This window comes from Fistularia commersonii, chromosome 15 (genome assembly GCF_037954325.1).
Source record: "Fistularia commersonii isolate RoL2024-O1a breed Wild chromosome 15, RoL_Fcom_v1.0, whole genome shotgun sequence".
Classification (NCBI taxonomy): domain Eukaryota; kingdom Metazoa; phylum Chordata; class Actinopteri; order Syngnathiformes; family Fistulariidae; genus Fistularia; species Fistularia commersonii.
Window position 1 is genome coordinate 10,793,809 of NC_141298.1, and position 107,137 is coordinate 10,900,945.

The following is a 107,137-nucleotide window of genomic DNA, read 5'->3' on the forward strand; positions in this document are numbered from 1 at the left end:
AACTGGAAAAAATACATTTTTTGCTTTTTGTATCCAGTTGATCAGTTGCACCTTTTTAGTCTTTCTGAAGGTCAACAAATTCACTGATGTAATGGATTTTTTTACTGTTTATTACATCTAAAGGACTATTTTCTTGTTTGATCCAAACCACCATTTCAAAGGTTCATATAATACTCATAATATGCTTAATATTTTTGATAACTGTTCCACAACAGGACCTATTTAATAGGCCCACCTCTGATCTCATTCATACATTCGGACAATTATGGTCACCACTGCATCTCCTCTGTGTTTTTCCAATTTCAGGAAGAACCCTGAGGAACCCCACACAGAACACCTCAGGACCTGTGAGGGAAAATTAATAATTTTGAATAAATCAGGAAAATTGGGTTCATAATGCTATTATACGTGCCATCTTCTTCTCTTTTCAGCTTTTCGCCACAGCGAATCAACCTTCTGAATCTAACTGTATTTTCTGTGTCTTCCTCTCTCACACCAACTACCTTCATATCCTCTCTCACTACATCCATAAATCTTCTCTTTGGTCTTCCTCTAGACGTCCAATTCCAGCATCCGTCTACCAATATATTCACTCTCCCTCCTCTGTACATGACCCAACCATCTCAGTCTATGTCAAAACATCTTACATGTGCTGTTCCTCTGAGATACTCATTCCTGACCCTCTCCGTCCTCATCACTCCCAAAGAGAACCTCAAGATCTTCATCTCTGCGACCTTTAGCTCTGCGTCCTGTCTTTTGGTCATTGTAACTGTTTCTAGTCCATACAGCATCGCTGTTCTCACCACTGTCTTGTCCACCTTTCCTTTCATTTTAGCTGATAGTCTTATATCACGTAATATCCCTGACACTTTTCTCCACCCATTCCAACCTGCTGGAACCAGCTTCTTCATCCCATCTCCACCCTCTCCTTTGCTCTGGACTGTTGACCCTTAGTACTTGAAATCCTCCAACTTCTTGATCTCCACTTCCTGTAGCCTCACCAGGTTCCTCTCATTCACACACATATACTCTGTCTTGCTGAGACTAACTTTCATTCCTCTCCCTTCCAGCGCATACCTCCACCTTTCTAGATTTTCCTCATTATGTTCCCTGTTCTCACTATAGATCACAATGTCATCTGCAAACATGCTATTATATATATATATATGTGTGTGTGTGTGTATATATATATATATGTGTGTGTGTGTGTTTATATATATATTTATATATGTATATACATGTGTGTGTGTGTATGTATGTATGTGTGTGTGTGTGTATGTGTATAATTTTCTTTATTTTCTTTATTTTGATTTTATTCATAGATTTACTTTTCCCATAATGAAGTCATCGTGACATTTCATCCCAGGTTTGAAACCCCAGGGCTGGGAGCAGCTCAATACTTGAATTAAGCGAAAATAAAAAAGTGTAAAGGTGAAGATTCTACCCACTTGGAACTTCTGATGAACATCCACAGATCTGCAGAAAAACAAAACAAAACAAAAAGAACTTCTCCGGGAACAAGAAGTGACTAAATGTCACATTTAAAAAAAAAAAAAAGTCCCTCTCCGTCCTCCCTGACGTTGAAATATTGAAGTGAGCGTGAACTTACCGCGTCCCTGTGACAATCTGGGACACATAAATCATTTGTGGGGGTTACGGGGGACTCGGGGAGGGCGAGGACTCGCGGAAAGGGCATCTGCGGAAATATCAGGTGGAAGGGGGACGCTTGGAGACAAATGACAGAGCGGCTGGAGGACGAAGCAGGCCTGAGGCTGCAGGAGCTGCAGGGTGAGAAGCGGCTGGGGGGGGGGGATTAGCGGCATTGATTGATCGAGTCTGGCAAGTATTGATCAGCTATCTGCTCTCTCTCTCTCTCTCTCTCTCTCTCTCTCTCTTTCTCTCTCATCGGATCCTGATGTTACAGTAAAGACCAGTTTTAAATCAGCCGTGTGTGTGTGTGTGTGTGTGTGTGTGTGTGTGTGTGTGTGTGTGTGTGTGTGTGTGTGTGTGTGTGTGATTTAACCCTTTCCGTGTCTTAAAAACAGATTTTCACCAGATGCCATAATATCTAAAAAACTATAGAGATTAGTGGATGATCTCTTAAATATTTAAAAAAATAGTTTCCAACAGATTTAATGTTCATTTTTTTTTTTTTTTAATTTGTCATGTTTGGCTTAACTACTCAAATTAAATAGAAAACTTTTCATTTTTCATTTCTGAAAACTTCTGGCAGTTTCGTAATTTTTTTGAAAATATGAAGGAATGACCGATTTTAACTGAAATTTCAAGGAGATTTGTATGAATGCATTTTTCTAAATGTAAATAATTATATTATTATTATTATTATTACCAGTGCAGGTTAAGCAGAATAGACAAAGAATTAATAGTTTGTCGTAGTAGTAATGGTGGTAGAGTATATTTAAAATTTTAATGGAAGAACATTTTAACAAAGTGACAGATAATTCAATCCTGTCACCTCAGTTTATTTTTAATTAGACATTTTGCCTGAAACCAGAAAACCAGCAGTTTGAGGTCTTTGTACTTAAAATTACTTGAAGTTAAATCCCAGCCGGGTTTTGGGAGAATGAATCAGACCTAAATTGGCAAAGAATCTACGAAAAAGCTAAAATATGAACAAAAACCCTTGATAGTATCTGACAGTCTGTCTAAAATAAATAGCCCTAAACCAGGGGTGTCAAACTCAAATACACAGTGGGCCAAAATTCAAAACTGGGAAAAAGTTGCGGGCCAACATTGATATAACAATGAACCTTTTCATATGGACTCAAACAAGTTTTGCTTAAAAACTGAATATAGAACAAGCAAAGCTTAATACTATGCGATATATAACTAAATATTGCAAAATCATACAAAATTGAAATTCCAATTAAAAAACGCATAAATGGCATTCATTTCTTCAATAAAAATTTAATAAAAATCGCATGCCTTATTTATTTCCAGCCTTCTGAATTGAATTTCAACAGTAACCTTTTTTCAATGGTTAATAATAAATGTAAAAATTAAATGATAAACCAATTAATTTGTCTTGGGGAAGCAAGAAAAGGTGCATAAAGAAATCAGTAATTGTAGTTCAGTTTGCTACACGATGATCTTCTGCCTTCCTTTTTGCCATTTTCTGGAGGGGCAGCACACTGCTAGTATTAGCATAAGATCACTATGACGACTGTCGACAGAGGAGAGGGTGTTTCTGGACCCTGTCCTGATTTTTGCGCCAAACCACCACCAGAGCATTCAGGGATTTGTAGTATTATCTGTACATGCGTGGTAGGCGAGAAAAGCTTAGAGCCAGCTCTAATAGTCATTTTGGTATGGCTTCTTGGGCCAAATATATTTGCACTGTGGGCCAAATTTGGCCCATGAGCCAGAGTTTGACGCGTATGCCCTAAATCAGGGGAGTCAAACTCATTTTCACCGAGGGCTACCTCAGCATAATGGTTGCCATCAAAGGGCCACATGTAATGGTAATAGCATAAATGTATCTTAATGTTACCAAATGTAATGTAAAATAAATGTAACTACTCCTTAACGTTAAATAACTCTGAATTTATTACTCATTCAAATCCATAATGTTACATATGCATTTGCATTGATATAAAAAAGAAAATGTTTACTAGTTGCTCTGTTACAAAGCTAGCTTTCATTGCTGCAGTGTTTTTGGATGCGGTTTGCGTGAACACATTCTGCTGCCATCGTAGTTTGGCTTTTAATTCTTGGACAATTTGTTGTTTTTACGGAAAGCTAACTTTGGCATACTTAGCTCCGTGTTTAGTGTCTAAATACTGATATGTATTCACCTTCCCATCTTTCATGAAACAGCCTTCCATTTGCATCAACTTTTGGCTTCCTTGACATTTAGGGATCATTTGTATTTCTCAATTCCACCTGTTGAAAATGGCATTGATGTAGATACATTGCAATCTAATGGCGGGATGCCGTAATGTATGTAGTTTATAGTCAGTGCACGCGTTTGACCATTTATTGGCTAATTTTTTTTTTAAACAATTAGGATTTTTAAGACGGTCTTGTGTGCCACATAATATGACGTTGCGGGCCATTTTTGAACCGCTGGCCAGAGTTTAACTCATATGCCCTAAATTATCAAGAATTAAGAAAAATAATATGAAAGAAATGACCCCCGACATTACGCCCACAACTGAGAAATGACATACAAATACAATAACTTTTGTAAAAAAAAACACGCAATTCACTTTTTATAAAATATATAAATATTAGTCACATTATTATCTTGAAATAACTTCTTGTTGAAGTAAAACACCTTGAAAACAGTAAGATATTGCGCACTGAAAATTACAGAATGTCCGTGAACGTCTCATGAATCAATCAGTGGCGCGGTTGATACGCGCGTCCTGATTGGCGGACACCGGAGAAGACTTCCGTTACTTTGGCGGGAGCGGGGGGGGGAAAATGTGTCGGAAAATTACCGAAAAAATACCCGGTAACCGCGTTTTAATGGTGGCGGCATTAACACGAAGAGCCAAAGAAAATTAAATACAGTTCATTAGGATTAAATTTGAGCGTTAGCGGGCGTCTTGTCCGCTTTATTCCTGATGCTAACAGCTTAGCTGGATTAGCTTTTTAACATGTTGCCGGACGGTGACGCAGGTTAGCTTGTGAAGAGGACAAAACGTTGGACTGTCAGAGAAGCTCCTTCGCGAAAAGACTGGAATAAACACACACCCACTGGCGGCACGGAGAACAGACGGATTCTGAAATGTAGCCGTGGCTAGTCCAGCCATATTTCGGCTTTCCTCCCCGGAACTACTCCTGTAACACACATACAAAATGGCGGCCATTAATTTCAGAGGGAGGACGTCCATCTTTGCTACCTGCTCATCTGAAGGTAGGACCGATTTATATGGAAACAGTTGTTTTTTTTGTGTATTAAATAGCGGTGTGTTTGTACGAATTGCATCGTGAAGATGTATTCATGCACAGGGTTGTGTGTATGCATGGGTGTTTATCTGCTATAATATGCCGTGTCAGAAAATCTGATTTTTGCCCCTTCTGAAAATGAGAGAACTCTGGTAGACTGAAAACAAGCCCATCATGTTTAACACAAGGAGTTTTATAATGTATTTTGTGTCAGGGGCTTTTGGTCTTTGGGACTTTGGGCCTCCCGTTGTAGACCTCTCAAACAGTCAACGTGAACTCTTTCGGTTGCAGACGGTCGTTCTCAGAGTTTTCATGCGTCCTGAAGAACCTTGAAATGATAGGGCTATTTTACAAGTCGTTGGACATGTAAAACAAATCGTAAATAAGGGAAATATCCCGTAAGAGTTGAAGCTGCCCTGGGAAATTATTTCTGTGACCTGTTGGTGAATGAACAAGTGACGGTTTATGAATACGCATCTCTGTTATACAGCTGTCCTCAATGGCCGTCATTGAGACACAGCGTATTTCCACTTGTAGCTGGCGTAGCGCTTCAAATTTCCATGTCCTCTCAGAGCTGTCGTACTACCCAGTGTTTCCATTCCAGATTGTGGCGAGATTCAGCCAATTTTCAGAACCAAGTAAGGACCTCTTCTTTTCCTCAGAAGTACCGAGACACAAATCTAGCATCTGAAGAATGTTGCTAGTATTGATCTGTGAGTGATAAATCTTGTCACAATTTCTAAGAATTTAATAGAGTAATAGAGAATTTCTAGCCATAGGCGGCACTTCTTTTAAGTCAGACCTCTGGGGATGGAGGAGGAATAAACATTGAAGCAATCTGGCGAAATGTACTACAGGCAATGTACAGTTGACCAAACAAACACTTCTCTGAGTCGGGATGGGGCGGTGTCTTCCTGTAGCAGCTGAAAATGCCCCAAGAAAGTCCTGGAAAAATGATTTCATGAAAAGATTGGGAAGTCTAATCAAAGTTGCTGTGCTGCTGTTTGGACTGGAAGAAGCAAAAATAGTAGAACTTGTCTGACGAACTAAGATGGATGTTAGTGTTCTCCTGTACTGCACACGGAAGTGAATTTATCACTCCCAACAGTGGTAAATGTTGACACGTGAAGTAAATCCTTACCTGTATTTCAAGTATCTTGGCTTTCATGACTATCAAAGATAGTGATACTATACCAGGTTTTAAAACACATAAAAAAAAAAACTGAATCACACTTTTAGCAACAACAAATGTCAAACCTCTGCAACTACACCACAAGGCGCAGAGTTGTGAACAGTTTTGATGTTGATGAACAGAATGAAACTTGTGTTTGTGTCTCGCCATCGGGGTTAATCAAAGGTTCTGCTCTGGTTGTCTGGAACGTCAGACAGAATGGGTTCTGTTGGTTTTTGACTTTAATTGTTTATATTCTGTTTGTTCAATGTCCTCGAACAATGGCGCGTGACGGTTCACCTGGTTGACATTTTACCGTTAAGTTTATTCGTCCAAGTTTGGTTTATGGATTTTATTCAATTATGCATAAAAAAACATATTTTAATTTTTAGAATTCTAAAATTTGAAGTGGCATTAAAAAAAAATTGTCCAACTAAACAAATTCAATTAGAAATACTTTCTGCTGTCACTTAATATACATACTCTATGTAAGATTAAGATGGCAATTAAAGCTGTGGTCTTGTGTGCATAAAAAAAGATAAATGTCCCAGTTCTCTCATCTTGATTTGGCCATTAAAGGGTTAACAATCCTGTAAATTGAATTTTTTTCGTGTGCGTGCAAACGTAAATCGTCCCTGGACCAGAACCTGCGAGGCCGTCGCTGTGCGTTTCCGGCTTTCAAACGGCTCTTTGGGGCGATGACACGTTCGTCCGTCAGCCTCCAATTTCTTTATGACTGCTGCTGTTCCTCCTCTTGTACCCTTTGTTTCCCTCTTTTTTTTTTTGAATTGGACGACCGACAATGAAGCCAGAATCCAATCGGCGGTCATAACCGCATCATCTAATTTGGAACGTAATTACGCTGTGGATCCTGAAAACTTTATCAGGACAGCGACTCTGGAGCCAATCCATCAGGAACGAAATTGGATTGACTGATTGATTTATGCTTGTCAATGAAGGGCAAAGAGACAGGCTCGGGCACACATGCACACACACGCCAAAATAAAGAAGAAAGAAAGAAACCGCAGAGTGTGGCAGTGGGTTGGAGAGGGGGGATGGGGTGTGCACGGGGAGTCATAGATATGGGCGAAGTCTGCCCTCCCCCTCCCCCTGATGGGGGATGGAGAGTATCGAATCCGACAGAGACAAATGGAGTGTGAGAGACCGAGAGAAAGAAATTCAGACGTATGGCTGCTGACCTCAACGCCCCCCCCACCCCCCTTTTTTCCCCTCGAACTAATCAATATACAAAATTGCATCTGTGCGTTTGTGTGTGTGTGTGTGTGAGAGCGGGCACGTGCACGCGTCGCTCTCAATAAACCTCAGAAACGGGGGACATTCGCGCAGTCCTCTTTGACTCCTCCTCTTTGTCCTTCCAAACAAATTTCATAGCCCGTAATGTCGTGAAAGCGTCGCATCCCCGTGTCGGGCCTTTCATTCAGCCGGAATGAGAACAGAATCGCCCGATAATCACCAACAAGGGAACCTGAAATCAGCAGGAAATTGTCTCCGGGAGCAGCACGAAATGAAGGCAAATAGCAAAAATCACACAGACATTACAGACCAACTAGCAGGAAGTGACAAGAAAGTACTTTAAAACATGCAATAGATTACCTTTTGAAATAGGAATTAAGAAAATAAATGCAAGAAGTGTAATCAACAATCTGCAGCAAGCAACCAAGGGAGCTGCAAGGATGTGACCAGAAAAAGACTTGAAATGACCAAGGTTGTTCTAAAAACAAGCACCTTCAGATATTTTCCAAAAATATTAAGAAAAGGCCCAAAAAAGGTGAGAAATGTCTTTAAATGAAACAAAACAAGCATTGTAAAATTCCATAAATTAAAAAAATGATGAAACATAAAAGGAACTGAAAGAAATTCAAATAATGTATAAAGAAATTACTTAAGATTTCAAGGATTGTCTACATATCAGCAATAAATAACCCCCTGAAAAATAAACACGAATCAGTTCTAAGAGTCAGCGAGAAATGACCTTAAAAATGACCAAGAAATCACCTATGAATGACTATCGATTTCCGTCCCATTTCATACAAAGGGAATGTGAGCCCTCGTGGAAATCCAGTCATATGGAGTGCGTGTAAGTGTGCGTAAACGCACACTGCGCACGTGCACGTCGCTGCCAATAGTGGCCAGGAACAGTGGCATTAGCTCAGGCGGGTCTGACTCGCTGTGTCCATCCCCCCCCGACCTTTGGACATGCCTGGATTTAATTTGGAGGCCTGTAATCTCATAAAAAGAGCAAGGGTCTGATGCAGTTAGTCCGTCCTCCTCGCCCAGGAAAGTGGGAGATAAAACCTCGCTGCCGCTCAGAGGATGACGCTTCTCAGCTGCTGCATGTGAATACAAAGTATGGTGTGTGTGTGTGTGTGTGTGTGTGTGTGTGTGTGTGTGTGTGTGTGTGTGTGTGTGTGTGTGTGTGTGTGTGTGTGTGTGTGTGTGTGTGTGTGTGTGTGTGTGTGTGTGTGTGTGTGTGTGTGTGTGTGTGTGTGTGTGTGTGTGTGTGTGTGTGTGTGTGTGTGTGGAGACTGCGCTTTCACATTTTCATCACACGCTAAGTGATTACAGCAGAATTGCAATTAATTACACCCCCTCCTTTTTTTTCATTTGGATGCAGAAAGATCCAGATAAATTTAGCGAAATGTAACTTGTGTTTTTGGAACCTGTCATTCACATTACTTGAGTCATTTTTTTGAAAAATCTAGTGCTGCTGCCATCGATCATTTTAGTAATCAGGTTGTCTATCGATCATTCTGATGATTGGATAATTGGCTAAAAAAATAAATTAGAACATTCAGGAGTTTGCAGGTGTCTCCTGTTGACGTTGCAACATGGAGGACGTGCTGTTGTGGAATGATAATTCCATTTTTAAATAAACGTGCTGTACCCAGTTTTTTTTTTTTCTATTTTGTAGCGTAGTGGTTTTGTTACTGTGTTGTTTCTATCCTGGTGTATCTCCCATTAACTCCATCCTTCCACACTTCAGTTGCCTTCACATTGTGAGCTTAAGTGATTTAATTGTGGAAAAGAAATAACTTCCTGGACGTGTGAAATAGTGCCATTGTATTTAACCGTTACTCCAGGAAGATACTTAAATCATTTTTGTAATTCAATCACTCAAATTGGTGGTGCAGTGGTCAATGCTTTCGCCTCACAGCTAGAAGGTCCCTCCTGGTTGGATAACGACTGGAGGCCCTAATATGTGGAGTCTCCGTGTTCTCCCCGAATGGGTTAGGTTCAATTTAGGGTTAGAGACCCTAAATTGCCCAGACCTGTGAGAGGGTGAATGGTTGTATGTATATAACGTGTGACTGAGAGTGACTGACAGATTGCGATCGCTCCAGGTCGGTCCAGGGACTCAATGACACCTGAGATTGGCTCCAGCACCCCCTGACCTCCAGTGCTAGATGAATGGAATAGAAAATGGATGAATTACTGTAATTATTTGAGGAAGCGCTTCAGGCCTAGTGTTAACCTGTCTGATACATATGACGGGTCACATTTATGACATTTGTCCATCATTTTGCAGGAGAACGTAGTGATTATGAGAGTTTCCCCACACGGATTTTCACACGAGCTCTATTCATCCGGGTTTGTTTCTTGAAGGTGCTTTGGCGGTCTTGTTGGCATTCATTTTCAAGTGACTGCCTGCAGGGATTTTTGACAACCTGTCACTGCTTCTTTGCAAATGTTTCAGAATCTGTGGCTCATGTAAGGTACATTTTGTCATATTTAGGGAATTATCTGTTTATTTATTTATTTATTTAGTTTTTAAGTAGTTTTGGGTCATATTGGCAGTTCTGCGCTGGTTCTTTCAGTATTTTCTCTGAATTTTTTTATTGATTAGTTTCTAAACTCATGCAGATCTTTGTTGTTTTCTCAGTGATCTGTCAAGCCCTCCCTTCCACGCCTGAATCCCAGCCTGAGACACCAATCGTTTCTCTGTTTCTCCTCCACCTGGGAGACAACGGTGTTTTTTTCTTGGCGGCCATGGGTTTGACAGGTGACTGACGTGTAAACAGCAGATAATCCTGCGGCGTTTCTATTAATCAGTTAGAACACGGCGTAATCTACTCAGGATTCCGCCTCTGTCCGCCTCATTATCGGTTCCACCTGCCGTTTATTGAGAGAGGGGTTTGACACCCGCAGCCGATCAGGACGGATCTGACGGCTTGGTTTTAACCCTGTGGTGGCCTGTTCCCCCGCAGGGCCGAGAACATTTTGGAGCCACCACATTTTATTTATGTGTTGAATTTGACTGACGGGGTAGCAAAGAAATGCCATTCCCCAATAGCACATGGTTCACACATACCTTTTAAATTCTGAATCCTACATGTTTAAAATTGACTTTTAAAAAACACTTGTCTCCGCCGCACTACTTCACCACCACAATACGACTGGACTGCCTTGCACTCACTAGTTTAATAACCCGAGGTAGCTACTGTCCATATTTATGTACTATCAAATGTCCATTTCAACTGTATTTTTGTAGCGCATAACTGACCTTCTCATTTCTACCTGTAAATAATGTCCATAGTTACTTACTATACTCTAATGCATTTAATGCACATTTCTATCCATAATGTGCTCATAGTACCCTATCTGTGCATCAGTGCTAAATGATAGACATAATGTACCATGCACATACTGTTAATTTATTATATCTGCACCTGCTGCTTTTTACATTTCTGGTTAGATGCTTAACTTTATCTGTGTAATGACAATGGAAATGAGTCTAATCTTTTTCTAATCTTATAAAGGTTACAAAATTAGGAAAAAGTCTGAACCATCTGTCAGAAAAAAGAGCCTTTTTTCTTCTTTGTAATCCAGATTTTTGGATTTAAGTTTTAAAAAAAGAAAAATAGGCGGCGCAGTTAACGTTTTGGCCCCAAAGCACGAAGGACTCTGGTTAGATTCTGACAAGGGGAGGGGACCTTTCTGTGTGGAGTTTGCATGTTCTCCCCGTGTCTGCGTGGGTTTCCTCCGGGCTCTCCTCCCCACAGTCCAATAACATGCAGGTAATTGAAAAAAAAAAATGTGAAAATTGCATCGAATGAATGAATGAATGAATGAATGAGTGAGTGAGTGAATGAATGGTTATTTGTCTATATATGTAGCCCTGCGATGGACTGGCAACCAGTCCAGGATATACCCCACCTCTCGCCCGATGACCGCTGGGATAGGCTCCAGTATCCCCCACGACCCTGAGTGCAGGACAAGCAGAATACGATGGATGGATGGATGAAAGCTTTAAAAAAAATAACCATCAGTACATTCATCCATTCAGCCGTTCTCTATCCACTTCGCTGTCAGGCAGTAGTGAGGGTCTGGAGCCAATCACAGCCTGTGTTACATAAGGGGCGGGCTTTAACTGTGACCCGGCGAGGCCACACACAGAGACATGCAACCATTCACACCAACAGGTAGTTCTTTCATGAAGCTGATGACTTTTTTTGGACTATGGGAGGAACAAGGAGAACCTGTAGAAAACCCGGGGCATGAATTTGAAGAACATGATGATGCCGCACAGAGAAAACTCAGTCAACCGCTTGATTAGAACCTGAGGTGGCGGCTCCGTTTGCTGAACAGCTGCTCCGCCTGTTAGCACATGAAAATGCTAAAATCAAGAAAATCCATTGATACTTATTAAAAAAATGTCCCGGGCCTCATAATCCCCCCTACTGTCATTCCACCCAGCTAATCCACCTAGGCTAATCCAATCCCTATATTCTGCTCCGGGTCTCCGCTCCTCCAGTGGTGGAGATTAACTGTCGCTGCAGTGACTCAGCCCGAAGGCTCAAACCCAAATTCCGCATCTGACCCGTCTCTCTACGGAACACAGAGTCGAGGGGTTTCTGGTTGGGGATATTTCTAGTGACCTGTTTTCCAGAAGCCTTTTAACGTTCCTGAATTAAAAGTGTGAAGATTCCTGAGCTTGCGTAGTCTTCCTGAAGGCGGACGTTGTGTCCTGAGCCTCTGTGAATTATAGCCATCCTTAAAGAAAATGCCTAATGTGTTTTTTAAGGTCAAAAAACCCCTTAAGAATTACATTTTCCCTCAGTTCTTTGTTCTCAGTTGGGCCATAAAGGGTTACGTTCTGCTGACTGCGATGGCAGGAGGCCAGTGAAAGTGTTCATTCATCAGCGGAAATAAAAAAAATAAAAAAAGAAAAAGGAGAGAACCATTAAAAAGGCTGAGGAAGGGGGGTGGAGCGGGGCCGGTGTTTACAGAGGCAGGGTGAAGGCAGTGAAGGTTACACCCTCCGTCTCTGCTCTTATCGGTTCTCGGGAAATAAAAAAAAAACATGCGACCGCGGGCCGAGACACGATGGCCGTCCAAACTTTACGACGGTCGTAAATTGAATGCCCCGAGAACGAGGCTGCGTCTGGATGAAGACCTCGCGAGCTGGGACGGTTGGTCGAAACAGGATTTCTTCATTACGTCTAAATGTCCACATACGAGGACATTTATAATGGCTTTAATTTGACATCCAGACGATTTTCAAACATCTCTAGCAAACGTTATCAGGTACAGCACGGCTGCCAGGAAGGGTTTTGACTTGATGAGGTCACAGAGAAACTCACTGTAAAACAAATCAGTTGTCCCATATGAGGACAGTCTGTCAAAAGCTGCAGAACCCTTTATGGCATTTTTTGTAACAAAATTAGTAATTGTCCAAGCTCCAAAGCTGCTAAGTAGAAGTCAGACATTTGAGAACCCTGCACTCTCTCTCTATAAATATTCATTCATTCATTATCTATACTGCTTATCCTGCACTCAGGGTCACTGCTGTCATTGGACGAGAGGTTGGGTTCACCCTGGACTGGTCCATCACAGAGCCACATATGGAGACATAAAACCATTCACAAAGCATATAGAGACCAACAATCATTCACCCTCACATTCAAATGTCTGAGCAGTTTCGATGATTTCGTCTGTCTGTAAACCAGGAGCGGGTTTTGGAATCTTGTTGGGACGTGCAGACACAGAAAGGACGTTGAGACTCCATGCAGGGGTCCTATGCTGAAATTGAAACAGGGACGTTCTTGCTGTGAAGCACTAACTAATCACTGTGCAATCGTGCTGCCTCTCCATATCAATAATTACATTTATTAGTATACACTGTCTATATATATATGTATGTATACACACACCTATTCTGATATTTTCTTGTATATTTGCGTCAGAATGGATTTAGAGGCTTCTGGTTATTACAGTTTTCTCTATCTAGTTACTGGATTTCTGGGTATTTTGTGAGTCAGACTGACTGTCTGCAGGGTGGAGGGGGGAGTCATGTGGCCGCTGAAGCGGCAGCAGGCCTGACGGACGCACCGGAGCCAAACAGATGAGCCGACTTTACGATGACAGATGTCCTCCGTGTTCGGGCGCCATGTTGTGACACGCGGCGGTCAAATGCAGTTTGAACTCAGGTAGATTCCAGCGGCTAGGGGACGCTCCCGGAGGGATGCGCCGCCCGCCTGGCTCTGCCGCAGCTCCCCGACAGCTGCTCTACACCGCGTCAAAGCGACGCGTTCACAGGTCACGGCGCACGGGCCGACGCCTCGCCTCAGAGGCGGACGCTTCCCGGCGGACGAGTCGGTTAACGGAGACGCGCTTAAGAGCGCCGGTTAGCGTGAGATGGAAGGCGAGATCCGAGCCAAGTGGGCCAAGGGTGGGCCAAGGATGGCGGAGGGGTCGGCCCGCATCCTGGTTTATCAAGCCGGCGGAGGCGGGGCGTTCCCATGGCAACTGCAGGAGAAACGGTCTTAATGACAGCCGAGGTAGGGAGGGTGCAAAGCTGGTTGAAATGGGCAGCTGTTTGAAGTTGCAGTAGATCAAAGGATTTGTCTGAATTTTTTTTGCTATAATAAAGTTTGTTTAGTCGGAAAATGGAGTTCATTCGATACTTCTACGCTATCATTACTACTACTAATTCCCACCACCACTATGCTTCACTGCTACAACAAATAACAATACTACAACTATTACTACAGTACTCCTACTGTTATTGCTAAGACAAAGGATTCGTATTATTTTACCTTTACTTTCACCACCACTTCAACTACTACTATTGTGCTATTATTTACTGTGATGCCTAAATTTGAAAAGCCACAGCTAATACCTGTTTCTGTGCTTTGACTTAATTGATGACTGATTTTTTTTTTAATTTTTTTTTTATGATTACTTTTTTTATTATTTATCTTGTTATACTTTTACTTCAAAGGAATCCTGTTGCGTCTACTTCTGTATCAAGAACTCTGATATCATTTTTCGACGTTGTCTTGTTTAAGGCTTTGGCTTTTTTTAAGAACTTTCACAGATTCCTTTAGTTAATCTTTTTTTTGGAAATGTCTAAGATTTTTTTCAGAATTTTTAGAAATCATCTAGCTGCATCATTGTTAACTGGTGCTTTTAATCTCAATAATCTTTTAAATATTTCCCTCTCATTTTGTGAGTTCACCGTGTAAAGCGCCCATTAATTGAGAGATTTGCCATCCCTACAAGTTAAGCACATTTTTCATATCCGATCCGGTGAATGTCCTCGACCCGACAGCTGAACGCAACGCAGAGGGTCGATGCTTGTCAGCGGCGAGAAGCCGTTTCCTCCAGAAAACATCTGTGAAATGATAAAACGCGGCCCTCCATTTACAAGGCTATTATTCCCCCCCCCCCCCCCCCCACCCCCCCACCCCCCCCCCCACCCCCAAACCAAAACCTACTGCCAATTTTTGCAGCAGCAATTCCATTCATTAACTTAGTGATTTTGTTTTTTTTTTTTCTTTTCCCAGCACGTTATGAATGCACCTCGACAGGTGTCGGGGAAAACAGCCATTTATATTTGGGAGTAAAATGAGGCGCCCGTGAGATGGGGGAGGGGGGCGAAAATGAGGATAACAGCTGGGCTGGAGTCTATTAGAGGGAAGGCAGAGTAGAAAGGTACAACACTGTCGTCCCATAAAACCAGGGGATGTTGATCGTAAAATAATACGGACAAAACAGCAGGTTGCTATTTATAGCTGTAAATCACCGCCTCGTAAAATAACAGATTAAAAAAAAATCCATAATTTGAAAAAAAAAAAAAAAAAAAAAAAAAAAAAAAAGGTAATACATACTTTTTTATTGTTACAGACTTTTGGAAGAAAACACATTACCCTTCCAGGACCCTGGTTTTAGTTTGCTAATGGTTCATTTTGGGAATAAATGGTGTCCTCATTTGAGGTGGGTCCGGTTTATTTCACAGTTTAAAACTAACCAGAACATTGGCCCAGCTGCCACCACATATACCTCTACAGAGGTCTTTTTTTGTGATTGCAACTTTGTGGCCTAAACTGGGGACTTTATAGTTATCAGTATTGTTATTTGTAACAGTGGTTGTTTTCTTTAATCTAGATATCTTATCAAAGTACAAATATGATAGCCTGCTGGTGCAGGCTTTGCTTTTGGATACTTGCATGCATTAGTCAAAATGAATACTTCCTCGATTTATTTTTTTCTAATTTGCATGCAAGCTAATTTGCATGCGAGCTATAAACATTAAATATATATGAAAAATATATGGTATTTGGCTTGGTCCCAACACCCTCAAATGGACACTTCCTATTTGTATATGTGCAGCTTGGCACACCATTTAAAATGCAGTTAAGAAAATATTAATTTGTGGTTAAAAGTTTTTGAAGAAATGTAAGTTGCAGACAGGTGTTCTCAAATAGGGACAATGATCAATGAATTTTCAAGTTTAAAATCTGATATAATTATACTGTGCACTTAAATTGTCGTTCGCTTTTGCTGCCACGAGCAGGCACTAAAAAGCGCCTTTACATGAGAACCAGAAGTCATAGTCAAGTAGAACATAGCAGTATCCTTGTATGGGGACGACGGCTGGCAGGAGGTCAAGAAACAGGTGGGCTCGGAAGTTTGACTCGAACTTGACCTTCATGTCGGCAAGACTTAGTAGAAATAAATCTAAAGGTCTTTGACTGAGCGTCTGAGCTGCAGGGCGAGAGAAAAACCGGGAACGTTCTCCTTTTCACTACTTGTATCCGATCAGGCAACAAGGAGGCCTCCTTTAGAAAACCTTCGGAAAAGAATCCAGGGAAGAGGGAGCATCATTTCACGGTAAACCTGGTTCGACAAACGAAGACTGCACTCTCGTTAACGGTCGACCGCTTTCGATTTTCTTCTTTTTTCCCCTGCCTTTTATTTATTTTAACAGTAAGGAAGCAAATTGAAAGTGGTTGCTGGTCGTTGGTCCGCCGGTCGGCGAGCTTCTCCGCGGATCAGCGGTGACGCAGAGAAACTCCATTTTCGTAGAGGTCCCGACAGGATATTGAGAAAAATGGCATGAATGGATGCTCCGTGTGCTTTTCTGTCAGTTTTAACCAGACTGAAGCCGAGTAAACACACACACACACACACACACACACACACAAAGAATAGATTTTCCGTTGCCATGGAGACCCGCGGTTAACATTCGTTCATAAGCCTCCCTTTGTATTACACTCACTTTGTGGTTCTGTCTGTCCGTGTCATATTGATCCAGCACATTGTATTTTTTTTTTTTTTTTTTTTTTTTTTAAAGGACATAAAGATTTATTCACAAAATCCATCACGTTTATTATGTCTGTCTCAATTGTAGCAGCTTTATATTACAGACAGAAAACCGAGTCATTGTTTGACGTTATTCTCAGCCGGAGCTGCACAACAGCATGTAGTTATTGTTTTGTTTGAGGGGATTTTAGAATCAGCTTTATCGGCCAAGTATGTTCGCAGATACAAGGAATGTTGCTCTGGTTTTCAGTTACACCCCGTACTGACATGAAGGACAGTAGGATGTTACACACAATGCAACTGTATTGTATTGTGTTTCTGTAGAATATTCACTCAAAGAGGGATATTTGATGCTCTGGTGAGCAGGGAAAAATGCTTCAAATGTATAAAAAGAACATTCCGATTACGGAGAAACGATCTCTGCGAGCAAATGACCCCCGAAAAAAGAAAATAACCAGAATTGCATCCCGTCCATTCTGAAGCAGATGCCGATATTAATGTGGCAAAAAGGCATTCAATGAAAACCAATACGTTAATATTCCAGTCCTCGTCCTGAAGCGACATTTGGACTTATAGAATAAGCACTGAAATTTGCGGGGCCCGATTTTCGTGTCCTCGCAAGCCATGTCAATCCCCTCTGGAGGGTTCTGGTTTCAAGATCCCTCCCGTTCAACCGAACGAGAACACACATGCTGTTTAATCCTGTCAGTGGGTGTTAACACACGAGCAGCCAATTTGCTTGAGTTCCAGCATCGAGGGTTTTTTCTCACCAAACCCTTCATTTTGTGAGCCGTTGCTACGTTAGTCTGCCTGGAACGATGTCGCTACCCTTCCCCCCCCCCCCCCCCCCCCCCGATCTAAATGCAAAACAGCTCGGCCGCAATGGTTAGTGAAATGTCATTTTTATTCTGGCCTGGAATAAAGTCAGTCATTTGAGTCACATCCCTGGTGATCGAGTCCACTTTGTAATAATAGGCCCGGTACCAATCCGAGGCTGCTGAGGGCGTTCGTCCAGGAGATAATACACTCTTTACTCTGCGCCTCATCCCCTCACCTCCAAAAGGAGGAAGCCATTTATCCATGTGAAGATCAGAATCCCGTCCTCTCACACCGTGTTAGATCCCTCTGACGGTGTTGTCTTTTCAGTCAAATATAAATAAATGAGGAAACAAGAGGACGCAGTGATAGAGCCTCTCAACTCCTCTTTAGTCACGTAAAAAAATTTGAGGAATTACCACAAAAATCTACAACAAATAAACCAATTACCACAAATGGCAAGATATTTTCCCCCACAATAATCTAGCAATTATTATAAAAAGTGGAATTAAACCTGCCACTACAATCTCTTCATTTTCAGAATTCAAATTAGTTTGTATTCTGTGTCTGACGGCAACATCGGCGTGTTTTGTGATTTACATCCAAACTGAAAACCAGGTTTTAGTTCTTCCGGTGTCCCCCGGCTCTGGTTTGAAATTGCCATCACAGAAAATAAACTGAGGTCAGCTCTCGACGAAGGAAGAGAAAAAAAAAAAAACGTTGCCTCATTTTTCTTTTATCCGCTAATTTGAAATGGGCAACTCTGTCCTGAATGAGACATCAGGATTAATGAGGCTTTAGAATTCAGAACATTGAAAATTCTACCTTTTGTTTGTGTGGGTTCCCATCAGGTGAACGCGGCATAATGTCTGCTTCTCTGCGACCTGTCTTGTTTCGCCACCGCAGTCAGAATCCAGAAAGTAAAAAGAACAACAGGGTCAAGAAGAAATCTTGTATTTTATGTTCTAATGACCAGGGCTGCATTGTTTACTAGGCTCAAATCAACGGCACAACAGTTGCACATTTGGTCTGAGACCCTTGAGTGACGTCTGGTTTGCTTCCTGACGACACCAGAACAAACAAACACAACAAGCAAACTTTTCCCCAAGAACATTGGCAGCATCAACCTGTTCCTCAAACAAACAGAGCTGCTGAAACACAAATAATCCCTGGATCTGACCAAACTCAGAGATCAAACAAAATTTAGCAGAACAAGTCTAAAACGTACAAAAAGCCTGACCGAAGTTGTCTTAACATCTGGAAAGGGAAAAATGATGGAAAAAATGATGGAAACAGCCTCAAAGATTTAGCAATAAACTTGTAAATTGTCAGATTCTCGTCCCAGCCCTTCCAGCACAGCAACATCCCGCAGGTTCTTACATCCCTGTGGAGCTCAGTGTCCTCACCAAGCCCTCAGATCTGTATTAGCGGGAAAAGAAAATTAACTGGAGAAGAAAAAGGTAAAAGCCGAAAAAATAATGGAGAAATCAGCTAATTATATCAATAAACTAAGGTTTCTTTATCTTCTAAAAATCTTTTAAGAAAGTACTTCAAAGGTTGGAGAAAAACAAAACTGTCAACAAAAGGACCTGAAATCAGCCGTTAATCTAACATCTCATTGCATTTATGCCAATAATTGAAAAAAATCTAAATGACCAGAGAAAGTCCCAGCAGACTAGCAGGCCTGGCTAGTCCAAAACCGCTTCAAGAATTTCCCCAAACAATCGGGAACAAATGACTTAAAGTTAAATTGTTGTTTCATTAGAAGCGGCTTGCTTACTCTCTACTTACTTTCATTCATTCATTTATCCACAACACACCGCCTGTCCTGCTCGGGTCAGGAGGGTGCAGAGCCAATCAAAGCTGATATTGGGGGCTAGAGGCTAGGTTTCACCTGGACAGGCCACCTGTCAATCACAGGGTCCACATATGAGCTGATTTTGTAGTGTAGGAACCTTTTGCAGCTCTTAGAACCTTAGAAGCTTCTCCTCTGAGTCAGGGTCTTTCTACACTTCCATAGGTAATATGTGACATCGGTGCTTGGTAATAAACCAGATACCACATAATGCCTGTGGACTGTGGAGCGCCATTTAGAAAAAAAAAAAAAATTACCCTGATCACTGGTCAGCTGTTTTCCTGTCATAAAATGGACGGAAGCAGTGAGAAATGGAGCGAAGAAGTCCAAGGTCTTCTGGCCTGCTCCACCCCAGAGGGGTTTCCAGGGCTTGCAGTGGAGCATCAACATTTTGGCCAAAATAAGCATAGTCAGCTAATGTTGGGGTTCTCCACATGGCAAAGCAGCGCAGGAAGAAGATAAAAACACTTCAGCTCATTTATTAGTGCATGGTTATTATTGTAGCCAAGCAGAACATGAACGCGGCTTCTCTCTCCATGTCGTCTGTGTCGTCCTCTTCTTTGCGGTGGTTTGTTTTTGAGTGTTTAAGGTGCATGGCGCAGACGCTTGCGTCACATTGGTCCCCGCTGTGGTCCCTTACTGCCTGTGGGAATGCAAAACTAAAAGCCTCCCTGATAGAGGGGGAGTTCCTGGAATAAAAGTTGAGCTGGACGGTTCCTAGAACCATGTTCTTAGAACTGCTGCCTCGTAGTCGCGCTGATACAGAGCAGTTCTAAGAACTCAGTTCTAAGAACTGCCCAGCTCGGATTTCATTCCAGGAACTCCCCTCCTCCAGGGAGGCTTTTAGTTTTGCATTCTCACAGGCAGCGAGGGGCCAGGATAGGAGCCGGTGTGACGCAAGCGTCTGCGACGTGTGCCTTCAGCGCCGCACTCTGAAGCAAACCGCTGCGGAGAAGAGGAAGACGACATGAGCTGCTCTCTCACTGTAGGAACTGTTTGTAGTTCTCACAACCTTTTCGGGAACTAGGGCGTTTTCTCCGTGCGGTCGGACAGAAGAGAAACCAGGGACTGCAGACCTCAGTTCTTAGAACCATTTTTAGCTCCTACTCTGACGCAGGGGCGTTTTTTCGGTTCCGTAGGAACTCGTGACATTGGTGCTCGGCAGAACTCATAAACCACAGACATTACCAGAAACTTCTTGCAGACTGCGGAGCGCCATTCTTAAAAACTACTGTGGTTCTCTGCTTTTTTGTGACCAAATGGACCGAACCAGCGAGAAATGGACCGACGAAGAGGTCCAAGCTCTCCTGGCCTGCTATGCTGCGGCAGAGGTCGAGAGGAATTTCGAGGGCCCGCAGCGAAACATCAAAATTTTTGCGAGAATCAGCGCGGAATTAGCCGACGGCGGGATTGTTCACACCCCAAAGCAGTGCAGGGAGAAGATTAAAAAACTAAAGCAGGACTACAAAAAAATCAAGGACCATAATAACCAGAGTGGTGCAATCCCGAAGACCAGCAAATGGTTCGACACCCTGGACGAGATCTTGGGCCACCGACCCGCCTACTCGGGCAACGCCGCTACAAAGGAGTGCTTGGAGGCCGCCGTCTGCAGGGAAAGCGTCTCGACCACTGAGGAGCTTGAAGGTCAGTACAGGATGAGAAGCAACACTTGACCTAACGTGAAGAGCTAGCTCACCTAGCTCATCTAAAGCGCCAATTTTTTTTTATAATGTGGTTCTGATCCAGAACCTTTTATTCACTCAGAGATGGTGGCAGAGGCAAACTCCTTCGCTGCTCCTGCAGCCACCAGCCACTCCTCCCGTCATGGACCGGGTAAAGAAAGTCATAATCTGTAGCTTTGATTTAGTGCGGTTCACAGAAGCCAAATGCAAAAATCACCCATATCTTGGGTACCGACAGACACGCAACAGTATTGCAGTATAACAAATGAACAGCCATCCCTTAATTTTTAATCTTTGTATAACCTCTGAAATGCTTACCCCTTCGACCACGCAGAGCTGGCCTCTGCATCGTCTTCAACCAGCGCAACATCTTCCAGTGCCGGTACGCCCTACGCTCCAAGACCAAGTAAAGATAACACTACCGTTGCACTCAGACATCTTGCAGAGTCTCTGGGAATGGCCGTGCGCTAAGAACCTGCCTCCATCCTCCCCGTGCTTTGTCCAGGAAAGAGGAAGAGGGCCGACACCCTTCAGGCCACCCTGCAGGAGATGCTAGAGTCGGACGCAGAGCAGCGGAGGCAGAGCGACGCACGCCTGGACCGCATGCTGCAGTTCTTCAGGGAGCAGGCAGAGATGGAGGCAGAGGAGCGTATGGCTCTGCGGGCGGAGATGGCCGAGGCCAGGCAGCAGCATATATCGCTGATGGAGGGCCTCCTGGGGGTGGTGAACCTGATGGCAGCAAGGCAGCAGCAGCAGCAGCAGCCACCAGAGTGATCTATTCTACTCACTTTTGCATAGTCAGTGGCTGATGTTGATCATTATTTTTTTGCTCTGTTAACTTTGGCTCTTTAACATGTTTGTTGATTTTTTTTTTTTTTCTTTTTTTGCTGTATCAAGTAAAAAGTTAAAACATTTAACGAAGCAGAACTGTTTGTTGTGTTGCGGTTTGGTCGGTGCCCTGAAATATTCATTCATCCAACTCTGCCTACTCAAGCTTCTCGTTTCCTCAGGCGCACATTAATCTGCATGTTATAAACTTAGAATTATAACTTTGTTGATAAATATTTCTAGACCACAAATAATCCTTTTAGTCAATAACTAATCTCTAGCCTCATGAAGTTTCCTACTGATGACTGTCATGAGTCTGTGTTCAAGTCTCTGTATCCAAGTCTGTATTCCAGATTCGGTGTCTCATATTCCTCTGCCATTTTCCTATCCAAGTCAGATCTGTAGAATTGGATTGCCACGTGTTATGACTTTTTTCCCCCCTTATAGACTTTTCTTGGTTCTTGATCAGATCCTCCAGTTCCCCACGAGCCCCTTGTTGTGCCCTCTGGGCAAAGAACTGACGTTTCTTTTGAAGTGTGGCACTATAGTGCACTGTCGCAGATGCATGTGTCGCCCTGGTCCCCCCCGTTGTCCCTCACTGCTTGTGGGGAATGGAAAACTAAAAAGATTCCCCTTGAGGATGGTAGTTCCTGGAACGGAATTCAAGTTGGACACGTCTTAGAGCTGTTTTCTTGGAGCTTTTTGCTCTAAAAGCCGCTACGGGGAGCCACAGCGTTCATGTTCTGCATAGCGGGAATAATAAGCATGGACTATCAGATGGGTTGAAATGTTTTTATTTTCTCCGTGTGAAGAACCCCGGCATTAGCTAATGCCGCACTTATTTGGGCAGAATTGTCAATGTTCCTCTGCGTGCCCTGGAAACCCCTTCTCAAAGCGTCTGTCCATTTTGTCGCAACAGAACAGCTGACCGGTGACCATGATAGCTTTTGAAAATGGTGCTTCGCAGTTCACAGGAAGTATCTGGTTATTGCCTTGGCTTGGGAGATTAACCAATCACCCACAGCACATGAGTTCCTATGAGACCCGGCCTTGGTGTAGGAGCCCTGCCTGAAATCCTATTAAAGGTTCCAGGAGCTGCAAAAAGTTCCCATAGTACAAAGTGGGGCGATTGAGACATTGAGGCATTCACCCGCTCATTCACACCTACAAGCAATTTAGAGTTTTCAGTGAACCTGCTTTAGATGGAGCACCTGTAGAACCCAGAAAGGCAGGGGGAGAACATGTGGAAGTAAACCGGGAACCTTCTTTCTGAGAGGCAGCAAAGATTCTTTAGCGCTTTACAAAAAATACCAACCAGCCAACCCTTATTCTTAGTTCGCTGCCCCCCTCCCCCTTCCAACCCGACCCCCCGTGACCCCGTCTGCAGGCTGAGTGGCGCAGAGATAACAGATGGATGTTTATTTGCAGCGATTCTAAGAACCCGCCGCACGGATTCGCCTCCGAGACCCTGGAACGGACAGAAATAACCAATATTGTATTACTGCAGGATCATTGCGCTGTAATAAACATCTGAAGGCAAAGCCATCCAGTTCCTGGATGATAAATGTCGGCGAGGACAAACCGAAGGAAAATCAAATCCCATGCTCAGATAGGGAGGGGAAAAAAACATGAAGCCCTCTAACCCAATTACTTTGTAATAACACATTCATTAAGAACTAAAATGGGGGAAAAAAAACCTGAATACTAATTTAGTGAGGTTTTTTTTTTTCCAAGTTGAAGATAAAGGCCTTGAAATGTATTAGATTTTTTAAAACTTAAATCTCCTGTTTAAATATTTCATATGTACGTGTGTAGAGTATCAGTTAATTTACATATCAGATTTTTTATTTTAAATACTGTTTACTTCAATGTATTCGTACCTGTTTTTTATTTTTTTTTATTTTTATTAACTTATTTGAAATCTTCCATCATGGCGTGACGCGGTTCGATAGAAATGGATCGTGAAATTGGATTTGGAATCGCCAAAAAACAGAATGGGAGACGATGAATGGGAAACGCTGTGAGTCTGTAAAGTCCAAAAAAAAAAAAAAACAGCTCTTCCACAAAAAACAGAATGGGAGACGATGAATGGGAAATGCTGTGAGTCTGTAAAGTCCAAAAAAAAAAAAAACAGCTCTTTTGTTTTCTACACTTTTTAGAAATGAGCCGATCCTGTGGAAAACTGGAAATTATCAGTCAAGATACTTTCCTGCATTTTTTTAATCAGAAGCCGCATCTGGTCAGACGTTTCATGCTGTCGGGCTCAGGAGGGGCTGGTTTCACCTGAGCGGCCTTAAACCCACGTGTCACATTCAATAATGGATTAACGGGAAAGACGTCGAAAAGAAAACCAGCCGCCCACGACCCTCCCTCCCGAAACCACCGCCAACCCTCCGAGGCCATTTTAATAAGATTCATTTTCCTTCACACACCGGTGAACCTCGCCCACATCACCCCGACTCCTCGCGTCCTCGTTTGTTAAAGTAACGGAAGGAGAAGGGTGGTCACGTGATCCACGGCGGCGGGCGGTTTACGGGCAGCCCCTCCTCTCGGAGCATGCATCGATTCGTCGTGACTTTTTCAAAATGGGAATGAAAAGAAAAAAAAAGCTCAATAGTGAATCTGAGATGGCCAAGTCAGTGCTTGGTCTGCAGAACCAACACACACACACACACACACACACACACACACACACACACAGACAAGGAGGTTTGGTGACTCCTGTCGGGGCCGAAACCGATAACCTTCCAGCTTTTTCCGATCTGTTCGGGTGTGTGCAGAGCGTAGCTGACATGGTCCATGTTATTCATAAAAATGTCGAACTATTTAAAGGGGAGAATGCCAGGAGGACAGTTCTTTTAAATTCCATAAATGTTGAAAGAGAAATGAGACTGATCTGATTTTTGGATTTGCAAAAATAACTCTTCCCAAAATTGGTAGGAAAATAGTTTCCCTGCACATTGCCAGAGATGACATGATGAGCTTAAAATGAACTGATGACTACTGAAGTCAGAAACTTGCAGAACGTGTGATGTACACCACCTTGAACTTTTCTCAGATCAATACATTTCCCGAAAGTTTATCATAAAAAAAAATCCACAATTCATATTCTGTGTTCTGGAAAAGGATCGTTTAGGTCATTTAGCATAGAGCTGCTCCCTAATATTCAACAAATTACCTTGAGGGGACGACGATTATAGCTCAGTTCATAGATCTGGCGGTTCAATTCCCGGCTCTGCATGCTGACGTGTCCTCGGGCCCGACGCTGAACCCCCAGTTGCTCCTGATGTTCTGGTTAGTGGCTTGCAAACTGTGAATGTGTGAATGAATATGCGATGACTCAAAATCGGTAGTTTTCTATCGATTTATTGATATTTGTATAGATATCGACAGACTGGAGACAACTCAGCGTGAGCAAAATATTACTTGTCCTGAAAATAAAGGCCAGATATGGACTGTTGGGGGACCTGTAGTGTCATTCCAAGACTGAAAAAGATTTTTGCCTTGTTTTTTTTTTTTTTTTTGTTCTGGCCATGAAAGGGTTTAAGGCTCAGATGAGCCTGAAATTTTCCGCTGCTCTTTATATTTGGTTTATCCCGGATAATCAGACAGCGGGTTTATCAACACGTTGCCATCCAAATCTTCTGAAAACACCCATTAAACCCCCTGCGTCACACACGCTTCCTGCCCATCTGCCCTTAGAATTTCCCTCTTAAAAAAAAAAAAAAAAAAAAAAAAAGAGGAAACTGAAAGATGAAATGAACTCATCGCCACGGTCTCCATTATCTCCTCCTCCAATATCCCCCTCTGGCCTCATTTCCACCGTCGTATTTCCCGTCTTTCATCTCCCTCCCCACTCCCCATCCTCGTCCGCTTCTTCCCCAGAGGGCTCAAGTAAGATTTTAACTGTCGGTGGCGGCCGTCCGGTCCGAGTTGTGGAGCGAGTAGCGGCGGCGATACAATGCCTTGAAAACAAAATGTGACAGGAACAGGAACTGGCGTGGCAGGACATGGTAGTACCACAGGAGGTCCTCGACGTACGTCACAATTCCGTTCCTATGGTGCTATGTAACGCAATTTTGCCCGTAGTCGGAACCTGCATACTGTACTGTACATAAGTACCTGCCACTCACCTGCGCTTATTCTAGCTAATTTACCTTCCACTGAGATGGCTTTCATTTTCTTCAAAGCACTGCCATCAGGACAGTCTTGATTTACTCTTACACTTTGTGAAGTGCAAAAAGTTTCTTGAAAAACAACACATATTGAAACAAAAGTACAGCCTGCAAATGTAAACAAAGCCGTCTTTCATGGCGACGTACTGTATTCTGCTCGGCAAGTAGTTTCTATTCGAACAAACTGCATACGTTGGACTGATTGAGTAAGACTAAATTTATGGGCGATGGCGTCATAACCACCAAATCGCCGTAGGTCCAGGACGTCGTAAAACCTCCTCCGTTTAACCCTATTTTCTCTATCCACTTCTGTCATGACATCCTGGCATCGATCATTGTGTAAAAATGGTTAACAAGTCTGCATTTATGTAGCGGGTTTCCACCAGCAGATGGTTGAGTGTTTTGCCCAAAGAGAAATCACAGGCATGTGTCAGAATAATCTGCTCTACGTCAACCCCCAATACCAGCGGCCTAGCTTAATGTTTGGAGCAGAGTAATGCTCCTTATCCATGACATTATGCCATTTTAAAAGCATTTATTCTTCATTTCGCTGCTTTGTTTTCCTGCTCAGTGAGAGAAATCAAGTGTTTGTCGGGCTCAAACAAGTGCATCGGAGTAAGGCTGAATATCGGAGGTGGCTGTGTGATAGCGGACAGATGATCGTCAGTGAGAGAACCTGTATCTGGATTTTTTAAACAACATCACAAAGAATTTTATCTCACATATGTAGGTAGATCCAAAAAGAAAAAGCATCTTTTGAGCACGCCCCCTCATGTTTGGAAATTTCTCCTCTTTGAGTGAAGAGCGTAACAATCGATGATGCTTAAAGACTTAAAGTGTTCGGCCAGCATCATATCAGCCTGCAAGCTAATGAGTTTCAGCTGAGCATCACCGGTTGCGTTTTTCACACTGCACGTAAAAGGAGAAAAAAAAAATTGTTTCATCCTCAGTTGTTTTGAAGTCTTTTAGATCGCCTTGAAAACTCATCGTGCAGTGCTCCGAGCATCGAGGAATACCCATGCAGGAGATCAGTTGATGGCATGACTTCTTTTAGCGTTTGCATGAGTCAGCATCGCTCTCCAGTTGACTCAGAAACTGCAGCTTTCTCACTTTCCGTACCAAAGAAGTAACGGGCACCCTGATGAACAGCCCAGAGTTTGAAATACTAAAAGTATTCTACTTAGCTATTGATTTGTTGTTTCCAAAGATGGACTCGTAGTAGTAATAGTAACAGATAGTATTGTTAAGACTCACAAAGTGTACAGTTTGTTGGCAGACGTTTTCTCTCGCGCCTTGATTTTGGAAACTCAATTGGATTGGCCACTTCCACGTCCATCACCGTTCCTTCCTTCCTTCCTCCGGGAAGCTGCAGGTTGTCATCATGTCGTTGACCCTCTGGTGAATCATCCTGCCGGATTTGTGAAACGCTGCACTTGGAGGGGGACGGGTTTCTAATCCACATTTTTCATCCTGGAGATTGACTCAACAGCCCCACCACATAATGGCACTCATCTAGAATAATCCAGGATTATGATTATCATTCCTATTATCATTGTTATCAGTTGCAATATACACGTAAAATTGTGAGCTATAAAAAAAAATGTCAATATCATGATTTGGATAACTTGGTCAAAGGGTCAAATTTCCAACAGTTTTGAATGAGCCACTGTCAGGATTTAGATCTTTTCTTTTTGCTGTTTAATCCCAAAACATTTTGTACTAATGATCAATCAGTCTTTTACAAGAGCCCAGCCCTCCCGACCAGAGACCAGTGTTGTACAACAATTTGGTCCTCTCTTTTAGCTGAATCACTACAATTAGCTGACTTGCTTGGAACCGCAGTCGTTCCCCTTCACGGAACGAAGCGAGTGAACGTGTCGGAACCTGAAAATGCTGACATTGCTGAAAAACATCCAGCGGACGAACAAATAAACACGAGTTTCGGCCCAGTGGAGGTGTAAACCCTCCCCCTCCCCTTTTTAATCTGAAGGGTTTTTGTCAAGTCGTCCATTCTGGCCCAGAGGAGCCACAGAGCTCGGAGCCCCAACTGCCCAAGTAATTAAATAGATGGAGTCGTGGAAACTCAGTGTTTGCAATAAATTCTCAAAACATGCTGAGATCACATGACCAGTTCTTTGTTTTTATTTTGGAGTGAATTGAACTTCTTGGTTTGTGTCCGCTTGGGTTCCTTCTGGTTCTCCCCCCCACCCACAGTCTAAAAACAGTAGGTTCATTGAAGACTCAAATGTCCGTCGGCGTGAATGACAGGGCCAATGGTTGCATGTGTCTGGATGAGACCCTGTGATTGACAGCTGGCCCTGTGATTGACAGCTGATCCTCATGATTGACAGCTCGTTCCCGATTCCAGGTTGAATGTGACTGAACTCGCTCGTCTGTTTAAGTCCCACTAGCGCAACAGTAAATTCTTTTTGACCATTTAATGGGATATCGACTTTAATTGAAATAAGTATGTTGTGAAAAGCGATGGCTTTTTAAGTTCAATCAAATTAAGACACCGAGCTGGTTTGATGTACTGAATATTGGAGCTTCTGTCACCACTAGTGGAAGCTAGCAGTTTAAAAGAGCTTTCAGCAACTAGGTTGATTCCACTTGACATTTTCTGTTTTTTTGAGTCCATCAGGCCAATGAACCCTGGATACCAGAGAAATCCGCAACTCAAGTCATCAAAGCTTCAAGGGATTCGAGCGGAAAATGCTTTAAAGAATAATTAGCTTCAAAGCGTCTTACATTTGCCGGCAAATTAAAAATGTTTTAAGTCAAAGTCGCAAAAAGTAAAGGAGGAAACTGAAGGTTAACCGAAATATTTACATCATGCAAACAGCTTTGGGGTGAGTCTATTTTAGCACAACTGAAACTCTCTTACTTGACTTTGAGTTTTAGCTGAACTCACACTAACATGGAAACATGAAATAATTGACTTTCCCTCACCAGAATTGTACTTTAATCGAATTACTCTGTTATCAAGCAGACTTTGCCTTCGACCTATTTCAGCAGCTCTAGGGCTGCAATGACTAGTCCGCAAATAGTCAACGGCAAAATTAGTCGACAACTAATTTAGCAGTTGACGGATGGCTAGTAATGTCATCGTGTGCATCCTGCTGCGTGCAAAGCCCTGCTAAACAGCGTTTGACTGTAGCCAACTGAAATAGCTCAAAGCAAGACATCTCATTTTTCCCAAAATCTTTGATCCACAGCCAGCTCATGTGCACTGGTGACCCATGAACAGAAGGGGAAGCAGCAGCGTGGAGGCGGCCCAAGCCGGGCTGACGCCTGACAAACGGCCCAGGGTTCGGGAAGGTTTCCCACGTGACACGGCTCTTAAGTATTTAGTGGCTTGTTTAACAAACTTGTGGGTGTAATGCACAAAATGCACTTTAGTTTAAAAGGGAAGAAAAGCTTCTTTTTGCCGCTTGCAATCCTGAATTGAATATTTGTTGTTGTTATGAAAAGAATCATGAAAACTTATGGGATGGAAAATGTTCTTTTTCTTCTTTTGTTTTTTTTGAACAGTTCATAGTCAGACTGCTTGACTCATCATTGCAGTTGTTGATGACTAGTCGAATACTCATCAGTTGTAGCCAGTAGTTGTGTGAATGTTACCGATGTGCGGCCATGAATTCACGGAGGCTGTCTCCCGCCTTTTCTTTCTTCCCAACTCTTTTTGTAAATTGAAAAAAAAAAACAACAAAAAAAAAACCATCTTAGTCTGAGGGTTTGGCTCCGGGTAGCGGCCCGACCCGGTTCATCATCTGCCACTGAGTGCAATGTGGTTTATGTATATGAAAGATATAAACATATGTATTTTGGGGCATTAAATTTCATCATCCGGCAATTCCTCCTGTGTTGCAGCGCAAGGAGTTTGGCTGGGGGAAAAAAATCTGTCTCGCTGGGCAAAATGACAGGTTGCAGTAATAACAAGATTATAAAACTTTTATTGATACCCTCTGAAGATGGATTTATAAAGCAAAGGGGGGAAAAATCCACACATAACTCAGATTCATTTATATATATACGTGTGTGTGTGTATATATATCCATATATATATATAAATATATATATAAATATATATATATGGATATATATATAGATATATATTTTATGCAAAGTTATGGCACCATCACTTTCTTTAATTTTCACCCGAAAATATTCATGTGGCTGCGCCTGTGGATTTCATTTGTACAAATGATGAGGAAGTGTGCGTGTTTGTGTGTGTGTGTGTGTGTGTGTGTGTGTGTGTGTGTGTATGTGTGTATGTGTGTATGTGTGTGTGTGTGTGTGTGTGTGTGTGTGTGTGTGTGGTAGTAGAACCAACCATAAAGTAACAAATTACACTTTTCCCCAACATTCCCACCCCAAATACAGAACTGGTTGGAGGTCTAGCTCCCTTGTTTTTATGCCCATGATTTTAGGGATGACGGATAAGATTATACATTCCGCTGACGTGCTTTCTGACAACAGTGTAAAACTCTGGTGGACGGAACAGTCAAGGAAGCACAGTTGGTCCCCCCCCTTCCCCCCCTCCAACACCCCTGCCCCCCCCCCCCCCCCCTGGAAGCGACACAGTGATAAACAGCTGATGGACAATATTAAACCCAAGGGGACAAGCTGAGTATGACAAACATATTTATGCACGGGTGAGCTCCCGTCGCGGCACGGCTATCAATTTTCCATCTTTGGCGGCGCCCAGAGATGTTTCCTCACCCCTCCACCCCCTCTAGCCCCACACACACACACACACACAAACCGTGCCTCTCATTACACTTATCCCTGCTCTCTGCTAAGTGCTTACACATTTACATTTTCAGTGCTGCTCAGTAATAAAAGAGGTGAAAAGAGTGGAGGACTTTTTGCCGTTGCTAAAACAAACAAGTATTAAACCCCGCAACCCCTCCAGCCGCTATAATGGTGCAGTTCGACAGTGTTGCTGTGTTTTTTTTTCTTTTGTTTTTAGTTCTTCTCCCGAGTCATCTCCGAATAGGAGTTCTTTCCTTCGACTCAAAGTTCACCGGCGAAACAAAAGGAGCGGGAAGCTAGTCTTTCTTTATTTTTTTTGTTTTGTTTTCCACGTCCAGCAGTCAGTAGTTGGTCAGGACCAACTAAAAATCATAGGTTTTATGCTCACAGGCAGGGAATCAGGGATGGGAATGGAGATTGGGGATGTTAGATTGATGTAGTTCTCAACCGCCACAGTGGACTGGCATGCTTGGGTATTTGGGAGAGATCCAAATTAATTTTGATGTTTTCAATCACATAAACAGACCCGCCCAAGAATTCACTCTTAGAATATATGAATCCAGAGACGACCGACCACAAATTACATTTCTTGTTGTATTTCGTCATTTCGGATAAAACAGTCCGCCGTCTTGAACGATGCTTGGCAACGGCGAAAAATATAGAAGGGAGAAAAATAATAACCACAGCGGGGCGGTGGAAATTTTTCAGGAAGCAATTTCAGCCGAGACAAAAAAATGTGTTTGTAATATATATATATATATATATATATATATATATATATATATATTTGTGTGTGTGTGTGTGTGTGTGTGTGCGCGTGTGTGTGTGTGTGTGTAAGAAACAACAGCAAAGGAAACAGCACATAAGAAAGAAAGTAAATAAATAATAAAGAAATACGTACAAGATTTATACGGAATAAAACCCGAATCCCAAAACACTGTTAAAAATAGCAAAGCTTTTGTTTTTGCCCCCTCCCCCCCCCAAACACAGCCCAGTCGGTATCTACGTAAAATTATCTACACGTACTCGCACCAATTCCGATCTCAGGCGAGAGGTACAAATGAGGCTCCTCCCTCCATTCTGTCGACACCCGCTCCACCTGCCCGGCTACTGAATAAGGTAAGAACAACGCTAACGTTAAGACACGTGGTTATTGGGTTTTGTTTTGAAGTAGAACGATTCACAGCTTTACAAAGCCCTTTCTGCGGCGAGCTGGCAGGGCACATTGATATACTTGAGGCGTTCGGAGAATTGACGTCATACCGTACGCGGCTAATGAGCAGGAAATGGCTACCGGAGAAATGTCCTTTTTTTTTTTGTAACCTTCCTCCATTTGGGTTTTTGTGGTATCGGCTCCCGATGCTAGCGAGCGGAGAACCTGCCTGCACCTGCACACTCGAGTGTGACCTCTTTTCTACGGTGTTTACATTCTTTCCTTAAATGTCACAGGGAGAAAGAGTAGAAAGGAAAAACATATGCAGGCCTTTACTAAGATGGTAGAAGAAAACAGTCAGCTGTGCGTTTTTTTCATGTACTTTTTTGTTCGTTTTTTTTTTTTGTTTGTTTGTTTTAAACACCCCCGGGGGCATCAGTGTTCCCCGCGATGCTCCTGCACAGTCTCGGTTCCGGTTTCTACTGTAAGTCCGATGCAGTGAACAGCAGGTAACTTGGAATGGGAGACCAGAAGAAGGCACAGAGGGGTTCTTCGTCAGTGTCCATGCGAAGGGAAATTGTGCATCTATACAGTTTGTGGGTGTCCGGGTTCTGACACAGTACATCATGTGTAACAGTAGTCTATATCTGGGATCCCTCCTTCTCTGTAGCCTCTGTTGGTGCCTTGGCCGGCGTTGGAAACGTGGTTGACGCCTTTGTAGAGCCCAGTGCCGTTGGAGGGGAATATAGTGTGGATGATGTAGTCCTCGTTGAGAGGCTTGGGCTGCATGGGTTGGCAGGCTGCCATGGGTGTCATCTGGAACCCTGGGCCACGGATCTCGAGGATGGTGTTGTCCTTCTTGGTGCCTGACTCGATGTAGTCGTCGTAATGTTTGTTTTTCCGCGAGGTGTTGCGGGTATAGTGGTCACGGGAGCACATATGGCCGCTCCTGTGTCCGTACCAGCAGAAGACGCCGAAGATGAGAGCCAAAGATACAATAGCGGTCGCTCCGCCGATGATTCCTGCCAGGGGAAGCACCATCATCGGCCGCGAGTCGTCCTCGTCCCCGTTCTCGTCCAGGGTGATCTGATCCGAAGTTTCGGCTTTGGCGCAAACCAGAGCTTCGTCGGACTCGGAATCTCCTGGAATCATGCCTTTGCTCTCTGAACTGGCAGGCATGGGCACCATGCAGATGACGTAGCTGGACCGCGGTTGCAAGGCGGTCAACAAGTACTCGCGGCGGTCGCCCCGCACCAGCGTCTCCGTGATCGACCCCATGCCATTGCCGGTTCCGAGCCTGAGCCAGCTCAGCCTGAAGGAGGAGCTGGGCTGGGCTACGCTCCAGGTGACGCGGATGCTGCTGTGGGAAAGGGGCTTCACGTTGAGGGCCAGGCTTTTCCCGACGCTGCTGCTGCTCAGGGGGTAGTCAAGGGCAGAATCTGGGAGCCCCAGGCCAAGGCGTTTTGAGCGGAGGGTGAAGAGCGACCCCTGCGGAGGGGTGTGGGTGGTGGAGCTGTCGGCCCCTCCCGCCCTGTCCCGGGACCCTGCGGTCCTCACCACCTCGCACTCCTCCATTTCGCTGCTCAGGTCTTTGAGGGCCATTTCCCGGACACGGTCGGGCCCATGGCAGGTGAGGCCCCTGACGGTGATGGAGTTACCGCGTGCATGGAGCCAGTCGTACAACCACCGCAGGTTACAGCCACAGTACCAGGGATTCCCCCGCACTAGGAGCTGGCCCAGGCTGTCCAGGTCTTTGAACAGGCCCCTCGGCAGCGTGGTCAGATTGTTTCCCGACAGGTCCAGCCGCTGCAACCTGCGCATGCCGTCCAGGGAACCGCGGGGCATGTGAGTCAGCGCGTTCTCCTGCAGCGACAGGCGTTGGAGGTGGGCACTGGGCAGGTTGACGGGCGGCGTCTGGAGGGAGTTGCGCACGAGGGAAAGCTCGGTCAGGTTGGACAGCCGGGAGAAGGTGTCGTCGGCTATGCGCTGGTTCGCCAGAAGGTTCCCGTCCAGGACCAGACACCGAAGCGAGTTGAGGCCCCGAAAGGCGTGGGTGGGGATGGTGGAGATCCTGTTATCGTCCAGGCGGAGCTCCTCGAGCGAGGCGGGCAGCCCCGAGGGGATGCTCGACAGGTGGTTGCGGGAAAGAAAAAGCAGGCGCAACCTGGGATTGTCGGCGAAGGCCTGGTCCTCGATGCTGACGGTGGAAATGGAGTTATCGTCCAAGTGGAGCTTCTCCAGCAGGGGCATGCGGGCCAGTGCGCTCCGGGGAATGGTGCGGATGTTATTGTCCTGAAGGTGCAGCTCGCGGACAGAAGGGGGCAGGTGCATGGGGAACTCGTCCAGTTCATTGTCGTAGAGGTAGACTACACGCACGGTCAGGTGGCGCTCCAGGGAGGTGGGTAGGCCTGGGTTGTTGATGCGGTTGTTCTGAAGGTAGAGGACGGAGGCGGACGGGGGCAGCGACGGGATGGCGCTCAGCCCACGGTCGTTGCAGTAGATGAAGTCCTCGTCGCACCTGCACACCGACGGGCACACCATGTCCACCTCCCCGATGTAGCCTTGAATGGAGGCCCCGACGAGCTGCAGCACCCTGCCGTGCACCATCAGGCAGAGCAGCAGGAGCCGCAGTCGAGCGGCAAGTTCAGCGGCGCCCGCCATCGTGGCGGATAGAAGCGTCATCTCCCCCCCTCCCCCCTCGCACCCCCTGCCCGGTGCTTAATCCTCAAACTCCGGTGGTGAGCGTGAGTCCACTGACCTCCACCCTGGGAAAGAAACAGAAATTAAAGTCAGCGCCGGAGCACAAATTAATTAGCTGCTTGTCAAAGGTTGCGAGGCATCTGAAGTGATTTCAGGAAAACCATAAATATTCAGCAGCTCCACAATGACAGTGCAGTGTCGCCATACCTTTATCGCAGCCCGAGCAGAAAGGACCTGCGACATCTTGCTTTAACCCCGGCAGGGGGCATAAAAGGGGGGAGCATAAGGGGGACAAACACATGGCTGCATCCGCGGTGATTCCAGCCATTTGTCGACAGAATCTACAGAGCAATAATGCCAGAGGCTGAACCGTCTTGGCAAGGAATCTGACGTAGAAGTTACAGAGAGCAGATTGAGCGAATTCAATCTCCACGTTTTAAGATTAAGCCTCCTTCTCAACATCACAGAGGGAGAATGCCGGAGAGTCTGGTTCAGGCTGCAACCTATGGTTTGAAAAAACAACAACGAAAAAACTGAAACGCCTGGATCCGATGGCATCGAAGCTGAAGACATTAGTGTTTAACGGTATTATTGTGCCATGATTAGCTCATGATGCAGAACAAAATGCAGTGATTCATCATAATATTATCATTATGATATCTTTGTTATTATTTCTCCATTATGACCAATATTCAATTTCTTTTCCACCCCTTTACGTGCCGCCTCCTACTTAAACCTCCATTTCCTCTCCTGCCTCCTATCTCCTGTGATTTATGGTTTTATTTTGATTATTTATTTATTTATTTTCTTTCTTTCTTTTTTTTATTTTTTTTTTTATGTCCAGCCGCTGCAGTTTCCTGTTACGATGACAGCTCCCATCTTTAGTGTCCCGTTAAAGCTTCGGACATTTTAATTGTTTCGTCCCGTAACCTAGCTGGTGGGGGTTATTGTTATATTATGCACATCACTTTTATACTGCTGCGTAATTTCTAATTCCTCAGATAAACCAATGTGGTACCGCTGCTGCGCGGCCTTCGCTCGCAAGAAAGGCAGGAATCATGTTCGAGCGATTGATCGGTGGGTTTGTTCAGCGGCATTTTATTGATTTGCTCTGGAGAAAACTGCACAAACACAGGAGTGGAAACGGCAGAAGAACAAAAGGTGTCATTAGCGAAGCTGAGGAGAACGGAGGCCATGCACCAGGTGGACCGTGGCTGTCAGGTGACGAAGGAAGGACGCTTCTGAATTATGGGGTGTTTGGTTCAGACGCGAGGAAACGTAGATAATCTGGCAAGAACTGGAACACAACGTTGGCTCGTGTTGGCAAGGGTCTGACGGCAGGCAGGCAGCTGATTGGACCAGAGGGCAACCAGGAGACGTTTAATGGTCAGAACAATGACAGGAAGTGAAGCACACCAGAAAGGAACAACCAAATCAGGAGCAGGAAGTCGAAGGACAGGGGACAGACTGACCCAGAACAGTAGAGGGAATGAGCGGGGTTGATCTACGGTGGGAAAAAGACAGGAAATGCCTGTCAAAACAAGACCAGATTCCCAAACACTGAATTTCAGTCTGAAGCCTTGGAGTATTTGGCAAAAACCGTTTTGTCCTTGGTGGCCTTGATGCAGCCCCCGGCCGCCTGGGCGCCATAAAACATGTGCTGCTGTTTGTTGCTCAAACGGAACGATCCGACCCCCCCCCCCCCTTCGCCACCCCTCCCCTACGGAGCATGCCGTCCGTCCCCGTCCTGCAGAGGACGCCGCTGTTGTGTGACCGCTCCAATTACCCGTCGGAACGGTGCAATTAACCACTGAGCGATGGGGGTCGACGTGAGCGGGGCTCTGGATTTATCCGCCGTCCCCCGAGTTGTTGTTGTCGCCGGCTGACGGTGAGATGTGTAATACTAGTTCACGTGGAAGTGAAATTAAAAAAATACTTCCGTAACTCTGAGGAGAAATGCCAGTCAGAATTCATATTGCACTCATTCACCAAGTGTCTAATGCATTGATGCTACGTTGGGAGATAAAATGATATGTTTGTAATAAAATTTGATCTGCAAACTTTCACCCTTCCGGGGTAAACACTGGGGTGACAGGGAGGGACCTGACAAATCTGTGGCCCTGACAAGTGGAGCTCCTCTCAGCCTTCAATAACCACCGCCATTAGTCAGAGTGCGGAGGGCTGGGTGGTGGCGGCGGTGGCACGCCGCGGCTGTTATATCGATTTCCCCACAAATGCGAGGTGATCCGTCAGCCTCCGATCGTCCCCGGCGTGGATTAGAGTTTCCTCCGGAGTGCAAGTCATCACGCCGTCATCATTAACCAGGCCGGCGGTGACTCCCGACGTGAACCGCGAACTGGGAACGTACTGGTCCCAGCTTTCCTCGGCGACGTTCACACTGAAACGGTCTCTGAGAAAAATGGAAATCAGCCAGAAATTATAAATGTGGGAAAATCGGCAGAAATGGTTTTGGAAAAAGAAAAAAGGAAAATCAAAAAAGAGCGGCCCCTAAAGGCCCCGTTTCCATGACAATCTGCCGTTTACACCCGGTATCGCATTTGCAGATGGCGACGTTCACACCCGACCGTGGGAAACACCGGAGTAGCTGGAGCTCACATGCAGGGCCGCTAGGTGGCACATGATTTTATAACGGACTAAAACATGCGGGAAGACACTTTCTGTCTCCTGTCAAAGTACTCTGGAGTACCCTTGAGTCTGAACAAAAGGAAAAAAATCCGGAGGAAATTTCCTAGAAATGAGCAATAATTCAAGGAAAAATGTAAGTGGCTGTACAAATAGATAAAGAAATGTAATGAAGAAATCACAAATAAAAATATACAGAAAAGAAAAATGTCCCAAGAATGAGCACCATTGTTGAGATATTTCATGATACTTATCAAGAGAAAAATTCAAGCAACTGAAAAAAAGAAGTAAAGAAAGATTCCCCCAAAAAGCAGAAAAGTGTGTTTGTAAAACAAGAGAAAAATAGCTTCAAAATTGCCCACTTCCAAAACATTTTTTTTAATTTGTAAAAACATGAGGGAAATTACCTGGAAATGGGCAAAGCAGATGTTTTAAAAATGACAAATAAATCCCTAAGAAATTAAACCGAGGAATCTATGAGGGATATATTTGGGATGTTGAGGGCGCTCGTGGCGCGAGCATCAAGACACACACTCGATCCCCGCAGAGCCCGTCAACCAGAGACGATAAAGACGAGGCGGAGGGCGGTGAAGGACAGACGACTCCTGGCTCCCAGGAGCTCCAGCCGCGGGTCTCTTTGACTGTAGGATTTGGGTCAGTCCTTTTAAAAGAAATAAAAAAAACGCACTTGGGAGGTTGGGAGGGCGGGGGGGGGACTGGGATTAATCCAGAATATTGACCCGCTATTCCCCGGATTAAAGTGAGCAGCAAACGCACACTTTTCGGATGACGGGATGACTCTAAGGTCTTCTCCGACAGCTCTGAGCTTTCTTCAGCGAATGAGAGGGTGAATGCTGCTTGTTTCCAGGAAATCCCGGGACACACTTTCCGTCCGTTAAAAATCATCTCATCTGATTTTCCTTCTCCTTGTGTGTTTTTTTAAAATTGTTGTTAACAAAATGGCGCCCGAGACGAGCACGGCCACAGAGTGGAAGTGACGTCGGGTCGGCGGAAATATTTTTCTCCCCCTCTTGTTTTCCACGTGATCCATCGCGTTTGGCCTGATGACACAAAAGCGGCGACCTCGGCCAACGGCAGTTTGTGTTTGTGCGTCAGAGCGCAAGCAAGAGTCGCCCTCCTCCTCGCCATCGAATTTAAAAAAAAAACGTTAACCCGTGTGCGGGCGTCCGCTGAGACACTCCTGCAGGCTAATGTGTTTCAGCAGACATCCAGTCGCCTGGGGGGGGTGACCCCTCCTCACTGCACACACACACACACACACACACACACTGGAAACCTAAAACTAGATCAATCCACAAACAGAAAAAGATAGAAGGGCAGAAAGAATCTTTTGGATCATCTCCCCCGTTTAAAGGCCCGGAGGGACGCCGGCGTCCGGGAATTCTGGGAATGACAATTAGAAAAACAAAAATGGACGCCGGCGTATCAGGCGGTCAGCTCCACTCCGCCGTGGGTGGGGGGGGGTGACGGCGGCCCGGCGGGTTTATCTGGCAGCCGAGTGAGGACGGCGGGTACTTTAGATGTAGCGATTGGACATGCGGAAAGGATGACGGGAAACATGTCAGTCGCCGTGGTGACACAAATAAATCGAGGGTTCTGAGAGAGAAAAATGCATGGGGAGTGCTGGCGAGCGTCTGGCCGCTTGCTCCCCTGTCGCTGTTTATACTTCTATCCTTTTTCTGCACATCTGAAAATTACTCATACTTCTCATGAAGGCCGAAGTCGCCCTGGAGTGTAACAGAAGTAGTAGAGTCTGGAATTTTAGGAGTATTTGTGCTGAAAGGGTCAAAAGATCCTCGAAGACGAGCAAAACATGAATTTATTCATTCATTCTTGCTGTGGGGTGGAAGTGCGAACCACTGCACCACTGTGCGTCCCAACATCAGTTTAATTTATCCATAAAATGTCAGGAATCAAACAAAAAAAGTATCTGTAAATGTGAGAAAGGTCCCGAACTGCTTTTTATCAGTGGCCAGAGACTCACGCGGATTTTGAAGGCCTTGATCTTCACCTGCCAGTTGAAACCGTTAAATGAAGAAATTTCCTTCAAAACTAAAAGACGGAAATTCACCAGTTGTTTTAAAGTTGCCTGGAAAAGCTCATTTCAATTTATTTCCAGGCTAGACATGGTGGGAACATTGCCGTCCTCGGGTGTCTGGATCAGGATGTGGGTTCTTATCCCCGGCCCTCAGATTACCCTGGGGAGTGTTTAACCCCCGCAAACACACAGGGTGTTTTCATGTTGTTGTTTTTCTTCTGCAGTCACGTGGTGGCTGATTGGATGCTCAGAGGTCATGTGACGCCCCAACCTCCGACCCGCTGGTTTCATTCATGTTCTCTTGTAGCACCGTTGTGTTCTTACGGATTTATTACGTAACCTAACATTGACGGTGAGGATTAGAGTGTTCAGATACGCTGGGAAACAAACTGGATTAAATCCCGGCTGATGACTTCTTAGCGCGGACAGATTATGGGGTGTCAACAATCCCGGCCGATGGAGAGTATTCAGCCAGGGATGTATTTACAGGGAAAGTGTACGATCAACGTTTGCAGTTTTATTAGTCGGTGCAGACACAAGCGTGGCCACGACAACAATTTGAGCAGGAAATTATTAAAAAGTTCACTGTAAAACTCAGAAGGGAGGACATTTTTCTGTTATTTAATTTTAGTTTTTTGGTGGCTCAAATTGTAAAACTACCTTGGGGGAAGTTGAGACTCTACCCTTGAAGTACTTCCGCAGGTTTTTTTATACTTCTGCAGAGTGTGTATTACTCTGGTCTGACCTTACTCTATAAAATCTACTAATTTCGTTCGGTGAAATATTATTTTGTGTTCTTTCATTCTGGCAATTATTCCTTTTTTTTCCTGGTATTATGACTGTTGAGTTCACCTGAATACAAGCCGAGCCGGCTCAAAATGACTAAATAAATATATGTGTATATAGGCAGCACTTGTCTATAAGCCGCAGGTGTCCATATTGTCACATGAGATATTAACACAGAAATTTTTTTTTTGACTTTTAATTAAATACATACCAGTAGCATCCACAAATAAATACTGGAAATGCTTTTGTCCGAACCGTGCCTATAAAAGTGCTGATGTAAAGGATTAATAATAAACAACACGAGGAAAAGTCCATCCACCCATCCATTTTCTATCCCTGATCTGTCCTATTCCAGCTGATCGCTATCCTTGTCTTCCTCCTGCGCACTGAAACCACTAAAGTCGTCTTCTTAAGTGTCGGAATTGAAACGACCTTCGAATTTCACAGTAATTTCATTGGTTTGAGGCTTAATGTTTGGCTGGCATGAAGCTTGTTAGCCCTAAAAAAATCCTTAAATTAGCAGTATCATTGTTTAAGCTGCAGTCATCAAACCATGTGAAAAAAGAAGCGTCTGAAATATAAATTACAGTGGTATTTTAATGCTCTTGTCACAATGTGTTTTTACTGTGCACCCTATGATACTTTGACATTTTTTGTAGTATTATAACTATTGTGGTAATATCACATTTTTATCCTGGAGCTATTTTTTTTTCCTCATAAAATCATGATTTTAATTTTTGATAATAACTATTATAATAAATATTATATTATAATAATAAATTATATATAATTATAATAAAGTATATATAAGTAACACAATTATGATCACCTAGAGTTGAAATAGAAACAACATAAAGTAGTATTAATTTCAGAGGAAAAAAAGTATTAAGGTTGCGGTGTATCTGCGGAGGATTTTTCAGCGTTGGCCTTGTCCCATGGGGTCGTCACGTCTGCGTGTTGCTGTTGTGAAGTTGTCGTGCTGTTGTCATGGCGACCCCACTTCCAAGAAAGCCGGACTGACCTGACCACAGCGCTTTATCTTCACCCGCAGCCCCGTGATTTGCTCCGTCACGCCGGAAATGCACCATCGCCCTGCAACCCTCTGTGTGGTTCCTCCCGCCGACACTCGGATTACAGGTAAATCCTCTTCAGCCAACAGAAGGAGCATGACCAACCCCCTTCCACGCATCCCCACACCTGAAATTCCTCATGATTTGTTTATTTTTTGTCCCCTTTGGAAAATCAAAACCTGACAGTCGCTGGAAAAAAAACATACAGAACCTCCAAAATTTACCCCTAAATCAGAAAATACCAAAGAAAATTCCAATAGCAACCATTATCTCATGACAGTTTACAGTCTGAGATTGGTTAAATCCTGTGATTCAACCTCTCTAGCGCCCCCTGTCTTTGCATGTTGTTGACCGCCGCCTTCATTTGCTTTAATTTCCATTTTTTTTCCTCCAGTTTAATATTTGTCTCCGCAGAAAATGGAGAAAAATAATTCAATCCTCGACTCTCAGTTTTCACAAAAATATGCTTAATCATTTTTTATTTTTTTCTTATGAATTCAAATTTATCTCCTGCCCTGAGGTCAACACTGCAATTGTCACGCTTCAGCTGAAATTCTGATTGCATTGTATGTGTGTGCGTGTGTGTGTGTACGTGCATGCATGTGTGTGGGGGTTGGTGAACTTAATTGGTTAAATTTGATTCCCACCCTGACAGGCTGTATTAGAAACAGGAGGCCAGACAGGAGAATCGGAAACCATTTTTTTTTTTTTTGTGAATTCCCATGTTGTGTTGTTCCGGAGTCAGAGAATGTTCTCGCACATGCGATGGGGGAAAAAAAGACACAACGTCACACATTCATTCAAAGTCTAGATAAATCCTGAATGCTGACATTGGTACAAAGATCAACCAACATCTGACAGGGATGGGCAACGTTTTCACTAGAATGGCCAGCTGTTCCACTTCGAAGAAAAGCACCAGGGTAGTAAACATCATCAGGGTGCAGCTACGGTTACCATTTCACTATTCAGACATTTTACTTGAATTAGAATCATTTTTATCTATATTAACATAATTTTCAGTTTTATTAGTATAACATTTACTCGTATTAGCAGTATTTTCAAGTGCACATCAGCATCATTTTCACATGAATTAGCATAATGTTATAACTTGTATTAGCATCTTTTTTGCTTACATTAGCATCACTATTAGTTGCATTAACATGATTCTCAATTCTATTAGAAGTTTCACTTATGTTAGCAGCATTTTTATGCTCACACGGCATCATTTTAACATGATGTTGTCACTTAGATAGTGTTGTTTTTACTTATAACTATCATTTTCACTTGTTAATGTAATTTTCAATAGTATGAGCATAATTCTCATTTGTGTTAGTATCTCTTTTCATGTGTTACTATAATTTTCACATGTATTAGCACCTTGTTCCCATGCACGTTAGCATCATTTTCACTAGTATTAGGACCATTTTCAGTTGGTTTTGTGCCATTTTCTCTTGTATTAGCATCATGCTCACATGCACATAAGCATATCTTGGATGAATTCACATCATGCCTGTGTGTGTTTGCGATATTTCACGAGTCTTTGTGGCTGCAGGAAAGGTTAATGTTTCGCGTGACGTCTTCGGGTCATAGATGACCTGCACATGTTGAGGACTTGTTTAAAAAGAAAAAAAATCACGCTAGTCGAAGTATCTGCGTAAACAAAACTGCTGCAAAAACTGCAAAATCACACGTGAAATGGTAGCCTAGCAACGACTTCTCTGGGACCTGCAACATTTCCTATCAATCCGCAATGTTCCTCCTGTGAACGTCCACCCTTCCAGCGTGTGATTGAAACCCGGCCTCCGTTCATCCGCAGCTCTCAGTGGATTTCTCCCTTTGAATTGATCGTGTTTGTTCGCTTAATTGTTTTAATTTGAAAGGAACCCTGACAAGTTGCAGTGTAAACAGGAGGCAGTGGTGAAGGGGGGGGCGCGACATAATGCTTTCAGGGTGAAAATTAATCGCAAAGTCCTCCACAAACACACACGCACACACACACACACACACACACACACACACACAAGCACGCACAAAGAAAAATGAGAAGACATCAGCGGAGGAAAATCTCCTCCTCTCTAACACCTGCTGCCAGGACGTGACCGGCAGCCATATTGGAAGCCCCGCGGCCTCGGAGAGCAAAGAGAGAGAAAAATCCATCGTCTGATGTGGTTATTTGATCGGCACTGTGTTGCTAGCGTGCCGCTGTGCACGGACGTGAGCGCAGCTGTCGGTTGTAGTCCAGATGTTCATGGCGCTGTTTCTGCTGTTTTTATGTATTTATTTATTTATTAGCATGCTGGCGTTACGTAACATAACGGATGCCCGGAGACACTCCCGACCACTTCCCCTCAGGATGCTGTAGCTTAGCATCAGATCAGAAATGTGTGTGTGTGTGTGTGTGTGTATGTGTGTGTGCGTGCAGAATATTACCGTGTTTCTAGTAATTACAGAACGCGATTCGTTTTTTAAATGCCGTTATGAAACCCATGATTTCCCCGGGCCGCTTTGGTTCCGAACATTTTTACGATCTCCCAGTTCCCCCACTGTCCACGACGCCCGTGGGTGCGGCGAGGCGATTCTGTCGGCTCCTTACATAAATTCTTACATAAATCCTAAAAAGTGTGTGTCATCCAGCCTCCACGCCGAAACCTCGTCCTCCGCTGCCCCGAGCTGCTTCCGCTCGCAGGAAATCTCCCGAAAAGCCTTCCTTCCTCCCTCCCTCCCTGTATGATGTTCTCTGCATTTACCTCCGACAATCTTCTCGTCCGGACCGAGCGTGTCTTCTCCTTCCCCCGCGGCCCCGTCGCTGTAACAACTGTTTGGTTACAACCTCCTCCGGCAAATAAAACCCAATCAGGAGAGGAGACGACCGCGGGGACAGAGAGACCATCTTTGAGTGTGGACCTTCTTTGCACATGGTGACTCTCCGACTTTGTTGCCGGGAGTTAAGTTTGCGCTCACCGCGGCGAAAGCGTCAGATGATGGAGTGCAACTCGTGCCGGCGGTTCGTTCAGCGGGCGCGAGCGGTGGGCAAATAGACCCCGCCCTCCTCCGGGGCGCCGAGGCGAGGAGTCCAGTGTTTACTCGACTAGACCCCCGACCTGGCTGTCGGCAGTTCCCCCGCTCCCATCGACCGGGTGCAGTTTGACTCGGACTTCACCCGCTAACTGACCCGGAGAGCCACACCAAGGCCAGACGACACTCGGTTATCGCCCCGTTTTTCCCGCTCGACCCGATATTCACAGCCCTGTGGATCGGAGGACACGCCATGTGTCCTCCACGTGAACGCAGATAAACAGAATATATGAGTTACTTTCAGCTGAACTGTTTTGGGTTTGTGCCATTGAATTCAACTAACTCGATTCCTTTGACTTAAAAGAGGTTACATCAGGGAGGTTAGGTTGGATTATGATTACTTAGGTATATCCTAGAATACATTTGGTTTCACTAGATAGGTTGGATTAAATTAGGTTTTGTTAGATCAGTTAGGTTGGACTCGATTAGGTAGGTCACATAATGTTAGCTTATATTCCATTAGGTTACATTTGATAAGATTAAGTTATGATGAGTTAGGTTAAGTAGTTTGCTGATGTTAGGTTAGGTTAGGCTTGGTAGGTTACATTAGACAGGTTGTGTAGGCTAGATTGTTAGGTAATGTGAGGTGTGTTGGATTAGATTGTTACATTAGATTAGGAAAATAGATACAATTAGGTTGGGTTAAATTAGGCAGATTACCATAATTTCCGGGCTATAAACCGCTACTTTTTTCATATGCTTTGAACGCTGCTGTTTAAACAATGATGCAGCCAATTTATGGATTTTTTGGGTCTAACAAGCTTCACGGCGCCAAAACTTTTAGCCTTGCCACATCAGACTAATGAAATTACTGTGAAATTCTGAGGCTGTTCAATTCCGACACTGAAGAACACGACTTTAACAGTTTTAGTGCGCAGGAGGAAGACCAAGATAGCGATCAGATGGAGTAGGACAAAGGGGGGATAGAAAATGGATGGATGGATGGATGGACTTTACCTTGTGTTATCTATAATTAATAATTTTCATCAGCCGTGTTACAGCCACTGTTCAGGAGGAAAGAAAAAACATTTCCACTGTGTATAGTGGATGTTACCAGTATGTATTTAATATTTAATTCAAAGTAAAAAAAGGGGGTTGTGTAAATATCTCATGTTACAATGTGGACACCTGTGGGTAATAGACAAGTGCGGCATATATATTACAAAATAAAAATATACGTGTGTGTGTGTGTGAGTGTGCGTGCGTGTGTGTGTGTGTGTGTGTATATTTAGTCACAAGGCTCCTTGCGTTGTGACAGGCTGCAGAGCGCTGATATCCTTAGTATTCATGCATCGCCCTCAATGGGTCCAGCAGGTACAACAGGATACGACAAGTACCACAACCTGAATGGCTGAGAACCTTCACGCACACAAATACATGTAATGGCTTCAAGGTGAACATCTAAGAGGTGAACCGCAACTTGGCAACGCAAACAGCAAATCAAAGATGGCCCTAACATGTCAATTAAGGGTGGTTTTGTAGCACCGACTGGAAAAATACAATGTCACAGAACCTCAGATGTAACACCAACAAGCCGTTTACAGCAACGGCCACCTTCAAATGACCAGTTCTCCAGTCACATAACTCACAGAATGAACACTTCAGAGATCAACCGACAATCTTTGGACGACAATGAACCTCCTGAGGACTTAGGAACTTCAGAGAGTTACATAACAAAGAGACCCTGAGAAGATCAGCTCAAAGATTGTGACATGGGGCTGGAAGGAGACGCTGACAGTCCAATTATACAGGTCTTTCTCCGAAAATTAGAATATTGTGATAAAGTTCTTTATCTTCTGTCATGCAATTAAAAAACAACAATTACTTTTTCATGATAGTGTAATATTTTGAGATAGGATTTTTGAGTTTTCTTAAGATGTAAGCCATAATCAGCAATATTAGAATAATAAAAGGCTTGCAATATTTCAGTTGATTTGTAATGAATCCAGAATGTATGACATTTTTGGTTTTGTAATTGCATTACAGAAGATAAAGGACTTTATCACAATATTCTAATTTTCGGAGACCGTCCCGTATATTTTCATCCATTCATATCCATGTAGCCTATCTTAGCTGTCGTTGGGCGAGAGGCGTGGCTCAACCATTCAAACATCTGGGCAGCTTTTCCAGAGTGTTCCACCGAACGGCGGGAGGAACCCCAGCAGACACCGGCAGAACATGGCGACGCCACGCAAAAACACCAGGGTGCCTCACCCCTCATGAGTATATTTACATATGCAGATCATCACGACTGAACCCGGAGAGAATCTCCTGTCAGCTTTACAACCGGGGACGGTTTCCCGGGGTAACCGGGCGTCGGCGTCCCCGGTGTCGCTAATGGCCGACGGCTTTCAGAACAACCTTTCGGGCTGATTGCTTTGTTTGGCCTGCTGCCTGAGGAGGAAGAATATGAGGGGGATAATCGAGCTTTTACTGCTCGCTGTTTAACCGCCGATAAGTGTTAGTTTGTTTAACGGCTTCCATTATCTCTAAATTAATTACTTCCACCGTTGGAAAATAAATAAATAAATAAGCAGACTGGACGCCTTCACCAGGTCTCATCTCACTTTGGTCTCTTTCTTTGTTTTTGAAAAGAGAGAGATTAACGCCGTCCTCCCAGGGAGGGCGCGGTAACGCTTTTTGTTTCGGGATCCACAGATCCTGGACCACAATACCCAGAATCCATTTCCCCCCTCGGAAGTAGAAAACTCAGCTAATGTAAAAATAAATAAATCAAATGCTCATCGAAACAGATCAATAAAATTTGTAGTATTTTAAATGACACCACTGTTACCCGCGCAGTCCCCATCCATTCAGGGTGTTCAGTTGAGACAGGTGAGCCGTCCGGGGTTGGAATACGTAAAATTGTCATATAATTTTGAATGAATTCCAATGATTTCAGGTTGTGTCGCCTGAAAAGCCGTACCGTTCGTAAACGTGTGTTTGCACTTCCTATTTATAGCGGCGGCGCTCGGAGGTGAAGTCAATGGAGCTCAAGCGGCCGTCACAACCGCTCTGCGTCTGTATTGACGCCGACGGCCGCTCTCACAGGAGGCAGGAAGTTGGAGCGAATAAAAACAAAACTGGGGGGAGGGGAGTTCTTTTTTTTTTTTTTTTTTTTTTTTTTTTCTCCCCGTTTTTTAGCTTCATCTTTCGCGGTTTCCGAAAATATCTGCGGAACAGAGGGAGGCCTTGTCGGGTGGAAAGGCCCGCGGGGGATCCGCAGATCACTGGAGAGGCTCATGATTCGCCCGCCATGCAGGAAGGGCCGGCGGATGCTAACGTGGGGGGGAGCGGGAAGGTCTCGCGGTGCCGGCTTGATTCTCAGGGGCGCACGCGTCCGTGTGATTAGAAACAGAATCATCCCCGGGACGGGCTTTTACTTTAGATGCGGAAAAAACTAAATCCAACAGGTTTTAAGTTTTCAACCGGGAACCGGCTGTTTTGGAGGAAAACATGAGTAAAACCGTTAATCCTGATGTTTTTTTACATTTTTTTCAACGGCGCCATGTAATATCATATAAATGTGTAATGATGGCTGTACATTAAAGAAAGATATATTTACACAATTGGATTTTTCTTTTTATAGTAAATAGTTTCAAATTATTCCTGCATCTAGACAAGGAGAGGATAATGTTACTCCTATCATTATCCTTAAATGGGGTCAGGAAGTCCACTGGTTTGCTGTCAATCAACAGTGGCAATTTCATTTGGCCTCCAAAACCAGACAGATGCCGCTGGGTAACTTTAAAAAAAAAGAAAAAATTACAATTTTAAGAAAATTGAGGTCAAAGTAGCGATTAGAATGCAGTTAAATTTTCACAGAGCAGCGCCATGGCCCATTTATATCATCTGAGAAAGGTTGACAGCTCGCTTTGTGATCATTTGGCCTCCTTTTGTCTCAGGTTTTGAAAAGAAATGGGTAGATTTGGTTTCAGTTGTTTAAAAAAATGGCAGAATTATTCATAAATGATGGCATTTTTTTTTCTCAAATAGAAATCCAACCTCCAAAAAACAAGGATAAATTCCTAAAAGATTATCTTTGGACTTAAAGAATTAAAAATTCATAGGAACTGCCAGAGAACTACAATAAAATATAATATCTGGCACTTTTAACAGAACTGCACAGAAATAGAAAATAGAAAAGGAAAAAAAGTAATGAAAGAAAAAGGCCACGGAAGATCTGATGCTGCAGCTCATTTCTCCTCCTCCTGTTAATTCAATATTTCAAATGAAGCCTTTATAAGTAGCAGTCGTTTTCTGCCATTTTTCCGAGCGACGTCTCACTTTTTGTAGCGCGGTTGAAAAATAAAGCTGTAGATGCAAAGCTTACTTTTTGCAGCGGTGCTGCCAGGAAGGGGGACTTGCCATCTGCGGGGTTTGCGCTTCCGTTTCTTCTTCTTCCTCCTCCTCCTCCTCTTCTACTTCTTCTTCTTTTTCTTCTACCTTTATGGTTTTATCGCTGCGGCGACACCGTCGTCCGTGGGATTCGGGCGTCGGTAGGCGTCGGGCTCGGGATTATTTTGTGTTTTTATGCTGCCACTCGTCTCTCTGCGGGAAAGGAAGATGGGGGGGGGGTCAGCCGACGTGACATATTTCTCTATGAAGCAAAAACAGCATTAGTGTTTAGGGTGGTTTATTATGTTTTTAATCTCTTATTTAGAGGATTAAATGATTCATCCCTCATTTCATTGCTAGCATTGGAAATGAAATCTAATTTGCCTCCGTCCGAGCCCCCCCTCCCCCAGCGCCCTGGGTCCGACCCAAGTGGATTTTCAAATCCATTACAAAAAGACGTGTAACGTCAACAGGCTAGGCTTTCTAGGCCTTTCCTCTCTTCGTGTTTTTCATTGCTTTTTCGACGCTTCATTGACAGGTGGAGTCTACGTGTCTGCGCGGGGTTCCCCCAGGTTCTCCGCTTCCCTCCCGCGGTCCCAGAACAAGCAGGAGGGGTTCATGTGTGAACGAAGGGAATTTAATGCAGTCTGAGGCCCTTTGAAACCGCGAGGTAACGAAAGCACTATATCTGCGGATACCGTTTATCATTTAAATTACCAAGACGTGTTATGAGTGAGTGAGCGGTTGTATGTCGTGTGAATGAGATTGTGAATAGTTGTATGTCTGTACTGGTGAAGGAGAGGGTGAATTTCTAAACAATTTGTGGGTAAGAGAGATAATAGTTGAATGTCTGTATGAAATAAGAATGAGAGAGTGGATGTTGGGATGTCTGTAGATAAAGTGCGAATGGTTGTTTCAGTGTGATTTGCTGTCTCTGTAAGAACTTATGAGCGAGGGTGAATGGTTGTACGTCTCCACATGTGTCCCTGTGACGGACAGGTCCAGGGTGAACCCCGCTTCCTGCCCCATTACAGCTGGGATAGACTCCAGCACCCCCACGACTCTGAGTCTCACATTTAATCTTCTGCACATGTGTCAAAATCAAGGCCACGTCATTTTATGTGGCCCATGAATGTCTTAAAAGGTCTGATTGTCTTATAATAAGTCAAATGCGTGCATTGACCATAAAATTCATTTCCCACAATTCATGCGATCATGTTAGCCACGAAGTGACAGCAATCCGCCATTAGATTGCAGTTACTTTCAACAACTTTCAACAAGTGGAATTGAGACAAACAAATGATCCCTAAATGTCCAGTAAGAGAAAAGTTGATGCAGATGGGAGGCTGTTTCAAGAAAGATGGGAAGGCCAATACATTTTTGTGCTTCAAGGAGGAAAACCGCTATGCCTTTTGTGTCATGAGGCAGTGCCGGTTGTTAGAGTACAAGCTACATCTGCATTTTGACTCCAAACAGGGCGCTAAGTCACTTAGTCTGCTCAACAAATTGTCCAAGAATTAAAAGCCAAAATTCATTCAAAATGTTACATATGCATTTACATAGATTCTGAATAATGAGTAAAAAATTCAGAGTTTTAACATTAAGGAGTAGCTAGATTTATTCTACATTACATTTGGTTACATTTAGTTACATTTCTACTGTTACCACTTCATGTGGCCCTTTGACGGCACCATCGTACTGATGTGGCCCCTGGTGGAAATGAGTTCGATATCCCTGCTCTACAGATAATGAAATGAATGAATAACAGAACCGCTGTTCTGACCTGCTGCTGTGAATCTCAGACAAATAGAGAAACCCGTCGCTCTGCTTTGAGAAGTTCAGTCCCCTCCCAACACAAAGTGAGTTGTCAGGAAAAGGTCGGTGCTTTTAGGAAAGACGGCTTCCCGGCAGGAGGACATCTTCACTCGCCTGGGGTCCGACAGGAAGCCGGGGGAGTTTGCACGCCATTTTGTCCACTTACAGTCACATCTGGGTGTTTGCGAATATGTCGGTAAATCCACGTCCCATAATTCACAAACCCTCCTTCTGACCTGGACTCGTATGTCACGTCACACCTCAACAGTCCCCCGCCTCTGGGCTGACCTTGATGCGACTGGCGCTCTCTGCCCTCCGGGGATCACGTGACCTCCGGGACGCCGTTTCACGGGCGTGGACAGCCGCTTCCCTCGGCCGTCCGCCGCTGCTGTGGGGCCGATACGCAGCAGAGAAGTGGAATCTGCTGACTCAGACTCCATCTTTTCTTTTGTGTGTCCCCCCCCCCATCGGGATGCGGCAGGTCGTCTCCAGCTCAGCAAGCTGAGATAATCGTCCCCGGCAACCGGAGAAGCTCAGACCTTGGCGTCACGTGACTTCTTTTCCCCGGATATATCCCCCTCGCTTTCCCTTCCCACCTCCAAAATACCACGGAAAAAAAAAAAAAAAAAAAAATTCCAGACCTGAGCCGTGACCTTTGACCCAGATTATATCTAGTCCCTCTGTTTGTAAAAAAACATTGATAGATGGCGCTTCGCTTCAGAACGACACATTCGTCACGACCTCTGACCCCCGGCAGATGAAACCAAAATTGATGGAGGGAAAAAGATGGGGTTTAGATCGTGTTGGATGGAGCCAATGAGAGGAGTCGCCGGTCCAGGGGCCGAGGTTTTGAGACTGAACGCATGTTTTTGTTTGCACGTTACAGACGCCGGTCATGAATACGCAGAGAGATCCCATGCAGAACAACACTGGAAGAACCCAGGCAGGAGAGGCATCATCCTACTCTTCCTACATCCTGCTTTCATTTCTGTTATTCTGCAACGTGACATTTCATCATTTGGCCTTTAGCTCCTCCACATTCTAACGGTGGTCGTGACCTTTCCCCCAGCTGCCAATTTTCCCATTCTTACCTTTTTGGCAGGTAAGAATGTCAGAAAGGCTATTTGTACAAATGTGAAACTGCTTCATGGAATATTATTTTCATTTTCATCTTAAATCTTAATTTTCCTCAGATTTACCCTTTTCTGATCTCCCGCATGTTTCCGATGTAATCGTGCGAATCAATATCCGTCTATAAAAGCAACCGGTCAGAAACACCAAACATAGACATTTTAATCTCTTGCAGGGCGGAGCATTAATAAGTTGTCTTAAAAACCAAAGCAGCTGAGACTAAAACGCCGCGTGAAATATCTTCCCCCCGGCCGTGAAGACGTGTGACACCACGCTGCGGTGTGTTCACCGCCCTGCTGGAAATCACAACACTGCCAGCGGACGCCGGTTCCCTTGCGCTCCCCCGCCAACGAACGGCCCGGCGAGGGGAAGCGCAGAAAGAGCGAGAAACCCGCTCACGCGCTGTGACGCGACTGGGCCGCTCACACCCTGCGGGCTACAGCTAGCTTAGCGTTGCGCAGCCATAGATCCGAAGAGTAAATTTTAGAAAACGGAACTGAGCCGAATCGTGTGGGCAGGGCCGCTTGTCGGTATCAAATGAAAATAAATGACTTTGTTATTGTGCGACATTCATTCATTCATTATCTATACAGCTTATCCTGCACTTGGGTGAATGAATGAATGAATACTTTATTGATCCCCAAGAGGATCCCCAAGAGCGCTGGAGCCCACCAGCTGTCATTGGACAAGAGGTGGCGTTCACCCTCGACATGTCATATAGAGCCATACAACTATTCACTCCTTCATTCCCGTCATATCATATACATACATACAACCATTTACCCTTTCATTCACAACAGACAATATAGTGGTGAACCTGCAGACTTGTGAACCTGGAGAACCCAAGCAGGAGAAGATCTTACTTTGTCCTTGGAGTCAACTGTATTCACTTCGATGCCTCCGAGGGCCGACCGGAAGATTTGGAACAATGGAACACAGAGACGGGAACTGAAGGACCAACAAGAAGTGGCTAATAAATTGGGGGAAAATCTTGATCTTAATCGGGGAAGAATTATTTCCAAGTGGGTGAGAAATCACCTGAAGCTGTTTCACCATTTCCAAAACAATAATGGCAATAATGGGATGCATTCAGGTGCAGGTGGTTTCCTGAACGCAGCGCTGAATGGCGGCGTTGTGTGTTGTGTGTTCCCCGCAGGCTCCCGTAGGCCTCATGAAACCGACCGCCAGACCCGGATTTGGCCCCCAGGCCTCGGCTTTGGCAAATCCGGTCTCCATAGAGAAGAAGAAAGAATAATGATTCATGCTAAGTTGACGGCAACAAGCTGGAAGTGAGCGAAAATAAAAATATAAATGTCCCGAGGCCGTTCAGGTCAAAGTGAACGCGTTCTCGGGGTTGCGGCGGGGTGACCAGACAGGAACACCAGGAAGTGGTGTTTGCTGACGCAGCCTTCTTTCCATCCTTTGGATTGGATTTTATGACCCCTGCCCATTTCTGACCATTTAAAGTTCTTTTTCAGAGGTTCTTCTGTTCATTCAGTCATTCATTCGTTATCTTCACGGTCTTTCTTGCTCCCAGGGTTGCAGGGGAGCGGGAGGCGAGAGGCTCAGGGACACATGGGCATACAACTATTGCCCCTCTCAGAGCAGGTCTTCAGAGTGAGCTCATGAGTTGTAGTATGTCATCAGGGTTCATGCAGCTATGCAAGGTTCACAAACATGAATTGTGCTAAGGATACTCATTGGATATAAAGATACATATCATATGGAGACATATAGTTATTCACCCTGTCATTCACATGTCATCTTTCTTCTTCTTATCAAAACATAAAATTATTCACATTTTTCAATCATTTTCAGGTTCTTAAAATTAAAAAGAAATGTACATTGTTCGCAAATATTTAGAGAATTTTAGAATTTATGGGAACCTTGCTTGTCCTTTATATGAATTTTATTCCTGTACATTTAATGCAACTCACTGGTGACGCCCACATTTTTAGGACATTTCAACCTCAGCCGTCAGTTCCCCCTGTCAAAATGTAAAAGACAATATTTTGGAGGTTTTTCAATATTTTCTTTTTGATATTCTTTTTCGGTAATTTCTTTTCTTTATTTATTTTTTAATTTTCTTTTAATTTTTTAGATTTTTTTCCTTTATATTATGTACATCTTACCGGTGACACCCTCATCTTTAGGACATTTTAATTTCAGGCGTCGGTTCACCTTGTCAAAATTTAAAATGCAGTATTTTAGAGGTTTTTAAATATTTTCTTGTTTTTGGAAGTTTTTCGATTTTTTTTTATTTAATTTTTTTTTTTTAATTTTATTCCTTTATAATTTATTCAACTTATTAGTGACCCCCTCATCTTTTGGACATTTTAACTTGTCTTTTTAATTTTTCTTAGAAACAATGTAAATCTGACCTTTTCTTTTTGTTTTCTGCTCATTTTCAGTTTGTTAAATTGTTATTTTTCCCTTTGTATTTGTTAGATTCAAAACTAAATCCTGCCTTTTTCAAAATTAAATTTTGAAAATATTGAATTACTTAAAAACACATTTTAAATTTAAGTAATAAAAAAAATTCAAACAATTTTACTTATTTTGATTTTGTCCGAAAGTGGCATTTATTCGCTCCATGATGCTGACGTCGAGTCCCCGAGGGGGCCTCGATGTAGAAGAAGGGAGGGGGAAGAGGAGAGTGGGTCAGATTGATTCTGAGGGATATTAAACAGGACGAGGCGGAGAAGGAGACGGAGTAAATTGAGCATCGCGCACTGCCGTCCAGTGTCTCTTAATTAAGCGTGTAAAAGCTTTTCTTATTAGGACTGATGCTCCGCCAGAGGAGGAAGAAGAGGAGGAGCGACTGGGCTTTGGAGGAGGAGAAAGGGACCAAAACGACGGAGAAATAAAAAACGGGAAGCCGGAAAAATGTAGAGTCTGGGGCCGAGCGTGGCCCCCTGTGGGACGGAGAGAGGAGAGAGGAGGGAAGCCGTTATGTGTCATCTTTGTCACCGGCGGGTCGGCTTCTCTTCCTCCTCCTCCTCCTCCTCCTCCTCCAGTGAATAGACATTATGTGCCGCCGCCGCATTAGCAGTCTGGTCACATGGCGGCGGCGCCTCAGCTGCAGGTTCTGCACCTTTACTGGCCAAATCATGGCGAGGTGGAGGAGGGAAAAGAGGGGGGTGGAGGGGCCGCGGACGCTGCAGCACGATGCCGTGCATGAGGGCTCCAGATGCACGCTGGTGGTCATTTTTGTGGAGATGTTGAGAAGATGGAGAGCGTTAACACATCGAACATCCCAGTGCTGGTCTCAGAGAGGGAGGGGGTTCCCGCCTCGAAGACCATTGGGTTCTCCGCATTCTGTCTGGGTTCTAACCATGTTCTCCTGCTTGGGTTCTCTCTCCAGGTCGTCTTCATGCACCCTGCCTTGGTTCTCCTGGTTCCTCCACAGTCTAAAAACAGTCGGCAGATCCATAGAAGACTCTAAATCGTCTATTGGTGTGATGAGAGGATGAACGGTTGGGAGTGATTGACAGCTGACCGGTCCATGTTAAGCCCCGCCCCCAGGGAGGATAGGCTCCGCCCCTGTCCGAGCGACACTTCGACACTTCCTGACTGAAACCAAGCCTTCGTATGATCCCAGGTTGGAGGAGCCGGCGAAACAAACATGGAGGAGATCTGACAGGCGGAGAGGAAGAGGAGGAGCCGACTGAGGTCAGCGTTTTGTTTTTCATTTATATTTATTTTCCTGGAAAGGTCCCGCTCGTTTGAACGTTAATTAAAAAGTTTTCCTCTGCAAACGGCGGCGTGATGAATTGTTTCCCCTCCGCCATAAAAGCAGCGGCCACGCGGCAACCGGGGGGACGGAAACAGGCCGGTAAATCTGTCACCGCCGTTTGTCACGCCGCTGACAGTAATGAGCCCGGCCTCGTCTGATTGGCTGTTAACGCCGCTGATTAAAAAGTCGTTTCCTTTCCGACGCGCGGATTTATTTTGAAAGCTCTTTGCGTTGGGACGCCGCTGCTTCTTCCTGTCCCTCTGTTATTATTTCAAATTTGAATTGTTTGAATGAAATAAAAGGGGACATATGTATGTGAATATATACCGAACAAAATGTGCATAACATATTCAAAGGTAAAATGAAAGTCAAGTCGTGAAAGCCATTTCATATTTGTCACTAGTACTGGAATCTTTAAATTCCTAAAAATATAGTTTTTATGAAATGTTGAAGAAAATAAAAATACATATTAAAAAAATGCACGTCAAGGAGATAAAATCAAAAGCCTGCAAAATATTGGGGGCAACAGAATAAATCAGGTTTAATATTCTTGGTTGAAATTAGACTTAGAATGGGGAAATTTAAATGGAAGGAGGGAGAAAAAGAATGAAAATATAAAATACAGATTTACGGTGAAATTGTTTTTTTATTATTTTAATAAAATCCTTAATCAATGAAGTTATACATTAAAGATATACTTATTTTTGAATAACTTTTTAATTGTCACTTTGTATTTTCTCTATAAACCAAGTGGCTGCCCGCCTGACCGAGAGCAGGACAAGCACGGGCCCGGGATGACGTTCGCCCAACGTTAGCGGTAACCATGGCAACAAAGCGACGAAGGAGATGGAAGAGCTGTTGGTTTGACATCAATGAGGCCCGGCTTTATGTTTTAAACAAACGGCCAAAACAACATATAATCTAATTATACAGGCGAAAAATGGTTTTCATTGATATTTATTTAATTCTTAATAACTGAATGAATTCATCATTTTTTTTTTTTTTATTTATTCTCCGATAGAATTTCAGAAGCAGTCTGCTTGTGGAGGCGGGTCCACAATCTGTGACATCACAAATATTGTGGAGGTGAAACTAGTTTTTCAACTTCCAGTTCGACGGCCGTAGAGAGGAAGAGGAAGAGGAGGAGGAGGGGGACTGCAGGTGAGAGGAGTTCCAGGATGAGGCTGCAAGGATTTTTAGATTCTGGAGATTTACCGTCGAGAGGAACATTTTGTTGAATGTCATTTGTGCCCGCTACACACACACGCACACACACACACACACACACACACACACACACACATGCGCGTGCCCTCCAGCCCCACCGTGATGTTCGTGATCTCAGTGCAGCAACGCGCCAACCTCATTAAACGCACGCTAACATGTCAAACACGCAAATTTAACACACGCTAACGTCGCACTCATACTCACCCATATCACGCTCTAACATGTCACACACACACACGTTTAACAGACGCTAACATAGCACTCACACTCACACAGATGTCGATGCTAACACAGGCTGACATAACGTGTACTTTACACGACACATACACACACATGATAATGCGGTCACTCAACACAGGCTGATGTAACTCAAGAGTCATATAACACAGTCATATAACAAACATTCATAACGCACACACGTACATAACACATCAATCCAACACTTCTAGTACCCATCTTACACTTGTGTAACACACACGAACACGAAATGTAACACATTGACAGACACACCCATGCAGCCTACGCACACACACATGCACACACTCGGCTAATAAGCTGAGCTAAAACTAAATATGCAAATGGAAAAGAATACGAGTCTCATACTGGATCGGTGGAGGCCCATTGGTGCTGATAACCTACAGGACACCGCTGGAAATTGGGCCACAGTAGGTGGAAGAGGAAAGGCAAGAGTCCAGGACTAAGTGGAGGGACTCTGAATATTGGGACGGTGACAAGAAAAGCTAGAGTTGATTGATATGATGCAGAGAAGGAAGGTGGAGATACTGTATGCCCAGTTGGAAAGGTAGCAAGGTCAGAAGTTTAGGTGCAGGTGTTAAGTTGTACTATTATGGCATCGATTGGAAGAGAAATGGAGTTGGAGTTATCTTGAAGGAAGAGTTTGTTAAGAATGTTCCGGAGGTGCAGAGAGTGTCAGATGGACTGACGAGTGTGAAGCTTGGAAATTAAAGCTGGGATGCAGAAAGTTGTTAGTGGCTATACCCCACTGGTGGGATTTGAGTTAGAGAAGAAAGAAAAAATTCTGGAGTGAGTTAGATGAAGTGATGCAGAATATCCCCAGAGGTGAGAGGGTGGTAATTGGTGCAGACCTCAATGGACATGTTGGTGCAGGCAACAGAGGTGATGAAGAAGTGATGGGCAGATTTGGTATCCAGGGTAAGAACATAGAGAGACAGATGGTGGTAGATTTTGCAAAAATGACGGAAATGGCTGTTGTGAATACTTTTCTTCCAGAAGAGGCAGGAACATAAGGTAACTGATAAGAACGGAGGCAGTCGCACGCAGTTAGACTACATCTTGTATAAATGATGTAATCTGAAGGAGATCAGTGACAGCAGAGTAGCTGTAGGTGAGAGCATAGCCTGATAGCTTGGGGGGCGGGGGGGTTGTAGGATGAATCTGGTGACAAGGAAGATGAAGAGGACAAAGGTACAAGGGAGGACGAAGTGATGGAAATTAAAAGTCATCATTTGTGAGCAGCAGTATGGTTTTATGCTGAGAAAGAGTACAACACAAGCAGTATTTGCTCTCAGAATACTGGTAGAGACATACAGAGAAGGTCAAAAGGAGCTGTATTGTGCCTTCCTAGATCTTGAAAAAGCATACGACAGGGTGCCAAGAGATGAAATATGGCCGTATGACAGGGTGCCAAAAAAGGAACTATGGCCGTACGACAGGGTGCTATAGGAATTATGGTACTGCATGAGGACATGTATGCTCGCTGTGAGGCAGAGGTCAGATGTGCTGTAGGTCACAGAGGAGCTCGAGATGGAGGTGGGACAACATCTGGGGTCAGCTTTGAGCCCCTTCTTGTTCGCAGTGGGGACGGACAGGCTGACAGACGAGGTTAGACAAGAACCTCCATGGAGCGTGATGTTTGCAGATAAAATTGTGATCTGCAGCGAGAGCAGAGAAAATGTGGTGGGATATCGGGAGAGGTGGAAGTCTGTACGGAAAAAGAGATGGAAAGGTTAGTCACAGCGAGAAAGTATGTATGTGGATGAGGGGGACCCAAGTGGAAAGGTGGGGCTACAGGGAGTGGAGCTAAAGAAGGAGGAGGATTTCAAGTATCAAGGGTCAATAGCACATAGCAATGGAGAAAGTGGAGAAGAGGTGGAGGTGGATTATCAGCCAGAGTGAAAGGAAATGCGTAGAAGTCTTAGTTGAGAGCATCCATGTTGTCTGGTTTGGAGACACTGAGGAGTGCTAACTTCTGCCCACGGATAGATAACAAGATAGTTAACATACATCTTTAAGGTTCCTCGTGTGTCCGAAGGTCCTGACGTTTCTCGTCACAGACCCGCTTTAACTGACAGACGATCTCACCGGAGAGGTCGAAACAGGCGGAGGATTACTCAGAGCGGCGTTGGTCTCCTCCCCCTCGGGAGGGAACCGGAGCGAGCACACCACCAGAGAAATAGTAATTATATTTTACAGCTGAAAACCATCTCCAGCCTCCAGTAATTAGCCTGATCCCAAACAGCTGGCTGTGACATTTATATCGTCACAGGTTGTAAAATCCCCGACCCCCCTGTCTGCACCGTCGGAGAGACGGAGCGGGAGGCCACATGACAATTATATATGCGTTTAGCATAAATATATATTTGCATCCAAACCCTGAACTTATAGAAAAAAAGAAATGGGCGCCGAATCCTTCCGGTAATTATCTTTTTCTTTTTTTTCCCCCCCTGTCCTTCCGCCGCCAGGTAATTTATCTGGATCTGGATCAGTGAAGTTCAACATTGTCTTAATTAAGATATAGTGCCTCGACCTGATGGTTGAGCAGAGCGTTAAAGGGTTAATTGTTTCCCTCTCATCTCACACACACACACACACACACACACACATATGCACGCGCGCACACACACACTTCGGTTCGAGAAGCAGTATCGCTGTAATTGATGCAATGACTGGAAATAAACAGGCAATTTAAGTGCTGGACACCTCAGTGCTTTTCTCGCTCTGCCCCCCCTACCCCCATATTTCCTCTGTGTCCCCCACAAGCACACACACACACATAAACACACACACACACACACACACACACACACGTTGCAGGACTATCTCCCAATCAAACAGGGTGGGATGAGGGACAAGGTCAACACGGGAGGAAATGAGGCAGGATAAGAATAGCGCGGGACCGAAGGGCGTCTGGAAAACAAAGAGCGATCTGACGGATGAGTCACGTCTCCGACGAACGTTTAATGACACGTCGGCGGCCCCCGCGAGAACGCCGCCGCCGCCGCTCTGTTTGGGACACTTTTAAAAACAAATCATGAAAGCTTTACTGATGATCCGGGTGGCTGAAGGCCGGTGGGTGACGCGATTTCCACAAAAGCGGCGGCAGCCCGAGCTAGCTAACGCCTACCTTCTGATTGAACGCCCCTCCGATTGGCTCGCTCTGGAGACTGAACCCGCCCTGATTGGTTTCTGATCAGCACTCTAAAGGTAGTTTCCTCACACTATTGAATTCTGCAGAATTTCACTAGTGTGACAAATTCTGCCAAAAAAATTAAGAGTGATTAGATTAGCTGAGTGTCCACTGTTCTAGAATATAATCAGATTATTTCCAGCCTCTTGTTTCTTTGTGAACATGAACGTGGAACATACATGACATGAGCTCCTGTGGCCCTCCTACAATGTTTCCCACTAGTTGATAAAAATAGACCGATATTTTGTCCTTGAATTTTTCAGCACCATGCGTTTACCGCCCTGTCGTGACATGTCGCCACGCCTGCCGACCCGCCGCCGCACTAATTATTGAGAAGCTCGCTGTCGCGGCGCTGCCCGACTCCCACCGGCCCATCGTGTCGCCGTCGTCCGGGAGCCATCGCACCGCATGAATATTGAAGGGCCGCAGCCGGTTGTCTTTGCATCACACTTAATAATGAAGGAGGTCTAATAACTTAATGGGTCTCCGTGGCGACGTTTCCCGAGGGGCTTCCGTAGCGCCGCTGCCTCCTCCCCGGCTGACACCCAAAACCGATGGGCGCAAAGTGATGCTGAGCGTTTGGACAAACTGAGGATGGGAGGAGGGGAGTGAGTGTGTGTGTGTGTGTGTGTGTGTGTGTGTGTGTGTGTGTGGGGTCCTCGACAAAGCGGACGTCCATCTTTGACAGGAACAGCGCGAGGATTAGCGGCGGGCCCCGTATCAGTCGGGGGCCTTCGGGTTGGCTGTCATGGCCGCCACGACTTCAACCCGAGGCGGATTAGAACTCGACTTTTGTCTTAAATGTAAAAAAAAAGGGCAGTTTTCTCAACCCAGACGGAACGTCGGTGTTTGCCGGTTTGCCAGCGACTGAATAATTTATCTTTGACTATTTATTGTCGATTTCTGTCTGATCGATTGAACACCCCGTGATAATCCCGCAGGGATTAGAATGACAGTAAACTCCAGCTGAACTCTCAGCATCTTGAATTTCTGGGGGTTGAGATATTTTATGCGACGGGTCAGATATTTCCCGGTGATCCGAGGCGGTCAGTGAATGCACCGCGGGTCAGGCTCAGCCGGCTCCGTCGCGGTAAACACAGATTTTTATCTCTATCATTGAACCTGTCGACCTTCATCTAACCGCCGTCTAACCGCCGCTCAGCTCCAAAGCCGGAGGGCGGGGGGGGGCAGAGCCGTAAACACCGTCCCGCCCGCGACCTTTGACCTCGCCGCTGCCGCCTCGGACGCATTTTCAGCCCAGGAGGTGTTTTCTGTCCGTCGGGGAAGGGAAACGCGCTTGTCACATTTCAGGCGCCGGTGGCCTCGATTCAGGCTGCGAAAACACGTCAGCCTTTTTTTCATTTATTTCTATATTTATTTCCCTTTTCTCGCATTCTCAGCTCAGTTGACATCCGCCTCATTAGAAAAGGGACACAGGGGCGACCGCTGAAGGTTCACGTTTATATAAAATACATAAAGTCCTGGAAAATATGTCAGTCCCCATTAGATGGTGAGGTAAAACAGTAATTATCCTGCTTCTTGATTCTTATCACAAATGGTAAAAGACCCAACATGTTTCCTTAATATTCTGCTTCACCTTTGGCTCTTATTAATATTATTGTTATTATATGTATATGTTCTAGTGGCGGTGTTTGTAATGGTGGTTGCATAAAATCAAGTGGAGCTCATCAGTCATGATGCCGCTTTCTCGGCGAGGGTGCAGTCCCCAATCTGCACTGGCGAGAAAAAAAAATAACGAGAAACTAACAAGAGTAAAGATGAAGAGACAGAAGGAAACGGATTTGGAACGAATAGCTCCGAAGGCTCTACGTCTATACACCCTTCGCCAAGTCCCACCCACCTTAGTTACTGTTGCTAAGCTATAACTGTCAGCGTGTCACTGTCACGTCAAATCCCCGGAGACATATTGTCCAATATTTTGAAGAACAACAAAGGGGATTTTCAGTACTACTGTCACTCATAGCCGCTAACGTTAGCGGCCGTCGAGCCAAACGATAGCCCGGGCTCGGCGGCTAGCGGCCGCTAACAATAGCATCACCTTACTTTACTTTTTTTCTGAAAAGGGGAATTTGGCAGCTTTCGGTGCGGATCGAATCATTGACTGACCGATTGGTTTTCGCAGATGCGTTGCCGGAACCGGAAAGAGATGAAGCCCCAAGAAAGAGCATCTTCTAGATCTGCGTCGTAGAAGATGGGCCAGTAAAAGCCGCCGGTCCATGTAAAGCGGAGGGAAGTAATTGAATATCTTGATGACGATGGTGATGACAGATTATTGTTATTACTCCTGATGTTGAGACGTGCGAGGATCTCACTTTTTTCTTCATCTTAGGAAACGGGCAGACTTCCAATCACCCCTCCGGGTTGTGAGCGAAGTCCTCAGCTCTCCGTCTTCCAGATTGCTTGTCGCCGTTTGCAAAAGCATCTTCTGTGATGTTTATTCCTGACTGAACTTCACTCGGCGGCTCCAAGGTGAATATCATTCCATTGTCCTTCGGCGATTTGTTTTTTTTATTCACATCCCCGGGACGCTCCTTCGGGATTCAAAAAAACATTTATCAAATAAACATTTGGAAAATGGTGGACTTGTTCTTACATTTATTTATTTATTTTTTTTAATTTTTATTTATTTACATAGTTTCTTGCAGATTTAAGGTGATATTATTATTACTTTTACTACTGTTATTTTAAATACCTCTTCTTATTATTTATTGTTTTTATTTATCTACTTATAACAGCCACATCAACACACACATACACATATCTTTTATTTATTTATGTAATTATTAACTGATTATTCAGGGTTGGGGCTGTGTGTAGTCATTTTCTCCGGTGGCTCTGAGAAGCGAAACCGCCCTGCGCCAACATATCGAAGTTAAAGGACACACACACACACACACACACACACACACACACACACACACACACAATTAATTTATTTATATATTTTGGTATTTCGTTTATTTTCTAGCTATCAGTTCGCCATTTTTTTTCCCTTGCAGCTTTTGCCAACCATGCTCTCCATCCTCTCTGCACGTGCACACACACACACACACACACACACACACACACACAGACAGTGCTTCATTAGCCATAGAGCAGATTTGCCCGTTCTCAGTGAGATTAGCTTCCTTTGTTTCCTTTTAGAGGCTCTAAAAAGCCCCCAGCAATAAAACTCCCCTCCGTCACAAAACCAATAACCTCAATGTCAACAAATTTTATGTTTTCCTGGTATTTTTATTTATTTATTTGTTTTTGTTTTTTTTCCTTTTGATTCACAATTTACTCCTGGAAGTGATTCAAAGCCGAGAAGCTGACAGAGATAGAAAGAGAAAGAGGACTTTCCTGCAGAGGGTTCACAAGCTCTGGTTACTGGAGAAGATGATGCAGGATGCAGATGGCGCAAATCACATAAAGAAATTTTGAATACCAATGAACTTAAATGTGTTCATTTCGATAAATTAATTGATTTATTATTGGATGGATGTTTAAATTAAAGAAACGTCCAAATATTAGCTAAAAAAAGCCTGGTCTTTGCACTTTGTGGGAGGAGTTTTTTATCACAGGAGAAGCTCCATGTGCTGTTAGCATCACAATGCTTACCATGCTGGAGCTAGCTCACTGGTTGCTAATGCTAATCTTGGACTAGTGCTCAGGTCGCTCATCTTAATTTTTTATCGCGTGCATGTTGGTTCACTTTGTACAAGTGTACCGGTGATGAATGCTTTCTTTGAACACCGCTAGTGCCACTAATGCTAACATTGCTGAGGAAGACGTCATCGTCGCTAACCTGATCCAGTAAACACTCGTCCACATGTCAGGGGTTCAAATCCAGAAACAAAATATCCGAGTCCACATGGGATAAATGGACCGGTGGAAGATCAGGGCCAACGGGGGGCGCTGCAGATCGATTCAGTTGATGAAAATTAGGAACCGCTGTCCGGAAACAAATCCAGCTGCTGGATGAGGATGAGGGGCAGTAACAAGTCATCTATCTATCATCTGAAGTTTAAGCTCATGTCATCAAACAAACTAAAAGCGCTTGTTTCTGGTCAGGTATTAAAAATGCAATTAATTCTAATTCATTCAATTAATCAGCCGCGCCGCCTGTAATTAATTTGATTATTTTTTAATCGACTCCCGGCCCTAATTCATTCTAATGGGGCAGCTGGTGACGTTCAAGGCCATTTTAAGGTTGTTGTTTTTCATTCATTTCCAGAAATGGAATGGGTTTTCCAGATTCTGGGGGGAATCAGCTCCACCTAATCCTAAAGTCTGTTTGGATTCTTGCTGCTGCTAATCTGAAGCCGGTCTCTTTCAAAAGCGAGTGGGACATTCTCCACGGTTTCCAGGTAGCATTTGACTCTTTAAATACTCTATATATATATTTATAAATACATTCGCTCAAAAGAAATTGTATGGTGCACCAGCTGGTGTGACATTGCAGTGACAGAAAATGAAAAGAAGACTTTTTGAAAAAGAAAAGAAAGAGGAAGGTCGGCGTCTGAAGTGGCCGCTGCAGATCTCCACCGTAAGAACTCGTTAATGAAGCTTCAGAAACTTGGCGACTGTAATCAGCCTCTCTTTCATTTCCCCGTTTAACCTCTGCCCCTCCACCCACCCACCGCCATCGCCGCCGCCCCGCGTCCTCAAACCAGGACGTGACATTCCGAGCTGTCGGCGGCGGCGAACGTCTCGTTCCCCCTTAACTCGGACACGTCGCCCTCGTGGATAAAGGCGCCTTTAGCGACTGCTTAGCAGCAGCGAAGCCGGGTAAACACGTAGCTAATTACAAAGTACTCTGTGGATGTGGGGACTTAATGCCCCCGCCCGTGGCCATGAACCCCATGTCATATATCTATTAAAAAACAATTTGATAAAAATCTATCTGCTATGTGGATTAAAAAGATCATTTCATTCCACGCCACAAACGGAGAAATTAACGGTTAGCCTGATAGCGCGTAGTCGCTCCGAGGCAGCCTTGGGGGGGGAGTGGGGGGACTGGACGGCTGTCACCGTGGTTACCAATGTCCAACAGTCTCAGGGGTTGGCGCTAACCAGATGGTTACTGAAAGATAGTGAGCGACTGATCACATGACATGATCAGTCGGAGCGTAAACAAACATGTCCGACAAGCTGTTGTCAGCGCGGCTGTTTGCTCTTTCCTCCATCACTGTAGTCCTTTTGCTGCTCGCCATTATTGTTTTGATATCCCCACTAGTTCCAGTCATCTTCGCCTTCTGATGCCTCGCCCTGTGTCCTGCCTCCTCTTTTTCATTGGCTGTTAGCAACATGTACCACGCCCGCTGTCCCGACTAGCTACGTCCACTGGCCCCAACTAGCGCCACCTGTGAATCCCAGGAAAAACCAGGTGAGTACGTGCCCTTGGCTTGAGACCGATGGAGTCAAGATGGCCGCCGCGCACCGCAGTTTCTCTGCTCCTGCCTGTCCCGCTTTGGTTTTACAAGCTTGTAACATTTAGTCACGATGGACGAGGCCGCAAACTAGCTCAGTCACTTTTAAGAGGCTTCGCTGCTGCCGATAGCGGGAGAGCGGAAGAAAAACCCGGCGGCTCATATTTTTACGCGATACGCTTGTTTTTGCCGAGAGAGATTGAGGAGGAGGAGGAAGGGCGGCTGAATGCCGACGCCGCTCCACTCATTCATTTAACACTGCAGCTACCGGCGTGCAGGAAACCGCGTTTCACACGTTCCCTGAATCAACTGAAAGCCGGGGAGAAATGAATATCAATCAGCCGGAAACGTGAAAGAGTAGCGTAGGCGGCCCCGCCGGTGGTTTCGACTCCCCGGCTTGTTGTTTTTGCCTTCCCGATCCATCAGCCTGTCCTTGAATCCTCCCCTCTGAATGGATGGCTCAAGTGAGAACGCTTTGCCCCGCTTTCAGTCTGCCAGGAGGCCTGAGGTGGGGCCGAAGAATGCTCATTTTTGTATTTTTTTTTTTTTTTTTTACAATTAAATTTTGCTAGCTTGCATCCTTAAAATCATCCAGACACAAATGATATCCTGCTTTTGTGAAGCGGTGTTTGCACAGTTAGACGTCCTCATACGGGGACGTCAGGTCCACGGGGTGAACACAAACGTTCAGGAATATGTTCAAATGTAACCTTTTCGGTGTCCTCACAAGGGGACAGGGAGTTTTTTTTTGCAATACGGTGAAACCCCCCCAAGCTCTTCAGTCGAATTCTCAAGTATTTAAATCCGGCGTCCTCGTCTGGGGACGCACCCGGGAGGGATTTTTTTTTCTTTCTTTCTTTTTCCCCACCCCAATCTTCCTCATCGGGGACCTGATGTGATTAAATCCCAGCGTTCTCAGAGGTGGACGCCGGTGAATGAGGCACGTTTCGCTCTGGCGTGAAGAATGACTCCAACCGATCACCGGTTATTACGCTCCCCCTGATTAATTCTCAGAAAATTAATTACCGAATCCATTACTGTGGCTGAAACACGGAGTTCTTTCTTTCTTTCTTTCTTTCTTTCTTTCTTTCTTTCTTTCTTTCAGATTCTCCCCGTGAAGAACGTGGCGGTGTTACGGTTGTTTGGGTTCACCTGCTGAACTTTAGCAATACGCTGGAATTCATGCGCTAATCACTGACAACATGCATCTCATGAATACATCCCATAATTGATTGGTAACTTTAAGGCGCGTCCTTTCTGGAAGCGTTATCTCAAGTCATGACTTGTGGTCTTCCGCCTCTGGAATATTCTCAACATTTCAAGATTGGAAAGGAAACGAGCAAACACGAACTAGCAAACCGCTCTCCCCGGAGGAGGCTACTTCCTGGAGCGAACAGACCTTTTCTGTCCAAATCGTATTTATACGATCTTGTCACGTATTTTCATTTCTATATGTTTTCCAGATCTGATTGTTTTCGGTGTAGCTTTAGATTGTCTTTTTATGTCTCCTGATTTATACAAAAGCATTTGCTTTGTTTGTTTTATGCAGAAGCGTTTTCTTCGTGCTTCCCGTTGGTCTTCAGACCGCCGGCCGTGTCCCTGAATCCCGCCCCAATCCCCCCCGGCCACCCCGCTTTTTCATTAAATCCTGGTGGTGTTCATCCCCGGCGGTTCAGCCGCGGCCTGCCCTTCGCCCCCGCACACACGCGCCCTGTGTTTGCGAGGAATAATCCTAGATTACGCGGCGAGATTGAGCAGGGTTCAGCCCTGCCCTCCGTGTTTTCCTCCGACCCTGGATGTTTCATCTAATCTCCCGTCCGTCTCGTTTCCATCTCCGCCGAGACTCCCCCTCCGGGAGACCCTCTTCGGTTTTATCCCTATTTTTAGGCAATCATTTCATGATTACATAGTTTGTAATAACACGTTTTTTTGACAATTATCATTCAAGTCGTGGCAAGATTCCTGACGGATATTTTTCTTTGTTCGTTTAAAATAGATATTGCTTTGGTTTGTCAAGTTTCACGCTGTGTCTGTTGAAGTTTACGATTTTTATTTTTCGGTCAATTAAAGGAGTCCTAACAGCCCCGGTGTTTGCGGGGTGGAGGGGGAAGCGCTTGGATTCCAGGAGAGGGATGCTGCCGTGCGTGTGTGTGTGTGTGTGTGTGTGTGTGTGTGTGTGTGTGTGTGTGTGTGTGTGTGTGTGTCTGTGGGGGGCGGGTGTTACAGCTCAGGCTGTCAGTGTAATGGACGGAGCTGTTTGCATATTGCAGAGTCTTTATATTCTTTTACAGAGTGCAATAAACTCCTGAACATTAAACACACTTTGACGTGACGGCTCACACACACACACACACACACACACACACACACATTGCTGTTGGGTTTGTTTCCGCTGATTAAATTTGTATACAATTTACTGTCAATTGTTTGCTCTTTTTTCTTCAACTTTTTTAATCGAGTTTATCTTTAATTCATTTTAAGGTGATTTTTTTTTTTAAAGTCATTAACATCCAATGCTTTTCTATCAAGCAGGTTTTTAAGAGATTTTTTTTCAATCCCATCTAAAGGTCTGAAAGCCATTCTTTGCCATTCCCCGGACTACAGCGCGACAGACGTGGACGAGAACGTGAGGACGTGAACGAGGACATGGAGCTTCAGCTCGCCATCTCCTCGGCGGCCGAGTCCCCGGTGAGTCACTCCTCCTTCTTCTCCTCCGCCCGGCCGATGATGTGGACACCTCTCCCTCTCCAGCTGGCCGCCAGCTGTCACTCAAGCAGACGGAGGCGAAGGAGAGGAGGGACGGCGAGCGGCACCGCCAACGCCCCCCCCCCCCCCTCCCGGCCGGTGCTCGCCGCTTTTTCACTTAATCTCCGTGACGACGAGGAACGGAGGCACGGCAGGCGGAGAGTCCAGACCCCCAGAGAGGAAAGAGGAGAAGGAAGCGATGAAGAGATACATCCATTTTGGACTGGGGCGGAAGTGACATCATTTCCTGCTTGCGTCAGCAAACGCCCCCCAAGCTTATTGCGCTCCCTGTGACTGGTCCTTTATCATTTTATTTATCTTATGTAGTTCCTTCTTAGTCTGAAAGTTTATTGATCCCCGCCTCTGAAACCTCACTGAGTCGGCATTCATTCATTCATTCGTTATCTGCGCCGCTTATCCTGCACTCAGGGTAGCTAGGGGTGCCGGAGCCTATCCCGGCTGTCATTGGACCAGAGGTGGGGTTCACCCCGGACCAATCACAGGGCCACATATAGAAATATCCAACCATTCACCCTCTCATTCACACGGCAAATAAAGATATACAACCATTCACCCTCTCAATACTACGTCATATAGAAAAAAACATTCACTCATTCATTCAAACATCATATATAGTTGAAAAACATTCACTCATTCATTAACATGTCACATGGACTTACCTATATACATACAGAAAAAGTATTCACCCTCTCATTCCTGCATCGTGTAAAGCCGTATGCCGTTCACTCATTCATTTCACACCTCGTTCATTCATCTCTCCTTATCTGCTTGTTACTCTATTTATTTGTCAGGGCGCCAACGCCCTGACAAATAAATAGCCGTCATAAAAGCCGGACGGCGGCGGCGGCGCGGGTTGGCGGCCGGTCCGCAATAAATGTCAGAGACGCCGCTGCCATCAGAGCGGCTAATTAGAAGCGCGGCGGGAGACTCGCTGATGAGGGCTTATTACTGCCAGGACTGATTTATCGGAGGCGCCGGGTGGGCGGAGCCTGTGACCCGAGCACCAGGAAGGGGAAGCACGGAGGAGGCTTCGGTCGCTAAACAATCTTGATACTCATCTAAAAAGTTTGGACCAACCAGGCGCCGCTTGAAAGTGACACACATGTTTTCTTTACCTTCTCACTCACACAAACTCAGGGTCTCCACTGAACCTCCCGGAGGAACCCATGCAGACACGGAGACCCGAACCAGGAACTCCTGGTTCAACCCCAGAAGAAGAAAGCGTCCCTCCGTGTCGCCACCAGCCTCCCAGAAGCTTTGGGCGCCACGGAGAGAAGGAAGGTCCTCTCAGCCCGGACTCCCGAGTTTCCAAATGAATCGGTCGCCATAGCGACCAGAGACGAAGGCCATCCGGCTGATGGCGAGGGGCCCGGTGAACCGACACACACACTTACACCGCAGAGCCTCGCACACACTCGGGGCAGCGAACGTTCGGGTCTCTTGTGTTTTCGTAATTCAAACCTAATGACTGTAAATGTCCTGAGACTGATCTGCCAGGAGGAAGCCATCGGAAAATGAACCCCCTCAAGATAATCGGTAAATCTCCATGGAGACACCTGTAAAATAATTCCCCCAGAAATACTCACTAAGGTTTTACAATACGCCTCGCTGACGTTTTTCTCTACGCTTATCAAGAATAATTGATGTAATCATATATATCTCATATCACAGATATTTATCTTCCATTGACTGAAACCCTGATAAAAAACAAAAGTTGGAGGCCTGGGTGGATGGACACCAAAGACCAAACGACAACATCAACGAAAAATTCAGAAAGAAATGAGTGAATGCAAGGAGGAAGCCGGCGCAGGAAGCTAATCCGGGTCGGTGGGGGAAAAAAATAATTAAAACAAAAACTAGGTTTCCGCTTCATCGTGACTTCGAGCAGAGACGACAATAAAAAAAAAAAATTAAGAAATAAATAACATTTATACCGTGGTTCTCCATTGGCTGCGGCGGCTCCCTCCTGACGGGGGAACGAGCGTTTGGGGACAAACTGTTCTCTCTCCATCACGCCATTCTGAGCGGGGAACACAAGGCCTCCTTCAACTCATGTCTCCACGCCGTGTGTGACCCGTCTCCGATGTTTAAAAAGATTTGATTTGATTATTTTTTCACAAAAACGATGTCTGCCGACCTCGTCGTCGCCCAAGGCAGACCAAAAATCCTCCGCCCTGTCGTCCTCTCCGCCCTGACACCAGGACGTGGACTGGATGGAGAAGAACTTCTAGAAACTCCAGTCCACATCATCACTCCACCTCAGGTGTATTTTGTTTCCTTTCACACCATAAAGCAGTTTTGTTTTTTTAACTTGATCATTATTCATTCATCAATTTTATTCCTCATCTGTTCCGCAGATGGAGAGACAGAGTTCACCCTGGATCCATCACCGGGCCACCAATAGAGACACAACCGTTCACCCTCTCATTCACACATCATATTGTGACAAAAAGCTATTTACTCTCTAATTCACACCTTCATTCAAAAGTCAAAATGTGTAAATAAAGACAAACAACCGTCTCTTTGACTCTCATGTAGAGACACGCCCGTTCACCCTCTCACCCCCGTCTTGTCAGTCTGAATCCCACGCCGCCGCCACCCGTGTTCCCGTGCAGGGACGAACAAACATCGGTAACGGAGCGCCGTCGGATCGAACCCCTCCTCCAAACTCGGACGCACACGATTGTTCTGTTTGTTTAATTGTTGTTTTTCTCCCGGCCTGCAGCGGACGCGTCGGAGGGGGGAAACACGGAGATGGAACTTCATTCGGGAGCGCAAATAAAACCCCAGGTAAACTTTTGACCTGTTTTATTGTCGCCTCGTTATTTTCTCGTTCGATTACATTCGCGGGTATATTTCTGGAATAATTTACAGATTTTTTTTTTGAAATGTTAGGTTCTGTTTTTGTAATTACCAGTGTTTTTTTTTTTTTTTTTTTTGTGATTTCCGTGTTCATGACATTCTGTATTTCTTTTGCAGTCCGTTGTTCCTGCCCGCCGCCTCGGGGCAGAACGGGCCAGGATGCAGTCGCCAGGGGTGAGTGAGTGAACGCCATCGCCGCCGCCAATCAAACGGGGGGGGGGCGACGATTTGTTCGCCATCAGATCGCTGGCAAACAGGACTCGATTATGTTCGGACGGCCATTACGGGATGTAGGGCTGAGGGTTCGTCTGAACCGAAGGCATCCATCATCCGGAAAAGGAGAAGAAAACCTTGGTCGCTCTGTCTGCTATATTCTCAGCTGAACTTCCCGAGATGTCAAAGCTCAACGTAACAATCAACGATTCATGTTATTACACCCTTATTACACGTTAGTAACATGACAGCGGCTTCCTGGAGGCTAACGTGACGGTTTTTGACATGGGACAAGTTCCCCGCGGATGAACGTCAACCTGACAACAGTGCCAAGCGTCACAACCGGACGGACAAATGGCCCCGCCCCGTTCCAACCACGTCTCGCGGAGACGATCTTCTCGGGGGGGGTCAACACGTGAGCCGAGCGGCCATCTTTAAATAATTATACAGGGATGAATTATAAATCGGACGTTGTATAATTTATAAGTACAGTATGTCTCGTCTTAGACAGCTGAGAGATACATTTCTATTTAAGAACGACCGTGAAATATTTCACAATCAGGAAATGACTGCATCGGCGTTAGCAGGAACGTGCTAATGGCGGCGTTGGAATGGATGGGGACGCTCACCAGAGGCGACGGCTGCGGGGAAGAGGCCGCATTGTTGCCGTCCCGCTGACGTATGAATAAACCATGCAAATCAATTGGGAGGGTTGGTGGTTGGTGGGGAGGGGAGGGAGCGCTTCCATCAGCGATCGGTGAGGCCAGACGGCAGCCCCTCCGTGCCAGGAGCGACCCGCGGAAAGGAAAAAAAGAAAAAAAAAAATGTCCGGTTCCTGGTGAGACGCCATCTGTGTGTCTGTCGCCGGGCTGAATCCGCCGCCGCCGCAGTGTCTCACACAAGTAAACTGGGATCCAGTCATTTCTGGCAGTACGTCCGGGAGTCGCCGCGGTAACCGTCAGCTTTTAAACGATTAAAATATGGCGTTATATTCGACGAGATACTTTTCAAATGTGTCTAGATTGTATATGCAGGTGTGCACGTGTGAGGGGAAGGAGGAGGCCTCCTTACCACCAGGAGGCGCCATTTAACTCTTCTCCGTCTGCGTTTTTCTTTTAATTGAAACAAAACAGGAACTGGTCAATTTTGGAGATTTCTCTGTAGTTCCATGTCGTTGGCTTCTCTCGTATAATGTGATGTTTCTTAATCTGGGTTCATTAGTTGTCGGACGATTTTTTTAATCGTTTACTCTCGCTTTTCTCTTTTTTTGGAGACCTGGAATATAGTGTTTATTTTTCATATCGTTGTTTTTAGCACAGGATAGTTACTGTGGTGACAGAGAGGGCAAGCTGACGTCATAATTACTATTTTTTTTTGCAGATCAATAATATCACAGGTCAAGTGACATCATCAGGCTCCCTGTTACCAGACGGTTACCAGGGTGATTTTCATCGGTTCGGGTTTAGAGATGATTGACTTCATTTGGGGCGGGGGAGGGTGAGTTACAACCAAAGTTCGCCGTTGTCATGGCGATTTTTTTTTTCCTTCCTGTTAATGGTAACCGAAAATCTGAAAATCACGCACAAAAAAAAAAGAAATCGAAACACACTCGTGCACCAGGACCGGGGAGATGTGCACTCGGGGTCGCATCTCTGGTAACCATGGAGAAAAATTGTCCAAACAAAAATGGTAGACCCCCCCTGGCGCTGGAGGTCACATGATCTTCATCTATAAGTTCTTCCAGCGATAGCTTCAGGTGTGTTAATAGTTCCAGATGTTCTCACACCCTTATGAAGGGGGGGGGGGGGTGTCATGGTGACGTTACCGACAGAGAGCCGGACGTGACGTCACGGACGCCACCTCTTAACCTCCTCTATTCATTTAAGTCGTTTTTTCCTGTGCTGTCCGCTGGCAGACCCCTGGACTTCCGGGGGTGGAGCCTAAAGGGGGCGGGGCCTAAGGGGGCGGGGCCAACCGCCTGCGACCTGCGCTAATGAACAACTTTGGATTCAAATGAAGTTCAAACCGATAAAAATATCACGTTCGCCCTTTTATTTTATTTATCACGCCCTCCATTTCAAATGGGACCCGATCGGTAACATCTATTGATCATCGCTAATCATTTTTGTCAAATTGATCCCTTTTTCTCCGTGTGTTTAACCCCTCTGACGTCTTCCAACCGCACCAAAGGAATCGGATCGATCGGGTGTCTCCATTGATCCCGCACTTATTGATGATGAATCTTTGTCTTTTGAAAAAAAAACAATTTTATATATATATATATATATATATATAATATTGTGTGCGCGTATGCGCGTGAACGACCGCCCTCAGGTCCTCAGCTGCTGATCGGACCCCATCCATCGCGTGCGGCGGAGACCGTACCGATCGATTGAGAATCGATGATCAGATGATCGACGACGCCTCCCGGCGAGAGCCGCGGCTCCTCCGGGTGACCGGCGGGGGGGAGGAGGGGGGTCGAGGAGGAGGAGGAGGTGGAGGGGGCTTCCGGTCATCTCACCGGCCGGCCGTTTCCCCGGAAACGTTACGCAACGGCGCCCGGTCCGACTCGGACGATCAATAACCGATCATCAATAGCCAATCATCCGCCCTCGCCTACCTGCCGGCGGCTCCTCTCCCTCGGTCCGGTCCGTCCTCTCCCAGCCCGCGGGTCCCTCCGCTCCCGCCGGTTCCTCCGGTGTCCTCCTCCGGTGGCTCAGGTGTGACCGCGAGCACACGCCACGCGCACGCGCCTCCTCTTCTCCGCCGCCGTTGTAGTTGTACTTGTTGTTGTTGTTGTTGGTGTTGTTGTTGTTGTTGTTGTTGTATTCCCATACGTTAGTCTCCCGGTAGTCTTCCGTCCCCGGTAACGGTAACGGTAACGTCTCCGCTCCGCCCGCTTATGTCTCCCCCCGCTGCGGCACTGGCTCCACGCGCTCGTGCGTGCGGCGGCGGCGGCGGCGACGTTAGACCCTCACGCGCACACTCGCTTCCCCGCGCGCACGCACCCGCGCGCACGCACGCGCAACTTGTGCGTCTTTTCTTTCTTTTCATCGGCGGTCGGTCGTCCGGGCTCGCGCGGTCCCCTCGTGCGCGTGCGGGTAAGGGGGGGGCACGTGCGCGTGCGCCTGCGCGGTCCTTTTCAACACCCCCCCTCTTTCTCGCTCTCTCTCTCTCTCTCTCTCTCTCTCTCTCTTCCTCCCTCCGCTCGGCGCTTCCGAATGAAAATGAAAAAAAAATGAAATGAAAAAAAAGAGAGAGAGGAACGATCCGGGGATCTTCCGCTGGTACCCGGATTGAAAGAGAGAGAGAAGAGGAGGAGGAGAGGATGGAGAGGATTAGAGGAGGAGGAGGCTGGAACAGGAGCCTCCCTCTCTCTTTCTCTCTCTCTCCTTTCCACTCCCACCCTGCATTTCAGTTTTCTTCCACCAAACATTTCTCTCCCTCTCTCTATCCATCCATCCATCCATCTATCCATCCCTCTCTCTATCATCCATCCACCTTTATCTACCTATCATCTATAACCACCCACCTATCTTCCATCCATTCATCAATCCATCCATCCATCCATCTCACTCTCCATCCATCTTTATCTATCTGCCTGTCTATCCATCTCTAACCACTCATCTATCATCAATCCATCTCTATCTACCTATCATCTCTAACCACCCACCTATCTTCCATCCATCCATCCATCCATCCATCCATCCATCCATCCATCCATCTCACTCTCCATCCATCTTTATCTTTGCCTATCTATCCATCTCTCGAACCCTTCATCTGTCGTCCATCCATCTTTCTTTCCGTCCTCCCATCTACCTATCATCATCATCATCCATGCATCTCTCTATCATCCATTCATCTATCTATCCATCACTCTCATCAACACGCTCATCGTCTTTCTATCTATCCATCCATTTATTCATCTCTCTCTATATCCATCCACCTTTGGTTACGTTTTGAGTAACCATGGCAACAGAGATAACCAAAGTTTAGAACAACTTAAAGGATTAAATTGTGCTCAGGTGTGAATGAGTGACTTGGATTTCTGGATTTTCTGTGATTGACAGCTGACCTGCCCATCTGAAATAATCCTAATCTGAGAAAGTCGATCTCTCCGTCATTTTTTTTTTCTTTATGTGTTCTCTATTTATTATTTCACATCCTTCTCTTTCAGGTCCAACGCTGCCCACTGGGCGACACGCGGGGCACCGTCCCGGCCAATCAGAGGCCGCAATCAGCCCTGCTGATCGGCGGGGGCCGTGTGATTGGCTGCTCGCCGCTGTCCGCCGATCAGTCAGATGAATCCCCGTGTAAAATTAGCCAAAAATTTAAGAGAAATTGCAACAATGCCGGATTGATTAAATAGAAAATGGAGGAAAATAAATAAAGGGGGGGGACGGGGACATCAAACTTGAAATATTAGCTTAAAAAAATATGCAAGAAAATAACACAAATAGGTATAAATATTTGATTTATGATTGAAGAATTTAGTACTGTTCATTATTTTCCTCCCCTAAAAAGAAATAAATAAATGTCAGGAAAAAAGGAGAGAACAAGGCAGGGTGTTTCTGAATCCAGAAAGAGCTGAGAGGACAGAAAGGAAGGACTGAATAAAGAAATGATTATCGGGAATGACCATAAAGCAGTAATTATAATGTCATAACAGTAATCAATGTTAAAATCAGAAAACTTCGGATTTTAAATTAAAGGTGCCCCCTCAAAAATGATTTGAGGGACGTACTTTTTTGAGGGGGATTTTTTTCCAAAATGTAAAAAATAATATTAAAATGCATTCTAACAACTGAACTAGCTAGGTCGCCATCATGACTGCCACCGCCGCAACACCGGCTGATTTATCACCAAGAAATTACAGCTTTGCGTCCGAACTGAGGTAATTACAAGCTGCTGCTACCATGTAATAACACAATAATAACAGGAATAATAAGGAAAACAGTTGCTTAAAAAGGTCATTAAATATAATCTCTCTTCTTCTCTTGTTTAGATACGACCGACTATCGTCTGATCATTTCATTTCAAGGTATTATTACTGTTATCATCCATCATTATTATAATTGCAATCGTCTTTATTATTATTATTATTATTATTGATAAGCCATTAATACCCAGCCCCAGTCATTGATCCTTGTCAGGCCAATGAGTTATTGTTGAATTATTATCCAGTGTTTTATTTTAAAAGCATGATGTTGTTGCCTTTAAAAAGCGGTTTGAACCAGAAATTAGCTTAAAAAACGAAAAAGTAGATTCTTCTGTCTCTATATTATTGATAATTAATTTTCACAGACACATTTGATGTCCAAAACTGAGCTTCTGATTTGTTTTAAATTTAGAAAAAAAAATCTCAAAGTTTTTTCTCCCACACCTACATATATGTCAGTTTTAATCCATAAAAGCGGGATTTCTTAACTTAAACTGCATTTGACTAAGTTACACTTTGATTACTACTTAATAACACAAATAAATCGGTAATAATTCACTAATGTGGGCGGTGAACGTGCAGCCTTTGGATGCCAATGTAGATTGACGTTAAATGTTTCTATAATTGTCTCTCGGACGGTGCAGGCAGAGGGGTCGGGGGTTTTTACAGCCTGCAACCATGTAAATGTCACAGCCAGATGTTTGGGATCAGGCTAATTACTGGAGGCTGGAGATGGTTTCCAGCTGTAAAATATAATTACTATTTCTCTGTGGTGGTTTTTCGCTGTCGCTCCGGGTTTCTTCTCGCGGCGGAGGAGACCGACGCCGCTCCGAATGAACGTCCCGGCGTTTTGAACTCGCTGCAGAGATCATCTCGATCATCAACATCCCCATGTGGAAGGACAGCCATTAGAGAGGTGCGTTCAAGTCCCTTTGTGTTTTTTATCTTTGTGGGGGGAAAAAAAGAGTAAAATCATTTTCAGCAACGTTCTTGGTCAGTTTGAAGCATTTTCATTTTCATTCCCCCATTTTCTGTCAGATTTTGTTGTTTTTATTTTGCTTGTTTTTTTTTTTCCCTGTGGCGCTGGGACGTAGATGTCTGGGAATTCGGTTTCACTTTTTTTTATTTTTTTTATCCTTTCTCATGTATCATCTTTAAATTAAATAAATCTAAATATCGAGGTGATTCATTTAATTTCTCTGTTTTACACACACATTTATATATATATTTATTATTCTTTTAACTCTAACTTAAAATACACGAAGGAGCCAAACAAAATATTCACTGATTATCAGAGGAAATTGATTTATTTTTTGTTGTTTTTTGCTAATATTAAAAGCCTGGCTATTAAAGCAACAACAGCCACATCTCAGATAAAATATATTTTTGTTATTTTGCTTTTTTTTCCCCCATGAGCTTTACTTATAGACTTTTGGGATTTTTCCCATTTTTTTTTATAAATCATATATTTTCTTTAATTATAAATCTGTCTTAATATATGAGTGCTTAATTGCTAATTTCTATATATTCTGTTCCTTTGATTTCCACCCTCAACTCATTTAGAATACTAAAAGGAACCAAGCAAACAAAATAAAAGCATACATATTCACTGATTATTGGGGGATATTTTTTTTTGACAAAACTAAAAGCCTGGCTTTTAAAGCAACAACAACCATATCTTGGATACTGTTGTTTTCATTTTGCTTTTTTTCCCCACAGAGCTTTACTTATAGACATGTGGGATTTTTGGGGGGATATTTTTCCATTTTTTTTTTTTTATTTATCATATATTTTCTTTAATTATAAATCTGTCTATAAGTATTGGTGCCAAATCGCTAATTTCTATATATTTTTATTCATTCAATTTGTAGCCTCCACTCATTTAGAATACTAAAAGGAACCAAGCTAACCAAATAAAAGCATAAATATTCACTGATTATTAGGGTTTTTTTTTTCCAACATTAAAAGCCTGGCTATTAAAGCAACAGCCAGTCCGATTGCAAAGCGTCTCCGTGCTCTTCCTCCCCCCCTCCTCATCCTCATCCTCCCACTGGGTGGAGGAGCCATAAATTAAAGCGGGGAATTACTGCTAACAGTTGGAATAAATTAAAGGTTGTTTTTTCCCCCCTCTCTTTGCGTCTGTAAACACCGTATGACTGCGTAATTACACCCTGAGCCCGAGGAGGAGGAGGAGGAGGAGGGTTGAGATGAAGAAGTCACATGGTTTGGGGGGGGTTGGATCGGACCCTCGGACCATTAAGGGCTAAAAAGGTGACTTTGAACACGATGATGTAAATCGTCGCCATGTTAATTACATTGTAATAACACGGCGGCGAGCTCAGTGCGGTAGCGGGAGGAAAAAACACACACACACACACACACACACACGTGCACACACGCACACTCACACAGCTCCACTGCTGATAGAGGTCATATTAAATACTAATTAATTTTGCTGTTTAATCGCCCCCCCCATCTAAAGTGACCGCAAGTACAATCATATTATACATGTGTGTATGTGTCTGTGTGTGTGTGTGTGTGTGTGTGTGTGTGTGTGTATGCGTGTGTTTTTTGTGCATAAAAGATATATATGATTATTTTATTAGATAAATGCCTATCTTGTTATTAATTGTCATCGCATTCAGATATTCAGAACTGGAAATATCTTTTTTTCTTTCCTCTTTTCAAAATAAGAATCCCAAATATAATCTTTTTCTGCTAAGCGGATGAATACAAAAAATACACATTTAGCGGCGACGCAACTTTAAATGATTTAGTGTTATATTTAAGTAAAGAAGTTGAATGAAGGTTGTCCAATCAGTTGGTATTTTTAATTATCAGTACCTTGGATATCTGACAATTTTAGTTCAAGGTGCAAATCAAATCTTTTTCATTGATGAAAATACATATTTAGAATTCATATAAAATACATGTCCAACTATTAAGGTGTGTAATATCCGTCTTATTCCGTCTGAACGTCCAAGGCCTGTTTAATAAAGATCAGAGAATTTGCAGCAGATAGAAATCAAATGTGAGCGATATATATAGAGAAAGATAAAGATATATATCAATAAATGTGATTATATATATAAATATATAATCAGATTTCTTATTTGCTATTTTGTCAATGTAAATTTCAGCATATGAAATAGCGCAACGGCAGTGAGAAAGCGCGGCGAGGAGGACTCGGGGTTAAGGAGATGTTTGGATGAGGAGATCAATGAAGGTTCACGCCAATAATTGGTCCGTGCCAACTCCAGGTCGAGCTCACTTTAACAACAGAAGTCAAACGATGGTCTTTAATCAACTTTTCTACATATTCTTTGTACATTCTGCGATTTTAATCACATTTCCAAGGAATTCATAATGTATATTATTTCAGATTTTCTGGCAGGTTTTTAGAACTTTTTGCACGTGTTCCAAGTAATTTATGCAGATTTTCAGGTCATCTCTCGAAGACATTCCAGATAATATTGTGGTAGGTTTTCAGGTCAAGTCTGGCAGATTTTCCGGGTCATCTTTTGCAAATTTTTAGGTGATTTATTGCAGATTTTTGGGTAATTTAGTGCATTTATTCCAGGTAATTGCTTGACATTTTCAGGTCATTTGTTGTAAATTTGGAGGTCATTTATTGCAGATTTTCCTGGTAATGTCTCACTAACTTTTTAGGTAATGTCTTGCAGATTTACGGGTAATTTATTTCATTTATTCCAGTCCAAATGTACAATTTCTTGATCTTTTCAGGTAATTTGTTGTGGATTTTGAGGTAATTTATAACAGATTTTCCAGGAAGTTTATTGCTGATTGTCAGGTAATTTATGGCATTTATTTCAGGTAATACCCTGACATTTTCAGTTAATTCCTTTGCCAATTTAAAGTGCCTTTTACTGTTTTCAGCTCATACGTTCAAAATGTTGAGGTAAACTTGATATTTGGCCAGTAATTCTTTGAGCATTTTCTTGCAGTATCTTGCAGTTACGTCACGTCTCCTACTTGTTCAGGTGATTTCTTGAAGATTCTTTGTAAATTCCTTCTTGTTTTTGCAGATCATCTCTTCCAGATTTGCAGGTAATTTCTCTGACAGGACCCTCAGTGACTTCTAATTCAAAATTTTGAAAAAGCACAATAGTCATGTTTGCTAATATTTCTCCCTGTTCTTGTGACTCGTCACTGCAAACACATTAGAAATTAAAAAAGAAAGTGTCCCTGCACTGCAGCGTGACTGTCTTAGGGGAGTCTTTCATCCATTACGCCAGCGTTTCTTGCCAGTGCTTTTCATCGGTTCACGTATGGAGAAAGGAAACAGGCAGGTTGAATTAAAAGGAAAAACAAATAGCTTCCATCTTAAGCGCCATTAGAAACACTTCCTTTGGATATCAAAATCCAAGAGTATGAAAGGCCTTTGCTTTGACAAGTTAGAATTAAAAGAAAATCATTTGTTCTCGAATACCAGTATCATTATTTCACTGTGTTAAAGTCGTTTTACTAAATCATTACAATGTTTATTTTTTTCCCAACCCTCCTACTGTGGCTCTTTGTAGTATTGCCATTTTTTATTAGTTCAAGATTTCACTCAGCAATGTTCATGTATTTGTTTAAAACATGAAATGTTGAGTTTTTGGAACAAATATGTTTCTTTACTTCGAGTTATCAAGGAAATTAATCGTACACAATTATACGGTATTTCCTGGGCTCCTGGTTTTCAGAGTTCTTAGCTTCTTGTCGAAGAGGTTAATTAGCCGTTGTTCGCAACCCCTTAGCTTAGATTAGCCACATCCCTGCATTGTTTAGCCATGTATGAGCTGTGCAAATCTTGCTAGCATCTTCTACCATTCTGCTAGTATCTGAGTTGCTACTGGTCTGTATCAACTAGGTCCCCTAGCATACTGTTAGCACATTTTTTGCTTGCTAAAAGGTTATTTCCCCCCACGTTTGGTGTTTTAAGCACTCCGGTTTCATGTTTTAGTGAACACATCCTCATTCCAATACGTCAACAGCGTGACGAATGGAGAGTGTTGCCTTAGCATCACTTACCGACGCATTAGAACCCCTGTCTCGCAATTTTTCAACAAACCACGGAGCGTCATGTCCACTTCAACGTCGGTGCTCCATAAACTTGCTGTCCATTAGCGTTAGCTAACAGAGTTTTGGCAGTACCAGTCAAAACAACTGTTTGATCCTTTTCATTTCATGCGAGACAACATTGCAAGTCGTGTTGTGCTTGGCTGAATATTGGCTAATTCGCGACGCCCTATGAGGTGTGGGTAGCATGACGGCTAGCTTAAAAACTAGCCTTGGTTACTTTGGTATTAGCCTCCTGCCGCTATGTGGATATCATTAGCCTTGTTGGCACTTAATTGTTTTCAAACAAATTGATAAGTGTTAGTGCTTTCACTAGATGTTTTGTTTAGATATTTTGGAGAGAAGGTCAGAGAAGCCGGACTGAGATGGTTCGATCATGTACAGAGGAGGGATAGAGAATATATTGGTAGACGGATGCTGGAATTGGAGCTGCCAGGTAAGAGGTCTAGAGGACGACTAAGGGAAGATTTATGGACGTAGTGAGAGAGGATATGAAGGTAGTTGGTTTGAGAGAGGAGGATACAGGGAATAGGGTTAAATGGAGAAAGTTGACAACTGTCGCTGTGGCAACCCCTGACAGGAAAAGCCGAAAGAAGATGAAGAAAGTGCTTTCACTCTCAAGTGATAGATTGGTTTATTTGAGATTTCTGAACCAACAGACATGTTTTATTCACTGTAACGTTTTTACTCATGCAGAACTAGCGTAATCTGAGGAGATTGACGGCGAATGCGCCGCTAACCTTTGTCTCCCGCTAGCGTCGAGATGCATCAATCACTTAATGGTAATTATTTATCAATGCACACACAACTCATTTGAGTACTCCACTTATCATCCCTAACTGATAAATGTGAAATAAAACTGCATGTCTCAATTCAACACCTTTTAAATTAATGTATATCAGGGGTTTGTGCTGAACATCCCCGGTAGCCAAAAGTTAAGCTAGTCCATCGGTGTCACGTGACCAGACGCTCCGCGATTAGCCTGCTAATCAACGACAACTCGGAACACAAAGTCTTACATACCGGGCAACGGTGTTTGTTTTGCTGATTATAGTTGTCGCATTGCCGTAACTATCATGTGATATGTAGCCGATTGTACTTTTTAACTAGGAAAGAAAAAATAATTGTTATGGCCCGTCACTAAAAGGAAATTGCACTAATTGCGGCTACACCGGAAGTGACGACTCTTGAGAGTGGCAGGCCGGAAGTTGTATAACTCGTATGTAAGTCGGATTTTTATTTTCCCGGTGTTGACACATGAAATGTTCCCGGTTGGCCGCCGGCGGCCCGTTCAAGAACAGATCGAATATCAGCCGTCGGCGATTCACAATTAACGACCTAATTTTCCGGGCGGGCGGGTCCAACGCGCCCCCATCCCGGGGGATATAGGTCGGAGACATGGGACAGGGATAGAGGAAAAACGTTGAAATAATTAGAATTAAAATTGTTTTGGTGACACAAATGCTTTTTATGTTATTCATTCTATTTCCTGCTTGCTTCAGTTCATACTTCCGGTATCATCGTCTTATTTTCCACCTGTTTCGGTATTGTATTGTTCAGTATTAATAGAATCCGTTCTTTTTCTAATTTAAAAAGAAATAAATATAAAACATTGAAATAAGTTGATCAGTTTTCATGCTTTGAACCTATAGTGTCTTATAAAATTTTATTTTTTTTAAATCCCGCGAATAGCATCTATAACGTGATATTGCAATATAATTTATTGGTTTTTATTCAAAGTCTTATATTCGCTCATATTTCTATGTGAACTATACTTTTTATTTCCCCGTCATCTTTTACAACGTCCGTGCTCCATTAGATTTTAATTAATGTCGACTTATTGTTTCCCAGGTTCCTCCAAGTATATTATCTTTAATGGGAAAAAGCAAAGCGTCAGGGAAAAACACTGTCGCAATTGGTCAGCTTCTCTTATCAAATGGATTCAAATTAAATTAATCTTGTTTTTATTGATTGAAGTACAATGTTTTTATCGGTATGTAATTACTTTGTGCCATAAAATGTAAAATTAGACGTCTGTGAAAGTCGCTTCACCCATTAAATTGAAATTGGCACGTAAACATTGGTAGTTCATGTGCTCAAAGTTGTAAATCCGCTGAAAAGGAAAATGTAAATCTGGTGAATGTTGCAAAGCCGTTTCAAAACCCAAATCTGTGTGAAAATAATAATAACGTCGACCTGTTGCAAATCCAGTGATTTATGATTGTCGTGAAAGTGGTGCAAATATGCATGAAAATTAATCAATTTTTTAGAAAAATGTATCCGTAAATTAAAGATTATTTCCATCCGACTTCCAGAATGATTGCCAAGCTAAATAAAAAAGTCAAAATTGACTGTCAGTATTCAGTCGTCTGAGTGTTTTTCCTGATTCATTACAAATTTTCTCACATAATTTTGATCATTTTCAAACAATTTTAGTTTTGATTTTGTTTTTTTTTGTTTTTTCATATTTTTCTTTTTTTTCCAGATCATTTCCAGGTAAAAAATGACTCGGAGTTGACAAGGTCTTCCACAATTTGTACCGTAATTTATGGGGGGGAAATGCATCAGTACTTTATAGATTATTTCCATCTAACCTTTAGAATAATTTCAAAGTAAGAATTGATTTCAATTACAATTAGAATTAATGCGGACAATATTTTTCCATATTGATGCACTCATCTAAGTGTTTTGGCTGATTTATAACTATTTTTTTCAGGTAATTTTTCTGTAATTTCCAGACAATTTTTAGATATTTTCCTCCCAAATTTTTCATTTTATTCCCCCGCACCCTGTTGATTTATTCCAAATCATTTCAAGGTACTTTCAAGCTACCACCTCAAAATCCCTCTGTAATTTTATTGTAATTACATTTATTTTTGTAATTCTTTCCACATCCAGCCGCAACAGCTTCTCCATCCAGGAGCTCAAGAAAAAAACGAGCGGGAGGAAGGACGGGAGTGGCGGCCGCCCCGATCCAGTCACATCCCCGCCTTTCACCCGCCGTGCGATTTTCTCCCGGATGCGAAGCCCCTCGGCGTGATGTGTTCGTGACACGAGGCTCCGGTCGAATACAGACTGACTCACGGATCCCTGGCAGAAGAGGAGGAGGAGGAGGACGAGACTCCACCACCCCGGCTCGACTCGCTGAGGCGGAGAAGAGAAAATCGGAGGGCGGCCATCGATCTGGTGATCTCCTCCGCCGGCCGCGGAGGCAGTGCATTATTTATTCCCTGCATGAAGCACTTTTATGGCGGGGGGAGGAGGAGGAGGAAGAGGAAGCAGGCCCTCTGAGAGGAGGTGAGATGTTCCGTCCGAGTCCCCGGTGCCACCAGTGGCTCGCCGCCAACACCCCAAGAACATCTCTGGATGTGGTCGATTTTTCTTCTTTTTTTCCTCCTGACACACATTTCTTCTCTTGCTGAGGGAGTGGGGGATGTTTGACAAACTCGAAAAATATCACGACCATTTTCATCATCATCAGCATCAGGGAGGAAATGTTGTCAGCACAGAGACAAATCCCAGCGGGTCCAAGTCTGAGGAGAAGATGGAGGAGGCCTGACAGTCTGTGTTAGATTAGCAAGAAATTACCTTTAGATTATCTCAAGATTAATTTAGAGATTACCTAAAGATCAGCAGGAAATCCCATGATGATTAGAAAGAAACTAGCTAATGATTAGCAAGAAATTACCTTCAGATCACTTAAGATAAACCAAGAGATTACCGAAAGATTAGCAGGAAATTCCCTGAGATGATTCGCAAGAAACTAGATAATGATTAACAAGCAATAACCCGAAGATTAGCATGGAATTACCTTCAAATTAGCAAGAAACTACCTGGAGTTTAGCAAGAAATTACCTATTAGATCAGTTGAAAAAATTAAGATTATACAGAAATTATTTGCGTGTGTATATGCATGTATGTATTTATATATTTTCTAATATATGTATATTTAATGAATATTTTTTAATATCTATGTCTTTCAAATAAATAATGAATCCCTCTATTTTTTTTTCTTAGTAGTTTATTTCACATTTTCCAGAAACATTCAGGTAATTTTCTTCACAGCTTCAAGATTATTAGTCTTTTTTTTTTTGCAAATATATCATGTTTCTTTTGATTTGTTTTTTCCCTATAATTGTTTAAAACTAGCATTTAAATTCAGCTCGACCTGTTTCTTTACGGTAATGTTTGGACAACTCGGGCAGGAGATCAGATCAATCACATCGCCCGACTTGACTCAAGACAGGGAGTCTATCATTTAATAGAGTTGCAACGATCACACACATTTTTCCTGTCATCACACACACACACACACACACACACTTACAAGATGTCACTCGTGTTTGTCAGAAGAAAACATTTAAAAACAAGAGATGACCTGAAACCCATCAGAATATAAAAACGACAGATGGAGTTCTCTTTAATTCTTGTGCGTGTGGTGTTTTCCGTTGCTTCCAGAGAAGGTCCCAGACCTTCTGCAGATGATTCCTCTCCTGGATCTCCTGCAGATGATTCTCAAATCCAATCGGGCGAAAGATCTGTGTCAAACCCTTGTTTTGTTTTTTTTTAATATTTCACCGCGACAACAACAGCGTCTGCTGGAGTTGGATGTAAATTAATAATGACAACACCGCTTTCCGCATCTCCCACCCTACACACACAAACACACACACACACACACACACACACACACACACACACAAACACTATCACATACACACACAGAGTATCTCAATGACGATTATTACGCTCTGCCTTTTTGCACGGCGACAGAAACCACTTCCTGTGTGCCCCGGCGGCCCTGGAGCTGCGGGCGACGAACGTTTCAGGCTGTTAAGAAGAGCATCGAACACACGCACACACACAGGCGCGCACACGCACGCACACACACGCACACGATCTCTCAATACACCCATTGTGTTTGCAGTGAATGGTGGTGGTCCGGCCTGGTATCGGCCTCCAAAGGCGCTCATGCGTGGCGGGGGGTCGGGGGTTCGGTGGGGGGGGTCTGACCCAGATCGCACACAGACGTAATGATCCCTGACAGCTCGTCCTTTTCCAGCCCTCCGTCCTGAGAGGCGGCGGTGGCCATTTGCAGCCACGCTCGCCGCCGCCGCCGTCCCCACGAAGGAGACGACCTGTTTTCCCACAAACAGGAAAGATGGCTTTTAAATCCCAGTGGAGGAGGGATGGATGGAGGGATACAGGGAGGGAGGGAGGGACAGATTGGGATGATGGACAAATGGATGGATGGATGGATGGATGGATGGATGGATGGATGGATGGATGGATGGATGGATGGATGGATGGTTGAATACATGGATGGTAAGATTGAAGAATGGATACATAGATGGAGGGATAGCCTGATGAAGGGTGGATGGGTAAGTAGATGGATGGGTTATAGACATGAAAGAATGACTAAATGGATGGTGGATGGACAGGGTTGGAGGAATAGACAGATAGAGAAACGAATAGATGGATGATAGACATGTGGAGGGTAAATGATAGATGGAGGAATAGACATATGGATAGAGGGATAGATAGATGGAGGGATGGTCATTTGGATGGATTGAGGAATATATGAATGGGTGGTAACTTCCACCCCGAGCCGCTAGAGGGCGCTCGTCTCTCTGGTGAAGAGGAAACGTGGAGGCTCAAACCGGAAGAGACGTGGCACATAAACAGAGGAAACAGGCAGATCTACCAACACGACTGGTTTCCCGATGTCAGCCGCACCTGAAAACACCTGCCGAGTGTATTTCTCCCCGTCAACGTGAATGACAGCGGGGAACCTGTACGCGGAAGCGGACCGGACTCGACTTTGAGTTGGCGTCGCAGGTAAGACGAAACCGACGCCGGAACTTCCTGGGCTCTGCCGGCTAGCCGCGCTAGCATGCTAACCTCACATTAGCTGACACCTCACAGCTTAGCCGCCGAGCTAATGTTAGCTTATGATGTGTTGGACCGGCTCAATATGCTCTGGCAAACTTAGATTATCTTTGAAACAACAAGCGAAAGCAGCTTAACGCCTTCAGTGACCGTGAAAAACAGGTGTATGACCGTATATTTTTTTATTCATTCTACTATTGCTTTGAAAGAATCCGGTAAAATATATCAGTTTGTGTCATCAGCACATCAGCTAAATCTGTCATCTCCCATTATGAGTGCTGCTGTATTACTTCACCTAACTTAACAAGTAATTGAAGTCAAAGTAATCTTTACAAATTAATCCTATGTTAAATCTAACGCCGCTCTTTTAAATATATCTGTAAAGCAGTATATGTATTATTTGAGATTTCTACAGTATATGAGCTTGTATTAAAACAACTTATAGTAATCATCCGTTGACTGTGGAGATCATTATTTGTTTATATGTTTGAAAGCAAACTTAATTCACTGGCTTTTTGCTATAAGAGAGTTGATTTTATTTGATCCTAATGCACTTTTAGTCTCTTACGTTAAAAGGACCTGAATCAACATACATATAATATGACACAAGCTGGAGTCAGTGCTAATGTGACAGATGTTGTTGTATTGTAATGCCTGCTTTTATTTTTTTGAAATTCTGGGGTTAAAATTCATGACATGACATGCAGAATACACCAAAGGATGGGCTGAAATGAGTTAGCTGTTGTCGTGAAAATTCATGTAAGAAAATTAGTGATTTACAAAGAATAGCCAGAATATTTACTCAAGGCCCCAAAGGTATTAGTCTCTCAGAGCACAGAGTAGTCTGCAGAAGAGCACAAAGAATACACGGCGGTAGTAGGTTTTTATGCATAAAAAGGAGGCAGTATCTGGAAGGACACAGCCAGGGGATGTCTTGTCATGGCGGTCCAGGGAAGGCACCATCTTGGAGGTCACTGTCTTGCAGGTTAGGTGTGATTACTGTGTTTTATGCACAGGATAGAGAAGAACATATTGTTTAGAAGACAGATAGTTGATTAAGCAACAGACATCTTGCTCATCAAGGCCAACTACATGCTACAATCCTGACTTATTGCCCCCCCATGTGAGTTTCACACACCCAGTACTTTTCCACTTAGAGCAAGATATTTTCTCCAACATAAACATCTGTTCAGATAATCTGCACAGTTTTACACAGAAGCATAATCTCAGCAAAAATATTTTTCCCATTATGCTGAGACAGCTTGAACGTTACAGATGCAGTTCAGTATTCACTAACAGGCCCGTACTTGTTGGGTTCTTGAACGCAGCACCAGAGGCGATGGGTCTCTGCAAGTGTCCCAAGAGGAAGGTGACCAATCTGTTCTGCTTCGAGCATCGAGTCAACGTGTGCGAACACTGCCTGGTCTCCAACCACAACAAGGTGAGATAACGTCAAATGGGCGTCATGGTGTCTTTTCAGGGGTATTTTGAATACAAAAATCATCTGTAGTTTCTAGAATCTGATACACGAAACAATAAATTCTCAATCGGACACTAGCGATTTGTCACTTCCTGGTTAGACTATTGGAGCGTTTCGGCTAAAATGACTTCAAATCCAGTGTTTTGTTTATCCCTCCGCACCTTTGTGCGACAGAGAATGAAGCAGAAATATCTCATGGCTTTGAATGTGCGGGTTTTTCAAAATGCCATGTTTTCCGCTCCGCCGGTGTGTTGCAGTGCATCGTGCAGTCGTATCTGCAGTGGCTGCAGGACAGCGATTATAACCCCAACTGCTTGCTGTGTAACAACCCGCTGATCGCAGAGGACACCGTCAGGCTGGTGTGCTATGGTAGGAGCTCTTGAGCGACACACACACACATATATGCACATGATGAAGCAAGTTCTTTCCGCAGCCCTGTGTGTGTGTGTATGTGTGCGTAATGCTGCCTCCCTTCCCTCCACCAGATGTCTTCCACTGGTCGTGTCTCAACAACCTGGCGTCGCGGCTGCCCCTCCACACGGCCCCGGCGGGGTACCAGTGCCCCAGCTGTCAGGGCCCTGTGTTCCCCCCCTCCAACCTCGCCAGTCCCATCGCAGACATGCTGAAGGAGCAGCTGTCCTCCGTTAACTGGGCCCGGGCCGGCCTGGGACTGCCGCTGGTGAGTGGTTTCCATGTTTTCACCAAACCAAAGTGTAATGAATCTCAGCCGGCGGATGTGATACCCAAAAACCCGCTGGAACCGGACAATCTGCAGGTTCAGGGACTTTCTGAGGCTGTTCTGGTGGCATCAGCCCCGGACTCAGGCATTTTACGGCCCGCGTGGGCTCAATCAGAACATGAATGACAAAACATTCTTGTTGTGGCAGCTTGACATGAATTTCTTCACTTGAAGATGTTTCATCCCTCCTCCCAGAGGCTTCTTCACCTCTAACGATCTGGGGGGAGTTTCCAAATATAACTGCCAGGGTTTTGGGCGGGGCTATGCTATGGTGGCTCGTTATGTAAATGTTAGCGTTTATGGGCAGATGCTAAAGGGGTGTCGCTCGTTGGGGACAAAGGAGCAACTTTTTTGAATTCACCGCGACCTGGATGACCGAGAATCTCCGCGGACGACGGCAAAACATGTATCCCGTTCATGTCACACCAATGTGTTGCTTTTCTGTTATCAGCGGTTCGGTCCTCAAGCAGCATTCAGGTCACTCATACGTCCCCTTGTAATAATGAATTGACAGCCTGCATTAGCTGCTTTCACAGCATGGGGACTTTGAGCAGCTCCTGAAACCTCCTCAGGAATGAGGCTGTTTCTTGATGAATCGGGACCGAGGCGCAGTGTTTTTATGATTCCGTAGGAGCTCATGTGATGGAGATGATTGGTGGAGGTCTTCAGGCAAGCCCATTACAGGATACTTGTTGCAGAGCGACATTTTTTTTTTTTAAAACGCGTCAGTCACCGCTCAGACAGAAGCCGCTAGAAGAGGTCCAAGCTCCTCTGGCCGGCTACTGCACAGAGGGCTTTCCAGGACTTGCAGAGGAGGAACGTTTTGGAAAAACAAGCACAGAGTTAGCTAACGGCTAACCAGGTGCTTCATAAAAACGCTCCAACCCATCTGATATTCCATGCTTGTTATTCCCACCATGCAGAACGTGATACCTGTGGCAGCTTCCACCTCCACCACGTCCTTGCCGTCTTCCTCCTCTTCATCTTGTCACTAGAAGGCTCCCCTGGAGGAGGCCACTTCCTTGAACAACCGGGCATTTCGAACAGCAGCTTTATTTCGTTCTCGTCACTCCGAATGTGCAGAAAATCACCGTAACGCGATGACAGTGATGGTTGAAGTTGTAGCTTGACTTACCGATTGGCTGCATTTTGATTGACAGATCGAAGAGCCTATCGACGGCCTACCCGAGGTCACGGCCAACGACATCACCGACTACACCGACTGGTCGGCGTTTGACGGTGAGTCTTTAGCGGCGCACCACGGGGTAATGGTGAAGGGGCGGGGTCTAAACGCTGTGACCCGAACCTCCTCGCAGCACAAGAACAGAGCCAGGTCTACCCCGCCGACCTCGGCGCGCCACCCGGCACCGTTCCGCCTCCCACCAAGGAGGAGCCGGCGGATCCTTACAAGAACGGAGAGCCCAACGTGAAGGACCACTCGGTGATCAACTTCCCCGCCGACACCGCATGCGACACCATCACCATCCACACAGGTGAGGGAGAAGGACTTACCTGAGCAACTAGCCAATCACAGCCTGTTTTTAAACTCAAAAATGGCAGTGGAATGAAAATTTTCTCCCAAACGTCCTTAACTGGCGGACATTCAAAGATGTAAATCCGATTGGATCCCGTTCTCCTGCGGGTCGGAGGTCTAACCCCACTCCCCCACGCGCTCTTTTCCAGCTTCATCCCCGAGGAAGATCTACGACACGCGGGAGGACCACAGCTCCGTCACGCAGATAGACTTCGACGACGACAAGTACCGGCGGCGGCCGACCCTGAGCTGGTTCGCCCGGATCCTGAAGTAAGAATCCCCGCGTTACCGCTGCCTCGAATCCCAGCGGCCCCAGAAACCCCTCCTGAGATCCCTTTATCCTTCCAGGAACCGGCAGGGGGGGAAGCGAACGTCCTTCTCCTGGAAGCAGCGGGTCTTCATGCTGCTTCTAGTGGGAGTTCTGGGTTTCTTCACGCTGATCATCATCATGGCCAAGCTGGGACGGGCCTCTGCCAGCTCCGACCCCAACCTAGATCCTCTGCTCAACCCCAACATCCGCGTGGGGAAGAACTGATCCGCTCGGCCGATCACCCTTTTCCATGTTACGCGAGCGGCGCCCGTGTAGGAGGCGGAGTTTAATCTCACGTTTCGCCCAACAGGGGGCGCAGTTTCCCCCCACCAAGAGAAGAGACGCTGTTTGACAATGCAGACGAACCCTCGGGGGGGTCGGGGGTTCGTCGTCATCGGGCCGCACAACCGGGACTTTTTACATAACAAACACGAAAACACTAACTGTCAGCAGGTCTCTGGGGAACAAGAAGGTGGAAATGCAGCCATGTTGTTTTTCGATTCCCTTCAATATAAGAGGTGCGGGCGGTGCGGCCAGGCTTTTAGTTTCCTGTGGGGAAAAAAAAATGCCACGCGCCACTAATTTAAAAAAAAACAACACAAATTAAGACATTTAATTCCTTGAAAAAATTAATGGTTCTGGTGGCGTTCATGTTGCCTCAGATATTTACAAATAAAATCACTCAGCGTTAACGATTATTCACACAACCCGAGTATTTACTCATATTTTTCAGCCCTTTTTCTTGTTGCGGGCAGAGGGAGGACTTTTCATATTCCAGTAAAAATACGTCTTCAGTGGAAAAACATCTTTTCGAGTGTTTGTATGTCATCGTCCATCCGGCGTTATTTGTCGGACTTCGGAGCTGTGAGGTTGTCACACGAGCGCCAGCACGTGTGTGTGTGTGTGTGTGCATGCGCCAGTGCGCAATGCTTTCTAGAGTCGCTTCACCTTCCTGCTGGTTTCTGACGGTCCATTAAATGGGTATATGAACTAATTCTACCATTTAACTTTCTTTATTTTACTAACAAAGTGTCTATGTCACTTGAAACTAGTGTGTGTGTGTGTGTGTGTGTGTGTGTGTGTGTGTGTGTGTGTGTGTTTAGGGTGAGAGCAGGACATTATAATATCTAGGAGAAGATAAGAGATCTCTAATCTAATCGGGTGGTCTGGTTTAATTCCGCTTCTATCAATTAAGATAAAGGACGTCGGACACGCCGTCGTCCGTCTGACCTTTTAATTAAATTATTTCAGAGACTGCAAAATAAAAAAGCGTGCACTTGATTTCATGACACTCCTTTGTATTTTCTTTATTTATGTATTCATTTCACTTCCTGATTTCTTGCTTATTTCATTTCATTTCCTGTGAATTCCATCCAGTTTCTCACATTTTAATTACGCTTTGTGTTTTTTGCACTTATGCATTTTTATTTTTCACTCAAAACTACAAGTTAACTACTACTTTACTGCTAGTTTAGTACCAGTTCACTACTATGTTATTCCCTGGTTAACAATTATGTTATTATTAGTTTACTACTGTTCAGTCGTTAGTGACGTCCTGCACTGGAAACCATGCTTACGGTTCAATTGTGCCTCATTTCACTTTCCTGGCTTGGATATCAAGGAACTCCAGGAGAAGAACCATTGCGTCCGAACCATCTCATGCTGACTTTATCTTCAGAATGAGTTCAATCCCTGCGATGGACTCCATCCCCCTCAAACAGGAACCTCCACATCTGCATCTCTGCTGTCTCCTCAGTGTCTCACAACCAGATGGTCTCCTTCCAGACTCCCTGGCACTTCCTTCCAACGCTTGTTTCTCAGCTTCTTCTCCACCCTCTCCATTGCTCTGGACTTCTAATCCTTCTAATCGGCATTCCAGGTGGGTTCCACACGTTCTGTCTTGCTGCTGCCGCTGACCTTCACAGCAGATGAGACATCAGGCTGGCGTCCTCCGTGTGTGTGGTAAGTGTCGCTCATAACAGACGTTCCCGCCTGAGAACTTAAGAACCTCAGGAACTTCTTGCATGTTCGGGTGGTTCTCCGAAGGTCCTCTCAGCCCAGGTAACCTTTTGTTTGTATCTCACTTTTGACTTTTATTTCTTATTCTGCCTTTTGTCTTATTTTTTACTGATTATACAATTTTCTACTATTATTTATTATTGTTATATTTTTCTTGTAACTCTGGCACAACAATTACCTTTGGGATAAAGTTGTTCTTATTCTTAATTGTAAGCTTTGACGAGATCTGAGAAATGATTACAAGATTATGAATCAGATGTTCTCACGCGCCAGAGCTGTGAATGAATGGGTGAATGGTTGCATGTCGATGATATGAACGAGTGAATGCATGGTTGTATGCAGTGATGTGCATTCAGGGGAGGCAGGTGAGGCTGTCATAATGAGAAAAAAATTGATATGTAAGGTAAGTATTACGATATTTCCACTGATCTGATTCATAATTGTATTTTCTGTTTGAGTACAATCTTTTTTTCTAAATGTTATCAAGTACAAATCGCTGAATTCGCGCAGTTCCTGATCAAACTGTAAGCCAAAGTGCAGCAGCCGAGTTCAACTCTGCATATGCCGTCCCACACAAACTGGGCTGCGTGATCGTTTCAGTTTGTCAGGATGTCACCTGTAGAATGTTTGTGGAAAGATTTATTGTGTTATTATATATACCACCTTCTACAAGCTGCGAAATGTCTTTCGCATAAGTGCGTGGTTCAATTATTCAATAAACCGTAGAGAAAAATCATGAGGTGAGGCAGACAATACCGTGCCTCACCTGAAGGGGGCGTATGTGAGCTGGCAGGTGGAAGATACTGCTTTCCTCCTCCTATAAGTAATGTAGGATAAAATAAGATAATTCAACCCTTTCAACAAAGAAATAGAGCTTTTCGTGGAGAGGTCCACGCGGACTTCATACAGAAATAAAGAAAAGACCACAAATTTATTTCAGTTTTATACAAAAAATGAGATGAAACAATCGGGACTTGTAAAAGGAAGTCCTTCCAAAGGAAGTCGGTGCCTCACCGACCATGAACTTCACCGCACGCCACTAGTTGTATGTCTGGCATCTGAATGAATCGGTGAATGGTGTAACGTTTATATGACATGGAAGAGTGTGTGGATGAATGTGTCTCAAAATGTGTGTGAATGGTTGCATGTCTGTGTGTAATACGAATGAATGAGGGAATTGTATGTCTCTATATGATGTATCAATGAGAGGGTGAATGTTGAATGCCTCTCTTTTATGATGAGTGAATGAATGGCTGCATGTCTGACGTGTGAATGAGAGGGTGAATGTTTGTATGTCTCTATGTCGCCCATGATTGGTCCAGAGTGAACCTCACGCCCAATCACAGCTGGGAAAGGCTCCAGCACCCCCGTGAGCGCAGGTATAGAGGATGAATGAATGAATGAATGAATGTCCTACTGGTAGAAGCTGTTGAGTCCTTTCTTTTCCCAGAACATGGAGAGATGGAAGTGGAAGTAAGAAACACATCTCCGCCTCATTTGCTGCCAGTGAAATAATGTGTGTGTGCGTGTGTGTGTGTGATATCTAATTTTCCATTGCGTCGGACAGCTCCAGCGTTCCCCATTGATCGCCGCCGAGCCATCGATGGTGTGACTCGGCCGCCGGCGCCGATTGTTACCCTCATGATTCTAATCATCAAGAGTGTCGCCTGTCTACTCCCAAGCCGCCGCGTTTCCAAGATGGCCGACGGCGCCAAAGGCCGCAGAGACCTGTCGTCGCCGTGCGACACCTCGGCGATGGCGGTGCGGTTCCCTCCTCTCCTCGGCGGGGGGGAGGTTTTGGTGGTGGTGACGGATTGTGCGATGATTGCCTTTGTCACACGATCGGGGCGCGGCGCGTTCCTCGGCGGCTGTGAGTTATTAGATGCTCCAGCGCTCTGACACAATCGGGACATCCCGATCAATAAGCTGATTGGCCGCTGGCACGATGAACTGTTGACTTCTGAAGGGATTCGCTTCTTATTGTCCTGTATTTGGACGGTTAATGAGCCGATGGAATATCTCTGTGCGTCCATTCATTCATTCATTCGTTCATCATCTATACCGCTGATCCTGCACTCTGGGTTGCCGTGGCGACGGAGCCAATCCCAGCGGATGGTCCAACCATTCACCCTCTCATTCACTCGCCATATAGAAACACAACACATGCACCATATAGACCAGGGGTGGGTAATTATTTTGGCTGGCGGGCCACATTTCTTATTAAATTTTTATGCATGGGCCAACTAGGTATCGTATAAAAAGAACAAAATGAAAATTGCAATTTAAATATTTTAATTTTCATTTCATTTCATTGCATTTTATTTCAACTTAAAAATCATTAATGATTATATAAATGTACTGATATTATTTTGTATGTAACCATCCATACAAAATTCAAAAAAAGGGGAAAAAATGAGTTTCTAAATTCATCATTGATTGAAAATACTTAAAATATTAAAAGAAAATAGTTTAGCGGGCGGAATAAAAAAGTAAAACAGGCTGGTGTTGGCCAGCGGGCTGTAAAATGCCCAGATCTGATATAATGTTCGTTTGTTCACGGAACAAATGTTCAGTCATTCACATACATTATACAGAGACCTTCATTCGTTCATGTCATATGGAGACGATCATTCACCCTTTCATGCAAAGCTGACATGCACACATTCACTCCTTCATTCACACGTTTAGACGCACAGCCATTCACCCTTTCATTCACACTTCATGACAATGTTAAGACTCCGTTGAACCTTCTTCGTGTTATTTTTCGGACTGTGAGGAACCAGGAGAACCCGGAGGAACGCGAGGAGACCATGGGGAAGATATCAGCGGTGGAAGACGGCGCACGTTAGATGTTCTGGAGATAAAGTGACTGAAATGGTTTGGACGTGGACGGAGGAGGGCTGGTGAAGATCTGCATTGAAGGAGGAACCATCGTGAGCGGGCCTATGGGGTCAGGTACATTTTGTGTTGCCATGGTAACAACACCAAGCATACCTCCCCATATACAACCCCATTGGAATGACTGGAGACATGGGTTTGGAAGTCCTTGCACGCACACACACACACACACACACACACGCACACATTCCAGCCCAGCCCCAAATATTGAGTGGCGTGTATGTGCGTGTGTGTGTTTGTGCTTTGCACGTGTTCCCTGCTTCAGTTAGAAGCGAACACACTCCGTGAGCTTCCCTTTTGTTCCCGGCGCCAGTCATCAGTGCACGCCTGCCTCCGCTCGTCTTCACTGTAAGTACACGCCAACACGCAGGACTGCATCTATAACACGGGCTTATGTATATTTATTTAAAAAAAAAAAAAAGAAAAGTTCCTTCACAAAAGTTTTTGGAGGAAAGACTTTTCTTTCATGCAGAATTGATTGAGATTAATAGATGTGTAATAAAAACCTTGAATATGGCGGTAAGTATTGGAACTGCCTTACAGACCACATACGAGACTAGTTATATGAATTATCGATACAAGTAAATGTGTTACTGACTTTTAAGGTACTTTTCATTTCTGGCACCAGAAAGAGCTTGAGGGTTTTTTACGCTCCTTGGTTTTTAGCCAAATTATTTAAAACAGTTTTATAGGAAGGACAAGGCTCAATGCTGAAAAGAAATAAGTTCTCATGAGTCCTTCTCACATTTGTGTATATATATATATATATATATATATATAAATGTGTTTGTGTGTGTGGGTGTGTGTGGGTGTGTGTGGGTGTGTGAATGTATCTTGTAATACAAAGTACAATGTAGCTAAGTATGAAGTTATGGTAGAGCAAAGAGATAGATGGAGAAACATGTACACATTGCGTTTATTCACACAGTATGTATATTATTTACAGCACAGATCTATATATGTGTACAGTGTATGTATGCGGTATGTACTATTAACAACAAGGCTGTGTATTACTGTAATTACAGTATAGTACATACTGTAGTATGACTCAGTATGTATATTATTTACAACATATAATAATACATTAATGATATAGTTATTTACATTATTCATAATATTTATAAATAATATAGCTATATATCATTTATGGTAGGGATGTGTTTCACAGTACATAGAGTGTATTTAAATACAGAATATGTATACTATCTACAGCAGGACCGTATGTTCACTACGTACAGCATATGTGTATATATATCAGGTATATTTATATAAGTGTGTGTGTGTATGTGTGTGTGTGTGTGTGTGTGTGTGTGTGTGTGTGTGTGTGTGTGTGTGTGTGTGTGTGTGTGTGTACAGTGTCTACAGACAGTGTGATTATTATAAAAACACGGATGAATGTATATATCACAGTAGATATAGTGTGTATATATACAGTATGTGTATTATTTATATTATGTACTGAATAATCATAAATATATATTTATATTTTTACTATAGCACCATATAGTAGTATGCATTATGTACATATTACCTACAGCTGATATATATATATATATATCACAGTATGTACTGCACAGTGTATATAACGTGTGTGTGTGTGTGTGTGTGTGTGTGTGTGTGTGTGTGTGTGTGTGTGTGTGTGTGTGTGTGTGTGTGTGTGTGTGTGTGTGTGTCTGTGTGTACACAGTCTGTATATTATTGTAGTGCTGTATCTCAGCACATTGTGTATGCTATCTATAGCAGTAATCTATATCATGGTTTGTACAGCGAGCGGCGTATATCCACAGTGTGTGATGACGTGAGATGGTAACCATGACGACTTTGTAGCCGAACTGAGGTGAGGTCCTCTGCGCATCCACAGGTGTCCGTCAACCGACATCCCGCCGCCGACCCCTGTGCAGAGGCCCCTGAAATGTGCGACCGCCAAGAAAAAAACCACAGGTGCGGCCGGACGGACGGCAAATGGCAGCCGGCGAAGCGCCGCCAGCAGCGCCACGGCAACGACACTCCCGAGTGCGTCAGGTTTCTATCTTCTCGTGACGTTACCTCATCCTTGAACATCTGGAGGTTGGATCTTCATTCTGTGTATTATATCACGCTCACCCCTCAGCCGACCTCTGTAGCTTCAACTACAAACCACTAGGGGGCGCCAGAGGGCACATTGACTCTTCTCATTAGCATCGTCTTAGCCGTCACGGCTGTTTCTATTATTGTGTTAGAAAACAGGAACTTTCCAGCTTTGTGTTGAAAAGGGGAAATGGAGATTAATGGGTTCATTCATTCATTATCGATACCACTTATCGCAACCATTCACCTGTTCACTTGTCAAATAGAGACAGTCATTCACCCTCTCATCAATACATCATATAGAGACGTACAATCACTCACTCATTTCTAAGTCGTTCACCCTTTCATCCATGCATCCCATGTCGGTGCAGCCATTCACTCATTTACACCATAATATTCCCTCACTCATTCACACATTTTATATAAACGTACAATCACTATCATTTCCACATCTTTTGAAGGTGACTATTCACTCATTCATTCACACATCATACAGAGACATTCCAGCATTCATTCACAAGTTATATAGAGCTGCAAAAGTCACCCTTTCATCCACACTTCGTGTAGATACGATGCCATACATTCACTCATTCATGTCATATCAAGATATATAATCATTCACTCTCTCATTTGCATGTCTTGTGAAAGTGCAACCATTCACTCATTCACTTATCATATAGAGACAAACAACCACTCACTCATTCATTCACTCAAGACATACTAACATTAACTCCCTCACCCACACGGAGATGCAACCATTCACACTATAACATTCCCTCACTCATTCATGCATTATTTCGACGTACAACTATTCACTCTGTCATTTGCACGTCTTTTGGTGGCGCAACCGTTCACTCGCTCACTCATCACATAAAGACATGCAACCATTGCAGGGTCTCCAGTGTTCTTGGCCGGAGGTTGAGAAGGTCACGTTCCTGACCCGGCTCTCTCCTCCTGTTGTTCCTCCTAGCAGCGTGTCCACGGCGGACGACAGTGTCTCCAGCGCCCGTCCCCGGCACGCCGCCGCCACGCACGATTCCCGCCAGCGCCGCTACCACCGCGAGCGCTCGCTGTCCGAGACCACCCTGACCTCCTCTTCGTCCACCTCCTCCTCGTCCTCCTCTTCAACCGACTCCTCCCCCTCTTCTTCCTCCTCGTCCTCGTCCTCCTCCTCCTCCTCTTCTTCTTCTTCCTCCTCGTCGTCCTCCAGCCTGTCGTCGGGCGGCAGCGTGCGCTCCGACAGGTTCTCGCGCCGACGGCCGCAGCATTCCCAGTCCTGGACGGACCTTTCTGGTAAACCCGTCTGGTACGAAGGAGACGACACGGCTCCCCTGATAGAGGGCGGAGGTCAGATCCCCAGGCTGCCGGTCCAGAAGAACCGCCGGAGAGGAAGAAGGCGGTACGGGAATGGCGGGAGTTTCCGCAAGGCCAAATCCATGGAGGCGCTGACCGTCGGAGGGGAGCAGGAGGGGGACGACGAGGACCGGGAGAGGAGAAAGGAGGAAGCCAGGAAGAACCTGGTGAGGGAGAAAATGAAGTTCTCCGCCTTCCTCAATGAGATCACGCGGCAGGTGCTGAGCCCGATGCGGCTCACCACGCTGGGGGTCACGGACGCCCAGAGGCCCGGCAGCCCCGGCTCTGCCTCCGTCGGGTCGTCCAAGGTCGTCCAAGGTCACAGGCGGAAGGGTCGCCCCGCCAGCGCCGACTCCGGCAAGGCCTCCCGCCCGAGCCCGCCCTCTCGCCACGCTCAGCCGTGGCACTCCACGTCCTTAAGCCACCGCCGCCGCTCGGCAGATTCGCCCGACGGCGAGCGCCGCAAGCCCAAGAGCTGTACCGACATCAGCTGCCTGGAACGGGAGCGCTCGTGGCGTCGGGGTCGCCAGCATCGCTCTCATTCCCCATCCCGACGGGATCCCCGCCCCCGTTACCGAGGGGACCACTGCTATCATCGCCGTGGCGATAGCCGCAGCCCGGGTCTTGACCGTCACGGCGGGCGCCAACATCGTCACCACCATCATCACGAAAGTCACCACGGCCCCGTCTGTCGTCATGACTGGGATGAGTATCGCCGTGGTGACCAGCCCGGCGCTTCTCATTGCCGTCACTACGGTGACCGTTACCACGCGGATCATTACAGCCCCGGTCGTCGCCACGGAGATCACTCAGGCTCGACCCGTCGACATCATCGCAGGGACCCCTGCTCGCCCGCCCATCATCATCATCACCATGGCGATGCCCATCATCATCACCATGGAGACCACCATGACCATTTTCATTACAAAAATGAGCACTTTGCTGCCGCTCATCATCATCGCCATGGCGATCACCGCAGTCCGACGCCACAATATGGAGACCAGCACAGCGCAGGACATCGTCTCCAGGGCAACCACCCAAACGTAGAACAGCCTGCTACGCCACGGCACAACAGCCTCAAATACGACCACGGCGACCACCGCAACTCAAGACATCAGCATCACCATGGAGACCATCACAGCGAGTCTCATTATCATCATCATCACCACGGTCCAAACTTTCACCGTGAAGGCCACCATCACCATCATCATGGTGAGCGTCACGGTGAAGAGCTTCCGCATCGCCACAGTGATCACCACCGCCTGGGGCATCACCATCATGTGGATCATCACGGTGAAGGTCATCACCATGGAAACCGCCACAGTGAAAGTCATCAACATCACCGCGGAGACCACCATAGTTCAGGTCATCACAACCATGGAGACACCGCCAGTGACAGTCATCAATGTCACCATGGAGATCATCACAGTGAAAGCCATCGCCATCACCATGGAGACCACTCTAGTGAAGAAGATCACCATTACCGTGGAGACCACCATAGTCCTGGCCATCAAGACTCCAGTGAGGGCTATCACCATCACTTTGGAGATCAACACAATAAAATCCACCATCACCACGGTGACCATCAGCGGGAAGCTCAGCAGCATCTCCATGAAGACCATCATAGTCCTACCCATCCACATCGTCATGGTGACCATCACGGCCCAAATTATCATCACCATGGGGACCACTACAGTGGGGGTCATCATCACGGAGATCGCCTCGGTGAAACTCATCACCACCACCATGGAGATCATCACACTGGGGGCCATCATCATGAAGACCACCGAAGTGAAGGTCATCATCACCATGGAGACCGGCATAGCGAAGGCCATTGTGATGCCGACCACCATGGTGAAACTCATCATCATCACCATCACGGAGATCATCACACTGAAGGCCACCACCATGAAGACCACCAAAAGGAAGACTATCATCACCACAGGGACCACCATAGTGAGGGCCACCATCATCATGAAGGCCACCATCATCGTGAAGGTCACCACCATGGAGACCAACCCCATGGTGAAGACCACCACCACCACCACGGAGACCACCACCATGGTGACGACCACCACCACCATGGTGACGACCACCACCACCATGGTGACGACCACCACCACCATGGTGAAGGCCACCACCACCATGGAGACCACCACCATGGTGAGGACCACCACCACCATGGTGGAGACCACCACCACCATGGAGACCACCACCATGGTGATGACCACCACCACCATGGTGAAGGCCACCACCATCATGGTGAAGGCCACCACCATCATGGTGAGGACCACCACCACCATGGAGACCACCACCATGGTGAGGACCACCACCACCATGGTGATGACCACCACCACCATGGAGACCACCACCATGGTGATGACCACCACCACCATGGTGATGACCACCACCACCATGGTGAGGACCACCACCACCATGGAGACCACCACCATGGTGAGGACCACCACCACCATGGTGAAGGCCACCACCATCATGGAGACCACCACCATGGTGAAGACCACCACCACCACCATGGAGATCGCCACCATGGTGAGGACCACCACCACCATGGTGAGGACCACCACCACCATGGAGACCACCACCATGGTGATGACCACCACCACCATGGTGAAGGCCACCACCACCACCATGGAGATCGCCACCATGGTGAGGACCACCACCACCATGGCGAAGACCACCATCTCCATGGGGACCACCACCATGGTGAGGACCACCACCACCATGGTGAGGACCACCACCACCACCATGCTGAAGGCCACCACCACCATGGAGACCACCACCATGGTGAAGGCCACCAATACCATGCAGACCACTGCAACGATCAAGGCCACCTCCACCACCACATTCCTGCAGGTGACCATGATGAACGTCCCCCCAAACCTGAGGACCTGGTCAGGCCTGGTCCTCCAGGAGCAGCCGGCAGCCTCTCCAGCCTGGAGGAGGAGCAGACCAGCTTCAGCGGCTCCTCGTCTCACAAGGTAAGCGACGTGTGAAGGTCCGATCGGGAGCTCATTAGAAGAGCAGTTCTCCGCCGGTTTACCTCCGTGTCGGTTCTGACGAGGTTCCCGCATGGTGAGGAACACGGGGTTCTGCAAAGTGTGGCCTCAAACGTGTCAAATGGTTCAGATGGTTCTTCTTGCTCTCTGTCCTCTGCAGGAGAGGAGGACGCCTGAGCTGGGAACCATCATGTAAGTGAGACGGCCAACAGCCTGACCTGTCTGGAGAAGATATCTTCTCACAACCAGCATGCACATTTCACCCACTCACATGGATACACACAGGATATATATATGTGTGTGTGTGTGTGTGCGTGTGTGTTTGCGTGTGTGTGTGCACGCTACTGTAGATGGTGAGGTGTTTCTGTGAGTGATTGCCTCTGTGTGTGTTTCCACGTGTGTTTGTATCCATAGTGCAGTGTTGCCTCCTGTGTATGTGTGTGTGTGTTGGTGTGTGGTATTTCCCAGTGTGTGTGCGTTTGTGTGTGTGTGTGTTTGTGCAAGTGCGTTTGTATCCATAGTGCAATGTTGCCTCCCGTGTATGTGTGTGTGTGTGTGTGTGTGTGTGTGTGTGTGTGTGTGTGTGTGTGTGGGTGTGTGGTATTTCCCAGTGTGTGTGCATGTGTCTCCATATCTGGCATTTGTGTGTGTGTGTGTGTGTGTGTGTGTGTGTGTGTGTGCGCGCGCATGCATATTTTTGTATAGCTGTAATATTTGTGTAGAGCTTCTTGATGCTTGGTGTGTGTATGTGTGTGGTATTTTCCAGTGTGTGTGCATACCCATCATCATATCTAGCATTTACTGTATGTTATGTTGTGTGTGTGTGTATGCGTGTGTGTGCGTGTGTGTGCGTGTGTGTGTGTGTGTGTTCCTATCTATCCATCTCTGGATATTATTTATTATTGGATTGGTCCCGCTCACACACACAGACACACACACACACACACACACACACACACACACACACTTGGTGCTGCTGTATTATACGTGGTGTCCCCTGTGCTGGTCAGGGCTCTGCAGGAGCAGAACCAGGGCCTCCAGCAGAGCCTGCTGCAGACGGCAGTGAGGATGGAGTGTCTGGGCGAGGAGGTGATCGGCAGCCAGAAGCTCCTGGAGGAGGAGCTGCAGCGCACCAGGGCCGAGCTGGGCGGCCTCACACACAGCTTCCACAGGTGAAACACCACGTCAGCTTCGGAGAACGCATGAGAAGATGGTGGAAGGTGGCTTTGGCCAGGATATAACACTGATTGCAACACTAATATTACAGCTCAATTACAGAACCTTATATGTAACTATATAGTAATTACAACTCAATTACACAACCTTATATGTTACTACATAGTAGTTACAACTCAATTTCACAGCCTTGTTTGTAACGACGTAGTAGTTACAACTCAAATACACAACCTTATATGTAACTACATAGTAATTACAACTCAATTTCACAGCCTTAAGTGCTACTACATAATAATCACAACTCCATCAATAGCCTTGCTTGTAACTACATAATAATAACAACTCAATTACACAGCTTTAAATGTTACTGCATAGTAATTGCAACTCAATTGACGGCCTTGCTTGAAACTACATAGTAATTACAACTCAATAAACAGCCCGGCTTTTAACTACACAGTAATTAAAACTTAAATGCTGGGCCTTGTATATAATTATTTTTGCTGTTACAATTTACTTGCACAGCTTTGTTTATAAGAACATTGTAATGACAACTTAATTACCCGACCCTTGTCTAGGATTAACCAACAATTACGACTACATTCCTCTGCCCGGTTTACATCTACATCGGAATGACCACTTCATTTCGCAGTCTTTTTTATAATTACATAGTAATTACAGCTTATTTATCCAGCCTTGTTTATGATTTCATGATTGCAAGTTAAATGCTGAGCCTTGTGTATACCTACATAGTCATTGCGATATAGCTGTACAGCCTTGTACATTGTAATAACAATGTAATTACACGGCCTTGTTTGTAATGACACAGTTATTACGACTTAGTTAGCACGGCGGCAGTTCTCCATGGGTTCGATGACCTTCTGGTCTTCTTCTCGGCCCCCCAGGCTCCAGGACAGCTGCTCCTCCAGCCACCAGACCAACAGCCTGCTGGAGCAGAGGCTCCTCTCTGTGGTGAGACGCCCTCCATCCCCCCCCCCCCCCCCCCCCCCGCCCGCCAACCGCCGGCGCCATCCTACCGTCTGCTTTCCGCCCGCAGGCCCAGAACATGGACGGCGAGCGGCGGCGGCTGAACCTGCGCATCTCGGCTCTGACTGAGCAGCTGGCCCGCATCAAGTTCCCCGTCGGGCCCGACGCTTTGGACGTAAGGCTTATGATTATGCAATTAGAAATACTTTCTAAAGATTGTTTTTCCAAGTCATTCATTTTAAAAATATTTAACAAAAAACTTTTTTTTTTTTCATTTGAAACCATCTTTTAAAAATGTTTTATTTTATTCATTTTTTATTAATATTTAATTTTAAGTTTTCTACTCCCCAGACTGCTTTGTGTTTTTGAAGATTGATTTTAAAAAGTGATTTATTTTAAAACATTTAACAGAAAGTTTTTTTTTCACTTGAAGCCATCTTTTGAAAATATTATATTCTATTAGTGTTTTTAGTAATATTGTACTTCAAATGATACGCTTTTTACACTTTGTGTTTCTGAAGCTTGATTAATCAAGTCATTTATTTTATTTATTTTTTTCCAAAGAAGTACTTTTTTTTTTTTTCATTTGAGTCCAATTTTAAAAATATTTTGTGAATTACTCTTCTATTCATGTTGTTATATGCTAAATGTCTTTATTTCGCATTTTTAGTTTACAATAACCCAGCTGCTTTGTGTTTCTATATGTTGATTTAAAAAGTCATTTATTTAAAAAATATTTAACAGAAAAAGGTTTTTTTCATTTGAAACCGTCTTTTAAAAATATTTCATCAATTATTTTTGTCAAATTAATCAGATTACGACTGTCTTAATTTGTTCTTAAAAATATCTACCAAAAACATTTTTTTCAATTTTTTTATCATTTGAATCAAATTTTTAAAATACTTCACAAAATTATTTTTTAATCAAGTTAATCATATTCTTAATATCTTTATTTCAAATTGTTTATTTTATAAACACTAGGGTGCTTTGTATTTATTTAGATTTATTTAACAAAACTAATTTGCTTTTAAAAATGTGTACCAAAGATAGATATTTTTTAAATTCATTTTCAATTAATCCAATTTTTAAAAATATTCTGTGATTTTTTTTTTCCTTTGTCAAGTTAATAATTTTCTAATCACCAGCTTTGTGTTTCTTAAGATTGATTAAAAAAATGTAGTTTATTTTCAAAATATTTACCAAAAAAAGAAATGTTTTTGTTGATTTTTTTTTTAATTTGCATTCAATTTTTACTCATTTTACAATTGACTTCACACGTCCTCACCATGCAGCCCCTTATATTTATTTATTGTGAAAAATTTGTATTTTTGTGATTTGTATTGTATTTATGTGAAAAACACAAGTTCCCATTCATTCATGCTACTTTTGATTTTTTTTTTTTGATTTTACTTATTTTCACATATTCTATCTTTTTTTTAATCAATTCATTTTCTTTTTTTTTTTTTTTAAACAAACACTCCTCCGCTCCCCGAAGGCCTCCTCCGTGTCGTACCACCTTGACCTCCGACCTGCGGCCCTCCCCATCGCGCCGCCCCCGGCCCAGTTCATGGACGCCCACGGCTGTGGGGCCCCGGAGCCAGCGGAGCCGGCGGGGCCGGCGCCATGCCTGGGTTCCGTCCCCGAGGAATCTGAATCGGACTGGTCGGAGGCGGGCGAGGAGGCGCCGCGTTTCGTCCGGGCCGGTTCCAACCCGACCCAGGGGTGGCGTCGCGGCGGGGATCCCCCTCGCTGCCGCTCCCCGCGGCCCCCGCAGATCCCCCGCCTTCAGTTCACCCTCCACGGCGAGGCGGCGCGTTCCGGCGCCGGTCCGCCGGGCGCCACCGCCGCCGTCCTGATCCGGTCGGCCAGCCTGGAGGAAATCCCCCTCGCCCGCCGCCTCATGCCGGAGGAGCTGATGGGGATGGAGGACGTAGCGGACCTGCAGGAGGCGGCGGTGGACTCGGACAACGAGATCATCCGCCGCTGGAGGAGCGACGGAGGGAGGGCGGAGGAGGCCGACGCCGGGTTCCGGGTCTGCGGGGGCGGCGGGCAGTCGCCCCGCTTCCCCTGCGACCCCGCGGCCGGCGGGGGCTGGGCGGGGGGGCTGCCGGAGCAGCTGCTGAAGGGGGAGCAGACACAGCTGTGAGCTGGGGGGGGGGCAAATGTGATATATTGATCTGTGATTGGAAAATGGAGATCGATCGCCTTGACTGTTTTGCATCCCGAACACAACTTGTATTTATCACCAGCAAAATATATCATTTTGTTTTATTTTCCCTCTAGGCGCATGAGACTTTTTCAGAAAACTGAACTGTATTTATTGATCATGCAAATTCATGTCCTTATAGATTTTAAAGGAAATCCTTCTATTTTATTTTATTTTATTTTTCCCTGGGTGCATGGGACTTTTTCAGAAAATATAACTATTTCTTGA

At 44.8% G+C, this 107,137-nt stretch overlaps 4 protein-coding genes and 2 long non-coding RNA genes across 7 annotated transcripts; 5 read left to right on the top strand and 1 right to left on the bottom strand.

Annotated features, from left to right (window-relative positions):
- The first annotated feature begins 20,196 nt into the window (after positions 1-20,196).
- Positions 20,197-25,578, top strand: LOC147226486 (uncharacterized). 2 transcript variants are annotated; one of them, XM_086160769.1, is made up of 4 exons: positions 20,197-20,966; positions 21,087-21,155; positions 21,339-21,410; positions 21,510-25,578. In XM_086160769.1, exons 1-4 carry the CDS (start codon positions 20,582-20,584, stop codon positions 21,776-21,778), a joined length of 795 nt encoding a protein of 264 aa, XP_086016895.1. In that variant the 5' UTR covers positions 20,197-20,581; the 3' UTR covers positions 21,779-25,578. The 2 variants fall into 2 exon arrangements, with proteins under 2 accessions (XP_086016895.1, XP_086016896.1); XM_086160770.1 differs by lacking the exons at positions 21,087-21,155; positions 21,339-21,410.
- Positions 25,579-29,980: 4,402 nt separating this feature from the next.
- LOC147226487 (uncharacterized) lies at positions 29,981-30,312 on the top strand. The gene is made up of 2 exons (XR_015107187.1): positions 29,981-30,051; positions 30,116-30,312. It is a non-coding gene; the product is annotated as an uncharacterized LOC147226487 (long non-coding RNA).
- A 275-nt stretch (positions 30,313-30,587) lies between these two features.
- flrt1a (fibronectin leucine rich transmembrane protein 1a) lies at positions 30,588-74,495 on the bottom strand. Its single transcript, XM_086160372.1, has 3 exons — positions 73,837-74,495; positions 48,582-48,799; positions 30,588-34,680 (listed from the first exon to the last, which is right to left on the bottom strand). The coding sequence occupies exon 3, from the start codon at positions 34,595-34,597 to the stop codon at positions 32,540-32,542; it is 2,058 nt and encodes a 685-aa protein (XP_086016498.1). The 5' UTR covers positions 34,598-34,680; positions 48,582-48,799; positions 73,837-74,495; the 3' UTR covers positions 30,588-32,539.
- Positions 70,556-71,426, top strand: LOC147226489 (uncharacterized). Its single transcript, XR_015107188.1, has 4 exons — positions 70,556-70,583; positions 70,680-70,772; positions 70,867-70,931; positions 71,121-71,426. It is a non-coding gene; the product is annotated as an uncharacterized LOC147226489 (long non-coding RNA).
- Positions 74,496-86,907: 12,412 nt separating the features above from the next.
- zfpl1 (zinc finger protein-like 1) lies at positions 86,908-92,467 on the top strand. The gene is made up of 8 exons (XM_086160611.1): positions 86,908-87,075; positions 88,455-88,567; positions 88,864-88,975; positions 89,092-89,285; positions 90,506-90,584; positions 90,662-90,838; positions 91,029-91,149; positions 91,228-92,467. The coding sequence occupies exons 2-8, from the start codon at positions 88,466-88,468 to the stop codon at positions 91,412-91,414; spliced, it is 972 nt and encodes a 323-aa protein (XP_086016737.1). The 5' UTR covers positions 86,908-87,075; positions 88,455-88,465; the 3' UTR covers positions 91,415-92,467.
- An 8,047-nt stretch (positions 92,468-100,514) lies between these two features.
- On the top strand, positions 100,515-103,694 carry LOC147226491 (uncharacterized). The gene is made up of 3 exons (XM_086160666.1): positions 100,515-102,525; positions 102,704-102,735; positions 103,554-103,694. Exons 1-3 carry the CDS (start codon positions 100,652-100,654, stop codon positions 103,607-103,609), a joined length of 1,962 nt encoding a protein of 653 aa, XP_086016792.1. The 5' UTR covers positions 100,515-100,651; the 3' UTR covers positions 103,610-103,694.
- The last annotated feature ends 3,443 nt before the right edge of the window (positions 103,695-107,137 follow it).

Bases quoted from the DNA above. Each gene is read 5' to 3' on its own strand.
- flrt1a (XM_086160372.1), bottom strand. From the start codon at position 34,597: ATGACGCTTCTATCCGCCACGATGGCGGGCGCCGCTGAACTTGCCGCT.
- LOC147226491 (XM_086160666.1), top strand. From the start codon at position 100,652: ATGGAGACCATCACAGCGAGTCTCATTATCATCATCATCACCACGGTC. The intron at 102,526-102,703 runs GTAAGCGACGTG...TGTCCTCTGCAG, and splicing joins GCGGCTCCTCGTCTCACAAG to GAGAGGAGGACGCCTGAGCT. The intron at 102,736-103,553 runs GTAAGTGAGACG...TGTGCTGGTCAG, and splicing joins CCTGAGCTGGGAACCATCAT to GGCTCTGCAGGAGCAGAACC.
- LOC147226486 (XM_086160769.1), top strand. From the start codon at position 20,582: ATGGACCGAACCAGCGAGAAATGGACCGACGAAGAGGTCCAAGCTCTC. The intron at 20,967-21,086 runs GTCAGTACAGGA...TTATTCACTCAG, and splicing joins GACCACTGAGGAGCTTGAAG to AGATGGTGGCAGAGGCAAAC. The intron at 21,156-21,338 runs GTAAAGAAAGTC...TCGACCACGCAG, and splicing joins CTCCTCCCGTCATGGACCGG to AGCTGGCCTCTGCATCGTCT.
- zfpl1 (XM_086160611.1), top strand. From the start codon at position 88,466: ATGGGTCTCTGCAAGTGTCCCAAGAGGAAGGTGACCAATCTGTTCTGC. The intron at 88,568-88,863 runs GTGAGATAACGT...GGTGTGTTGCAG, and splicing joins TGGTCTCCAACCACAACAAG to TGCATCGTGCAGTCGTATCT. The intron at 88,976-89,091 runs GTAGGAGCTCTT...TCCCTCCACCAG, and splicing joins CGTCAGGCTGGTGTGCTATG to ATGTCTTCCACTGGTCGTGT.